The sequence below is a fragment of the Colossoma macropomum genome, unplaced genomic scaffold, assembly GCF_904425465.1.
Source record: "Colossoma macropomum unplaced genomic scaffold, Colossoma_macropomum, whole genome shotgun sequence".
In the NCBI taxonomy this organism is placed as follows: Eukaryota; Metazoa; Chordata; class Actinopteri; order Characiformes; family Serrasalmidae; genus Colossoma; species Colossoma macropomum.
The window spans coordinates 22,939,104-23,083,282 of NW_023494798.1; the positions used below are offsets into that span (position 1 = coordinate 22,939,104).

General features: G+C 38.7%; 6 protein-coding genes across 11 annotated transcripts; 4 read left to right on the forward strand and 2 right to left on the reverse strand.

Annotated features, from left to right (window-relative positions):
• Positions 1 to 628: 628 nt before the first annotated feature.
• def8 (differentially expressed in FDCP 8 homolog) lies at positions 629 to 16,466 on the forward strand. 3 transcript variants are annotated; one of them, XM_036584587.1, is made up of 12 exons: positions 629 to 840; positions 2,090 to 2,212; positions 3,979 to 4,076; positions 4,585 to 4,734; positions 6,865 to 7,006; positions 7,731 to 7,895; positions 8,192 to 8,319; positions 10,281 to 10,394; positions 11,403 to 11,483; positions 12,578 to 12,718; positions 13,175 to 13,284; positions 14,979 to 16,466. In XM_036584587.1, the coding sequence occupies exons 2-12, from the start codon at positions 2,104 to 2,106 to the stop codon at positions 15,061 to 15,063; spliced, it is 1,323 nt and encodes a 440-aa protein (XP_036440480.1). In that variant the 5' UTR covers positions 629 to 840; positions 2,090 to 2,103; the 3' UTR covers positions 15,064 to 16,466. The 3 variants fall into 3 exon arrangements, with proteins under 3 accessions (XP_036440480.1, XP_036440479.1, XP_036440481.1); XM_036584586.1 differs by lacking the exons at positions 629 to 840; positions 2,090 to 2,212 and adding an exon at positions 2,819 to 3,059; XM_036584588.1 differs by lacking the exons at positions 629 to 840; positions 2,090 to 2,212 and adding an exon at positions 3,678 to 3,861.
• A 1,135-nt stretch (positions 16,467 to 17,601) lies between these two features.
• Positions 17,602 to 31,118, forward strand: LOC118817713 (AFG3-like protein 1). Its single transcript, XM_036584585.1, has 16 exons — positions 17,602 to 18,032; positions 19,696 to 19,786; positions 19,952 to 20,020; positions 20,142 to 20,251; positions 20,744 to 20,893; positions 22,408 to 22,482; positions 22,746 to 22,870; positions 23,243 to 23,516; positions 23,745 to 23,882; positions 24,154 to 24,307; positions 24,483 to 24,590; positions 25,120 to 25,245; positions 26,039 to 26,265; positions 27,131 to 27,331; positions 27,591 to 27,785; positions 29,345 to 31,118. Exons 1-16 carry the CDS (start codon positions 17,928 to 17,930, stop codon positions 29,558 to 29,560), a joined length of 2,364 nt encoding a protein of 787 aa, XP_036440478.1. The 5' UTR covers positions 17,602 to 17,927; the 3' UTR covers positions 29,561 to 31,118.
• Positions 31,119 to 32,965: 1,847 nt separating this feature from the next.
• LOC118818289 (dysbindin domain-containing protein 1-like) lies at positions 32,966 to 68,152 on the reverse strand. 2 transcript variants are annotated; one of them, XM_036585511.1, is made up of 4 exons: positions 67,919 to 68,152; positions 60,128 to 60,271; positions 46,879 to 47,016; positions 32,966 to 33,832 (listed from the first exon to the last, which is right to left on the reverse strand). In XM_036585511.1, the coding sequence occupies exons 1-4, from the start codon at positions 67,947 to 67,949 to the stop codon at positions 33,672 to 33,674; spliced, it is 474 nt and encodes a 157-aa protein (XP_036441404.1). In that variant the 5' UTR covers positions 67,950 to 68,152; the 3' UTR covers positions 32,966 to 33,671. The 2 variants fall into 2 exon arrangements, with proteins under 2 accessions (XP_036441404.1, XP_036441403.1); XM_036585510.1 differs by lacking the exon at positions 32,966 to 33,832 and adding an exon at positions 40,877 to 41,572.
• Positions 68,153 to 70,458: 2,306 nt separating this feature from the next.
• Positions 70,459 to 74,423, forward strand: gas8 (growth arrest-specific 8). Its single transcript, XM_036585509.1, has 11 exons — positions 70,459 to 70,593; positions 70,839 to 70,928; positions 71,396 to 71,593; positions 71,728 to 71,934; positions 72,033 to 72,087; positions 72,241 to 72,446; positions 72,706 to 72,873; positions 73,083 to 73,169; positions 73,434 to 73,643; positions 73,863 to 73,928; positions 74,152 to 74,423. The coding sequence occupies exons 1-11, from the start codon at positions 70,591 to 70,593 to the stop codon at positions 74,299 to 74,301; spliced, it is 1,440 nt and encodes a 479-aa protein (XP_036441402.1). The 5' UTR covers positions 70,459 to 70,590; the 3' UTR covers positions 74,302 to 74,423.
• A 2,332-nt stretch (positions 74,424 to 76,755) lies between these two features.
• mthfsd (methenyltetrahydrofolate synthetase domain containing) lies at positions 76,756 to 81,759 on the forward strand. Of its 3 annotated transcripts, none has more exons than XM_036585539.1 (8): positions 76,756 to 76,930; positions 77,039 to 77,142; positions 77,280 to 77,393; positions 77,702 to 77,815; positions 77,944 to 78,034; positions 78,116 to 78,228; positions 78,564 to 78,689; positions 80,940 to 81,759. In XM_036585539.1, the coding sequence occupies exons 1-8, from the start codon at positions 76,903 to 76,905 to the stop codon at positions 81,567 to 81,569; spliced, it is 1,320 nt and encodes a 439-aa protein (XP_036441432.1). In that variant the 5' UTR covers positions 76,756 to 76,902; the 3' UTR covers positions 81,570 to 81,759. The 3 variants fall into 3 exon arrangements, with proteins under 3 accessions (XP_036441432.1, XP_036441433.1, XP_036441431.1); XM_036585540.1 differs by having other exon boundaries at positions 77,319 to 77,393; XM_036585538.1 differs by lacking the exon at positions 77,280 to 77,393 and adding an exon at positions 77,434 to 77,547.
• Positions 81,760 to 85,692: 3,933 nt separating this feature from the next.
• Positions 85,693 to 89,940, reverse strand: foxf1 (forkhead box F1). Its single transcript, XM_036585515.1, has 2 exons — positions 88,728 to 89,940; positions 85,693 to 86,940 (listed from the first exon to the last, which is right to left on the reverse strand). Exons 1-2 carry the CDS (start codon positions 89,695 to 89,697, stop codon positions 86,777 to 86,779), a joined length of 1,134 nt encoding a protein of 377 aa, XP_036441408.1. The 5' UTR covers positions 89,698 to 89,940; the 3' UTR covers positions 85,693 to 86,776.
• Between the last annotated feature and the right edge of the window lie 54,239 nt (positions 89,941 to 144,179).

The following is a 144,179-nucleotide window of genomic DNA, read 5'->3' on the forward strand; positions in this document are numbered from 1 at the left end:
CATGCAATATTTTAGGACCCGGGTCAGGAATTCTATGTGAACGGATTACGTACAATAAGGGTGTATGACTGTAGCACAGCAGCGCTTAAGGAGACCTTTAATAATTTATTTTCTTTATTCACTTTTTTATTTTACTTGAGTCACTATTTAATCAAAGAAACAATATCTTTACATGGGTATGGTTTAAGGTACTCTAGCCACATGCACTCACTGCCACATTATTAGGCAAAATGTACCCTTTATACACACTCCTCATCTATTTATCAGGTCCACTTACTGTATATAGGTGCATTTTCTAGTTTTACAATTACAGATTACAGTCTATCTGTTCTTCTGCATAATTTGTTACCTCCCTGTACCCTGTTCATCACTGGACCCCCAGAAGACCACCAGGTTATTACTTGGGTGGTGGATCATTCTTAACTCTCTGATCATACTTGCTGTTTCAAAACACTGTATACACTTACTGTCCACCCTATTAGACACACCGACCTTGTTGGTCCACATTGTTATAGATGATAGCTCGTCTGTTGCTGGACACTTTGTGTGTAGTCCTTCATCAGTGGTCAGTTTCTGGCCAGTTTATTTTACTCTCTTTACACACCAGAGGTCACTGTACACAAACCAGCAGAGCAGACACACATTCACCGAGATGTTGTCTACAGCTCGGTGACTGGGTTAGTCAGAGCACTAAACATGTAATTTCACGATTTACGTTAGCGTTATGTTCCTGGTCGAGTTGTCATGTCAGTGTAAATATGGAAGTCCAACACTAATAATCTTTTAGCATCGCAGGAATAATGTCCTTACATTACTGTGCTGGTGTTAAATCAATATGAGGTAAGAACCTGCATGGCTGCATGATGTGCTGCTTGCTGCTAGCTATAGCTACAGCTTACGTTAACTGGGATAGACAGCGTTAGCTGATGGCACTACAACGGGTTATGACAGTTGATTATAACGCAGGATATAATTTAATGTTAGCACTGTCTCCTTCTACATGTGAACGTGGTCTTATTTCATATTTCATATGAATGCATCGGTTTATTTCGCCTGTTTTGCGCTCTGTGTGGTTTGTTGACATTAGCAGGCTAGTGCTAGCTACGTTAAATGCTGATCTCGCTAATAGCAGTCTCTGGCTAATGTGAAATAACAGTTCGTTTGTGGATACATATAATGTTAACGTACATGTACAAGCTCGTGACACATTAAGACATAGATTAAATTTCATGTTTAAAGTGTCTACGACTCACTTGTTTCCATCCATGATAAAGTGTTAACGTTAATTTACGTAACTAAGATACTGGCTGTGCCAGCAAGTGCAGGTCAGATGAGCAGGAGGACGGATTGGGACAGAACTCAAAGCCATTTCAGTAACAGGTTTTAGATGAAGAGGAAATGCTGTTTCCTACTGTGCTATTCTGTTTTAATAAGATGCATCACTGGTGTGATTGGATTTGTGGTTGTAACAGATCCCTACAAAATAGCATTAAGAAAACAGACCCTGTGATACAGCAGTTGAATAAACTGAACGCAGAGCGAAAGCATGTCCTCATATTATGTTCTAACATACACAAAATATAAACCCAGCAAGTTGAACATTACAGTTCATGTGTAATTTGCAGGGGTGTAACGGTACATATTTAATGTTCTGTATGGTTTCCGATTCAGAGGTCAAGATTGGATTTAATTTTCTGCATTTTATGTGTTAAAATGTCTTGACAGCTCTACTACACATCTCTAATTACATACAACACAGATGAGAGACTTCTATTTCAAAACAAAAGTCCTTGTGCAAAATAGTGATATCATGAAACAGTACAATTGAGCTATAAACAGTGCAAACCCTAAACTGCTTCATGTAAAATTTTACATTTTGATACACTGTTTTTGTTCTTTTTTGTGTTTTTTTCCATACTCTGAAGTTGTTACACCCTTATTAATTGGACAGTGGTATGCCTTTTGTTGTTTTGGCCTGAGTCCAATTCAGTGTGCTGAAATACAGAGCCAAAACAAAATAATTCATCACTGCCCCGTTACTTATAGCCTGCACTGTGTTTGTTTGTGAATTTATATCTGGCTCATAAAGGTGTAACCAGTGATATGGAATACGATGAGAGACTCGCTCGCTTCCGCCAGGGTCATGTCAACCCCTTTGATAGGGACGAAAACGATGGCACTACAGACAAGAAGGAAATCCCTCCGAAACATGGTGAGTGCATGTGGGAGATGGGGAGCAGGATGTGAAAATGCAGGGGAGTGTCTTGCAGTACCACTTTCTCTGTGAGGCTGCAAGGCTCATAGGTTTAAAATGATTAAAAACATTTTTTTTAGATGTGTTCAGATTAATAGATGAAGCTGTAGGTTTATAGCCTTGTGAATGACTTTATAATTAAGCTAATATTTGTGAATTCCTTCAATTTTTAAAGTAGTCATCCATTTGATACATCAGTCCAAACTTTTAAAACATTAGTACATGTTTACAGTTTAACAACAACATGTATACAGATTTTCATGCCTGAACTGATTTTGTGTTTGTCATGTGTTGTCCGACAAATCATGTGTTAAACCTCTAAGCACATGACTAAATGCCATTACTTTGTATAGTCCTGAGTTGTGTCACGAAACTGGAGACTTCCATCCATGTCTGCCGTACAAGTCAGTGATTCTTTTCTGCTGAGCCAAATAACAAACAAGGCATAATCGAGGAAGCATTTAGTCCTGTCAGTCAAACTTTTGTCTTCACTTCTTTTTCTATCACGTTCCAGTTTGGTTACTAATGAGGAGACAGACTTAACACTTGATAGATGTTAGTAGGATGTGAGAGAGAGAGAAGAGTGAACTGAAATAGAAACATAGTTATTGAAACAGGAACAGTGGTATTTCCTGTATTGTGCTGCTCTGCACTGTGACTGGTTAGATGCGTTTGTTGAGTGTCACAAAAAGACTGAGGGCCAACCGCACTTTACTAAATGAACTGGCACTGTTAGTTGGTTACATCTCTAGTACAAAGAGACGCTGGAAATTTGAAACCATGCTGTGCTGTGAGGTCTATGCAGGTATGATTCAACTTACTAGTAGGTTAATATTTTACTTTTATGATGCATGACAATGGAGCCTCTAAGGTGACATGGTGATTATTTTTCCATAAGGCTTGGGCACAAATTAATACGTTAAGGCCACAAGTTTTTTTTTCTTAATGAGTTCAGTTTCTCATGGCCAAAAAATACATTTTTGAGCCTCAGTATATTAATTTCAGAATGAGAAACTTAACGCGTGGCCCAGTACATTAACATCATATTTCTCATGTTCTCAGTTTAATTGCCTGTCTAGTCCATTTTTAGTATTACACGTCTGCAGTCATAGATGTTTACACCAGGGCATGATGTTTTTGCAGTCCAAAGAAGAAACGTTTGTCTAAAGGATTAGTTGGTTACAAGAAGAAGATACAGCCTTTTTTCATTTTGAATTGAGCTTAAAAATATTTGAGTTAGATTTTGAAGGTCTGCTCTCTATAAGCACATGACAAGGCCTGCATTAAAAATCCAGCTCAAAGTGAGAGTTTGTCTATAGTTTTATTTGCATTTACTGTTTTACTATTTATGGCTTTATTTGGACTTTGAATCTACCATTTACTGTGGTTTTATTTGCATTCCATGTGTGTCATCACTGGTTGTTACATGTCATTTTATGGTCTAGCTAAGTTAAGGATCCAACCTCAACTCTTATCACTAACTTTACATTTTCAGAAGACCTATTAACTCCTTGAAAACATGCTTTCTGAGGTTAATCATTATGCAAAGTGTTACTGTTACAGCATGTTTTTAGTGGAGATCTATGCAACAGGCGGTGTGTTTTTCAGTAAGTGGGTCTGCTGCTGTAGGCATGGATTACTTCAGCTAAAGTGCAAGGAGGGGATTAGGCAGTGTGTGATTTAAAGGTGGGCTAAAACGCTGAATCACTGTGCCGTCTCCACAGAGGTAAGGCCGGAGCTGTTCTCCACAGAGACCAAAAGCCAAAGCTCCGACCGGGCCATGGATCTGGGGCTGGCTGAGGACCACTTCTCTCGGCCGGTGGTATGTGCTGTACTCCTTTCTGCATCTTGCTAATGCACACTGAGAGGCTTTCATGCTAAAGTGCAATGACTTGCTGAGGATTTGAAATCTGCTTCACAGTGCACAAAGTTCTGGTTCTGCTTTTTCAAGAAGGGAAAACCACTTGTTTTTGAATGCAGAATGTGTGAATGTGATTTAAAGGCTACCTCTCAGAACAATAATTAATAGCTTTAGAATATCTGTTGAAATAAATCCTTCTGCATAGTCAGCACCTCACATCAGCAAAGTGCAATATGGATATGACCAAACATCCATGTACATAGGCATGTTCTTTCTTGATTCTTGGGGCAAGTGCATCTGTTAAAAATGTAAACTGTATGCTTGGTTTTGTATATTTAGTCATGTTTGCGCTCTTTACTTCTAATACTTTAAGAACACATACCAAAAGAAAAGAGATTTGTATGTACAGCATATGTGCTTGTGTGATTTAGTATTGATGTCGCTGAAGAGTGTTTATGTGTGCATTCAGGCTTCTTTTGTGGCCTCGGATATAGAGCAGCTAAAGCAGGCTATAGAGGAGTGTAAGAGGCTGATCTTGGAGCTACCAGAGCACTCAGAGAGACAGAAGGACACTGTGGTCAAACTCATTCATCTGCGCCTCAAACTACAGGAACTGAAGGTAAGATTGTTGTCTTTATCTGTTAGTAATTCTGGGCAGGAGTATCGGTCTGTCTGTCATTCTGTGTATTTTTTGAAGTGTGTGTTTGTGGTATTCACTTTGAGGCCATTGATTTCAGGTCATAATGAAGATCCTGTGTGTATACCAACCTGCATGTGCAGCAGTTCTGCTCAGCTGATTTCCTTTCTGAAACCATTTCAGCAGCTTGGCAGAAAGACTTGAACAATGGAGGCATTTTCCCCTGTTTATGTGTTCAGGCATCTCTTTTTTCAAATGCATTTTTGAGGTTTTAATTTGCATGCATTTGTGTAGGAAATCATGAAATTATGCATATTCTGTAAAATTTTCTGTCTCTAGAGTATTTAGGTCTTAAGAGTTCATTTTAGTGTCAATATGAAACAGATATCATAACCTCTAACTACTTTAGGCTGTCAGTAGGGATGTAACTGTGCATTGAGGCATTGATAAATCCACCTAAAGGTGGCAGTTGAATGGCTTTGATTTTGGCAGTTGAATGGCTTTCAGTTGTTTATCTGAGCATGACTAAGATAAAAATAGAAATGTCAATAGAAATGTCTGAAAAACACCCATTCGTAATTTCTGTGGTGTGATATCGCCCCAGAAAAGACATTGAAATTCAAAACACGGTAACATTTAATAGAAGAGATTACAGGGACACAAAAAGAAAACATGACTAAAAGAAGGGATAAAAATGGAGAAAACACTTCTCACCAGGTCAGATCCTTTATGTCAACCTGCATTCCCTTACATGCCAAAGCCAAATTAGAGCGAGAGAAAGAGATGTGCAAGGTGGGGGTAAGAGTACCCCCAAGCAGTTAAACCTTTGTGTACGTTAAATGTAAATTCGACCAACTATGCATACAATAACTGATTCATCACTTCAGATCTAAACTATAATAATGGATTGGTCAAGTTCAGTCAAAAAGATAGGGGAGGGCAATATGACAATATTTTATTTATGTCATGATAAATTTTGTTATAAATGTATTACAGTATGCCCTTCCGCCCAATGACAGCTGGGATAGGCTCCAGCACCCCACCGCGACCCAGAAGGATAAGCGGTTTAGATGATGTATGTATGTATTACAGTATGCATGTAATGTAAGGGGCATGTAGGCAGGCTGCATGTACTCAGTAGCTTCATTAGGGGCAATTCAAATAGTCATCACACAAAGGGGTCAGAAAACAGGCAGGCAGACTTGCACTAGGCAAATCCATAGGACCAAAACCAGGAGACAAAGCAAGGGTCTGAACATGGGAGAACATCAACGCAAAGAAATTGTGGCTCAGAACTCAGGTTTATTTATACAGAGCTTTCACAAGACACAAGGCCAAACGAAGGAATATGTGAATGTGTTGTAATTGAGTCCATAAACTAGCTGTAGGTGTGTGTGTAATGAACGAGGGGTGGTGCCAGGGAGGAGTAGGAGCTGGAATGTGCCATTCCAGTGTTGCCAGTTGGAGAGTATCAAAGGGGGTCAGACATTGTGACAATGCATTTCTGAGCACATTGTGGATATCATGTATTATGTATCATGGAAATGTCTTGAAGTATTATGATATAATGTTTTTGACATAGATATATATTGATATTAATATATAAATACCAGTTTCTCTGCCATCCACATCTATTATAGTTTGGCATAAACAAGTGCGTATCTCATATCTTCCTAGGTTTCAGAACCATATTCTCAAGACATAAGTTCTATATTAAAACATACACATTTAAATATTAGAGATAATTATTAACTCTTCGTATTTATAGTTGGCTATAATGATATTTAATAAAATATCATTTTTGCAAAAATAAAATTCTTGGTTTTAAATGTATAAATAAAAGATGTGTTGTTTTTGTCATCTGTATTCCATATCTGGGTACACTACAGTACAAATAGTTCCTTCACTCACATTTATGTATTCATTGAATATTTAAAATAAATAATCAATCAAATGCAATCTAATTGAATTGCTGTGAAATTTTAAATTTGAGATTTCATTTCAAAGAATTATAATTAAAATGAAATATTGTGAAGTCAGAGATTTACATCCCTAGTTGTCAGACATGCTCAGTATTGTAGCTCAGAGGGTGTGGTGCATGTCATCCAATAGGACCCAGAAGAGGATGAGCCCAACCTGCAGATTCTACTAGAACATCGCTTCTCTAAGGAGAAGAGCAAGAGTGTCAAACAGACATGTGACAAGTGTAGCACCATCATCTGGGGACTCATTCAAACATGGTACACCTGCACAGGTCAGACTGCTCAATGCCCCATTCTTCCTGCCTTCCACATGCTGTTGAAGGTAGTTTAAATGTAGATGGATATGTGGTGTTACAACTTTTTCTCTGTCTTCTTTGACAGATGTTAATAAATTCTGTTGTGTCTTTTTTTTCTCTCAACATTGGTTAATAATAATACACATTAAATACTGTGTGTTATGAGAAGGGAACACTGAATACAGAATACCTTTTCTTTATATTTATTTTTAAATTTGCTGTGCAAGTAATTTGTAAATTAAGGCATTTCTTTATTTTTTCATGTATGAATGGCCATTCGTTTTATTTCTGTTGTCTAAAACGCCCACTTACATTCTTTAAAGAACCTTTTCCCTGAAATGTTTCACAGGGGAACTAAAGAAGAGTTACAAAGCAATTACTTTATACTGTGTGCAGAGAATTGTAACATCCTTATTTCTTTCTTGGTTTCATGGCAGTGGTTGCTGGGAAAGACAGCTGTCCAGTTGTGTTCCTCTTTCCATTTTTTGGCTTGCTAACTAAACTGAAGCGAGACCCATATTTGATCACTTCATTAGTATTTTATTTTCATGCATGTTCATAATTGGTGATGTTTAATTAGGAAATTGTGTGTAGTCATATTTTATGCTGATATTAATAAGCTAATGTTTTTGTCATCAAACATAATGTAATTGAATTGAATCCAAACTGTAAACAACTCTCTCATGTTTATTCCACTCAGGGTGTTACTACCGTTGCCATAGTAAGTGTATGAACCTCATTACTAAGCCATGTGTGAGGTCTAAGGTGAGTCACCAGTCAGAGTATGAACTGAACATCTGCCCAGAGATTGGCTTGGACAAACAGGACTACAGGTGTGCCGAATGCAGAGCCCCGATCTCGCTCAGTAAGTGTTTATCATATCATTGTTGTGGCCAAAACAGGGTCTTTAGTGAAGAGACTGTTTTAGAGGGCTTGATTCAGGGCTGATATATTGCCAAGCTAGCTTGCGTGTAACCACTATTTAGTTATATTGTGAATAATTATGAATTTTGAGGATTTAATACATTTTTAGATAATTTTATGTTTTTTTTTAGTTTTTTCATCAAAACTTTGTTACTTCTTGCTAACTTTTCAAGGCTGTACTATAGAAAAAGAAATGTTTTTGATGTTTGTGGTGAGATGTCATATTGTGTCGTGCAGGAGGCGTGCCTAGCGAGGCGAGGCAGTGTGACTACACTGGCCAGTACTACTGCAGCAGCTGCCACTGGAATGATACCGCTATCATCCCTGCTCGTGTCATCCACAACTGGGAGTTTGAGTCTAAGAAGGTAAGTTTTTCAACTTCGTTTCCCACGGCCATGTTTGTGCGAGGCTTTAGTCAAATGGTTTGCACATAAAAAAAAATATATTTAAAGGGAATTACACCTATTTTTCAAAACTTCAAAAAGCAGCAAGGCAACAAAGCCAATGTGACACCGATACATACAAAACTACATGAGCAAAAGAAAGTACAAAACTTATGTGTCTGCATCTATAAAAGAGTTCACTAATAGGCGGACCACAACCTATAACCGATAAATTATGGAGAATTATTTAATTTTGATGGGGTGGTCCTATTTTAATCGGCGTAGCTTTTCTAGCCTTTACGGTTCTGCTTTAGAGGCCGGGAAACTCACAGACCAATCGCATGCGTTGTAAATATGACACGTGACGCTACTCAGCCAATCAGATCTGTGCATTACAACGAGCACTGAGACTCGAGTGAGTGACGCACACACACAGGGGAGGGACGAGGTGAGACACAGCGGTCGGAGAAGAAAGTGAGTCAGAGGGAAGTTATTTCACATGGTGTGCTCTAAAAAGAGAAAACTGACAATGAATGTTGTTGAAATATTACTGAATTGTACTTTATTTGATTTGACATTCAGTTGTTTGCTGTATAAGATGTTGATATACCTACTAGGCTGCTTCAGTTTACAGTATATGGCACTGAATCATAATGGAAGTTAGACATTATGATGTTCTGAACATTTGCTTGAGGACATTTTCTCTAACTGGACCTTATTGAATTTTAATTAAAGACCCTTGGTCTATAACAATAAAGACCAGTAGCACTTTAAACAGCTTTGAGCACAGGGAGAATGCAGGCCTCTCGATGAGCTTTGCCGGGCTGCTTTTAAAGTTCAGGTCCCTTCTCCAGCCAGAACTCTGCGCGATGATTGATTGTCGAATGGTAGATGTTGAGCCTCTAATGACGATTGACACTGCGAACAACATAACAGAGAGGAGGAGACATACGGGACAAACAGAGGCAGAGAGAGAGAGAGAGAGCGAGTGAGCGAGCGCGCGTGTGAGAGAGAGAGATACACCAGCCAGACACCCCTTTATCCAGCCCAAACACGTAACACCATATCATTTGCTATCCAAAACCACCAGTGAACCTACAAATGTCTTCTGAGTCTTTATATGTAATGGTGATAATGGTAAAGTAGTGGTAAATCTGGAAAATATGTTTTTTTGGGGACTAATTTACCTTACAACACCCTGCACTACCTACATGAATGGATTTTAAATTGTTTTAGACCTTAAAACTATCATAAATCTTCAACTTCAAATCATAAACTTCTCTGACATCAGGCAGTGTATTCATAACGATTTCATGTAATAAATTTATGTGAAAGAGCTTTAAGAGGCATTAAAAGCTTTGCACATCTAGTTCCCATCACCAGCACTATAATTCTGACTTGGTAAGTTTCTCTAGAACAGGAGTGCCCCATCCTGGTCCTGGAGATCTACCACCCTGCACAGCTTAGTTCCACCTCTAATCAAACACACCTGATCCAATTAATGAAGGTATTCAGGAGCATCTGAATCTGAGAGCCAGGTTGGATCTGAACTCTCCAGGGTGGTAGATCTCCAGGACCAGGATTGAGCACCCATACTCTAGAATGCAGCATTTCACATCAAACAGCTCTGAATGGCAATGTTTACATCTTTTTCACACCAAACAACTCCAAATGTCTTCATTTGCAGCTTATCCTTCAATTACTCAGAAATTTTGAAAAATCAGGAGAAATATCTGTAGTGGAGATGGGAGTCTGTTGCCAAAATAAAATGAACTGTTTGAAGTAAACTTGGTGATTCGTCATATATGTGAGACCGTGGGAAACAAGTTCTCAACTCACTGTTACTGTTTGAGCTGGAGGAACCACAATCTGGCTAAACACTCATACATGCCACAGTACACTGTGATTGCTGTCATAAGCCTGACCTGTTTTGCTGTGCACAGGTTTGCCGGTCATCCATGCGTTATCTGGCTCTTATGATCTCCCGGCCTGTGCTGAAACTGAAGGAGATAAACCCACTACTCTTTAACTTTGTGGAGGAATTGGTGGAAATCAGGGTGAGTTTTGTCTTTTACAGACATACATATTTAGACATACATAAAACTGATACAAATATGTTGTAACTAATACCATTCTTAAGGAGCTACAACTCTTTTGTATAGAATTATATTATTTCTGTGGACAAAAATAGTCAAGAATTAAAACAGACTGCACTAGTTTGAGTTAGATAGTGCTGACTAAAGACATGGCAGAAATTCACTCTTAGGTAATAAATGTAAAGCAAACCACTTCTAAATAACTTAACCTTAAAGCATTTAAACATCATGAATATCTCTCAAACATTTGTTTGCTTAGTGAGTCTCAAACAACAGTTTCCTTAGTGCCTAACAGTATGCATTACATTACATAGATTGAAAAATGTGTAGAACCTTAAAGGTACAATAGCCTACATTTTCCTGAGTTTTATGTCAGCTCCAGTGAACCAAAACTTCTGTTTTATGAAAATCTAGTCATAATTATGTATGTGTGTAAATAACCTCTGTTCTCAATGGCTGCTTAATATTTTGCCTCATTCAAAAAGCAGTCCAGGGTGAATAACTTCACCATGAATGGGCGGGACTAAACTGATATTGGCTGAATAAGCATTTACATGTAAATGAGTTGATTTTCTTAACATCACAAAATCAATTAATTCAAAACAGGCTGTTTTTGCAGCCTACTTTCCATGTGTGGCCTGTATAGTCTGGGGAGAGAATGGTATATTTCGAAACTTAAACAATGTTTACGTACTAAATCATACTCATAAACATACATACATTTATACATACATGTAGAATAAATAAATGAAGTCAGTTTTCCCTGTTATGGGCCCCTTGACACTGGCCAATTTTATCAGCCAAACATTATATTAGTTGGATTCTAGTCATGAAACTTTATGTTTTTATGATCTATAGAAAATATGGCGTCCTGTTCCTAGTTCTCAGACTAGAATGGCAACAACGGAAAGAAAGTTATCTGATTGTTGTGTACTATACTGTGATTACTGTTTTCTTCCCTGATTATAGAAGCTGCGTCAGGACATCTTGCTGATGAAGCCCTACTTTATCACCTGTAAAGAGGCTATGGAGGCCAGACTGCTGCTGCAGGTTGGTGCTGTTGAGAAAAGAAAAAGTGTTATTGACTATAGTGATTCCTAATTTGTTGTGTGTGGAAATACTGGTAAGGGAAGAAGAATCTATTACCGTGCTATCATAGTGGAATTGCAAAATGGGAGTTAACTGTACATGCAACAGTGGCGCCATCTCTTGGTGCTGAGAAGAACTAAACTGTGACACAGTGACTGCCATTATCATTCACCTCTTTTTACACATGGGCCATGTGGACATGTAATCCATGAACTTTGTGTTTGTGTAGAAAGTTTAACACTGTTATGTAAGCAAAATTTCAGTGTAGAATCATTCAGAGCAGGAGATATTACCGCATACACAGTAGAAATAAGAATAAATAAGAACAATAAGAATTTGCTTACTCCTTCTTACTGTAAGTAACGAGTCATATAAGCAAACAGAACTTTTAAAATATACTGAGTCTAAAATATGAGCTTGCTTTCTGTGGCTCCGTTTGAAGAAAGTTGCCCACTGAAGGCAAAAATTTCAGTAGTCAAGTATTTCCAGTAGTTGTCAAACACAAATTTGAACAAGTCGCAACAACTTGCATGCTATACTGTTGCTTGTCAGATCAAATCTTGTATGCCAAAATGGTAACTTTACAGAAGAAGGAAATAACATTATTATGTCAGTTAATGTAAAGAGATTTTATTCCGAATAATTTTTGACCATCTGTGTTGGTCTATTCATCCTGAAATTTTCACATAATGTAAAGGCCAGCTGGCATTTCCAAATTATGTCAAAAAAAAAAGACAAAAATAGAGATCCCCTACAGTGATGAGACGTTAATTTGTGCAAACTTAAAAGTGATGTTAAGCACACAAGCTGAAAAGGCAAATGACAGGCAAGCACTTAACGATGAAAAAGGGGAAAGCAGTTGTTTCAGAATTTGTTTTCCTATGAAAGTAGGGTTATTGGAGGCACCAAAAATAGACTTCAAGTGAAAAAATGAGGAGGGACAAAAACCAGAGGACAGAATTTTTTTACCACAGCACATCACATTCATGTGTATTTCAAACATCGTAAGAGCACCATTGCCTTAACTTGTGTCTGTTCATACACTTCTGGCTTAGCTTCAAGATCGGCAGCACTTTGTGGAGAATGATGACATGTACAGTTTACAGGACCTGATTGATATCTCCAGCGGTCGTCTCAGCTGCTCTCTCACTGAGATTCACACCACCTTCGCCAAACACATCAAACTGGACTGTGAGGTGGGTAAATCAGATGTGTGACAGTGGTGTACTCTGGAATTCACTGAGTATAACTCACTATTCAGAAGGTGCTTGTTTCTTTGTTTTTCACATTTATCATCAGTACTCTTCATAATCATAATTAAAAATCATATTTATATTCTAGAAGCATATTCAACAGATGCATTGAATTCTTAATAATTGAGAATTTTCATAAGAAGCCCTTTTGAAATCATCCCATATCATGCTTATGTGGATCTTTACACAATTCATCACTTCCTTAACTGTACAGTATTGCTCAATAAATTGTTTACTTGTGAAATTGCACATTCCTTAAATGAAGTCACTTGACTCAGTACTTTCTGCAGATCATGCAGAAAACTAGCCATAGTAACTGAATGAATAATACATACACACTCTTGTTATTATTACTTTTAGTACTGTTTTATTCATCACTCTCCTCGTCTTTCTTTGCAGAGATGCCAAGCCAAAGGTTTCGTATGCGAACTCTGTAAGGAGGGTGACATTCTTTTCCCGTTTGACAGCCACACCTCTGTGTGTCATGACTGCTCCGCTGTTTTCCACAGGTCGGGCTTTAGACATCTATAATTATTATATTTAATTTAGCAGTATTAAATTTGTTAACGTGTTATGGAAATTGTGATTTACCATATCTAAAACACATAATACTAGCTATATTATAACTTATCAAAAAATGCTTTGGGTCTGACTGATCTATAGCAACCTAGAAAAACCTTTATCTTTTTTTTTTTTTTATTACTGTTGGGACACTAACACAAATGCATGTCATATTTTAACCCTAGACTATCAATGCTAGTCCTGGAAAGCCACCACCCCTGACTCAAAATTTAAATAACATTCTGCTAGGTATTGGTTAGAAAATCCAAAAATTTAGTTAATATGTAATAATGATGAATTAATATGTCAAAAAATATTGCCTCTTTGTAACAAAATGTCTGAGATAGATTGTAGACACCATGAGAATTCCAAAATCAACTATGAAAATGTACTGAAAAGAGACAGGAAGTGTTCAAAATGTGCCTTGAAGTGGTTATTCAAAAGTGAGAATCCCCCAAACCTGGTTTAGCATCAGTTATGCAAAACTCATCCACTTTATGCCTAGAGGACTTGATGATGTTGTCATCCAAAAAAAGGGATGTGCAACAAAACACTAACCTAAATCAATTACTAAATACTAACTATATAAAGAAAAGACACAGTAATGTTTGTCTCTACTAATGTTAAGTACTTTTACTCGCTTTTCAATGAATCACCAGGATCACTGAGTTTCAGTAAGTAAATCTGGTCACTATTGCTAGTTGTTCTACGTTACTTTTAATTTTAGCTTAGAAAGTGACAAATAAAGAAGACATAAATTGTAGTCAAAAAGTGTCTCAAGGCTACTTTTGAGCACTGTGTAGCAGTTTTAGAATTATTTTTGACTAATACCACTTTTGTCCACTAAAAGTCTGAAGCTCTTTTCAGCAGTTAATTCTTGATTTTAATCAACACTTCAAAGTTTGCATTAGTCATAAGCCAACCATACACAGATAGCACATTTGCATTGTTATAACATCTAAACTATGTAAATCTGAAGTTTCAGTACTGTTGATGTCATTGCCACAGTGTTTTAACATCGTTTTTTAATTGGCCTTTGTTAATTGCATCTACAAATTAGACATCCTTACTACTTAAACATTACACTGTAACGTGTTGAAATCCGGAAAACTTACATAATATAGATTGCTTTCTATTTGTCCCTCACTTTTACCCAGCTCTCATTAACTGTATCGGCTTGTTTGAGCACATTGTGTGAAAGGCTTTGCAGACTTGGTGAACCAGGCTTATGTCAGATGTTATATCAGATACTTACCTTGTTTAATGTGCTGTAATTTTCATTGAATAAATCTTACTCTATAGGACGTCCAGACACTTTTGAGTTGTTTTTTTATTCTTATCAGTTATTTGCTTAAATTCACTTGTTGAGCAGCAGACAAGAAATATTGGTGAAAGCAGTAGTGATTATTACTACAGTATAAACTATCTCTGAAGTTATAACTTTGCCTGACCTGCACTACTTAGGTGATACATTACATGAATATGATCAAATGTGCAGTATGTTACAGTTCACTTAACTTCAAAAGTAAAATTAAGTTTTACCTCTGTTTACACTAGAATATGTAATGAAAAAGTGTCATTAGTAATACAGCAGAACCATGAAAATGTACTTACTTGTTGATGCTATTTTAACACCCCTCAGAGACTGTTACTATGACAACTCTACGACGTGTCCACGGTGTGCCAGAATGACGGAACGTAAGCAAGAGGAGCCGGTGGAGCTGTAGCGCAGCAGGCTGACAGTGGTGCGGATTGTCACTGTGACAGCACTAGATGCAGTGCTAAAACTGACACTATGAGCATGCTTACTTTACAGGACTAGAGCATGTCTGGCTCTTCTGTATATTTGGCCTCTCTTTATTTGTTGTCTTAATTGTTGTCTTGTGCTTTTGTGCCATGCTTGCATCTCTGATGATTTGCCACACTACAGCATACACCAACCGGCCACTTCAGCAAGTACACCAGCCTTGTATCTACACTCATTGTCCATTTTATCATGTCCCTTTACCATATAGGTGCACTTTGTAGCTCCGCAATTACAGATTGTAGTACATCTGCTGTGTCTGATCTCATACCGGTCAGTGTCACTGCAGTGCTGAGAATGATCCACCACCCAGATAATACCTGCTTTGTGGTGGTCTTGTGGGGGTCCTGACCATTGAAGAACAGAATAAAAGAGCCTAACAAAGTATGGAGAGAAACAAATGGACTACAGTCTGTAATTGTAGAACTACAAAGTGCACTTATATGGTAAATGAAGCTGATAAAATGGACAGTGAGTGTAGATACAAGGAGGTGTATTTAATGAAGTGTCTGGTCAGTGTAGATGTTAACTTGAAGGCAGAAAAGGCACTGAATATGAGTTGTGGCAGTTGAACATACTTAAGGACCTATAGGCCTTATTTGCACACATGTATGCAAGTTATACTACTATCTAAAAAAGAATGCTACAGGTGTTGTGAAGATTTGAACACAGTTCAACACCTTGTGTTTTGTGAAGGTTTGAAAGTTAGTTCCCTATATAACTGCTAATTATAACCTAACTGTATGTATGGGTCTGGTGTATGGTTAAAATCCATTTATGGTAGTGTGTCATAATATATTTCTGTGTTTATCTCTATTGTGTATCTCTATGGACCTGGCAGTGTTTGATACATGTTACAAAATAGCGCAAGCACAAGATCAGCACTAAAAGATTTCCCTCATATTATAGAACATTATCAACATTATGTTGTCATATGACTGACAAATGTTGCTAAAGCTGCAAAAGACATGCTGCCATATTTGGCACATTAATTTAGACAGTAAATTTGTTACTGGTATGCCATTTTTTTTGTTTTATTCAGTAAGTTTTTTATTTTGAGGCTGGAGATTCCTCAGAATGGACATTGTTTATGCTCTCTATAATTATTTGTTCTAAAATAATATGGAATATGCTGTGTTATGTTTCAGCATGTTATTTAATTGCTTGTTTTCCTGTGACAAATGTACCAGAGACCTTGTGGTGTCAAATGTTGTGGAGTTACATTTACATCAGTAAACTGTAATGTTGATTACATCATGATGTCCAGCAAGTAAAATAGTAGCAAACTAACAACAATAAATACGCTCTGGCTATTTTTAAAATGAATCAAAATATCTGTCATAGTCATAAGTTTTAATACCCCTGATCATGTTTTGTTGATTTTCTAAGTGAAAACATCCTCTGACGAGAACAGACTTATATTTGGATGTTTTTTTGCATGTTTTATTGCAGTATTTCTTTTTGTTTAATGAGTTTAACATATAGGAAAAAAACAAAATATAAAATGTGCCATATCTTTTGCACAGACTACATTTTAGGTTTTATTCTTCTAATATTTTAAATTCAGCAAATAAACAGCAATTGTTCATTAAATTGAGTATGCATACTAAATACTCAAACCATATTGTCAGCACTAGCTGTAATAACTTTTTTTCATTGTTTTCTGCATTTGTGAGTCTCGGAAATGAGATATTCAGTGCCGAAAAAAATGTTCTGCCATTTCTGAACAGTATGCTAGCTACTCTTTCCTATGGGTTCAAATCAGGAATTATTTTTTCCCACACTCAGTGGATTAGTTCAGTGAGTGAGTGTTCAGTAGACCGTCTGGGCTGTGAGAAAATAAATATTGGCTTGGAGAAAATTAGGGGAAAGGGTAATACATCTGAGAAAATTACTCCATGCTGGAAACGTGACACGATTAAGTAATCTTTTTATTCCTTAGTTAGGTTTCCCAATTCATGTGAGATATTCGTGACAAGTTAATTACATTTTTTAAATTGGAACAATAAGAACATGTATATACACATGAATAAGTAATGATGGTGTTCATATAAAGGATAATAAAAAAAAACATCAGATTTGGCAGATTTGGTAGCTAAAACATGGAGAGTATATGGTAACTGGCATGACAATATATGTAATAGAGAATTCAATAATACTTTATGTCAGGTATTAATATACAGCACCAAATAATTACAAGCAAGTAAAACATAAGCATCATTAGTATATGTGTAAAGAAAGATTAAAAAAGGGTAAAACAAAACAAGAACAGCAGGAGATGTTAACACTTACAGAATATAGGTAAATATTTCTTTGTATCTTTTTAACAATAACATGCTTTTTTGCATTTTAGCGTTTTATATAAGTTAAATGTAACGTTAAATAACAGCTTGCTCTGTTTTTGCGCTATTACGTCAGAAGTGGCAGCCAATCACGGCTGAGCAGTAGGCTGGGCCTTAGAAAGGCTCTGTGCCACTGTTTGGCTGCCTGCTTACAAAGATTAGCCTCAGGGAAAATAAAGCGTAAAATTACCCTAATATTAAATTCACCGCAGACGGATTGTAGTGTTGTGTAACACCGAGTAATGTTAGGGAAGTAAATAAAAAGGATCTAAGCCGCGTACTCAGTACGGTTATGCGGTCTGAGCAGGCAGCACCCAGGCGCCCTCCAGCATTTGTTTACTAACGGTGTGTACACAACAGTACAGAGGGGCTTTAATTATTTTGTTTTTTATTCGAGAGTGTCTTTTCCCTCGTATTTACGAGGAAACTTTATCGCAGCTGTAAAATGGTTCGGCTCATGCGGTTCACCACTGCAGGCTCCACGAAGTTTTGGGCGGACTCCTGGAGGAGAGCGAGCTGTGTGTTCAGCACGAACACCGCAGCTGTTAGGGTGAGACTTTTTCTGTAGTTTTGGAAGTGACCATCTTTCCAGGTTAGCTTTGCCTGCGCTCTGTCTTGATTTTGAGGGCCACACTAAACCTTTACCTTACAAAACGCACATTTAATTGTCAATGCAAACATTTATAGTTATGTTTATTGTTTTGTTCTATTTAGAACTATGAGTTAAATGGTTCTTTGAATGGTGAAATGGTTGATGGAAATTGTGTTGTATATGGTTCTATATAGAACCTTTTTGAAAATGGTTCTATACAGCACCAAAAAAGATTTTTCTATTGTTACAAGCAATAGAAGAACCTTTTTGGTCTCACTGAAAGATCCGTTAGGCATACTGTTGGGACATAAGTTTGTTGATTCTTGACAGCAGAGGCTTTTTTCTGGCACCCCTCCAAACAGCTTTACTTTCATGTGGGTAGAATCTTATTGAAGTCTGGGAGATGTTCTGACCCCAAGACCTAACTAATTTCTGCAGTTCCCCAGCTGTGATTCTTGGAGATTCTTTTACCGCTTGAACTGCCCCTTTCCACTGTGCGTGGGGTCAGTATAGACATACATCCTCTTTCTGGCAGATTCTTAACATCTCCAGCCGCTTGAAACTTTTTAATTATTGCCTTGATGGTGGACATTGGCATTGTAAACTTTTTAACGCTTTTCTTGTAGCCATTTCCTGATTTGTGCAGCTCAACAACCTTTTCTCGTACATCGTTTCTGAGATCTCTGGTCTTTCTCATAGTAATGGATGACTAAGGGAATTTGGCCTGTGTTTTATCTCGTATAGATACACCAGTGAAACATGGTTGACCATTTAAGTATTCCTAATAGCTCAGGTAAACTTTAAAACATAAAATATGAATGGGAATGTACTTCACTCATGAGAATCCGTAGGGGTGCCAACAATTGTGGCACACATAAATTTGAGGAAAATATTTATTTCATGATAAGATTTTTGTACTGCAAATAAAGCTTTGATTTTTGTTAATATTTTGAATGAAAGATCAAAAGGATAAGCAAATGTTTGTTATATACTTTGAGTCTGTTAGATCTGTACTTTCAAAGTGACATTGACTGGTCAGATTAACATTAAAAACAGAGAAAAAATCAGGCAACTTACTTTTATTCTTCCCTTGATCTTTAGGAAATTTGGATAATGCAAACTGATTATGTGAATTTCAGATATTTCTTAGAAATGAATGTGTTTAGGTAACAAGGTTGAATTGAGGGCACAACCACAGTGCCCATTTTTCATAACCTGTAATGGATGATGAATGTAGGGTGTTCCAAGCATGAGATGTAAAATAGATTCACAAATTAATGCAAAAATAATAGGATTTCTGAAGTATCTAAATTGTTACATTTTAATGTAAAGTGTAGTTATACTGATGGTTTCTGTAGATAGGTATTAATGTTTTAGCTTATTTATCTGATACAGGCATAAGGGTTGTTGTGAAGGACACTTTACCCATGTACAAAACCAAAATCTTTTACGTGCATATTTTAACGTGGACTATCATTGGGACACATGGCACCCCATTTGTGGAATCACTCATAAACAAATGAGCAACATGTTGTTTGTCCATTAATGCTTTGCTCCTGAGAGTTGCTGATGTTTAACAGCAAACATAAACATTAATATTTTTCCTCTCATGTCTTCACAGAATGTTTCTCTGCACCGAATTAAATTAAGATTGGGATCAAGTGAAACATTGCCGTCACATTTACGTGCCTTCTCAAGCAAACCACCTAAAGGTATTTTTCATAGCACATATATTGTCTGTTAAACCCACTTACAAGAAACAGTAGGAAATATGGAACCACTATAATTGTATTTAATGCATTTCTTCATTCAGGTTCACCAAATTCATTGTAATTCTTTTTAAGACTTGTTTTTAAAAGTTCTTTACATTTACTCAGGATTTGAGAAGTTCTTTCCAAAGAGTGCAGGCGCCCCTGGTGTTAATAGGTCAGCTGCTGAACGCAGGGGTAAGACTGTCTAACTACGACTGTGAGACTTTTAGTCAGTTATGAGTTTTGCAACATCCTGCCACTCTTTTATTAAATATTATTGCTCTTGTTTTATTATGTGAACTTCTGCATGGTTTAGTGAAATCAAATCAGCCAGAGGCCCAGGGAACGAGAGGTGGAGCGAGTGGAGGAGGAAGAGGTGGAGGTGGTAAAAAGGAAGATGACACTCGGTGGTCCCGCATCCTTAAAGTAAGTTTCCCTCTTTTAATTACTGTAGCCTACTTAGTAAGTAGTATTTTCCTTTAAAAAATAAAGTAATGGAAAATTGAAATCACAGTAATGGACCAATGCTGATAAGTAGACATTTCATAAAGTGTGAAAATTGGGACTAGGTCCACCCGGATTTGCTTTACAGAGCTCAATTGTATATGATTAAGAATGCAGTAAAATAAATAAAATTCACCCATTTTACCACAATAACCCACTGTCACCTGAACATTCTGCTCTTCTGGCTTACAATAAATACATAATCAAATATTGGTTTGAACTTAGTCAAATCTAAACTTTATAAATCAGTAAATGAACTAAGAGTCTCTGTTTAACTAAATCAGTTACTATTTTGAGTGATTAAATTTGGCAGCCAGTGTAGGCACAATCTTGTTTTTAGACATTTGTTACAGCAAACAGCTTTGTAATACATAAACCCCAACCCCCTACCCCTGCTTTTTGATTATGTAATAGGGAGACTTCCCATGGGATGAGAAGGACTTCCGGAATGTCATCATTGCAGGAGCTGGAATGCTGTCAGTGTTCCTTTATTTGCACTTCAGAGACACAGGAAGAGAGATATCTTGGAAGGATTTTGTTAATTATTACCTTGCCAAAGGGCTGGTAAGAAACACTTACTTAACACTTTTACTTAAGGTTAAAACTTTGACATTATGATTTAGAGAAGTTAACTCACTTAATTTCATGCAGTAAATGGTGAACAGTAAATTGGAGATATTCATACACACACAGTCACCTTGCACCAACCCAATTCTGAAAAAGTTGGGACTGCATGTGGAAAGCAAATAAAAACAGAAAGCAATGATTTGTAAATCCACTTTGACCTATATTCAAAGAAAAGCAGTAGAAAGTCCAAATGTTGAAACTTTTATCTTATCAACTTCATTTTTTCTTGTAAATATAAACTCATTCTAAAATTGAATCCTACAACATGTTCCAAAAAAAGTTGGGACAGTGTGAATTGAAGACTGGGAACATAGTTCAATGTTTAGAAAACGTTTTGAAAGAAGTGATGTAATCATGCTTGGGTATAAAAAGAGCACACAGGAAAGGCCTTGTTCTTTTTGAACCAGGAAGGGTTGAGGTTCTCCACTTTGCCAAAAATCAGCAAGAAGTAAATCTGTGTGAACATAAAATTCTGTAATGAGCTTTTGCAAGGATTTTTGAAATTCACCCTCTACAGTGCATAATATTATTAAAAGGTGCTGGAATCTGGAAAAATCTTTGCATGGCCAAAACCCACAACTGACTGCCCATGACCTTTGATCTCTCAGACGACACTGCATTAAAAACCAGCATTTTCCTATGATGAACATTACCACATGGACTCTTACACTGTTTGTTGCTGCATCCACAAATGCAAGTTAAGACTGTACAAAGTGAGGGGGATGGGGGGGTTGGTGGGTAACTTGTACATCTGTGGAAGCACCATTAATAGTGAAAGATATATACACGTTTTGAAGCAACATCTACTGCCTTTTAGACGCTGTCTTTTTCAGGGACGTCCGTGCTTACTTCAATATGGCAACAGAAATATTATGAAAAAGAAATATTATGCACATGTTACAACAGCATGGCTCCATAATCAGAGTGCGAGTGATAGACTGGTCTAGATTGGCGGCACATTATGAAGTGCAAAATACAGCAAGGAAGGCCACTTACATGTTTGCAGCTGAAGACTTGTATAAATGAAGAGTGGCAAAAATTCTGCTTTCAAAACTGGATCCAATTGTGTCTTCAGTCCCCAAAGTGTTATTAAAAGGAAAGGTGATGTACCACAGCAGTAAACAAGCTCCTGTCCCAACTTTTTTTGGAATGTGTTGCAGGCATCAAGTTGGAAATTAACATATATTGGCAAAAAAGTTCATAATGTAAAACATCAAATATTGTGTTTTTATACTGTTTTCAATTTAATACAGGTCAAACAGAATTTACTAATCACTGCTTTCTGTTTTTATTAACATTTCACATACTGTCCCAACTTTTTTGGAATTAGGATTGTATAACCAGATCAAATGTACTCTTTTTTTGAAAACCACTGTGATCAGAATAGGTTTTCTGCAACATTTGTGCTAATTTGGTATGATTATGATGTAAACATCCTTTTTGTTTTACAGGTTGAACGCCTTGAAGTGGTTAACAAACAATATGTAAAAGTGCTTCCTGCTCCAGGGGTGAACACATCAGAAGTGGTGAGTAATCTGTAAGAAAAAAAAAGTTTTATCATACAGTGGTGAAAAGCAGGTAAGAAAGTGACACATAAAATGATAATGTTTCACTAACAACTGTGGCTAAATAGCAAATAGCACCATCTTGCTTTCAGTTTCTAGCGAAAACATGTACATGTAATTTTTTGTGATTGGTTTCTTACTGTTTTTAAGTCACACAAATTAAACTTCAGTACTATTCAGAATGCACCTTTTGGTTTCAGCCTTTGTTGTACTTTTCTGTGCAGAATTATGTTTGGTTCAACATTGGCACTGTTGATACATTTGAAAGGAATTTAGAGCAAGCAGAACGTGAACTGGGTTTAGAGGATCCACATAAACTTCCGGTGGTATACAGCACTGAGAGTGATGGGTGAGTACATCAGGGTTAATAGTATGAACTGCTTATTAGGGATATGCCAACTGTGGGCTGATACATATTTTTCATGTATTTATTTGCCAGTGCTGATACAAATGATGATGCATAAATATTTATGAAATGTAGAGATTCCAATAGACTCCTTCTACATGGATTAGTGTTACAGAGGAATATAAAATATATTTCTATATGGTTACAAATGCTGTAAAATGAATGAAATGCAGACATTTTAGCATAGTATCCCAGCAGTGTAAATTTACTTGATAGACTTGGTCATTCCTTACAGATTCCCTATTACAAATGCACAAATAAATGAATGAATAAAGCATATTTGCTAACATTTCTGCTTCAACTACACTTCAACAGGTCATTCCTAATGAACATGCTCCCCACTGTTCTGCTGGTTGGTTTCCTGCTCTTCACTCTGAGACGAGGACCAACAGCAGGAGGGAGCGGAGGCAGGAGAGCAAACAACCCCTTAAGCATGACTGAGTCCACAGCTAAAATAATCAAAAACAAGATCAATGTTAGGTTCAGGGATGTTGCTGGGTGTGAGGAGGCCAAGGTGGAGGTCTTGGAGTTTGTTAACTTCTTGAAGAACCCAAAACAGTACCAGGACCTTGGAGCCAAAATCCCAAAGGTAATGTTTGATGATGGATTTTGTTTTGGTGTATTGGATGCTTTCTCAAACTGTCCAAGAACCAGTTCCATAAGAGAACTGACTCATGGAACCTAATTTACATCATGAAGTGCCTAAAAGCCAGTGCATGAATCAAGCGTATAATGATTTAATCAGTGAGAATTTGTCATCAGTTTTCTCCTTTTCTCTAGTTGTTTGTGACTGTGTTGTTTGGCAATTGTCTTTCAGGGTGCAGTGTTGTCAGGCCCACCTGGCACTGGAAAGACTCTGTTGGCAAAAGCTACTGCCGGAGAGGCTGGGGTTCCATTCATTACAGTTAATGGCTCTGAGTTTCTGGAGATGTTTGTTGGTGTTGGGGCAGCGCGGGTGAGAACTGCACTTAGAGCACAAGAGATTACATCAGAGTGTTGCTTAGATCAGTTGTTCTCTTGCTTGGAGGTTGTAAGGAAGATTTATCACTGGCCTTTCAAGGGTACCACTGTTCTTATAACAGTAAAAAAGCTTTAGATTATCACTGTTTTGTTTCATATGTCAGATGTTTTGGAATAAGTAATTTGCAAGCCTCTAAGTAATTTTAAGTAATTCACTTACTTTCTTTGGCATCTTTTCAATTTCGCTTGTCTTTTAAATGTTGCAGGTGAGGGACATGTTTGCCATGGCCAGAAAGCATGCTCCTTGTATTCTGTTCATTGATGAAATTGATGCCGTGGGCAAGAAGAGAAGCGGAGGGCACTTTGGTGGGCAGAGTGAGCAGGAGAACACGCTCAACCAGCTGCTGGTGGAGATGGATGGTAAGTTTGTGCTGGTGGAGATTTTGTCTGTAACTTTAGGCTCATTGTCTGTTTCTAGTTGTGTTACTGTGTAGAATAGCCATCAATTTTGTGTATCTAGTATTCAAACTATTCTAAAATTCCTTATCAACATTTGCCAATTTGAGAGTGCTTTTGTTGTATTCTTCACCTTCAGGCTTCAACAGCAGCACTAATGTGGTGGTGCTGGCAGCCACCAACCGTGTGGATGTGTTAGATCCGGCACTTTTGAGACCTGGAAGGTTTGACAGGCAGATCTACATAGGTATGGCTTATATTTTACCTTCTTACTGTTCTAATTATTTTTCCAGATTTGTTTATTTTGAAGGCACGATTATTAATTTTTAGCCATCCAGAATTCCTGTGCTGCCTGTTTGAGTAAGCCTGGCAAAAGGCTTGCATCCCAGTACACTCACACTCACTGAACTGAGGAGCAGTTCAGTGCAGCTGTGTTATGTCAGCAGCTTTCACTGTTAGGTGGGAATGCTACAGTGGTTGAAATGGTTTATCTCTTACTGTAGAGAGCTTTGCTCCCACTTTAGTACAACTTACACAATGGAACATTCCTGTTTGGGACACGGAAAATGGAGGGGGAGTGTGTGAGAGAATAGAGGAAGAGTTTTAAGAGTTGAAATACAGCTACTATTTTTAGAGCCCTTGTGTAAACACTGGAACTGTTATCAGATTTAAAGCAAATGGTTCTCATCATCCAGGTGGTATAGAGTGCCCTCCCTTCTTTTTTCCTCTTCACTATTTTTCATTTTCCTCCTTCTTTACCTGTTTGTCAAAAATAGGGCCTCCTGATATTAAAGGGAGGGCGTCCATCTTTAAAGTGCACTTACGGCCACTGAAGCTGGATTCCAGCTTGACCTCAGATGCCTTGGCCAGAAAACTGGCAGCTCTCACACCTGGCTTCACTGGTGAGACAAAGCTTTTATTTTCTTATAATTTTCCCACGGTTATAAGACTGGCAATGAACACATTTTCCTCTTTGTTCAAATCCACCGCCAGCACTCTGTAATGTGATGTAACGAAACATTTATTAGCCAAACAAGGTACTGGATGAAAACTACAAATATTACTGGGCTTCCATGAGGAGAGGTACTGAAAGGTGAACACATTGACAAAAATTAAATCAGTGCTTAGAGTTAAGTAGGCTTTTAATGTAGTTTTCTAATGTTATACTTACGTACAATTTTCTCTCTTTTGCACAGAACTGCAGTTGCTCTCATATAATAGAAACATACTGAAATGAAAGTATGAATATATTAAATAGGTTCTCTTTATCTCTTTGATGAATCTTCATGAACTAATACTTCTATTTCATCTTTTTCATTAGTTTTGTTGATGATTCATATGCTGTTCAAATACTGCTGAATTACACTGACAACTCGCACTTCCTTTATTCAAGAACAACACAGACAGGTTCTCAGACTCATATCACTTGAATTCTCAGATGACTGAACTGAGATGAGAAGAGCTATGTAGGCGTTATTCATCAATGTTGTAATAAAGCCTCATATATCAAAAATGGTAACTTTACAGGAGAAAAGAAAGGTGTTCTTAACTTTAAATGGATATTAATGTTAAGATTTTACTCTAAGAAAGTTGGGCCATTTGTCATTAAATGTTCACACAATGTCAATGAGTAGCTGGCATTTTCAAATAATGTTACAAAAAAAAAATAATAATGATGTAAATGTTGTCCTGCAGGTGCTGATATTGCCAATGTGTGCAACGAAGCAGCGCTCATTGCAGCACGTCGCCTCAGTCCAGCCGTGTCCTCCATGCACTTTGAGCAGGCCGTTGAGAGGGTGATTGGAGGCCTGGAAAAGAAGACCCAGGTGCTGCAACCTGCTGAGAAAACCACTGTAGCATACCATGAGGCTGGCCATGCTGTGGTGGGCTGGTTTCTGGAGCATGCCGACCCACTACTAAAGGTACATGTGGTCTAAAAGCACTGCGTATTTGTCTTTTCGTTTGTCCGCAGATAAATTATTTGGAACAGAGTTAGTGGTAATCAGCTTGTGTCAATAGGTCAAGTCTTGTTTAAATAGCATTGCATAAGAAGAGGATAAGACTTGTAAGGAATAGATTTTTTGTATTTATTTTGGGTGATTACATTAATCTCATTCATTTACAGTTCAATGTGAACCCATTTCACAATCTTTTCTTAGTGAGAGGTATGAACCCCATGAACAGATAAATGTTTGTGAGCGTGTTAAAAGAGTATTGAAAGAGAACTTGGGAAATTACTTGTCTTCTGTTAATGTAAGTGAATTTTCATCATATCTTCATCAGTATAATAATGATTTTGCATTCAGACTGAAAACAAAAACCCCCTTTTGAAACTGTAATCTGTACAAAACACTATAAATGCCCTCCAGAAATAGCCCATGTAGATCATATAACCCATTTAGCATATTTTAAACTGGGTAAATTCCATAATCTGATTTGAGAAGGCTTTCTCAGAATTTTTGCCCCTAATGGGACAGATTTCAGTTTCTCTTTACTTGAAGGTTTTTCTTGGTTTTGGTTGCAATTGTGTGGGTCTATCCTTAAGTGTTCATTTGTACTAAATTGTAATAGCAGTTGATTGTAGTAATCATGTAATGTGTTATTGTATTCACCACAGCAATATAAATATCTCTTCAGGACTGTTTATATTCATGCAGATACTGTCTTTTATAGTTTTGACAGTGGTTTATACTTAAAGTGTTTTCCTTTTTGCTCCTATTTATATACTCATTTGATCATATTTTGTACATGTGGCTCAATATTTCTTTTCTTTGTTTAATGCTTCAGGTGTCCATCATTCCTCGAGGAAAAGGACTAGGCTACGCTCAGTATCTTTCTAAGGAGCAGTACTTGTTCACCCGAGAACAGCTGTTTGACCGGATGTGTATGATGTTGGGAGGGCGCGTAGCAGAGCAGGTGTTTTTCGGCAGAATCACCACAGGTGCACAGGATGACCTTAGAAAGGTCACACAGTCTGCTTATGCTCAGGTTGGAGTCTGTTTTGTTAATTTTGGTTTCTAAATCAGTTTGAATGTATAGGTGAGTAGTTCAGTTCCAAAAAGTAAAAATCCTCCCCAGGAATTTGTTTAGCCTGGACACCTCTACTGGTGGATTCAGCTCAGTAGAGAAGTCAGGCAGTTAGAACAAAATCCTGGGTAAGGTTTTTACTCTCTGGAACTGAATTACCCACCTCTGCTTGAATTCTAGTTTTCTCGCATTAAACATCTTTCTGTCTGTTATGCCACAGATAGTACAGTTTGGAATGAGTGACGTGGTGGGCCAGATGGCATTTGATCTCCCTCGGCAGGGTGAGCTGGTGTCAGAGAAGCCATACAGTGAGGCCACTGCTCAGCTCATAGATCAGGAAGTGCGCTCTCTCATCAGCAAGGCCTTTGAGAGGACCCATCAACTCATCACAGAGAATAGAGAACTGGTGGAGCAGGTAAGAACGTCATAGCAGATGATGACTAGCACACCTCAGTGCCCAAGTGTGACCATGCATATGTTTACATTATCTGTTATATAGTATGGCATTTGGGTGTGATGACAAATAAATCTAGATGCAGACCATTTCCCATAATTGTTTAGAATTTAATAAACAGATCAACATTAAATAGCTCAAAATTAAAAAAAAATAAAATTTGTCACAGCTTCCACTTTCTAGCTTTTTCTCCAGATGTAAAAATCTTCATTCTCTCCATGTTAATTAGTAGACTCTCTAAGGTGGGCTTTATGTGGTGAGACTTTCACACAACTAGTTGCATGTTATGAGTATCGTGCAATGTAATTTTCGTGCATCTTAACAGTTATATGAAGCCACTAAAATCAAAAAAACTGCATGCGACACATTTGGATACTACAATAGTACATTGTATCATAGTCTGATACATTGTATCATTCTTGCTATATAACCTCATCTGTGTGGTGTTATTTACATCATTTCTTTCTTATTTATGTAATTGTTCCAGCTGTCACTGACATCCTCTCTGTATCCATATATCTCTGTCTTTTATCTGTCTGTTTAGGATTCTTTACTATCTATTTTCTTGTCAATTGATCTGGTGAAATAAATCATTTGATTGGTGTCATTTGACATCGCCATGTGGTTCATGGAACGCAAACTTGTTCCATGAAATTGAGACAGTTGCAACTGTTGCAACTGAGTTTCAAGTCAATCACAGGATGCTTTACATCACGCAAGTCAAGCACAGTTATATATAGGTTTCAGGCAACTAAAATTGCATGAAACTTGAATCGTGTAAAGCCAGCCAAAGCCTCACGTTCCTCCTGAAAGTCTGCACTGTGACATCGACAACATGTGGCTGTAAAGCCCAAGAGCCTTTGGGGGTGCTAGGTTTATCTACAGTAGTAGATTACAAGCATTATTTAGCTCAGTGACAAAGTGAATTAATAAACATATGCATTTAAGCTCGCACCTGAATATCTTCTTCTCTGCCATGTTGGTCATACCCTTGTAAACAAACCCCTCCACTCTGATTGGTCCTAGCTTGTATCTCAGGGAATTTTGCATAAGAGACCACTACTAAGAATGCAGCAATGCAGTCCTCAAAGGCTGCACAAAGAACACATAGAGGGCGCTTGTAGAAGGCAATTTTAATGCCAAAATGGGACACCTAGCAGGCTTTCACAGGTTAGCAAAAGAGCCAAATGTAATATTTGCAGCTGGTCTTAACTGATCTCTGCTTGTTGTAGCTGGTGGCCATTTTTGATTCAAGGTGACTGTGGGACCCCATTCATGATGCCACAATGAGCAGTTGTCATCCAGGGTTGTCACTCTTTACAAAGACCAGTTGAACCAAAACAAATTATTCACTGGAGCATTAAAACATTTGAACCTCTGAAACTTTGCTGTGCACCTCATTTCTTAGATTTTTTTAGCAGCTCTGTGTTAACCTATCTGTTTTTAGAATACCTTAGCACAGTATTCAATAAAAACACTTCAATGAATGACTAAGTGTAATACCCTCATGCATCTCTCAGGTGGGAAAACGTCTTCTGGAGAAGGAGGTTCTTGAGAAAGCTGACATGATGGAACTGTTAGGCCCAAGGCCCTTTGAAGAGAAATCTACCTATGAGGAGTTTGTGGAGGGGACTGGTAGTTTTGAAGAAGACACCAGCTTGCCAGAGGGCCTCAAAGACTGGAACCAGAGCAAGGGTGGTTCCTCACAGCAGCAGAAACACGCGGTGTACCTGTAGACTTGAGCTCAGTTCTAGCTGGGTCAGCAGAGGAAAGGAGGATTGAGAGTTGAGATGGAGAAGGACTCTGGCTACAGACACATTGTTTGTAATTTGTGAGTAATCATGTAGGAGGAGTGACGGGACTCCTCTATTGACCGGACATGTGCAATTGTTCATTTTCGTATGTGTTCATGGCATGTTGCTTTGATTTTTCTTGTTTAAGGGAAACTCAGAAAAGTAAAAAATCTGTTACTGAAAGCTTTGATTCTGGGATGCAATAAACCTCAAACTGTTGTCAGTTCCATAAGGGCAGTAAACAACTTAACTCACTTTTTTATAGATGCAAAGATTTGAATATTTAATCTGGAATTTAAGTGCCTTCACCGGAGAAGTAATTATAAACGTTGGACTAGTTTGCATGTAACAAATACATTTCAGTGTTGACTCTGTTACTCTGGTGCTTGGCTCAATGACTTTATTGCATTCCAGGCAGTAGGTGCTATTTTCCCTTTGAAGTGTGGTGGCAAATGAGACAAGTTTGAGTTGACAAAGTTGTATTGACTGTACATTGTATTTTGTCCTCTGCCGGAAAGTTTAAAGCACTGTAATGGAATTGTCTCGTCTGTTTTGGACATGAAAGTTATGATACAGCTATAACTTGATGAGTATTTGTAAGTAGCAAGGTCAATGAACTGACTGTGTATTATATGAATGCACTTTGTAATGCTTTTAAATGTTTCTGGTTAAAGTTGTTTAAGGTTCTGTTTCTAGTCAGGTCATGATCAGAGTGAAGGAAGTGCTGATGACCTGATGAGTTGTTGTAAATGATTGTATGTGTCGTGTATTTTTATGGTACATTTTATTTTATTCTTTTATTTTCTGATTATTTCTTTTTGGTATATTTTGGCTATTACTTTATCAAGTTAGTTTATTAGAGAAAATGGGGCTTCTTCTCATCTTCATTGAAAGGGATGCAGTATTTTTGAGAAGCAGAGTTTTGAACGCTTTGCTTTTTCTTTTGTTGTAGAAAGATCTGTTATGCTGTGTTATGCTCTGCATACAAATTCAGTCTTCACAGAGTGCCTACTAAGAGTGTGTCTCTAGTCCTCTATATACTCAATGTGGCTCCTCCCATTTTAGGAGGTAAATACCGCCCTGATCCAATAGACTTGGAAGTAGATCCTGGATTTCCTGCATGTGTCAGGTCTTTCTCTCAGGAATCTTCAAGTATATCTACCTCACTGAGGCACTCTGTCTATCTGTCTCTTTCTTTAATCTTGGACTGACAGTTTTTACAAATATTCCATTTCATGCTGATTTCCTCAAATCCTCTGATCCAGCTGCTGAAGCTTTTCCTGTTATTTTAGGACATTGCAATTGTGGGAATGTTTTATGTCAGAAAATCATGTAAAAAGACACTTCTGATGTAAGAACTGGCTTCTTAAGATTTAACTGGACTTTGCAGGCTGTTATGCCTTTGTGGCTTTGTGCAGGGTGTTCTACTGTCTGAAATGTGAAAATGCAATGCATTAAAACAATGTAACTTGACTATTAAAACATGTAAACATGAAGTTCAGATCATATGCTTTGGTGTTCACACAAAAAGACTTCTCTGAATATTTGGAAAACTGGTTCATGGCCTATAATCAGTGTGAGAGGCTGATAATGGGAACACTGTGACCTAAATATGTATCTGTGCACATCCTTATGTCATTGTATACTGTAAAGTGTGTGGCTCTTGTCAGGTAGAGGTTCTTCATAGCTGAATTTACATTTAGAATGCCAACTTTACTGTTTGCTTTTACTTGGCATCTTCAGATTTATCTGCAATAGCAAAGTGGAACTCTTGACTGACAGCAGCAGCATTTGGCAGTGTCTGTTAAGCTTAAATGGGCCATATCTTATATTTCTCCTGATGTCTACTTCTGACATTTTTGCTTTTTTTTTTCATTTTGTACCTAATACAGCCATCATTAAGTTCTGCTTGAACATTTTCCAACCTCTCTTTATCCCATACAATTAACCAGAATGTTTTTTGTTTTTGTGTCTTCAAGGCTGATATATGTAAATTATCTCTGTTCTGAAACACTCCATATAACTTCAACATGAACTGACTAAACTGCTGTAGGCTGATTAGGTGGAGATATGTCAGTGTATTTTGGTTTTTGATGATATCACGAAAATAATGAAATCAAAATGGGCTGTTTTACAGCCAAATAACCACATATAGATTGGGTTGGGGAGTATTTTTTTTAACAGGGTTTACGTACTACACCACACTTCTTTTATTTAAAAAGAAGTGCGGATAATTTGTGGATTGTTTTTTTTCTTCATGAATAAACCCTTTTGAGTTGTTGGCAAGAAAGCATGTTTTATACCACCACAGACAAATCACACATGCATTGCATTGGTGTTTTATGGTCTTTAACATTTTATGTAGCTGAAGTTTTTGCAAAGCTTAGATTACTGGATTTTGTTTTAGTCTTTATTAGTCCTGTGCGCAAAGAGCTAGGCACGTTGTAGAAATAACCCACTATTCATGAATGAGAGTGTTTTTTCTATTTATCTGAATCCCTGCATTCATGTTTATCAAGCATCTCAGAATAGTCACACTGATCTAAGATAAGGTCTCATGTTATTCTATTCAGTATTATATAAAAGACATCATGTGATCCCAGAACAGCAATCTTACTCTGAGAAGTTCCTTCAATAGCTGCACATTGCGTTGTTTTCCTTGCTATAATCCATCTACTTGAAATGCATGAACGTGTTTGTAAGTGGGTGATGTGTTGAGCACTGGTCGTTAGGAGCTGAGAGAGCACTAAAATGTGCACTGTACTGAAATACAGTGATCAATACAGAAAAGCTTGACTCCTTTAAACGAAGTATAATCATTATAGCAGTGAAAAACTTTACATTTTGGTTTTTCCAGAAAAATGGAATTATGTTTTTATTCACTGCTATGATCTCAATATCAAGTCTGTGCTGATGACTGATGGGAATTGTATTTTCAACAGCAGGAGCTGTAATATGGGCCATTTTGCATATAAGAGAATCCATAATGATGCATATTACAGTGTTTCAGGTGTAAAAGAGCAGTTTGATCAAAACTCACAGCTTATATTGTTAGGCTAATTACCAACAGGCTTCATTACAGTAACAGCTTTTAATGGGAAAAAAAGGATTATGTAATTTTTTTTTTAACTGGTTTCACATTTGCACAGAACACCCCAGACATTGTTCTTCTGAAACCTGAAATGCTTCTGATATTCTTGAGATTTTAGCATTAGTTTAGGAAACCCAAGCCCTAACAAAGACTGGATCAAAGTACTCACATAATTCTTATTGTGCAGGGCTGAAATCCGATAGGATTTTTAATTTCCAAAACCTAGAGATTAAAAGAAAGCTTCATGCATCGGAGAGTATTTTTGCCGGGAAACCGGAAAGTTTATTTTGTAACCATTTGCTTTTGTAAATCTTTATTTTCTGCAGGATTAAAATGTGTTATTGATGGAGTACACAGTGTTCAAAGAAATGTTTGTGGAAAAACTTGGCATCTGAGGTTCGAGTTTATGGGAATCCGTGTCTCACAACACAGTCAAGCTAGAGGCCTCTCTTAGGTTCTCCTCTGCCTTGCTAATGGTACATGTTCACAGTCACTCATTATGGTGGTTCATTACGTTACATTTTAAAGGCAACAAATTATACAGTGATTAGTTTTTCGCTTGTCACTCAAAAACACAAATGAAAATGATATGGTTTCTCTGCTTTTCTTGCTCTGGCCTTTGTTCTGTTTTTCTTGCCTTTACTTAAAGTTTAGCTCCTCTCTGCCTATGCAACATTGTGCTGAACTGAATTTCTATAATGCAAAAAATGTAGCCACAGAACTCAGACAAAAGAAAGCCCTTGAGAGGTAATAGGCCTAACTGAAAGTGGAAATGGATATTTGTGTCAGTATCAGTCTGTATTTCTCCCTAAGCTTCTGCAGTGATATGGTTCATAAGGATGCAGTAGGGAGGTCACAATTTAGTGTCTTTAGCACCATTGGTCTGCATGTCCAAGTGGCCCAGCTTTGTGTGTCCTTTAGTGTCGTGTTTCCTGTGGGCCGTTCCAGTGTGTGCTACTGTTCTCAGGGCTGTTTGGGCCGCTCCAGTTTGCGGTGCGGGTCAGTGCTGTCCGAGTCGCTGTGGTGCTTTCTGTCCCTCGCAGGCTCACCCTTACTGCAGCGTGTCCACGAGGGAGAGCGCATGTAGCCGCCCCGGTGCAGCGGAGGGGGGTGGTGGTGGTGACCTGTCAACACACACAGAGAGTTAAGTCAGAAAATCACATTGGTGGATTTTGTAGGAAAGCACACTTCTATTGTAAGCATGGGATGTATGCAGGCTGATTAGTGGTATATACTGAATTCTTACACTAGATAAATACTCTATAAACTTCTGTTTGATGTGATTGGTCAGAAATGTGAAAATGCAATGCTTTAAAACAATGCAACTTGTTTTCTTCTGTCTTTTTTTGACATGTCCCCATGTGAGATTTGGAAAGGGAGAGGAGAGTGCCAGCTTTACAGACTCTTTCTAATATTACACTCACGGTTCACCTGTCTGTCACAGCCCAGTTATTTCTGGACTGCACACAGGGAGAAAGCACGAAAGCATCTGCCAGTTAAATTCTTCCATTAGGGAAAAGATTTCTACAGGGCATGCATACGAAATACAGAGGTCATTCTCACTCTTTATTCTATGACGTGCCTTTCTGTGTGTGTGCTTGTCCTCTTCATTTCCTTGTCTTCCTCTCATTTCTGAGATCTCAGTATTTGTGTCTTTTTTATTTTGTGGTTAATGAATGTGATGAGTTTATTGTGTTTAATTGTGTAATGATAATACAGAAGTACAGTACAGCAAAAATCAAAGACCACCATACATTTTATTTCATTGCCAGTCAAAACAGTCATTAGTTACAAGTCATTGTTAAAGGATAAATTTCTGAGAATTTCAGGTATGTTAATCCCCTTAAGTAAGGAATGAGGGGAGAGTCAAAGGAAAATAATTGAACATGTCTTCTCCACTCTAGCTTCAGTTCTGAAAAAAATCCACAGGTGTTTCTGTCCATCCTTCCACAGTGAGAAGACAACACTAAGAGTCTGAAAGGATGTGTAGCTGACCTTACTGAGAAAAGGAAATACACAAAAAGTAGTATATTTGCAAATCAAACAAAGAAGCTGTTGGTTTTCTCAGAACAATGGAATGACTAGCGGAAAGTCCAAATCTCCACAACACTGAATGTGTTTGAGATTTAGTCTAAGGCTGAAGTTTGGAAGTGTGGAAAAATATCCCTGCAGATTTCTTTAAAAATCTGTATTAAAGTCTTCTGAGAACAATCAAAGCTGTTGAGACCTTTGTGTAAAATATTTTTTCTGCTTTTCTTCCCCGGCACTGAAAATTAACTTGTACCTAATAGCCATTTTAACTGAAAATTAAGTAAATGTAGGGTGGTCTCGGACTTTTGCACAGTACTGTATGTATAGATGTTTAGTGGTGTTTCACAGTGAATCATGTAGGTCAGTATATTGGACACAATCTTTCAGACTAAATGATAAATGTCAAGTGTTCTCCAAAGCTGCACTCTGTTTTGTTCCTTTTGTTCTTTTTCGGGGCAATAAAAGGCCTTGTTATTGAATGACATACTACTGCCATCCCTGTATGATCTTAGTTAATGCTCTGATTTCAGTGGAGAAGTTGTGGCATTTGTGAACCACAAGATGGCACTGTGTACCAAAGAATTCTCAGTTTCAGGCTTGAGATTATTGGCTTTAGATAATTGGCAAGTTTTGGTATATTGTCTTACCCAAAGTTAGATTAAGGTCAGATTTAGTTATTTAATAGTGGCTCTAGATTTGCATCTCATCAAGAAAGAACAAGACCAGACAAATGTCCCATGACTTATATTTGTTAAGGTCAGCTGGGCTTCCCTGCTAAAATGCAATAGTTTTAAATACATACATACATACATACATACATACATACATACATATATACATACGTACATACATAGCAACTAATATCCTGTAAGTGAATTCTGAAATCATAAATCTTCATTATGTAATCTTGTATTTCCCCTTGCACCATAAGCCATGCTCTGCACCCACTCACAAAATCATGTTATTGATCTCACTGAGATTTATGAGGCTCAGGCAGGGTTTTAATGAAAGCCAATGTGTTTCACACACTAAGGGACCACATTTATGAGCCTTTAACACTACTTCAACAGATGTTAACATGCTGTCCATAGATCTGTATTTGTTTCACTTCGCTGTCAGGGCTTGTGTGTGTGGGTGGAAGATGTAGAAGCTGTAGACATTCTTTCATTCTTTCATCATTTTACATCATTGTATTCTTTGCATACATGTGGTTGGACAGTTGATAGGTGATCAGATTTGTGCTTTGAATTCCAATCAGCCTGGCTTCAAACACAGTCTGCTGATGTGATATTTGAGTGACAGCTTATGAATATGGATGCTGGATCAGTCTGGGCTCAGACAGACGACCAGACACTTGCTTATTCTTCTCTGCGCCTCTCAACTGTCTCTCACATGCAGCCATACATCAGCACTCATTCAAAACCACACACATGCAGCCATATGTCAGCACTCATTCTATATCCTTAAGTCAGAATCACACATGCAGGACACCTTAGTGCTCTAAACACACCCATTTCAGTCCACTTCAGTGCTATTTTTTCATTTATTTTAGATTATTGACGTCATTTTTTTATTTAAAATCAATCTTTTCCTTTACCTTGTTAGTTTGTGTTCCTAGTCATATTACACACAATGCATCATATCATTTAAAAGGCAAAATTCTTGCTGTCTCACAATCTTTCATTAAAGTGTAATGACTTTTGCCTGCCTCTAAAACGTCTTGTTTTTGATTACATGACTGTGCACCAGCAAAAAAGGGAAAAAGTAATTTTACCCAATAAATCATGTTTCATCTCCCCTTCCCACAACCCCGACTTATCTGTGAGAATGCTCAGCTAGATCAGAGACCCTAACATGCAATATGCAACTTGGTTCAGCAACAAATCAAATTTACACAATATTCCACTCACTCCAGATGGAGCTGCAAGGCTAACATTGCTAACAAACACTAGAAGTCAATAGTCACCCAAATTCTTTCTCCATAAATACATCCCCAGTACTTCTCTCAACCCACTCAAATTGCATCCAGCTATTTATTAAGGTGAAGAACACTTGTTGAAGTGGTTTAGGACACAGTGTTCCTTTTTATATACACAGTAAGGCACACTGTGTCATGAACCACACTGACAAGTTTATGCAATATTAATGAAGACCTGAATGTGATTTCAGCTGGTTGAGGAAGGATTTACAGAGAAAATTTGGGTGACTATTGACTTCTAGTGTTTGTTAACAATGTCAGCCTCTTAGCTCTGGTGCTAAACTGCAGATTAAACCTGCAGATTACAGTGCATTTATACATGTTTTAAAGAGCACATCTTTTCTGTGCCTTTCTAATGTTCTTTGATAGTGTGACAATTGTGTGGTCATATGGTATTTAATTCACAAGCCTTTAATCTAATAAGACTAGCCGTGTGACTGCTATGTGGTTTCTGTTCTGGAAAAACAGAGACTGAGACTCTGCTTTAAGCCATTTAAACTTCTGTAAGGTAGTGTTAGAAAGTGGTGAGTCAGGCCTCCAACTGCTCCAAACAGACGTCATATGCTCAGAATGTCTGTGTCTGCTCTGAATAATCAGATATCCCATATGACAGTCATTAGGAACTGTGCATGTGTCTGAGTGTGTACTTCTTCTCATGAGTAGAGTGTGAAAATGCTTCTTTACTGACTGAAGGACAAAAGTATTATGAAAAGCTTGCTCACTGACAGTTCTACACTATCACATAAATATAGTGAAAAGTGGCACCACTTTTGATTCTAAAAGAACAATTTACATAAACACGTCCCTCTTGTGGTGCTGAAATCAAATACAAATTTGTTCACTTTTCAGTTATTTATTTTTCATAACTCCAATGTTATATAAATCAGCAGGGAGTGGAATGAAGCCCTTATTCAGAGAAGATAGCTGTAAATAATGCAGAGCGTTGCATTTACACCAAACAGGCCTTGCTCCCAGAGAGAGGCTATGGAGTCTTTTTAACTCTGACTCACACCAAAAACACACTGGAATACAAATGGTCTCCCTTCACTCCGCCTGCGCCTGCTAAATACCTTTCAGCTCTGGTGTAGGCCTGTGATGCAGGAATTTTTTGCCCTTTTTTTTGCCAATTTTTTGAGGCCCTGGCAGTCATCAAGAACAAACTCTTGATGAAACAGATCCTGATGATAAGCTGGTTTGGCTCACAGTTTTAAATAATCTGAGATTTAGCAGATGTGCAACAACAGCTGTGCACACCCCCCTCATCAGAGATTTAGGCTAAACATTAAGAATTTGGGTGAGACAAAGAGAAAATGCAGACTTGAAACAGTAGAACGCAAACATCCAATTCATTCACACCAGTCTGGATTCCAACCACTGTGTTCCTCAGTAAGGTCTGGATCTTATGCAGTTGGCCTATCTGTGTTCCAGCCACAAAAGTGAGGGGTAGCAACTACTGCGAAGTTGGACAAGCTCAAATAATGCTTAATTGGATGAGCTTAAATCTCATTCAGTCCAGTACTGGTGCATACATCAAGTAAAGTCAAGATTTATTTGTGTAGTGCTTCTTACAATGGCCTTTGTCACAAAGCAGCTTTACAGAAAATCTGTGTCAAAGACCCAAATGAGCAAGCCAAGGGGGACACTGGCAAGGAAAAACTCACTAAGAGCAAAAGTGAGGAACCAAGACTCAAAAGGGGAACCTCTCCTCTTCTGGTCGACACCGTATAGCAAAACAAGAACACAACAAGAGCAATATGAAAAATACAATACAAAAAATACAAATTTGACAATTAATATACAATAGTGAATTCTGAATAAAGAAAAAAATGAGCCTGTCATTGAATGGAAGTATTTAGATTAATCAATGATAACCAATGACTACTCTTTGAGGAGTAACAAATGAGACATGGATCTATAAAAACCAGTGACTACAGTTAGAAACACATGACAGTGAAAATAAGAATTAAATCCATAAAAATGATCATAATCATGACGATACGTCAGTATGAATATGTAAAGAACTCAGCATTGTGTGAGGCAGATGAGTTTTTTTTTTTGCATAATAGTTCAAATTTAAGTCAGTGCAGCCACCAGTATCATTAGGTAGTTGAGAAGGACATGCAGGTGGGACTGACTGCATGTGCAGGAAGCTTCAGGGTGGTCAAACCGATCTTGAGGGCAGTCAAGCAGGGGCAACCAATCAAGGCAGATCTTGCAAAAGCTCAAGACCAGACAAGATGGCCAGCTGTTCAGCTCAGCAAAGAACACCTGATCAGGGCTGATCTTGTGACAGCATCAGACCAGAGAGGCAGGATGTGAAGGTGTGCAGCATAGGCCAACCTCAGAGAAGACTAATTTACCTTAGCCAGAGATATGTTCCTGTCTGTGTATTTTGTGCTCGACTTCACATTTGTCCAATTGCCTTTATAGCTGTGCCCAAATAGCTAAACGAAACGTCCATGATTCCAGGCTTTCTTTGATTTTGCCTGATCTGGTATTCATAAGTTCCAAGGAGGATCCAAATGCAAGTCAACTCCAGTATTTGGTTTGGCCAAGAGTAAAGAAGAAAACAGTGCTGTGTGCTGCAGTTTCTTATTTGATTGTGGACAGATGTTGGATAGGTCAATTATTGTCCTTTGTCTGACTAATCATATTTTGGCCTGAGCTAATATACCACATGACTTATTAGCTTCTTTGTGCAGTCCCACTAATGTCCATTACAACGGTGGAATGGAAATCAACTTGGATATGTTTAATTAATATAATCAAAAGAAACGTTTTCCCCTGTAACCCTGTTATCAGATACTCCATGAACCAGACAAGCCCTTACCAGGCCCAAAAAAAAGAATGCTGCTTCTTTAAATCTGCTGCCAGAGGAGTTATGTAACCTGCAGTGCAGCAGTTACATCATTTTATACTGGAGCTTTCTATGTGCTACCATGATTTAATCACTTTGTAAAAGATGGATGAGGCTTCATTTCTTGTGTGCAGTTCAGATCATAAGAGTTTATTATTGATTAGTTGACACAAAAGTAATGATAAAACACAATGGATGTGGGATTTATATTCCTAGTCATCTGTTTACTTGTTCAAAAAAGTAGTCTGTGACACAAACTGTCAAAAAAATCTGAATTTTCAGCTTTGTAAAATAACATTATTGATATTTTGAATTAAATTGCAACAGCAGTTCTGTGAAACCATGTGATTAATGGCGAAGAGCAGAATTAATGGCAGAAATAGACACTGTTTTGATTTGGCCTTAAGTAGTTAACTAGGACACTGTTGACTCTCTGTTGTGTGTAATGGTTTGTTGAGCTGCTAGTGAGCAATAAGGGGTGAAAGGGGAGGGGTGAGAACCTCCTGCTGTGAAAACACTTTACACCTCTCCACAAAGATGACCCTGTCGAGACAAAACAGGCAGCAAAACTGCACACCTAACTTACTTACAAAGATAGAAATTCGGTAAGCAGTAATTTCGATCTAAATATATACCATCAACATGATTGAAAAATGCATAGTTCATCTGAGAGACCTCCCCCAAAACAGGTGCAAAATGCATTTTATGGCTAGTGTGAAAAGGGGTTAAAGAAAATATCAAAATCTTCCATTAAAGAGAAAGATTGATCACATTATCCATTGTCATTTATCGATTGTCAGTTGTTCATTCTTTATTCATATTGCTCTTCCTCTGCTGTCTGGTGTTGACCTGAGGATGGGTTCCCCTTTTGAATCCTGGTTAGGTTTTTTCCTCTTGCTCTTAGGGAGTTTTTCTTTCCACGGTTGCCCTTGGCTTGGTCACTTGGGGACTGGACTTGGATTTCTGTAAAGCTGCTTTGTGATAATGGCGTTGTAAAAAGTGCTATACAAATATATTTGAATTAAATCTAATCACCGCTTAGTTTTTCACTTAATTAGGTGACAGTGTTGAGTACGCAACTGAGGTTGATAGACAAAATACTTTTCATTGCACTTTCAGCTGACCAAGTCAAATAAATGACAGAGGTGAAAGATGAGAGAAGACATACTGTGAGGCAAGCACAGTATGTGTGTGTGTGTGTGTGTGTGTGTGTGTGTGTGTGAGAGAGAGAGAGAGAGAGAGAGAGAGAGAGAGAGAGAGAGAGAGAACACATCATGGGAATAGACAGAGGTATTAGACAGCTGTCGAACAGCTTGAGTCAGTCTGTTCTCTGTCCGAGAGTTGGAGTGGTTGTACACGGCCTGTGTTTCTGCATCCTAGACAAGGTCACGCTCGTGTGCATCTAGAGCACTATGTTCCTGACTCTATAGACCACTGCTGTAGCCCCACTGAGACAGACCGAACCACAAGAAGATTGATTCTCTTTTCGGCTTTCCACGTATATCCTACATTTTTCTTGTTTTTTTCCCCACTGAGGTCCACTTATGACCTTTGTGGGTTTATCTGCCATAAATTTAACAAAATCAGTCATAATTTGTTTTCACATGATTTCATATTTCTGTCCCCTCTTTATTGCTTAGTAGAATTAAACTGGCTGATTTTGTTACTGTGTCTTAAAGACATAGATATGATATATCTGTGAATGAACTGATCTGACCAGCAGGAGTGGCTTTCATAACACTCTTTATGACTTCAGGATGGAGCTAAACTGCTGTAGGCTGAAAAGTCAGATATATGTAGATGTGAGTTATCACAAAAACAATTAATTCTAGTCACTTAGTTTCCATATATGGATTAGGGAGTGAAAGGTACAGACCAGACATTGACTAGCCATACTGTCATTGTTCCAGAAAATCATCTGAAATAGTGTGTAGACTGTGTTTGTCTTCTCCTCCCTCCCTGCCTCCTCCTCCTTCTTCTTTACTTCTGCTCCTGCACCTGTGCAGTCAGGAGCACGCACATTTTAGCTGCCTCATTAGAGATGCATCTGGCCTCTCCTGACGTGAGGAAACATGCTACATTAGTGCAGAGCTTGTTGTTTAGTCTGGAGGGAAGTGATTGGAGTTTGCACATAGAGGTGAATGGAGAGGCCTGGAGATAGCTCCAGCACCCACAGATGGCTAATGGTGACCATAACTCATCGAGCAGAGAGACAGGTTCAGAGAGTGCGCAGAGAGCAGCAGGCTAATGCTGCTCTATAACAAGGCCGCTCTGCAATAAGCCACTTATTAGGGCTCAGTAAATATTGTAGCTCAGAGATTACTGTAAAATGGTAGCAAGAGTGATGCTACCATCTAATGAAGACTATCATACCATGGTTTTCAAAATGAATATGACGCTATATAAAAATGTTGCATTATATCGCAAATATATGTTCACTACTGTTTAAAAGTTTGGAATCAATGTTTTCAGTAATATAAAACCAATATGATTGCAGATACATGTACAAAATGATTCTAATATGCTCATCCTTCAACTTCACAGGTTTCAAATAATCAATAGGATGCTAAAGAGATGAAAATAAAAATTAAGAAATGTCAGATGTGTCCAGAATGATAAACGAATGATGAGTCTTAGAAGATTCTAGAATGACAGAGCAATCTGTATAACATCAAGAATGAAGTTAATTAAGTAATAACATTAATATCAATAACTCATATTTCAAAAGTGGAGATCAAATCTTAAGGCAGATGACAAAAATGTAAGTTAAATATATAATTACAGTGTATTATTTATTACCTAATAACTTCTTGTCCACAGAATTCTTGAAATATTCAAAAACCTTTGAATAAATTGTGTGTAATATTTAAATCCACAATGTACAACTTACTATACTGTATATAACATAAAAATGTTAAAATGGCAAGTGATTCAAAACGTTTAAACTGAAGTGTACATTGTCTCTGAAAGTGTTAACATCTGCTAATGTAACTTTTAAAAAAATCAATTTTATACAATATTTCACACAATGTAGAGGGCAAAGGGAAATGACAAAAATACTTATCATCTCCTAACTGGTCCTAAGTTTGTAGGAGAAAGGAAGAAATGTTTTTAACTTCATTGTAAGTTAATGTAAGGACATTTTTGTAAAGTATATGGCAGCTGGTGTAAAAATAAATACATAAATAAATAAAAACATGAAAAGAATGGGCCTCATTCACCAATATCTTTCTAAATTTTTCTTAAATGGGGTCTTGAGAAAAGTCCTAATAAAAAGTCTAAGTCTTTGTTTTCTTAAATCACAGAATTGTTCGCCCCTTTGTGCTCTTGATTGTGCATAGATCCTGTTCTTACCTAAGAACAAATCCCTAATAAGAAAACATTTGTGAATGTCAGAATCGTTATGAATACTGCATAAGTGGGTTTAAGAAGACATTTCTTCTTAAGAACGGTTGGTGAATGAGGCCCATTAGAGTTTAAGTGTACTGGGGGTAAGTACAATATATAATTAGGTGAGGTAAAAAACCCCTTCTCAAGCAGTACTGTAAATGTGTCTGTCTACTGTTTTTCCTAGTATAAGCCCCTCCACTGCTGCTACAACCCCCCGCAGCTAACAACCCCCACAGCCACTCCCACTAAACACCAGTGGTGGGGAATGATGCCGGTTGCTCTACTACTGCAGATTTCATGGCAGAATAAATTTACTATCAGAAGCATTAAAGGCAAGCTTTACACCTCTACTTTTTGTGAGTGTTAGATTTTCTGTGTGGTTGCACACAGCAGCTGTGCTTTTTTATGACCATTTAGCATGCCGGTGTGCAGTAAGACCACTTCTGTTCATGGGGGCCAGGGGACCTAATTCATCACCACTGTTAAAAGCCAAACATGTTCAATATTACTCAGCAATGTCAATGTAGTAATCAGGTTTGTACACTTAAATATGGCACTGCACAAGCTAAGGAGCAATGCTTTTTTCCCGTAACAGTAGGTCTATTAAAGGAAAAGGGTAAGGGGCAATTAAAGGGGTGGTGATGTGACACTGCATCGGAAGCCAGAGGGAGTCAGGGTGTCAGTGTGTGACAGCAACGTGTGCTTAACACATGCAGAGTACTGCTAGAGTGACAGACAAACAGCTGTCTGCATATTCTCACATACATTCACATACTGTACTGGGCAAATGGCTATTCTCTGTGCTGTTTATATGCTATTCAATACTGTCTGTGAAAAGAAAAAGCATGTGCCTGCATTCAGGCACCCAGAGTGACTTTGCTCAGTGACATCGTAGACATTTGCCTTTTTAAGCTCATAGGAATATATCTCTGAGTCCTGGCGCCAAGCACTGACACATAACAACGTGCTGAAAACTCTTGTGGTGTTTGAAAACTACACGGTTAATGCTTTTCATTTCCACTCAGCTTCTAGCTTGTTAAGTATAATCTGTCAATTTATTTGTGTACATATTTAGATTACAGAACCATTACAAACCATTTCCTTTACCCTGTTCCCCAAGGGTGAGAACTTGAAAGGATGAAGATAGATACGTCCAACTGCAGGTGGAATTAAGAATGATTGTAATGCAAAATTGTTTAATTTGGGAAAAATGCTTCTCAAATACAAGTACTGATGCATCAGTGAGAATGCACTTAAAGGGAATCATTCCTTCTGTTCTCTGTTACATGATTAGCTTCACTGAAGTTTAATACTATGAATAAATTGCTGATTTGACGTTACGAAACTGACTCTAAAGCCGAAGTGCTATGGTGACCAATACGAATCATGATTGTACCCTGTTCATAGGATCGCTTTTATTAAATGCAATGTAACCAACAACTGGACATAATTTGAAGAAATGTTGTTAATAAAATGTTGAAAGTTACATAACGATTAATCCAATTAAAATGCTGAAAAATACAGTAACTATAGCATGTACTCCCTTTGCTGATCTTGAGTAGATAATTAAATACTTGAGTAGTTGGCAGTTGTGGTAAAATTTGTGGTATTCTGTTCAAGAGTAGAATATTAAGTAGCAGAAATCTAGAACAGTGTTTCATCTGATTATTACAGGTCAACCTGCATGTGATTGGCGATTGTTCTGTGGTGCCATATTTTGATTGACTTGAGGCTGAGAGAAATAAGACTAGAAACAATATCATAATCACAATGAAGGCACTCATTTAAAAGGACAGGAGGCAAAGGAATGGGAGATGGTGATAAAGCGGCAGAGGAGAGGTAGCGGGTATTCTGGTGGAGAAGCAGAAGCTGCTCTGGACGAGTATAATAGAGGCTATTATGCAGAACAAAAGAACCTTGCTGTTGAAAACTCAGAAGAGACAACCCCAGCACACAACCAGTCTTGGTTCAGTTTGCTGAGAGAAGTTAGTGTAATGCATGTATGTGAGCAAGAAACTAGGCAAAGGGAAGGATTATGTTTGTTTGGTCAACCTAACCCCAAACGTCCAAGGAACCATGGAGAAACTAACTTTTAAATATTACTGCCATATACTGTATTGTTTTTCCTGTGCAGTTATCTCCCCAATTTCGTCATTGCTAATTCCATCCACTAGTTAGGTGTCTCTTTATTACCCAATTCTACCAAGCTGGGAGGCTGAAGGCTACTACATGCCTCCTCCAAAACATGTGAAGCAACACCATATCTTTTCAAACTGCTCCTAATGCAATATTATTGGACAGCCCAATGCATTTGGAGAATGCTAACTGCTAATTCTGTTATGTCAACTAACAGAGGGCTGCACTGGCTAGCATTGTACTGAGTGATGGGGGGGCACCCTACTCACCCAAAGAGGCTGAAGCCAATTCTGATCTCTTGAACTCCCTGTCCTCGGTGGCTGTGGCATCGCCAGAGATCAAACAAAGAGATCAAGTGTTCTCCCAATTACAGGGCCAATGCTTAGACATACTGTATTTTTTTGAGAATGCTATGAGTTTAGCTTTAGTGAAAAGGCATCTCCTGTCTCTCACTCCTTTCTCCAACTGAATATCAAAACAGAGAGAGAGAAGAGAAAGAATGTGGAGTAGAAGAATGCTCGCTGTGTGTATAATTATCCTAAAGGCCTGTTGAAGATGGACTGGAGTTGCGAACTCCTATTATAAAGTACCGCGACCTTTACAGAGAGCTGTGTAGGAGTGCAGACTGACAATACACTAAAACAGCTACATGATGTATTCCAGTCCTTTAAAAACCTTTTATGTTTGTTTCATAATCATGACCGTGTACCAACCATGCAAATCTTTACATAAATGTTTATCTTAGAAAACATAATTGTTTATTTACTATGTAAGTAAACCTACTAATGGTAGTATTTTTTGATAAATAAAAAAAATAATAACTTCTGCTAGTGCCCCAGTGGGATTTGCAAAGTTATGTTACCATCAAGCTAATGGTGTTGTAAATATGCTTCTCACACTGGGTTTTATAATATTTCTAGATGCTGCAGCTTAAATATAAACATATATTAATGCATTATAGGCTGTCAAGGATATTAGTAGCCAGTGTGATTTGAATGGAATGAAATGGTTAGGCTATTCACAAATACAACTAACATAAACTACGCATGAGTTAAATGTAAAAAAACACAGTAAAAAAAGATACTGACTGGATTACTGATCTACACCAAGTTCTCTCACTAAACACAAAGTCACAGAAAGTTTCCCTGTTTGACAAATGTACTGCTGCCCCAACTGAAGTGGAAATCTTATTGGCTCTGCTGCTGAGTTTGACTACCTGTCTGTTCATGCCTACAGATCAGTGGTCCGTGAGTTTAGGATGGATTTTTCAAATAAAGTCAGCATGAATTCAATCAAAAAGTGCTGGGGAATTAGTTTGAAAAGTGCTGGCTCAAATGTCCACTCTCCTTGCTTGTTCTTACGTCCATGGATGGTGACATGCAATGTCATACAGGGGTTAGGATATCGCATTGTATCTTAATCAGTGCTCATCCAGCATTTGAGAGAAGGATCTTGGATTATGAATGTCTACCTAATAAAGTTACTGAGTCTGCAGCCACCCGGCTATAATGACTCTGACCCTGGAAGACACTCTATGTCAGTCTGATGTTCTAATCACATGAGGATTCTTATTCACTTTGCTAAATATAAATCCAGCTTTGCTGTCTGTGTTTTCCTTTTGGATAATACTTTTGAGGAGTGAACGAAATTACAGTCCATAGGTAGCAATGATAATACGGACTGGACTGTCCGCCTAAACATCTGTTATTATAACCCACAAACAAAAACTGTGTACGGTACAGGATGCGCTAACAGTGTGATGTGAACGTCAGACTCACTTGCAGGTGACTCGTTGTGGTTTTCTTCATCAGAATCAGCAAAAACCTCAGCCAGCTCCTGGTCAGACATGTCCGTGAGCTCTGTCAGGTCTAGCAAGTCGAAATGCACCTCCAAGGAGGACACACTGCTTAGGGGCTCTGTAACAACACAGCAACAGAATGCTGAGTACTAGCATGGTTTTTCTTAGTAAATCAGACAGGCTGTTTCTGTTACTGTGCCTTTGAGACTGAGAATGTTGTATGCACATGTTTGAATACCCCTGGTAAAATTACATGTTTGTTAATTTTCTAAGTAAAAATAAGTTAAAACATCCTCTACTGGGAACAACCTTAAATATGGCATTTCTCTAAAAAATGTATTGCACAATTTCTATTTATTTACTGAGTTTAAAATATAGAAAGAAAAAGAATAAAAAACAAAGTATAAATCTGCCATAACATTTGCATCAGCTTGGCAAACAAACAATAATTGTACATTAAAATGTACAAGACTGTGTTCTCTGCAGAGGATGTGTGAACTTATTTTCATTTAGAAAAAGAACAAAACGTTATTTAACCAGGGACACCCAAACTTTTGCTTGTGAGTGTATGAGTAAAAGACCCTGTTCTAATTGGCTGCTCTATATTGCGCCCCATTCAAAAAGCAGTCCAGAATGAAACACTCCTTATAACTTCAGCATGAATGGACAGGGCTAAACTACTGTAAGCTCAATATAGGTATATAATTAAATGCGATGGATTTCATAATGTTACAAAAATAATGAAATTTAAATGGACTGTTTTTTGTAGTTTAGTTTCTGTATATGGGGCTTATGGACAGGGGAGTGAACAGTAGGCTTTAAAACTCATTTAAAAGATAAAATCAAGAAATTTTACATACTATGAGCCCTTTCATGTTAGGCTTTTAACAGCAGTCACTGGCTCACTTATCATTTCTGCACTATTCAGTGCAGCCCAGTGAAGGATGAGTTCTCTTGGTTCCTCTCAGTTTTCTCCTTAATGGCAATGTTGTAGAAAGCATTTAAAACTGTATTAAACTGAAATGAGTATTTAAATAGTTGTTGCTCCTCCTCTGTAAGCCTGACAGACAGGTAAAAGACATGTTTGGGATGTTGGAGGTCCTAAATCCAAACCAGCATGGATAAGCATGATCAGAATGCCAGCTTTAAGAGCAGCGTGGACCAGTTAGATATCTGTTGACAGTTAATCAGGAGAAAACATTGTTCCATTTCAGCTGTGTTTAGCAATATTTTATGAGAAGCAAACACTCAGGCTGCTGGCTCTGTGATGAAGCATTTGTTTGGCTAAATAGTTCATTAAGCAGGGAATGTGTTAACTGCTTCTTTTTAGAGGTGCCTACACTTTCCATGTCCCACTCATGTCCAGCTCTTCCTCTTTGTCCTCCTGTCTCTCATTCTGTCCCTTATCTTCTGTTTACTGATATATTTTAGGCCACTCATCTCCGTTCTCTTGGCCAGTCTCCTTCTGTCATGCCAAACTTATTCCTCAGCAGAGCTGGACAGTAACAGTGGCCTTTGGGACGCATCTCTCTTTCAAGCTCCAAACAGCCTCAGTCCCTCCACTCCTGGGTCATCAAGTATTTATGACTGTTACATGAATAACCCTGTGTCTGGGACTTTTCATTCTTCTTAAGCTTTGATCTTTTTGCAAAAAAAAAGTGTACACTGCAAGAAATGGTATCTTGGCATGTGACATTATCTTAAATACAATCGATATATCTAATATTTCAAATGTTGAGATTGTTGTAAGCTTGTTATAAGATTATTTAACTTATTTTTAGACATTTTTACTTGTTTTAAGTCATTTCATCAAGTAACATCAGATTTTATTCTTGATTTAAAAAATATACTAGAAACATGCAAAATTATGTCATTATATTTTGACATTATTATTATTATTATTATTATTATTATAGAATATTATATCATTGCTGAAATGGGAGTTCAGTTGTGCTTGATCTCCATAGAAACACACTGCCAATAGAACGGGATGCTGTGGAGCAGCCGCACATGAGACTAAGGCCACCATACCCAATGCCTTGGCTGGAGGTATAAGATCCCCAGCACTGGGCTGTGGAGCAGTAGAACTGCGTTTTGGAGTGATGGAGTCCCATCTAATACTTTTAGGATGAGCTAGAGTTCTGTTTGTGATCCAGAACTAATCATCCAATATCAGCACCCGACCTCACTTATGATCCTGCAGCTGAAAGCAATCAAACCCTCATAGCAATGTTCCAACATCTGGTGTACAGGCTTCACAGAAGAGTAGAGGCTGTTACTGCAGCAAAGGGGGACAAATTCCCTATTACTACCCTTCAATGTTAAATTACTGCCAAAAATAAGTAAATCAAAAAACAAAGGTGTGTTGATGTATATTTTATTCACATGGACGTGACTGGAAATACATATTGGAAGTAAATTCACTGCATAATTTTTCATTGTATAATACCCAGTTCTTTAGGGAATGCTACGCACTGCACAGTGTTCACCTGTCTCTAAGAGACGTGATATTGCTGCTGTGTTAATAAAGCTCTTCTCTTCAGGCTGTTGTAGCCGCAGGCTGGGTAGTGGCCTTTATTTCCGAGCTCATTTGTTACTGTTCTGAAGGTGCGACTGATCTCTCTCAGCATGCCTCTGTTAAATATAGCAGTGGCATTGATTAAAAAACAACGACCCTCTAACCAAAATGAGGTGAATCCACAAGACAGAAGCAATGCTGCAGCTCATTCAAAAAAGTAGATATATTTAGTACTATTATTTATGACAAACAGCTAAACCAAGATTCATAGTATGTGAGGCATCCTTGGTGTGGTTAAATCAAAACACCTTATTATTATTATTATACCCTGAAAAAAAGCAATGAAAGTAGATCAACCTTATAAAATAACATTTACAGACCAGTGAGTCTACACTGACATACAATGGCCCATTACACTAACCCCTTGATGTTTTTATTGACTCTTTCAAGCCTCAAAAGGTAGGCTGCTGGAATATGAAGGGTTTTTTCTAGTCATTGTCCTTCCTGCTGTCATACAACACAGTAGGTGCTTTCCTTTCTGCATAATGCATGCTTTGAAGCCATATAAGTAGCTTCTCCTGGCTGTCTTAAAGCCATACACTTTCAGCTATGCATGGGTAAAGAGGTTAGACAGGCAGACAGCTAGAGAAGGAGACAGGCGGCAGGGTCTAAACCGTTTGAAGTCCGTTAATGAGTCTTCATCCCTCACAGCGTGGATCAGAGATGGAAGAGGAGTCAAATGCTTTCATGCACCTTTTCATTCCTCCAACTGAAACCTGGAAGCTTCCAACCTCCATCCTGTCACACAGACGTGCACACACACATTCACTCATGGTGAACGGCCTGGCTTAATGAAAGTAAATCCATTTGATTAGGAGTCACTGGTGCACATCTGGCAGCTACACACATCTCAGAAACCAGCTGTGATTATGATTATAAATCTGAACTTGTAAATAAGTCAGTCACTGAGACACATTCTCCCATCTGCCTCCAGCCAGGTCTACGGTCATAAAAATAAAGTTTCCGAAATTGCTTGTGGCATGGAACCTTTAAATGGTGTAGAGCCTCTACAATAGGTGGAGGCGGAAATGTTCACAAGTCTTGAGTCTCTGGGGTGCGAGTCTGAGTTTGAATCGAGTCTCAAGTTTCTGGGGTGTGAGTGCAGGACGAGCCTTGAGCTTTTAGCAGAGAATTTTAGTTTAGTCTCTTTATTATTTGTAACACTGCAATGTACAAAAGTAAACCTCTACTAAAAACCTGGTTTGACACAGCCTATCATTATAGAAAAGGCTTCAGTCTGAATGACAGAACTGAAGCGCTACACACAGTAAATGCAGCATTCAAAAGAAAAGACAAAAGTTCTTGGTACTAGACATTTAAGACTGATAAACGTAAATGATCTCTGTTCTGATTTGCTGCCCTGTATTTTGCTTCATTAAGAAAGCAGTCTGGGCTAAAACACTCGACGTTACTTCAGTGTGACTGGACAGAGCTAAAATGTGGGCTGAACAGGCAGATATATTGAAAACAATGGGCCTCATTCACCACTATTTTCCTAAGTTTCTTCTTGAATTTGTTCTTGAGAATGGTCCTAGGAAAAAGTCGACGTCAGATACATTATGTGTTCTAAATTGCAGAATTGTTCACACCTTTGTGCTCTTGAGTGTGTGTAGATTTTGTTCTTACCTAAGAACAAATCCCCTCTAATAAAACAGAGGTGAATATTAGATTCATTGTGAAAACTGCATAAGTGGTTTGTAAGAAGAAATTTCTTAAGAACGGTTTGTGAATGAGGCCCAATGAATTTTAAAAGAGCTGTTTCGCAGCTCTATTCATGCACTGTATGGAGTGAACAATACATTTGGAAACTCTAACAATATTGACATATTGCATCAAACTCTGTTATTTCAAGAAATTGAGGAAAATTTGTGTTTCCATGATATGCGTTCTTTAAAGGAATACTTTAGCAGTTTTCAGCCTAATCATTGTATGTGACGTACTGTTGTTGTGCTTAATAAAAGAGCTGAAAACCCACTGACTAACCCACCAAATACATTTGCAATAGAAATCAGTGGGCAGATCCCGAAGCAACTTGTCATTGGCTTCAGTTATAAACTTGTTCTGCGTCAACATATTTTCTTTTCTAAGTACAGGGAAATTATTGTCTGTGGTAATCAACTGTATTTAGATAGAGAATAGGCTGAAAAGCACAAGAGCATTCTTTTACAAAATGCTTCCCTATGGCCAAATTAAGCTAAAACAGCGGTTCTTCTGTCATACATGTTGTAAAACATGATCTGGTATATGTTGTACATTCAATGCCCTACAGGAAGCACAAAGCCTGTACTTAAAGACTTTGTACTTTGGCTTTCACACTCTATCCACAATAATTTTACATATTTATAAGACATATGGAACAGGGAATTCTTAGGATGTGGGAGGATGCTCCTTAGATTGGGTTATACCTCCTTTGTGTGTGTGTGTGCATGAGAGAGAGAGAGAGAGAGAGAGAGAGAGAGAGAGAGAGCGCAACACTCCTAGGAGATCTCCCAAGAGATGCTCGCCCACGGCTGTCTCTCACTGAGCCCCCCTTAGAGGGAGGGGGTGGAAGGGAGGGAGAGAGAAAGATCAAGACAAAGCGAGACAAGAAAGAAGAAAAAGAAAGTAATCCAGCTACTGAATTAGATTTTAAGAAGAACTGGATTTAAGGAGAGTAGAAGTTCTCATTCCCCATGTTTGAAACAGATTGTGCTGCTTTCTCTCTACCCTCTTTGCTTATTTTATTTCACAGCAACCCCACCCCAAAACATTCTCTACCCGTCCTCTCCTCCGCACCCATCCCTGCCGCTGCTTGAATAATTGATCAGTAACACATTTTACCTCCCAGCAAGGTCTGTGGGAGATGGAGAATGGAGGCTGCTCCCATCTAAACAAATTACGAGAGAAAGCAGAACAATAGAGTGTGTTTTGTTTGGATGTGAGTGTACAGTGCTCACACGCTCTTTGTGAACCTGAACAGGTGCTTTGAATTAACTTGATCCAACTGTGCACGTCATTTTCACATTACACCAATAAAATACAGTAATTCAATAAAATAAGAGACTACCTTTCATTTATTTAATTTCCAATCAAATCTGCCATCAAGTACAAGTTATTCATTTTCCAGGAGATATTTCTGAGGAGATATAACATAATCCACTTGTGTAAGGTATTAGAAAGTAAAAGGAAAATAAAAAAGGAGTGCAAAATTGTTAGAAGATGTAGAAAAAAAAAAGAAGAAAAGAAGAGTCTTTCAACTGCGCAAGACCTGGTAGAACAGTACTTTCATCTCTGAGAAAATCAAGCTCCACTCTTGCTTTAGATCTGAAAAAATCCACAGGAGTTTCTGTCAATCCTTCCACAGGATAATGCTATGATTTTGAAAGGATGTGTAGTTATCAAGAAGCCATTACTGAGAAAAGCATAAAAGAAAAAAAGAGGAATATCTGCACTAGATCACCAAAACTTGACATCTGAGATGTGGAGTAACATTTCATGGACTGATGAGTCTAAATTAGTCATTGGGATAATGCAACCAACATCAGTCAAAAGATTAAACTTTAGAAGTGTGGAAAAATATCCCAGTCTCCTGAAAAGAATGGAAGTTGTAATAAAGGTGTGGACACACTAAATACTTAAAAAATACATTATTTTATTTTTTTTTTTCTGAAGCTGTAAAAATTATAACTTGTACTTCAAGGCCGTTCTGAGTGGAAATTAAATGAAAAGACTTTTGTAGTCAGTAATGTCTTCATATACATATTACTATATATTACATCAATAAAATGATAAACTAAAGTAAACTGAAAGACAAAATTGTGTTGATTTGGCACATTTTATTTATGTGGAAAAGAATCAAGTGAACCTCTTTTAGTGCATGTGGTTTTAGCTGTTGTTACTACATGAGAACTTTTAAAAGGAACATATTTTCAAACACCTTTATTCTCCTCTGGTAGCGTGTTCTAACACTACGAATCTCAATACTGCACCTGTTATAGACGCATGTCTGTATTGTCTATAGTCCCTTATTTTTCTTCCGATCAAAAAACATACACATTTATCTGTTCATCTGTTTACATGCACCATCCCTGCAGGTCTTTGTTCTAAGAATGTATTTTCCTTTTGCAGTCAGTAGTTTGATGTCTTTCTGCTCTGTCTGCCTGTTTCCTCCTCTGTAACACCAAAACAGCTGTCTGACTCATGTCTGGGAACAGTGCTGCCATTTCAGGTGCTCTTACACAACATTACACTTTGTGATTTCAGCCTCTGCCCCAGTCTGCTTTGGACAGGAATAAACTCTTTAACCCTTCAATGCAGAGAGAAAAAAAGAAGCTGTTTTCTGTTTTCTGACTCTAATTTTTCTCTTTTAACAATATCATTCCTCAATGTTGTCATGACATTTATTCTGATATGTAAAAAAAATTATCTATTTTGAATAGATTTTATTATGGTGTTTGTGTCACAAACACCGTTTTGAGCATTCTGAACCACATAAATAGGAATATACTTCACAATTCAGTATGCTGTATATCGTGTGTGTGTGTGTGTGTGTGTGTGTGTGTGTGTGTTACTTTCAATTCCATGACGAATTCCAAGAACCATTTTAACAACCATGTAAGGCTGAAATACTTTTGTTGTGCAAAATTGTAAAAATAAAACCGAACCATCTCTAGACAAACCTATTCCAATATAGCTTTCTACCAAAAACACAGCTAAATGCTGAATCACGTCTGAATTTATACAAAGCTGAAGTTTGCCTTTTATTTGGCAGCTTTTTGTTTGAATTTTCCGTTCCACATCAAATGAAGTAGCAGTTACACTCTGCCACCTGTACAGGCACTTGAATGTAGATGCTGCACTATTTAAGGTGGAATAGGAAATTTGACTAAGAGGCCAGATTCAAGAAGTCATTTGTCTCATTTGTGTGTCCCATATACTTATACTGTCAGACACTACTTCACTTAGGAAAATCAGTACCAGCTGACCCAGCTGATTGTTAATTTTTACATTATAATATAACATAATATTCTGTATATAACAGTTATTATATGTCTACTCAGACCTGCATATGTATAGATAATAATATCTGCATATGTACAGATGTGCACACATCTCATTTCACATTTGCACTTCATTATTCTTTCATTTTCTTTATTCTATTTATCTATTTACTGTATTTCTATTTGATTTGTCCCTTAGGTAAATACTTGTTAACACTCTGTGTGCTTGTCTGGTCTGTTCAATATATTACAAATTCCTTGTATGCCTAACATTCTTGGCGAAATAAAGTGGTTCTGATTCTGATTTTGAGATTGTGATGCCATCTGATGCAGCTGACTGGGTCAGGTGGCTCCTCAGCCAGGCCTCATCGCTCTGGTGTCCAAATTAGGTTAAGTCTCACCCCAAAAAGTCCAGTGACAAATTGTGCTACCTTGTCAAAATGTCATAGCACATATCAATAGGTAGCTCCCTACAAAAAACTGCAGGAAGGATATTTTGATAGCCTAAAGCACTGTATGAGAGGGTAGGTGGTAATAGCAAGCTGAGTCTGAATAATAGACTTGAGATAAGACTGAATTGACATTAAAAACACAAGTTACTATGCTACACTAAAGATGTGCACATGCTCGTTAGGACCCCCTGAGAGGTAGGACAAATTGTTAGAACATCAGGAATCCCATTACGTCTGCTGCCTCGAAAACAAAACATACTACTTCAGATGCAATCGTTTGGTTAATGATACGTGACTGAGTGACTGTGTGACTGTGTTTTTATTTTCATTTGAAACATGACTGAAACATGCCTGGCTTAGCCACCGAGCTATAGGGCCTAATGTGCTACTCTGGAGAAAGATTTTTTATAAGTTAAATGGGACAAAGCCAAAGCCTCTTAATGCATCACTGATGATACATTAGGTAAGATAAGCACAAGACACACCACTTCTGGGTATCTCACATTGATGAGATAAAGAAGAGAGAATGAGATGGGAGAAAATGAAATAAAGTTGTTCTCTTCTACAATATAATTGAGTCTGTCTGGCTGCACTTCTGTTGTCTGATTAGGAGCTGTGGCTGCATCACTACAGTGGAGAACCCTGCAATGGGGCTCAGACAGCCAATAATCAGGCAAGGGAAATAGGGGGCCAGTGAATCAGCAGCTACAGACAAGAGCAGAGCTGTGAGGTCATAAACAGGTCAGTCACTATCTTACAAAAGAAGGAGGTTCACCTTTGTTATTGAATCTCCCTAGCAGACCTGGTGCTTGTTGATGCATTTTTAACTATTCACGCTATTCAGCTATGACTGACTCTTTGCAATTTCAACTTTGAACTGGCTCAACACTGGTTCTATAATTGCCAATTATTTTATTTGTTGACAGGCTTAGCTAGTAGAGATCTACCATAGCAATCTCACTATGTAAGCTAGAGTTCGTGCTGGAGCTTCAGTGACTAACATATAGTGGTGGCAAAGACTTTGTATAAATATGAAGGTACACTCAGAAAAAAACAGTACTGAACTGTCATTGGGGTGGTACTTTCAAGGGTTAGGATCTGTTTGTTTTTTAAAATAATGTAAAAATTTGGTTAAAACTGAGACGCTTCAGAGACGCTTTAGAGAATACGATCATTGACAAATGTGTTGTGCTGTTTTACTTTTGTGCTGTCTGTCTCTCTCTCTCATCTCAGTGCATGGCAGGTGCTGGTACTGATCCGTTTAGAGTAAGGCAGGACAGTGGAGGCTTTGGGGTCTTCCCTCTCTGAGTGTGTGTTATGAGACTTGGAGGATAAAGGCTGCCTTGTGAGATCTGCTCCTTTGGTCTCTGTATCAGAGAGACAGAGCGTGCTTCTTCTGTGGGTACACAATGGCTTCTTTTAGCCCTGGGCACTGGAGGCTAGTCAGAGTGGACAGTGAGTACAAATTTGGCTGGACTGTGTAATGCCTTGAGGCAGTCTCTCTGTCCCAGTGGAGGAGGGAGGAGTGAGGCCGGGGAGCCTGCTCCTTTCCAGATTAATCCCACTTGGGTTTACTAACCACCCGTTCTCTCCTACCTTGTTTACATAAGACCTAAGGGATTTTCTGAGGCAGTGATGTAACTGACAAAGCCATGCATCTGGACTCAAGGACTCTGATGTTGCAGTACATGTTTATTCAAATTTGGTAGTAATATTAAAAGGAAACTTTGTTGACTACATGTAGAATTAGACCTTACATCTGGTTAAGCTGCGAAAAATTGATGTAATTTCAGCTTCTTACTGGGATGCAGGTCTCATGGCACAACATACAGTCATGTGAAGAAGTAAGTGCATTCCACTGCATTTTTCTCTTTTTTTAACATATGTGGACATATCAGAACTTGATCTTTAGTTAAACAGTATGTATAGATAAATGTTATGTAATAGACAAAAAATAATGGAAATTTGAATTTGCAGAAACTGTCTACCTGTTTCTGACATCTACTGGGAGAAATTTTTGCCCACTCCTCCATACAAAATTCTCTCAACTGTACAATGTTTGAGGGGTTTCTTGCATGTACAGCCCATTTCAAATCCCCCAAAAGCATTTCAAAGGGATTCAGGTCTGGGCTTTGACTAGGCCATTCCATAATCTTTCATTTCTTCCTTTTGAGCCATTCCTTGGTGGATTTACTTGTATGTTTGGGATCATTATCCTGTTGGAAAATCCATTTCTTCAGCTTCAACTTTTTAACAGATGGTCTCGCATTCTCCTTAAGCACTCTCTAGTATAAAAGAACTCATAGTTGATTCTATGAATGAAAGTTGGCCAGACCCTGAGGCATCAAAGAAGCCCCAGACCGTAACATCTTCACCACCATGCTTTACAGGAATGAGGTTCTGTCTTTGGTTTTTGCCAAACATGGCTTCTGGTACTGTGGCTAAACACATCTTTGACTCATCTGTCCATAGCACAATGTTCCAGAAGTCCTGGTCCTAGCCTAGATATTCGATAGCAAACTTTAGTTTTGCCCCTGATATTGTTTTTAGACACTAAAATCTTCCTCCTGGCATACCTCTCATGTAGGTCAGACTTGAGCCGTCTTTTTCAAGTGGTAGGTGCATGTACTTTACATCAACAGTGGCAAGAGGTATCAGCAGATCCTGTAATGAATTTTTGGTGTTCTTAGAGAATTCATTTAGCATCTTACAGTCAGGATACATTTGCTGGGCTGGCCTGGCCTATACAAGTTGACACTTCTCTACTTGTAGATGATCTTCTGGACAGTGGAATGCTTGATATCCAGCATTTTTGATGTCTTCTTAAACCCCTTCCCAGAATTATAAACATCTACAACTTTCTTTCTGAAGGCCTCAGAGAGCTATTTTGATCTAAACATGATAATGTTACACACTTCAATAGCAAAGAATACCTGAGGTTTAGATAAGAGGTAAATAACAGGTTCCTCAATTCTCCAACAGTGTTTTAATCATTTGCACTTGTTGAGGTGCACATATTTCAATTTGACAGTAGTAATATATATATATAGGGGTACTTACTTTGTACACATTAGAAAATTACATTACAGTTTATTTCAATAATATAAAAGATGACAAAAAGATTAATTCTAAGTGTTACATGTTAAATTATGACACCTTTATCTATCAACACAGTTAAAATATACACTTAATATCTGTATCTGCTAATATGTTAAAAAAGTCAGAACTTTTCTTGGGGTTTACTTATTTCTTCACATGACTGTATCTCTTGCTTACGTAATCATTTGATTTTGAAGCACTAAAACAAACATCAAAATAGAAATTTATTTGGTTTCTTCATTTAGACCCAAGTTTATCTAAAGAAGTGTTCTGTTTCCTTTCTGTTCAGCTCATTTGTCCAGAACTTTCAAAATGTACACAGTTTTTTTCAATATCACAAATGCAGACAATCAGCCAAAATATGCTTGCTTGTTTAGTTTTGCACTAGTGCTACAAAGATAACGTAGGCAACAAGTAGTGAATGTAATGGAAACACTGTATGAAGTACTGTCATCTATAAAATTAAACAAGAATGTATTACTGGAGCCAAAAACAGAAAAAAAAACATTAATAACAGTTATTTTACACTGATTTTAGAACATTTGTGTATTATTAAATTGTTCAGATGTAAACAAAGTAATTCAGAGTGATTTAATGTGAAATGAAAAATTATATTGCCTGATGCCTTAGACATTGTTTTATGATAAGTGTGGAATAAGGTGTTTTAAAATACATTTTTTTAATACATGCAGGGTGGAGAGGTACATGCAGGGCACTGTGAGGATGAATAGCACTCACAGAAAACCACTATTTTACCATTATCAACATTTAATATAGAAACTCAAGACACATGTAGAGCTTCACTGATCATTTTGGATAGTAAATTACATAAATATTAAATATTTGTGCTGTAGAAATTGTGATCCCTGGTTCCTATTACCACCATTGTAACGAAATCTTGAGTAAGTGAGTTCTTTACAATGCACCATTTCACACTAAAAAACCTCCTTGACTTTCCATGGAAAAAATCTGAACGACTGAATTAAGCAGAAATTTTGAAAAATCAGTGGAATTCCCCATTTAAGCCTGAATTTCCGTACTTTTGTCCATTTTCATAGATAACAGTATGTCATACACTGTCAGAAACCATACAAGCAAGTCTGTTATTATTATCGACTTGACACAGTTTGAGGCAAGGGTGATGATTTCGCAAGCATTGCTTCTCTGTCATAGGGAGAGTCCACTAGCATGCATTTAACATCTCTGTGGAACAACATACTCAATTCCTATACAATACAGCAAAAATGCCATTGAATTAAGGAAGTGCTAATAAGACATTTCTGGGCCAACAACACACACACATATTTTCTAAGCCGCTTATCCTTCTGGGCTGCGGAGGGAGCTGGAGCCCATCCCAGCGGTCAATGGGCGGAAGGCAGGAAACACCCTGGACAGGTCGCCAGTCCATCACAGGGCAGACAGACAAACATATAAATTTACACACACATTTGCACCTAGGGGCAATTAGCGTGCACAACTGGCCTGACTGCATGTCTTTGGACTGTGGGAGGAAACCGGAGCACCCGGAGGAAACCCACGCAGACATGGGGAGAACATGCAAACTCCACACTGAAAGGACCCTGGTCGCCTGGCCGGGAATCAAACCCAGGACCTTCTTGCTGTGAGGCGAAAGCGCTCGGCCAATACTGATAACCAAAAATTTGATTTTGGCCAATCCCAGTCGATGTCCAAGTATAAGCTACTTTACTTAGCTTTGTAACTCCAGTACAAAAAAGAGATTGATTTTTTTGGATAGTCAACTATGGCTGACTGACCTTGGGGTATGGAGGAAAGTTATGTAAATTAGATATTTCGCAGAACCATTCCTTTAAGCCAATTTTCAGTGGAGTATAAATAGTGCAGTTTAGTCCAAGGCTGTGATTAATCTTTAATCAGAAAGTCTCCTGATGCACGATCATAAAGGCATTTATGATGCTCGGTTTAAATCCTAAAGTAGTCTTATAGTCACTCACTGCTGCTCAGCAACCCTACTACAGTTTCTATCCTAACCAGCTTTTGCTGAGTCGCTCGCTTGGCTTGTGTGTCCACTTGAGTGGAAATATACACTGAGTCAGCATGACAGGACCCATCTTCCCACACCCGCTTTACCCCTGCACTCACGTCTTCTCTCAGAGACATGCAGCAGCCCTGAGGTGTGTCCCAGGATAACTCCCTCCTCCTCGCCTGGGGGATGATGGGAAGGCTCTTTAGATAGTTCTCCTGAGCTGGAGGGCTTCAGTAGTCTCTGGATGTCTTTGTTGGGATCTGTAAAAGAATTACACCAATCATCAGAGAATCCTTTCAACACCATATACACAGTGTGTCACAACTGAGAGGCATCACAATTATTATATGGATTTGTACAATTACAGTCATGCAAAAGTTTTCACACTCCTGGTCATATTACATGTTTCATAAGTGAAAATAAGTCACATCCTCAGGGAACAAACTTTTCTGCATTTTTTTGCATAGTAAACATATATAGTTGAGTTTGAATAAATAAAACTGAAAATATAAAATGTACCATTATAACCATTTATGCTTTATTTTCTGACATGTTAAATTCAGCAAGTAAAAATGGATTAACATGTGCAGAAGTGTGTTCCCTGTAGACGATGTGTTAACTTATTTTCACACCATTAACAATTAATAATTTGATTGCAATATGCAATCTTTTGCATATGATTAAATATATAGTAATATATAGTATAAAGCATTGATATAATGGGGGAATTGAAGTGCTTGTGTGCACTAAAGATAATGTAAATGTAAATAATTGCTTTACTGGTTGGTTTGAGACCTAAAATACGCACAAAATACATACATACATACTTATATACATACATAAGTACATACATGCATACAGTATGTCTCAGTGCCACCATTTATGCCTCTCTGTTCAGAGTTTTGAAGTAAGCCAGTATCAATGATCCTTATGTTTCATTGTAAGAGGAACTACTTGTGCCAGATTCTTTGCTGGAGGGTGATGTGAATTTTGATCTGTTGTCTATCCTCTTTCTGTGGTTATCCTCTTTTCATTTAATATCCTTTTAGGATGACAGAAATCAGTGCAATTTTCAGCACTGCTTCAGAAGCCAAAACAGAATGTTTGTTAATAATCCCTGATTTATTGCATCACATATCTCCATGATACCCTGTTTCTCCATCTGACACAATCTGACATCCCAGTTAGGTGAAGAACACTTTTTCATACCACTTGTGGACTATGGGGAAAGAGAAGTGATAGATGTGGCACTCCCAAGTGTTGGCAACATCAAGAAGTAACACAAGAAGCTGGAGAATGGGCAAGGGTTGACTAAGGAACTAAAAAGAGTATGGATGGTAAAATGCAATGCAATTCTACTGGCACTCGGGACAGTGACCCTTTAGCTAGAGAAGTGATGTCAACAAATTTTGGAATGACTGGAATGACAATCAATCTCTATTCTAGGAAAACTTGGAATAGAACCTTTATATCATGTGAAGGACACTTTAACTAAAAAAGGTTCTTCACACTCTCACACCTCATTTACAAATCAGTTCTTTACAAAATCACCCAGTTTCTTTTCTAGAACCAAGGGTAGTTCTTCTATTTCAATATATTTTTTGACACATTTAAGAGTGTTGAGACATAAAGGTTGACACATAACCTATTTGGAAAAACAAACAATCAAACAAATAAGACAACAGAAAGCTTTAGATTTTCTGTATATTTAAAAATATATATAGTTTGGACAGGAGACTTAGACTGGGCATCAAAATTAAATATCTTTATTGTAATGACCAAATTACTTTAGTATTACGGCCACACCTGCTAAACTAACTCCATCTCCCTACCTTTTTTCTGAGTAAACGACTGCCCACCTGTCCGGCCGGACACTGATGGATGATTGTCTGTCGAGCTCTCCTGCTACCCACTTCAGACCAGTTGCCCACGCCCCAGTCACTGCCACTTGCCCAGCTACCGCCACCTGCCTTGGACTAGCTGCCCACCCTACACTGAAGTGGACTCTTAACTATTACTACTACTGCTATTAATACTAGTAGTATAATAATTTTGTAGGTAGTTTGACCAGAGGAGGATGGGCCCCCCCTTGTGAGCCTTGGTTCGACCCAAGGTTTCTTCCCCAGCTCTGAGGGAGTTTTTCCTTGCCACTGTCGCCACTGGCTTGCTCACCTGGAGGATTTACATTTTATGTTAAAACTTTGTCCTTAATGGATTTCTGTGAAGCTGCTTTGTGACAACATCAGTTGTAAAAAGTGCTATACAAATAAATTTGACTTGACTTGACTTGACCTGCTTCTGGTCTGTGAAGTAACAAAAAAAGTATTGTATAGGAATCAGTACTGAAATATCTACCGGTATTGATATTGAAACTTTAAACAGTTCTCAGTCTTACAGGAGATATTAGATAACTGAGTTTGCAGCTTTTTTTAGTGCTCTGGATCATTGTCTCACACTGTCTTGTTTTTATAGCTGCAATATTTCTTAGTTAAAAGCAACTATAATATAAATTAAAGTCCCAGGGAACATAGAGAAAATATTACAAATGTTTATGTGATAATAAACCTGAGTTATATATTAAACATCCAGCAAGCTTAAATGAGAATATGATATAAATATAACTAAACACAGCTTAAAAACTGCTATTTAGACCTCTTTGAAAACTGTTCGTGCATAGCTAGCCTAGCCTAGCCTGCTTTGCCACTCATACAGAACTAAAATATTTTTTTCTGAAAAATATATGACAGTTACTGGACAACAAAAGTCACTGACAAACAGATGTACAGATGGACAGGTGGTTGGATGAACAAACAAATGGACGAAGCAACACATGAAAGAAGGAATGGACAAACAAACATAATTCGTGTATAGATAAAAAAATGAACAGGTGGGAGGCAGCTACAGACAAGTGGGCTAGCTTGCTAGCTTTTGGTTATTCTGGGCTAGCTTTAGCTCACTATCTCTCTGACTGAAACTATTTTGTGTGGGCGGGGCAAGAGATGTCAGCCTTTTGATTGGTGAAGGGAATGCTTACGGAAGAATTTTCCCAAGATTAAGACTGCCCAGTTTACACTGAGAGGAGAGAAATATGGTAAATTATATTGGTCATTCACTGGTCACTGGAACATTATTCTAAGGGTATCTTAGTAAATGCTTACTGTTTGCCCTAAAAAACAGGATTAACCTAATTAAGAAAACAAGGATTTAGGTTCAGTGGGTCTTTAAATGTTTCTCCTGATTGGACAGGTAGCTTGGACATTTAAATCCAGATTTTGCAGCCAAGCTAATCCTTTATAACACTTACTCACACTTACACCACATTTACACAATAGCTTTGCCTGAAATCAGAGGCTTTTTATATATGTAACCAAACTCTATTCTCTCTTTCACTGTCTCTCTCTCCCCTATCCACCGTCTCATGGTCACATCTCCACCTCAGCAGTTCTGCTGCACTGAACTGTGAAGAACAGGGGTAGGGGAAAGAGCTCTGAACCGAGCCCTCTCTGTTGCCTTTGCTCTGGAAGACGTCATTCACTCTGACCTTCACTGGCAGCTTCTATCCATCTCTATCAGATCGAGCGTCCACTAACATATGCTTAACATCCCTATGCAATACAGCAAAAAATGCCATTGAATTAAATAAGTATAATTAAGAGATTTATAAAGATTGCATAAAGATTGTTCACTGATTACATTTACATGGTTATGATAAGGCTAAATAATACACGACATCTGTTGTCAACATTTACATATTTTGCAGATGCTCTTATGTACTGCAGCTTACATTTGCAGGTGCGTGTCGTGTTAAGTGTGACTACATGTGGGTCAGTTCATGCTCAAGCACAAATGGAGCTCCAAGTAATTATAACTCTACACGGGAGTGAAACAGTGTGTAGTGCCCCAGCAAGGCTCTCATGCAGAGAAGAAAGGCACTGCTCCAGAGGGCTGGGGAGAAAGCCAGCGCAGAATAAACAAGATGGATTCCGATTTCAGACTGGATATGTGACCCTTCACAGCCTATCGATCTGTTACATGCTTAAATCAAAACAGATTGAGAGATTAGTGCCTCGGTTTGGTCTTCTGATGAAGTGACAGCTTGGCATCTTTCCCTACTTGACACTCTATGCCAATAGCTTTCAAGAGTACTGTCACAATGACGCAAATATTTCACCACTGTTATTCACATGGGATGAAAATTGTTATAATGTGGATGACAAAGTTGAAATTATTATTTTTAGGAGTGCTTGAAAATAATTGTCATGATCAGCCTCTTGTATAGGGCATGGTGTGGATGTGGCTCTTCCTTATAGAGTATAATCTATGCTTCGTTTTTTTCATTTTTCACCCGAAAGTCACATTTTGCTGCCATTCTGTTCATCATATTTCCTAGATCATACAATCTCATAAGTAGTGAATATTTGAATGAGTATTTTTTTTTTTACTCCACCGCTTTTCTGCTAACCTTGTCCTGTGACAGTCAGGGGTCATCATAATTATTAATATTCCGTACGCTTAGGGCTGTCATCACCACATCCTAATTTAACTTTCGATTACAATCTGCAGTCTCCCAAGAGAATGTGAGATGTCTAATCTCATCCTAAAGCATTCCCCAAAGTCAATAATGGTGATGACCTGACTGATCAGCAAACAGATAACGCATTTTAACTTTTAATTAGTATAAAAATGTAGTACTTTTACTCCCTCTCTCCCTCTATCTGTTTTGATAATACACTCTTAAAGGTTCTTAAATAGTTCTTGGCTTGGACTTACAGTTCTAGGGAAAACTTAATATTACATTATGTGGAAAGTATTCATTGCGTGTGGATGCTTTAACCTTTAAAAAGGGTCCTCACATTACAAAATGGTTCCTTAAATAACCATTCACCAAAAGGTTCTTTAGGGCAGTGGTCCTCAGAGCCCCCAGAATGATAAGTGGTTTAGATGATAGATGAGAGTATTTTAAATAAGGTTATTTGATGCAAAAACAAAACCTTATATCTTCTTAATGGTAAATTCACAGGAAAAGGTCATTTTTAATTAAGCAAATATAACAAGAGTTAGGATCTAAGTGATGTTGGAGCCTTTATATTGGTCTACTATCTATCAGACAACATTTTCACATTATGTAACAAAATGAAAAAAAGGGATACAAGATTTTGTTCCAACCGTGATGACTTTAAGTTACCTATACAGGTTCAAAAGTCTGAGACAGCATGGAAAATCTGTGATTTTGTCATTAAAGTCTGGAAATAAACAACAGAATATTTTAGAAATATGAAAAAATAAAATAAAGAAATCTAAAATCACAAGGAAAATGAAGAGAAAATATTAAGGACACTGTACTTTTTATGCCCTTGTTCAAATTAAAGAATGTGTGACTATGCAAAGACCTTTGTACAAAAAGGTCAGTTTTTTAGTCTTATCCATTCCATTGAAGCATGCGCTCAGATCCCTCACAGGTGCATTTGATCTACTGTCAGAGGCTTCTATATGTTAATCAGCTTGTGGCCATTGTTCAACTGTCATGCTGTCATTAAAGCTAAAGAGGGGCATCCCAAATTCTTTCTCAGTATCTCAGAGATTCTACTTTTTGCTTCAATTGTTATGCTCATAGTATAATTTGTAATAAAAAACTATATTACATCAGAAAAGATTGCAAAATAGAAGCATTTTCACTAGCGGTCTTAGACTTTCGGACACCACTGTATGTTTAAAAAAATATGTGTGCATGTAAAGACCCTTTTAAATGTATAAAGGTTCTTCTTAGAAACTTTACATGTATTAGAGGTTCTTTACAGCTTTACAAGATTGTTCAAACTCACACACTTCACTGACTGATTAAATGATTCTTTAAAAAAACACCCATTGAAAGGTTTTCTACTTAGGCATCCTTCCAAAGAACACTTTTTGGCACCTTTTTTAGGAGTGTAAGTGGCTGAACAGTGTTTATGGCCACTTGAACAACCCCAAAAAAAGAACCCATTCTTTAACTGTACTAACAGGAGCTAGGAAAAACAGAGCTGAATATGATGAAATCTTTGACATCACCTGCCTCCCTATGAGCCTGTCTACCTGTCTCTGTGTAGAATATCACAGGCAGACTGGATCAGCTCCTCACTCTGCTGTGAGCTCCATTATACTAGAGAGATCACAGTGCATAGTGTAACTGTAGCTACAGTAAAATAGGCTGAGACACAATTCTTTTTTAACCAGAAGCAAACAGTGGCATGACCTGCCCTGTTCACGCATGACTGACACTGAATCAGCCCTCCTGGTGGCCACAGTCAACTCTGTAACTGCATCCAAAACAACTTCACCCAAGCTTAACATTTCTGCTGTGTACAGTGGAACTACTTTCAGAGTTTTATATTACTGTTCATATACAAGGTGATAATCTTTCGAGGATGAGAAACTCCCTCAGGTACATGCTGGATAATTAAAGCAAGCCAGGGTTTTGGTGACTATTGCTCATATCCTAAACCTTCCAAAAGCCATTCTTAAGGTGGTTCAGAAAACATTTCCAATTAATGGGATATAAGTAGCTTGCTTATATGACTGCTTATGATTTTTTAAAATATCACTATGATAATAAAACCTTATATCTCCAGAATGGTCACTTTACACAACAAGTTACAAATAATATTGACTGTTAAAGGGCCCACAGTGCGGAAAACTAAATTTTCCTCTTTTTTTTTTCGGAATAAAACAGTAAACATTGCTAAAACAGTAAACATTGCTAAAGTTTCAAGACATAGCATTCACTCTCTAGTCCATACAGTCTATAAATGGAAACTAAGCTGCAAAACCAGCCTGTTTTGAATGTATTGTTTCTGTAATGTCAAGAAAACCAACATATTTAAATATATCTGCTTCAGCTTGCTGTCGCCTCACAGCAAGAATGGCCTGGGTTCGATTCCCGGCCGGGCAACCAGGGTCATTTCTGTGTGGAGTTTGCCTGTTCTCCCCGTGTCTGTGTGGGTTTCCTCCGGGTACTCTGGTTTCCTCCCACAGTCCAAAAACATACAGTCAGGCCAACTGAACATGCTAAATTGCCCCTAGGTGTGAGTGAGTGTGTGTGTGAATGTGTATGTCTGTTTGTCTGCCCTGCAATGGACTGGCGACCTGCCCAGGGTGTACCCTGCCTTCCACCCAATGACAGCTGGGATAGGCTCCAGCACCCCACCGCGACCCAGAAGGATAAGCGGTTTCGATGATGTGTGTGTGTGTGTGTGTGTGTGCTTCAGCCTACAGCAGTAACTTACAAGGAGTGTTTGAGAGAACTTTGCTTTTTAACAATACAGGACAGCCTATTAGCACAGAGATCATTTGTGTGTGTATATAGTATCAAAGACAGCCTATATGATTCTAAGGGAAAAAGAGGTTGGAAAGTAGTCATGTAAAATGATTTATGACTGTTTTTGATGCATAACACCACACAAACATCATAAGGAAAAAATAACGTACAAGTAAAATCTAGAATATAGGCCCATTATTGTATTTAATATAACAACATTTTATTCCAATTTTTGGATCAAAACAAAAAGGCAAAAAAAAAAAAGAATTTATGACATCTCGACACAACAGCCGCAGGCTTTAATGCCTTATAATTTCACAGCTGGTATAAACAAAAGACTGCAACAATATAATAAGCACAAACTGTCCCACACAAGCGCCATACACTACAATACTGACGTAACATTGTGGACATCTGTTTTCTGGCACAGTTTACCTTCCGTCATACTTTGCCAATCAACTACATGTGACTTTCAGTGAAAAAATATAGCAAACAGTATTCTGATCCATAGCAATCAAAATTCCAACTGAATTTTTACACACATACAGTAAGTTCATCAAAGAAGCAGCAGATAGAAAGAGTTGAGACGGGAAAACAGAAAAGGAGTCTTTACCTGGGCTACCTGCCCCTCCCTGTGCCTCCATCCAGTAAGCCAAGAGTCTGAAGCTGCTGTCTACAGCAGCAACATGGGTGTGGAGCACTCAGAATACACACAGAGAGAAAGAAACAAAGAGAGAGAGACTGTAAGTACGAGCGCCAACTCCCACCAAAGCATCAGTGAGGCTCCTCTCTTCAGCTTTTCTCCCCCCTTTATGCCTACTGATCCTCCTATCCTCAACACTCCCAGCCCTTCAGTGAGTGGAGCCTGCTCCCTGCCAGAAAGGGAGAGAGAGAGAGAGAGAGAGAGAGAGAGAGAGAGAGAGAGATAGAGAGAGAGAGAGAGAGAGAGAGAGAGAGAGAGAGAGAGAGAGAGAAAGTGGGCGAATGAGGGGGTAGAGCCGGATAAACTCTGCAAATCACTGAGCCACTTTGCTCCGTAAGCAGTGCATTGTGAATGATGTTGGCTAATGCAGAATACAGACAGATCTAGAGAGAAAGGGAGAGAAAGAGAAACACACACACACAAAGAGCATACAGGACACACTGGCTGAATGCCCAGACTGAGGAGGGGAGGGAAAGAGGGAGTTGTTAAATACGGTACAGTTCGCTGTACTGTAGGGCTAGAGGGGTGTGCGTGAGTGACCACAGTCTAATGTAAAAACCACTGAGAAAAAAAAAAACAACAGAGCAGTTGACATGAAACTATCTTCAGGATGACATGGAAATCTCAGAACCAACAAGTCTGCTCCTCAGCATCTGTACCTAAAATGTCCATTAGGATTGTAATGTTCTGCCGTGCAAGAAAAAACGTTGTCTAGGAAAAAGTAAACTCTCACCACCAACTCCACACATAGATGGGGTACTACATTATAGTATACCCAGCTTGCTTTGGTCAATGCCTTCTGAATAGACATTTATACACATGCTGAAGAGGAATTCCACTGATTTTTCTAAGATTTCTGCATGTATCAGTTGATGAGATGTAAACAATGTTTTCACATTATTTTGATGTGAAATGGTGCACTGTAGAGAAACTTACTGACGTAATGATTTCTTAACAATGTTGGTGATAGGAACCAGGGATCACAGTGTCTACAACACAAATATGGCTTGTAAGCCTGTGTGTCTTCTGAGTTTTTATATGTAATGTTAATAATGGTAAAATAGTTTTCATACAATACAGTGCATGTAGCTTTCCACCATGACTGGATCTATGAAAATCAGCAGTATTAGGCAACATATCCTTAACCATTTTGTGCATAAGTTTATGTGAGGTAGCATTTAGAGGTATTAAACACTTCAGATATCTGTTCCTATCACCTCCTTTATGAACACTTTTAGATTTTGCTAGAATGGCATGTTTCACAACAAATCCCTCTGAATTGCTTTGTTCACACATTAATGATTGAAATATGCAGGCAATTTGAAAAATGGCAGAATTGCCCTTTAATTGTGTATCTACATCCTATAACCAATTACACTGTTTTTTCATGACTGTTCTTCACTGTGCAGAGGCAGGCTTGCAAAGCAGCCCATCTCAGCTTCAGTGACAGCTTTTATTGTCTACTACTATGATGATAATTATTCACCTGTCAGTCAGAGTTAAATAGTAGAAAAAGCTCAAAATTTCCAAATGTTCTCAGTGGTAAGTAGTTTCATGCTTGTGCGTTGAAACTAAGCTCCTGGTGACTAGTTCCATTTACTCAGTTATGTAGTCAAGTACTGTAATGAATTTATACTCTCTCCAGTTTTTACAGTTGTCAGTATCTTTACTTCTGCTTAGTTACACCTGTGAATAAAGGAGTGCACTTTCTACTCAAGTGTCTGTACTTGGTGATTGTTCACACTTCTGATTTGAGATTTTGAGACCTACAACGCATTAAAAAGAGAAAAATAGACCCAAACAAACCCCTGTTTATGCTGATCAATCCTATACTAAGAAGTTCCACTGCAGTTCTACAGGGGATTCAGTAATCAGTTCACAAGGCCATCAATAAGTCATTATTTGACAAAAGTAAGATTATTTAACCTGAGAATGGATTTAGGCTACTCTGCCCACTCCTGTCATTAATACCTTTATACCACTTAATACCCTTGGTCAATAGTGAACAGCATTCGTTTTACCAGTGTGTCGTTAACTACAAGGGAAACGGCAGTCTGTCTATCGTTGGTTTTATAGAGAAAACAGTAAAATGCGCGAAAGGACAGTGGAAGGACCTTGATATCGATTTATAATTAATTAAGCTGTGGCCGAGTCCAAGGCATTGGGACAAAATCTAAGCACAGACTGTGACTGCCCTCTAGTGGACAAACCTGTTTACCTGTTAGAATGGAAGACTTTTAAAATCTACCTCATCCAAAACCGGTTTCTAGTCAACTACGAATTATCGCTTCCTTTCTATTCATACTTTAATGCACCCAAACAGACATTATATCGACCATTCAACATTTACGATGCATCGATTAGGCACACATTCTCATATAGTACTCGAACCCCACCCCCACGCACCCAATTCTCGTATCGCGAGATTGGAGCCTTTGTTGCCATGACGCCGTCGCGTTGTGTACAGACCACCAGAACAGCGAAGCAGTGAAATCGCTGACAAACTTTTCACCAAAGCTAACCTACGTGGTTACACATTTTCTTCATGCACCGGGACGACATTTTACTAGATAAATAAAATCATGGTAAGTATGAATGGACTACGCAGGTATAATATTGCTAGATATTTCTCTTTATGATAGCCAGCGTTAGTTAGCTGACTAGCTAATGGTTGTAACCCTACAGCAGGTAGTGTGAGATAGTCAAGCCTGCTTAGCTAACGTTAACCAAATATATAGCCCTACTAACACTACATTCGTAACGCCTACTTTACTGTTAAATGCGTGACTGTGCAATTGTAACATTTAGCTTACAAATATTCATATTTCAGCCTCCAAAAAAGAAAGGCGCGAAGGCTGCGAAGGGCAAGAGCCCTACGGTGGTGGATGGCCTTTCCACAGAGGACATGTCGAAGGAGCAGGTAAAGTTAACGTTAACGGATCTCACGTTAAAGTATCCAAAGTGGTCTTTATGTCTAAGGACTAGTATCCAGCTGTTAAAACAAGAAATGAATTCATCCAGTAATGCTAATCATTGCGTTTTGATCAATTTAGAATACCTCATTTCTACACCTGGAAAACTGTGAAGATTTCGATTTTTTTTGGCTGTTCTGTTGTCAAGGTTCACTCGATATGCCAAGCTTCTAAGTCCACTTCAGAAAAAAATGTGTCACATTTCATGTTTTCTTGTGCCATGGTACAGTTAATGACCTTATTCAAAAGACATGGAAATTCTTCATGAGGAAAGGGCAATAATCTTGGACATAATAATAATAATAATAATATAAGCCAGTGGTCATCTAAAGTAAATTTTGCAATTAATTTCCTTAATTACACTTCATTTCTGCGCCATAACTAATACATTACTTAAATTGTGATTCTTTATTAGCTGGAAGACCACATTGTCCGCTTGCGTGAGGAGCTGGACAGAGAGAGAGAAGAGCGTAACTATTTCCAACTCGAAAGGGATAAAATCCATACCTTCTGGGAGATCACTAAACGACAGCTAGAGGAAAAGAAGGCTGATCTCAGGAACAGGGATAGAGAAATGGAAGAAGCTGAAGAGCGCCATCAAGTTGAGATCAAGGTATCAAGAACGATGATGAGCATTGATTTGTAAGGCGTAAAGATATTGTGGTGATTTTGGGTTTCTATGCAGTGTGCAATCTAATAGGAAAGACCTCTTAACTTGTTGGTATCTATTGGTATATTGATTTTCAGGTGTACAAACAGAAGGTAAAACACTTGCTGTATGAACAACAAAACAGCATTGCAGAACTCAAGACAGAGGGAGTAGTTGCCACCAAACTCATGCAAAAAGAACACGGGGACCTGGAGAATGAACTGCGGAAAGGCATGCGCACCCTGAAAGTGGACCTCAGAGAACAGGAGCTTTCCAATGAGAATCTTATAAAGAGCCTCAAACTGGTGAGTGCAAGCTGCTTCTTTTTCCTTTTTTTTAAGCCAACATACTATGAACATTTTTCTGTTGATGTTGTGATAATGAGCATGCTTTCTTCCAACAGAAACATGATGAAGAAATTACCAAGCTGAGAAATGATTTTGAGAGACAAGTACGAGGTACAGTGTTGACAGTAGCTGTCTCTTTGACGGGCCATCGCATGTAAATTATGTGTAAAAGATTTTTCGCCATGACATTATAATTTACTATATTTTACCCTTTTACTGTGTTTAAGCAGCTCTTTAACAGTACGTATGCTGTTTTCTCTGTAGAAATAGAGGCTAAATATGAGAAGAAAATGCAGGCACTGCGTCAGGAGCAAGATCAGAGACGCAAGACTGAAATCTCTGATATAGAGGAAAGGAAGAACAGCCAGATTAACACACTGATGAAAAACCATGAGAAAGCTTTCAGTGATATTAAGAACTATTATAATGATATCACTCTCAACAACCTAGCCCTCATCAACTCATTTAAGGTACGATGACACTGAAAATTATAATAATTATTATAATTATTGTATCAAATTCTGATTATCTTTTTAAACTTTAAATAGAAGGATCAGAGATCAAATGCTACATGTCTAACATGTGAGCTTCACATTTTGTATTTTTTATAGATGAGCCTCCACCCATTGCATTACTGTGATCTCATGTATACTTACCTTTTCTCTGTAGCTTCCTGATCTTTGCATGTCATAACTGCGCTTCACTCGCCTTCCCTCTGTCTACATGCAGGAGCAGGTGGATGAAATGAAGAGAAAGGAGGAGAGATTGGAGAAGGAGATGGCAGAGGTGCAGCAGCAGAACAAGCGTCTGACTGAGCCTCTGCAGAAGGCCACTGAGGAAGTTGCCGAGCTCCAGAAACAGCTTGCCAATTATAATAAAGACAAGGCTTCACTGGCGGTATACACATTAATTCAAAGTCTCTTATGAGCTCCGTAGCACTTGCAATGTAGAAGCTACTGAAAATTGAAGTGCTATGCGTTCATTCAATATTATTCTTTTGGTGCATAATTGCATGCCAATTTTGCACTTAAGCCTGTCTTACAGGTACTAAAGTACTGCAAATTTACTGAGAGTGACTTCTTAATGGACTCATTTCATTCTTTTAGGGAGCCAAAGCTCGACTCAAGGTGGCAGACAAAGAAATGAGGGACCTGAAATGGGAGCATGAAGTATTGGAGCAGAGGTTCAGTAAGGTGAGAGGAAATATTGATATGTATGTATGAACACTATTAGACATATTCTTCACTTGAATATATATAAAAGAGTGTAAGATGTTGTTGTTGTCCAGTGTTCATTCTTGCAGCTTTAGAAACTTAAAGAAATAATATTCTGACTAGACTTTGCTTGAATGTGGTATTTAGTTTTATTTTAGTTTACAAAACGTGAGTCAAAGTCTGCAAGGCATAACCTATTAGACAATTTGCTCAAATTGCTCTGTTTCATTTCTCGGTCCTTAGGTACAGCTGGAGCGTGATGAACTGTACCAGAAGTTCACCAAGGCCATCCAGGAGGTGCATCAGAAGAGTGGCTTTAAGAACCTGCTTCTGGAGAGGAAGCTAGATGCACTTACAGACACTCTAGAGAAGAAAGAGGCCCAGCTCAATGAGGTTCTTTCTGCCTCAAATTTAGACCACACTGCCCTCAACGTGGTCACTCGTAAGCTTGAGGTATAGTTCTTTACCAAAACATATCTCCTGTGCATGAAAATGAACTTGATTGGTCAGCCAATATGGTGCTCTCAGAAGAAGGTTTAGCTCTTTTTACACTTTTATTTGTGTAGCAAATAACAAAAACAGTCTCATTCTTTATATGTTTAGGTTTCAGGGGTAAAAATGGATTTTTCTGTGTTTTGTTTCTGAATAATTGTCTTTGGCTTTTGCTTATAGGAAGTGCTGGATTCTAAGAACATTGCTATCAAGGATCTACAGTATGAACTCGCTCGTGTCTGCAAGGTGGGTCCAACAGCAACCTTGTTTTTTACATATTTTTTTGGGGGGGGTAATTTTTTTAAACATCACATCTATTTTAGAATTTGTTTAAAATCTATGTAATCTTATTTACATTAGTCAAGTAAATATTGTCAGTGTAGGGCCTGCCCTAGTTATAAAGCTGCATAGGCTAGGGGTCTTCAAGAGGTTGAAGATCATTACCCTAATAGTCTCATTTCTCCCATAGGCTCACAATGACTTGTTGAGGACGTATGAGGCGAAGCTGAAAGCCTTTGGCATTCCTGTGGAGGAGCTGGGCTTCAAGCCCTTGGAGAGCAGCGTGGCAAGGCAGACTCTGGGCCAGGGTCCAGCAGGCCTGGTGTCTGCACCTCTCTGACAAACTGCCTTATGAGCCGCATAACTCTTATTCACACAAACTTTTACTTCTCTCACCCAGAGTGCCCTTACACCTGTCTTTTATTTATTTAAATACAGTCGAAATAAAAGATTTTGAAAGGATTTTGGTGTTTTACTGTCAAGAGATAAATTCTACTCGTTTTTGTGTCTGTTTTTGTAGAGGCTGTATCCTACATTTTTCCAAAATTTTATATTTTTCCCTGAAGCCCACTCATCACATTAGTGTGGGTTTTATGTACCAAAACCAATCATAATTAATTTTTCCATGATCTTTTTTCCAAACTTTCCTACTTCTTCCCTTAGAATCAAAACAAGCACAAAAGACTTATATAGGCAAATTACCTATGTTCTGATTGGCTGCTCTACATTGCGCATCATTAAAAAAAGGCCTTGGGGCTGAAACATTCCTTTTAACTTGAGTGGGGCTAAGTTGCTGTTGGCTAAATAGGTGGATATATATGTAAATGCATTGTGTTATGAGACATCACAAAAACACATTTAAAACAGGCTATTTTTGCAGCTTAGTGCCCAAACATAGACTGTATGGACTGGAAAGGGATAAGTATATTTTGAAACTTTAGCAATGTTTACATAGTGCATCAAGTTCTTTTATTTATAAAAAAAGCAAGGACAACTTGTTTTTTCCATGATATGGGCCCCTTAAATGTGTGAAGAGTCTGGCCAGGATACATTGTGCCCATTAAAAAGAAATATATGTATTTCATATGTAGATAATATTGCAAGTGTGTATATAATGTCAAGAAAATAGTGCTAGTATTAGTGCATAAACTTATCATCTGTCACAGGACGACTAGGAGAGTGGCTTAGTGGCAAAATGTTCTCTAATGGACTCAAGATCCTCTAATGGGCTCAATACAGAGAAATGACTGTAAATGCACACATGGAAACACCAAAAAAGCTAAACTGATCGCATGCCAGCATGTAATTTGGTTGGGTTTACTGAGGCACACAGTTGTATGGACTCTCGGAAAAGGATTCCTCATTCTAAACTGTTTTTTGATATTTGATAAGGTCGAACTGATTTAAGGATAGCTTTTAAGAAAATCTATACCAGATTATGTTTCTGGGGAAAACAACTCGTTTTACCATCACTTGCTGCAAAGATTCACCGACTCGTAATTGAATTATGTTCCATATGGTTCCTATTCTTTTGCTGAAGAACATCCACTAAAGATGTTAGTTACTGCAGTACCTGCTTAGCTACTTAGCCAAATTAGAACAGTGAAAAACATAACTTCTGATTAAATTTCATAGATGTTTTTCAAAGCTGAAAGGATGTCAGTGTCAGTGGGAGAATTTTCATATTGATTTGAGTGTGATCTGTGTGCACTGACAAAAAAAAAACTAAATTCAAAAAAGTCACAAAATTCACATGTGAAATATGACTGTTTTTGCACACATTTTATATGTTAAAATGTTATCACGTGTGGAAAAAGAGTGATTACTTGTAAACATGCATTTTTACACACTTCATAAGTGAAATATAAGTGACTTTGCTGTAAGGGGAATAAAGAAAGTCATAAGAACAGGCCGTCACATATACAAACATAGGTAGCAAATGATAATTGCACTTCTTTATGAAGTGTATCATGTAATATTCTTCTTAACATTATAGTCATTAACGTTTACTAATTCCCTTTTCTTTTTAATATCATTATGTTTTACTGGTGATCACATCTGTGCTGCGATTAACCTCTGACTTTGGATATTTATTTATTTATTCATTTATTTATTTTCAACATGAGATGCGAACAGGTGAGTGACAGCACCTGTCCTAACATGATCATATCATGTTGATAATCCAAAATATCAGAGGTTTTCTTTCACATGGCTTGACTTTGTTTCTACATTTGGATATGCTGGAAAATGATGACCCCATAAAGATGACTCAGTGCTGCCTATTCTTGTTTTATATTACAGTTCACCAGTTTATTGATTGATTGCAATAATTTGGACTACTTGATTAATGCAAACCTAACTGTAAATTCATATAATGTCATGTATTACTTTATCACATCACTATATAGCATTTATCTAGAGCAGTAGGCAGTCGTTACATGTAGACGATGGCGTGACGCTGTCCCATCGCTAATGGTGACAAAGTCTATTATTTCCCGAGCATGGACCAGCGCAATGCAAATAAATGATGATTATTTTGTATTTGGCGCCACCTACTGGAAATAAGTAGAGAATGCCGTGTAATGTCACCACATTCAAATTTTTTGCATTACAAGAAAGTAAACACAGTTCGGTCTTATTTTCTCTCTTCTTCTTTCTGTTATCTTAGAAAATACATTTTTTCTTTAATAATTCCGAAAATGACACAGTGAAGAATAGATACAAAGGAAAGAGCGGTTAGAACCTTTTCACTACGATGGGGAAAAACGAAACGAGTTTTGACCTTTGTAGGGACCCGTAGAATGAACTGGATTGTAATTTGACAGGCGAGCAGCTGCTGTTGTGAGTTTTTAGATTATGGACGAACGTAGAGAAAGAAAATGTCTGATTTTCGTCATCGTGTAGTCCTGTTGTAAAACAGATAACTTAGGCGCACTAAAGCATGGAACAAGCTATTAACATAAATCAAGGTAACCGTCCATGTTTTTGTTGTTATCAGAATGTATGTGGACTTGAGTGTGTGGTTTTCACTCCAGCAGCTGAAATGCGTCCACTTGTTTTTACTCATTTGATTAAAGGGGCTACGAAGTGGGACATTCGCCAAAAAGTGTGGGATTACATCGAGGCGAAAAACCTTGCCAACTTCCCGCGACCAGTGCACCACAGAATTCCAAACTTCAAGGTAGCCATTCTGTTTATGAAGTAACTGTACTTTGAAGAGGTCTTTGTGATGGTTGATTGATTGATTAATTGATTGAATGATTGATGTCAAACTGTTTTCCTCAGTCATGTGGTGTATTGTATGTTTTGAGCTGACAGGCAGCTGCACAGGCCTGTAACAGGCTCCCTGTCCTGCAGGAATTCAAGTCCAGCAGGGTGGTCAAAGTGAACCCGGACAGGCCACAGGAGCAGGCCCGCTTTCACACTCTCACTGTAAGTGACCTTCTCACACCACTTTCTTCTTTCTCTTCAGGGGGCTTATGGGGCCTGCAATAAGATTGTAACCTTAGATGTCTTCAGCAAAACCAGTGAAGTCAAGGTGGATCCGGATAAACCACTGGAGGGGGCACGGTTAGCTGCCCTGCAGGTACCTTTGACAGCTTTGTGTAATTGTAATGAGGGTATTTTGCATTTATAATTAAGATTGTTTCTACTGAGTACTATATGATGTGTGCCATTTTGTCTGTGTTGTATATTGTGCAATTCTCATTTCAGCTAATGCGCTTCTGTCTATTTTTTAGGCTAGAAAAACGTTGCTGGTCCCGACCCCTCGGCTGCGCACTGGACTGTTTAACAAAATTGTTCCACCGCAAAATGCAACCAATGAGGATCTGCGAGTGTGCTCCACCTCTCAGGTTATACCTAAACTCACACTATACACACACATATTTTTATGATACTATATCTTTTGTTTTTATTACTTTTTCACAATTCAATATACCTGATAAATTAGTGTGTCACTCATACAGTTTGTTTTGTCCAGGGAGTTAAAGAGTTCAGTGTCCCAATTGGTTTAGATGCAAGAGTTCAAGTGGATCTAGTAGTGGTTGGTTCTGTAGCTGTGTCTGAGAAAGGTAAGCCTGTTTCTCAATCGTGATAAAAATATTATAGATCATATGTCTTCTTATCAATAATAAGATTTTCTTTCCTCTTAGGTTACAGGATTGGGAAAGGAGAGGGATTTGCAGATATGGAATATGCTATGATGGCCTCCATGGGAGCTGTGAATGAATCCACTGTGGTTGTGACAATGGTTCATGACTGTCAGGTCAGAACTCCTAGCCCATTTACAGAAGCTCCATGCATCGATGTGTAGAAAACATAATCCAGCACTACCTGACAGTTTACGGTTGGATGATACTGTATGTACTATGAATTATAATGCAAAATGGTTGCAAAATGATTGCCTCAGCAAATGAGCACTCAGATCACAGCAGATTCTTCTGTTTATGTAAGCACACAGACCATTTGCAATATATATATATTAGTTTGCCTTGTATCTGAGTGTGTAAGTTAATTTAAAAAGTGTGCAGAATCACTGGAATGGCCATGACCTTACTGAGAAAGATATTAAATTAATTACTAAACTATCATGTCCAACAGGTTGTGGACATTCCAGAAGGACTGACTGAGAGTCATGATCTCACTGTGGACTATATCATCACTCCAACTAGGATCGTCAAGACTGAGTGTCAGCACCCTAAACCACAGGGCATCATTTGGTCAAAGGTAACTAAAATCACTTTGGTTGCCAACAACCAAGGAAAATACTTAAGTGAACATATAGATACTGTGTCAAAACTCTATTCAGTTAAAAATGGAAATACAGAGCTAAAAGTATACTTGAGCAAAAATCAAAAAGTGTCTACTTATCAAGTAATCTGATACTGATACAAATACAAACATAAAGATACAATTAAAACTTTTTTTACATTGAAGTAACATTGAGCTGATCACTCTAATTAACTCAGATTAGTTAATCTGCTTTGTCTTTACTGTTTTAAACAAACTCTTACATTATTGTAAAATTCAAGTACACTTAAACACTAATTAGCATTCCTCTGTCAAGGATAACATGTGCGGTTATATTGTCATAACCATTACATTGCGCAGCATTATCCGCCACTCAGTCTACCTCACTGCAGTCCTGCTCCCCATCTTACCCAGCAATACTGGCACCCAGCCCTGCATGACTAACTAAATTGCTATGAAATCCGCAATAAGAAAGATGTTCTGCTAGCAGGTGCTGTGTGACACAGAGACTAATGGGCAGAACTGGTACTTGCGCAAAGATGAATTTGATAAAAAAAAAAAGTAATACAATGTGCCAGAACTTGACTAAATGGAAAATCTAAATGAAAATCCAAAAAGTAACATATGTTTTTTTCCTTCTGATTTCTCTTAATTGAGTTAAGAGTAAAAGTATTCCGTTTCAGTTATAAGTACACTCAACATTTCTAGGTAACATACGCATTAAAATATTGAGTGTTTTCAACGGCTGCTTTTGTAGTGATCCTTACTGAGGATAATTTCTTTAACCAACTTAGACGTGTTTGTTCATCCAACATTAGGCTGCCAATAAAACTTTTTTTTTCAAAAAAGAGGATACTTGGCAGTTGGCAGACACTATCATCCATTATGACTTACAGTGTAATCATGTTACTTAGGTAACTACTGTGGTGTTAGAAGTCTTGCTCAGAGACTCGTGGTCTCTTGGTTCTGTCGTGAGCAGGGAATAGAAATGGCAATGGTAAAATCAGCCATCTGGTCATTAGATTGTGGTTTGTATAACCAGCACTTCTGCCCTTCACTCAGCAAACTGATGTTTGATTCCCCACTCAAGGAAATGCAGCATACTGTATCAATAGGCATCCCTGGGCAAGACTCCTAATGTTGCCCTAGCTTACCTCTGGAAGCCAGTCTGGATAAGAGTGTCTGCCAAATGCCATAATAAGATGACTGCAATTACTAAAGATACAAAAAGGCTACAAAAGCAGCTGCTGAGAAAGCTCTTAATGCATTATGTCACCTTAATATTTTGAGTGTACAAATCTGTGTACAAATCTTCCAAAATAATGCTTAAAAACAGTTAATACTGATAATAATTAAGTTCAACTGCTGAATTCACAACTAGAATTTCAGTTTTCAGGTTATATGTTAGAAATAACGTGGCACGCCTAAGTACTCTATAGTGTGTAGTGTACTCACAACAACCATTTAGATTCTGTTCATGTGTCTCATCGCTTTGCTTTTGGGTGTTCACATAAATCATATTTGTTCTCTTTATATGGCCACAGTCTGTACATGGTGGCTGTTGTTTGGGTGAATCAGTGGCCATGTGCATTTTCCATGGTGGCTTTGAGCCATCTTAGTCAGCCAAACTCTGGAGCCTTTTGAATAAAGGAAAGGGCATGTGATCGTACAAAGGATTTGTGGTTCTGCACTTCTGGCATTCATGGCTGTTCTTGTTGCGTGGAACAGGAGCAGTCTAGAGGTCACTGTAAGAACAATAGGACGTGTATATCCTGTACAAAACTGGCTATGGTCATAACACTTTTCCCCTGGAGATCATAAAAGACATCTTAATATAGCTGTGGGGGAAGTGAAATATTTCTGCTGATAACGATGAGTTACTGCTATAGTTATCAAAGTTCAAAACATACAAATGTGCATCATTTTCTAAAATATACTTGTGCTGCTATCTATGGCATTTTATTATGTCAATACCTCACGTTTGAGTTATTTTGGCAAGTTTAAACTGATTTAGTATAAAATAAAAGAAAGATTCATGTGTTTTTCGTAAGATGTATAAGACACATTAATTTTCCTATACAAAGGGACAGAGGTCTTTTTACCCTTTATATGATTCCGTCTGGTGTTGTTGTTTCCAGCCTTTTCACTAACCTCACTGAATTCAACATCAATGATGACTGCCCCATTCTCTCCAACCCACAAACAATATAATTGTTATGTCTGCAGTTGGATGCGGAGATGCTGGAGAAAATTCCCATCCTGAAAAAACTGCGAGCTCTGGAGCAAAAGGCTGGCAATGACGTCACACTAAAGGTATCCTCTGCTGAAAGCGTTAAACCTGCGGCAGAGCCTAAACCAGAGGCTAAACCCAACCCTAAGCGTGACCCAAAAAGTAGGCCCAGGCATGAACCCAAGCAGGAGCCCAAACGTCAGTATATCGAAAATGGAGCTGAGAGACCTGGGGGAGGCGCTGTGGAGCAGGAGCATCCTCGTGGTTCCTCCAGCACTCTTTACCTCGGAGGCATTCCAGCCGGATTGCGGGTGAGTGAGCTGAAGACCGTGCTGAGGGAGCGGAATGCTGTGCCCCTCAGGCTCACCTGGCAGGGGGCGCAGCACAGGGCCTTCCTCGAGTACAATGATGGGCCAGGAGCTGACCTTGCCCTGACTGCCCTGCAGGACCTCTCTATCAATGGCCACACCCTGAAGGCTGAGCGAGCTAAGAGCCAGCGGGGCGGCCACAGGCCTAACCAAACACTGCAGAGGCCCCAGAAAAAGGAAGCCAAAGGAGCAGCTCACCCACCAACAGCCACAGCCGCCATCGTCAGCATTACTACCCCTAGCGAGGAGGGGAGTTAGCTAGAGTAAAGGTCCAGAGAAGGTCAACACAAATTATGAAAATGCAAGATTTCTTTGGGAGAAGAAATCTGGTAATTATGTAAAAATATTAAATTTACCTACAAGATAATTGGTGATTCCAGGAATCTGTATTTTTTATGGATTTTTACATGATGGAGTGAAAATAAAATAGTTCTGGAAGTAAGTTTAACTGTGTTATGTCTGATCCTTGTATGGTAAATAGTGTTTAAGCTGTGAGCTTTGATGAAATGACCACTGGTTGATATAAAATGATTCAGTTCTGAGGAAGTTATTCTAAAGATCCTTTATTTAGGATTAATTATTTTATCAGTGTTCAGTCTGTAGTTTGTTATGTCTCTTATGATAATCGTGACTAAGTATGCTGCAAGGGAGGCCCTTTGGGGTGAAAATAGAATTGAAAATATGCTTGCAAGATGGCCTGTGATGAAGCCTCCTTCTTTCTGTGTTTAGCCTTTGGAAGATAATTCTGGATCTTCGGTGAAACTCTAAGAACCTGTTGGTGGATCCAGTCTTCAGTACCTCACTCTCATAACTGTTGTATATTAGTTTCATAGTAGTCACGAAAGTAGTTGCTGGATAATAGGTCTTAATATTAATAACCCGATAATAGGCCTAGAATTTCAGGGTTAAATAACCTGGGTTCACATTGCCAATGTATGCCTTTATCTATAAGAGCAAAACAAACTCTGTAACTTTTTCCTGTCGCAAGGAATCATGTTAAGGCCTTTGACATGTCCAGCTGAGCTATGAAGCACATGGAAGTCTGATAGAAGATCCACATAGACCTTAAACCATTTCAGACTGTAGGCTGCACTATGGCCTATGAGGCAGACATTTAGCAAGGCAGTTCTGAATCTCTAAACTCTAAGCACGTGTTGGTGGATCCATACTATCATAATTACATATGCTATATATTAGTTTAAGTAATTTGTTGTAGTTGATTGATAAAAAGCCTTAGTATTACCAAATAATACACATAGACTTTAAGGGTTAATAACCTGGGTTCATACTGTCAAAGTAACACCAGTAAAACACAATCTGCAACATTTTTCTGTCATGGGGAATCAGGTTAAAGCCTTTGACATGTCCAGCTGAGCGAATAAAAACAATGAATCCTGATGGAGGATCCATTTAGGCCTGGAACCATCTCAAACAGTAGGCTGAGTTTGTTGTGCGTCACATATGCCTGTGGTTACATGATGCATTTCAAAAATGCCAGAGCACATGTTGGGAAATACTCCAACGCGGAAGATTATTCATTTGTATCGGTGCTTTTACGCAAGCCTACTGTTGGAGATGTTTTCGGGCCTGTGCGGACCTTCCGTCAGGATCTGGCCTTTGTGTGTCTCATAGCTCTGCTGCAGCCGTGAGCTTAACGCGCGTGTTGAGCTGCAGTACGAGCTTTTTATGGTGCCGTCGCGAAGCCCCCCTGACTAACAGCTGTGAATCACGGAAGAATTTTATTCGGCTATTCAGCCAAGACGAGCTGCTCTGTTTAATGTCCTGAGGATGGGATGAATGTGTGGTCCACAGGCTGCGGGGCAGTTTGGGCTCGCTGCCCCAGCAGCTCACAGGGCTGTAATGTCTCCCAGCACAGCGGTTAGTATAAAGATAGCGCAGTGAGAGTGATGTGAGGATCTGACATCGCGCTGCTTGTTTTGCAGCCTTTATCCTCCGAAGCCGAACGCGAAGGTCCAGGGGTCTGCTGGTGGGTTTCGTCTAGTGTATGGAACATGAGTGGGAGCCTCATGAGCATAACTGAACTTTATTCACCTCTAGCAGCCAGAATGCGCTTGAGGGCTGCTGAGGGGTGACAGCGAGACGCTGAGATTTATCAGAACAGAGCGCCGCGCTTATTTATGTTTGTTGGTTTGTTAAACTTAGATCAGTTTCGATGGATGAAGTCCATCTTATAGTCACCCCTCTGTCTAAGGCAAGCTTTTAAACTTTATTACTTTATTATTAGTATTATTATTATAATTTTAACAATACATTTACTGGAGGCTGGTGGGACTATAGTAGCCTATATTTTCCAAGATCTCAGAACACAGCAGTATTCCTATATGATTTAGCTCTAGCGTAATCTATAGACTGAAAATCATTTACTGTAAATGTAACCTGTTTATCTCGCATTCTGAGTTAATTAAACTTCCAGTAGTTTGAACATAAGCTATTCTCACACTAAAAAGCTGTATGTGTGTGTGTGTGTGTGTGTGTGTGTGTATATATATATATATATATATATATATATATACACATACACACAGCTTTTTAGTGTGAGAATAGCTATGTTTAATATATATATAAATGATTCTATGTTTAAACTACTGGAAGTTCAGTTAACTCAAAATGTTGAGGTAAAGTTGTGGGCACTTTGTTCAAATAGTTTAAAAATAGTTGAAAACAAAGTGTTTTTTTGCTTATTAAAACATCATAAAACATTAGCATGAATACATCTGAATATTAATGCAGTAAAAGTAACAACATTTTCTTGTTTTTTAGAAAAGTAGTTGATATTTTGTGAGCTGTGATAAATACAGGTGCCGGATTTGACCCCGACTTTCTCAGCAACTGTACGGATTTGTTGAATTCCATCAGCAGCACATCTGACTGATCATGATGAAGTGTTGAAGTGGCCAAAGCTGATACTGGATGATACACTCTAAAAAAAAGTGTTGTGTTAAACAACAACACACTTACTTGTGTTACCTGTTTTAACACTTATGTGTCATATTGTTTTCTGATTTAACACATACAATATTAAAAGTAACACAAAATATGTTATCCGTACCACAGAAATATTTCACACATTCTGTGTTAAAAGTAACTCAGAGTGTGTTGTCTCTGACTGAATACATGATGTGTCCAGTTGGAGACAGAAAGTGTAGTGTTTTTAACACACCCGTTTTTAGAGTGTAACCGCACTTTATACTGGGCTTCCTCAAGGAGAAATTTGGAAACGGTTAAACGAACACATTGACATACATAAAATCATTACATTTGCCTTAATCTTAACTGTATTTATTCTAATATTAGTGTTTTTTTTTCGAACAAATAAACGCGCGCGGCCCAAAAAAACTTTTATATGTAAGTGCCTACGACTACGCACAGTCCTGTATAACATTTTTTTCTTCTTGTTGTGCTTGTTCTTGTTGTTGTAGTTGTTGTTGTTGCTGCTGCTGTTATTGTCCTTCTTCTTCTTCTTCTTCTTCTTCTTCTTCTTCTTCTTCTTCTTCTTCTTCTTCACGCTGTCTTTTTTCAGCGCGCGGCCGTTAGGTGGCGCTCATCACTCTGAAAAGTCCGGCTGCTCAGTTCTTCTGGACTGTCTTCATTTTGAAACCCCAAACTCAAAAGGTGAACGCAGCTGCCAACAATCACATTATGGAAACCTTTGGCTGGACTGAACTGTTTGGTCAAAGGTCGTGAACGATGTTCTCCTGAAAGTGTAAAAGCCTTTCTTAAATATAAGAGAGAGAGAGAGAGAGAGAGAGAGAAAGAGAGAGGAAAGTTTCGGTGCAGTGTCAGCGCTCCCCCCGGTAATGAATTTGACAGTTTAATTTGCATATGGACATACTGTGTTGGCTGTGCAGCTCTTTACTTAGAGAAATAAATATAGCAATCCATCTGCAACAACTGGAGACGTCTGAGAGGGCAGGACACTGGCTGGAATAGGTGGCCTATAATAGCCTATAATAAGAGTGCGAGCTTTGTGGTCAGTTTAATGGATCCAATGCAAGTGCAATATCACTGCCACATGTGGCGGTCAGGAGCCCAAAACATCTTTGTTTTGGACACGCAGGCAGCTCATCCTCGCTTTGTCACTGTTTTGATGAAAAGGTTAAAACAAGGACATTCAGCGGAGTTTCTACGAATGACGCAGATGCGGGCTACAGGGCTGTGTAGGCTATAATAACAACAACGACAATAATAATAATAATAATAATAATGATAATGGCGACGACAGACTACATATTAAGAATGGTGTTATTTCTACTCAAATGTATCACTTTGAAATACACAATTTGTTTAAATAGCTGTTAAAATTATTCGATTTAAAGTAATTTAGTTTTATGAATGCACGGATTTCAGTTCGGCTTCTCTGGCAGAGGAACAGGTGACGAAACAAATGTGTTTTTGCGTTTTAAAAAAGATCTTTCTGCCCTGTCAGCGCTGTAACTCCAGCGAACCACATTCAGGAAGGAGTCTGCAGTTAATCTGGTAACTCTGTGTTTGTGTATGAAAGTTTTTGAACAGTTTAATTCAAACTGCATGCCATTACTGCTTTTATACAATTTTATACAAATGGTGCGTACATGACCAATGTCTAAGACATTGAAACAGGAAAAAGAAGCCTAGGCTACTAAAACATATTCCCTACACCATAGACAGTTTTTACAGTGCTGGAAAATGACTCGTGTCAATACGGATATACAGACATTAAGAAAAACAGCAACCAACCGAAATAACAGTGCTTACATTTTTAACCTTCATTTTTACACTGAATAAAGACAGCGTCTCGGCAAATATTGCCAATAAAGCGTTCTCGATACTATGGCTATAATTGTACAATCAAAATAGAAACAGAATAAATAAGTTGCGCTTTGACGTTTAAAAGTGCCTTCATTCATTTTTCTTCCTTATTTATGATAGTCTAATGGATTTACTTACACTAATTAACCAAAAATAATAAAAAAAAATAATAAAAAATGGCCTATGATCAGATATAGAACAGCTCGTCCTGAATTGGAAATAACATTAAAAATACATAAGACCATTTTTTTTTCACTGGAAACGGGCTCGTCCCGGTCCGGGGCTGTGTGTTCTGTGGCCAGTCTCGCTCTCTTTCACACTCCTTCACTTTCTCACACTCTGATGTGTTGGTGATCCTTCAGCAGAGCGAGTACCGAGCGGCGCGAGAGTCTCAGGTTCTAGTCTGTATTTGCTGCAGAGTCTGGCCCGCGTGCACCTACGTCTTCACCCGCCCGGGTTACAGGGCGCACGCGCTCTCTCCTGTCCTTGTACCGAGTTTCTCGTCGTGGGTTTGTGTGTTTTTCTGCGTGGTTCGGAGCTCCGTGTCTCTCTATAGCGAGCCCTCAGCCTCACTGCGCTCCAGCGGGGCCCGAGTCCCTCCTCCAGCGGCTCTCCCTCAGCAGTGCTCGGCTGGCGTCTCCCCTTCACAGCTGCTGTCACATCACGCACGGTTTGATGTCCTGGTAGGCGACCTGCTGGTGGTGGTAGTAGGAGCCGCTCCCGGGCGAGTGCATGCTGGAGGAAGTCATGGCGTTGAAGGAGAAGACGAACTCCTTCCTGTCACACATGCTGGGGGACTGCGAGTGGTACCGGGGGATACCTGGGAGGACAACACACACAGGATTTACCGTTACAGGCCGTGCTGGTGCTCACCCACCATCAGCTGGATGTAACATACATGCGCCAAAAAGAAACACCAAAGGAAAATTTAATTTGAAATATTTAAGCTATTATATATTTTTCTCTGTGCGTAAAGTCACCTGCGCGCTCACACGGGCTTTTATACATGCACGTGTAAAATACACCCAAATTAAGATTAGTTTTTGTTTATTTATTTATTCATTTTAATATTTATTTAGGTAGCAAATTTGGGCAAAAGTAGGTTATTTCAAAAATTTTTAATGCCTTATAATAATAATGTATAATAACCCCAAATATAACAACAACAGCAACAACAATGCTACTACTACTACTACTACTAATAATAATACCTTTATTATTATTGTTATTATTATTATTATTACGTGTTTGTAATGTAATGATTACGTGTCCAAGAACAGACTGAGACCAGAGTCATGATTCGTTTATTTACACTCAATGACCTTTGGATTTTTGGCTGGACACAAAGCTCAATTATGGCGCTGTCCGCTGTAACTATCTGTGTAAGAGTCCTGCAAATATCAAGACTCATTAAAACACTGATATTAAACAGTAATTCAGAGTCAGCCTATTTTATACTGAGAGATACTTTGATAGATTAGGACCAACTGCTGTCCATTAGACTATAAAAAAAAAAATCAGCGGCAGATTCAGATAATAGTGGATCTGCGGTGAAGACTCTGGATTTATATGGCATTTAATGAGAGCAGTATCTATTTCTGCCCCCAGGGTGGGGTATCTTAATGGACATTGTCCGGCTTGCACGCGATTCCCGCAGGACTCCGCGCGCCGCGCACTGTCCACTGGCTGTGCGCGTTCCTCTGCTAGTGTTCGGTATTGTATCGGGTTTTGATACCGCTTTAAACAGAGATTTGACAAAAAAGGGAGCTCGAGTTCGTCTTAAGCTTTTACTGCGGTCCAGTTTAACCAAGGCAGAAGGCCTAGCGCTGCCTACTCTAGTACTCAAAATATAGACTTCATCATCCACAAAACATCGTCTTACAATGAAAATACATTTTAGACCCTGTAGGACAACAGCAGATTGAGGTAATAAGAGCCATCAGGTGATAAAGGTCACTTGAGGAAACTTTATTAATTCATTCGAGTTTTAGCAGCCGCTGCAAAGAGTATCATTTCTTAAGAAGCAAAATTAAATAAATTGTAAATAGACTCGTTCACACGCAAAAGTCAGCTTTAGTGGGTGATGACTGACCTGATGGCCTGTATTACCTGAACACCTGGTTTCAGATTTGTTGTATTAAGTGGGGAGGTGCTGATTGGCAAAGAATAATTACATTTTGTTTTTTAAACTATTATTTTTAATTCAATGCAAGTATTGACTTGGGCTATAAATGTAACGGTCAATGAATTACATCAAATGAGGCCTGTGTTTCGCTGCTGGTTAGTGCATTACTTTTAATTGCTATATAACTATTTGTAATTTCATCACTTTAATGTCTGACTATGAATAGGCAAAATATGTGTATCACCTTTGCTGAAAAATGTGGGTCAGTTAAACTTTAAAAATGTCCTTGTGGTAACCGGTTTGATTGATTTTATTCAACTCCAATAAACACGTTGAAAAAAATAATGCAAAGCAAAGTTTTGGTTTAGACGAAAAAATCCCTGTTTTGTCGATTCAAACCTCAAAACGCTCTCCACTTTTTACAGAGCTTCTTTTTATCTTTATATTATCTTTATATTAAGCACACAAAACGAGACAGTTACCTTGCAGGTCGCTCGTGCTGTGTCCGTTCTGGTGCAGGTAAGACTGGTCCAGAGAGTGCGTGGGTAAGCTGGGCTGCAGAGGGTTCGCTCCGGGGTTGCAGGGCGAGAGCGGCTGCTGCTTGATGTATGACGCTCCATTGTTGAGCGAGGCGGACGGGGCGGGGGCCCAGGCCGACGTGGGGCTCGAGTAAACGGGATGGGGCTCCATGACCCCTCCGCTGGGCAGCAGCGGGGACGCGGCATTGTCGTGGTGGGGGTAGTCGCCGGCCGAGGCCCCCGTGCAACTCCCCATGTACGAGTGTCCGCCGCTGGCTGACAGATGGGACATGGAGTGTCCGGCCAGGCCCATACCGTCCATGTTGCTGGCCAAGTGTCCGTTCATCATCCCAATCCCGCTCTCCAAGGACAGGCTGTTGGGCGGGCAGGACAGCCCCCCGCCGCCGCCCTGGAAGTTGTACGAGTCGGGGAGGTGGTTGAAGCCCAGGCCGTTCATCATGCTGTACATGGAGGGCTTGAGCGCCTGGCACTTGCGCCTGAAGCCGCGCGGCCTGCGCCGGAACGAGCCCTCCTCGAACATGAACTCGCTGGCCGGGTCGATGGTCCAGTAGTGGCCCTTGCCCGGTCTGCCCAGGCCCTTGGGCAGCTTGATGAAGCACTCGTTGAGGGACAGGTTGTGGCGCACCGAGTTCTTCCAGCCCTGGTAGGAGCCGCGGAAGAAAGGGAAGCGGCTCTGGAGGAACTGGTAGATCTCGCTGAGGGTCAGCCGCTTGGTGGGCGAGCTTTGGATGGCCATCACGATTAGAGCGATGTAGGAGTACGGCGGCTTTTCCGGGCGCCGGATGCCCGCGTTCGTCTTCTTGGTCTTCGTGGCTGAAGAGGCCGCGTCCATGGCCGCCGGCTTCTCTGGCGCAGACATCGGGCTGCTCTGGGCAGGGGTCTGCACGGAGGGCTGCTGGACCTCGGCCGTCATTTAGGGCTCAGCAGGAACGGAACTCCCTCACTGTGAAACTGCTTCTTGAGTAGCGAAAGCGCAGAACCAAAAAACGACAGAGGAAAAAACTCCCTTACAGTCTACTCTGTATCATAATGCAGATGCGCGAGCAAACGAACACGCAGAGGATAAAAAGGGATAAAAAGGACAGAAAGTTCGCCGAGGAGCGTCTTCTCTCTTCTGGGCAGATCCTCAGATAGCACAGTCCACATTGAAGGGGTGGGGGGATTAAAAAAAAAGAACAGTAGAAGAAAAAAACGGAGGGGGGAGGCTGCTTAGGGCTCCAGCTCCTTCTCCTACTCTTCTCCTCTCTTCTCTCTTCTCTTCTCAGCTCGTCCTCAGGAGATCGCCCTTTACTTATGTGTAGCCATGAGCGCCTTGCACGCTCTTGAGCAGGAGGAGGGCAGAAGTGCGCGCGATGCTCCGCCCCCCGCGGACCCTGAAGTGTCCTCCTACTTCAGCCCTGCTGTTGGGCAGCCATCAACATCTGGCTGCCTGATTCTGTCTGTTTTTTACTCTTTAAGCTGGAATTGCGTACAAATTCATACAGCATATAAGCACATCGATAGAAAATCTTATATGAATTGGAGGCTCGAGTCAGGCTGCTGTGTGCTTTTCTGTAGATTTACATTGATATTAATACAGCTATCTGAACTGGCTAGTAGCTTATATTCGTTGTATTTATTATATTATGTTTATTGAGGTTTTATATATAGGATGTCAATATGGAGAAAATGTGCACTGATTAATCGAGCAGGCTGTTATGCGCTCTGATAGGTTTAAGTAACCAACATAGCCAGCTGATTTGGGCTACCAGTGGATTGTATATTGGTAAAGTATTTTACTTCTTCTTATGGCCTAATTTGGTCTAAAACTAGATAATTTGCTCCATTCAATTGTCCACAGTGCAGAAATGTGTAGCACGTTGCCAGTGCTGGTGCTCCCGCAGAGAAAGTGTGTTTTACGCACGTTGACCGCTCACTGAGTTCTTAAAATCTGCTTTCTGCATCAAATGCAATCTCAAAAAAGCACTTTAGAGAGGGAAAAATAGCTACTTAGCCTAATGCAGTGCAGAGCATGGTCCCGTTTTCTTTTTAAGACAGACAGGAACATGGGCAGGATGTTTATACTGCAAAATGTAAACATTTTCCCTGGCCTTCCTTAAATAAAAAAATCAAGCAAAAGCCCCACAAGAGCTGCTAATACCCGTCCCGATACAATGGGTCCGTTTGACGCAGAGCTAATCTGTTTTTCTGAAGCGGCATTTAAGCCTAAATGTGCAGAGGCTGCTGTGCGGGTTTCAGCCGCGAGGATTTCAGCCTTCAGAACCCGAGACTGAGAGCGGAGCCCCGGATCGGAGCTTGGAGCTCAGATGAAGCTCGGATGAAGACTGCTAGAGCTCCGCGCTGACCGAGCTCTCGTCCATCACTCATCGGTGAGTCTAAAGGCGCGCAGCTCCGCTTGTCACCTGAATTCAGACAGCTCCTCATATTTTAGAGGATCCGATTTGAGAAGGATGACTCCAGCGCTGAGTGCGGGCTCACCGGCTGCTGTGGAGGTGCTCGCGTAGTTCAGACGCGGTGCGGAAGGCGATGAAATACACGCACTGAAATGGTCCTTTAGAATAATACATAATAAAATGCGTTATAATAATAATTATGATCCCCAGCGTTGAGCGAACTCTTACAGCCCTCATGTGTGTCCGGTTGGACACTGTGGGCGTTAATTCATCACTATAAGTGTTCAGTGAACATTGGGGATTTTGCTGCGTTGCTGTTTTATAAGCAGGGACATGATAAGAGAGAACACGAGGACTGATAAGTTGGAAGAATGTAAAAATAAAAGAAAATTGAAAGTATGAATCTTTCCAGACACACGAATAAAATAGTTCAGTGCGACACGTTCTGTAACAGCGCCTTGTTCCCCGGAGAGAGCGCCAAGCTCGGGCTAATCCAGTCCACAGTCTAGGTGCTCTATCACAGCAGGTCAGTGGCTTTGCTGAGCTTTACCCCCCTCACTGCGCAACCTTTCACACCGCCATAGATTTCACCTTCATTTGATTTTATTTTATTTCCTTTTGATTTATTTTATTTTTTTCTTCTATCGCTAATAGCAGACGCATAGTCGACTGTAACATACGCTCTCAGAAATAAAGGTACGAAACTGTCACTGGGGCAGTACCCCTCTTGTCACTGGGGTGGTACGCTCAAGGGTACATCTCAGTACCCTCAGTCAGGGAACTTAATTGTACCACAATCCATTGAAATTATGTATTCTAAGTGGTATGGACTCCACATTTATTGTTCTGTTTTACAACATTAGGTTATGAAATGGTACAAATACGTACTTTTCCACTGTGAAAAACTTATTTAAGGTTCACAATTGGACCTTAAAACAACTCTTGTACCTTTGAGGGTACATTTACATTGTTTGTACATTGATGAACGAAAAATGTACCTGCACAGCACCTTTATTTCTAACACTGTATTAAAAATATTTATATTATAATATTAATCCATTCATGTCTATATCTGAATTTTTGAATTTCCTCAGGTCTAAATGTTCTCTGAGCACAACAATAATCGTTTCAAATCCAACAAGCCACATGGCTAAAAAGCGAGTTTTTATCCCTTATCACCTTAAATCCAATCTTTTGATCACGACAACTGACCTCTAACAAAACATTAGATGACCGGAATCTGATGGTGAGTAAAAATATGAAAATGACATCTAATTTTAAACAGTCACATGTTACAAACAGTTACAATTTCTGTCATTCTTCTCACATCATAGGCTATTTCATTTACTTGTTGGACATGAATGGGTTAATATTATAGCCTACATGATAATAGGCTATTCATGGTTATGTCCACTACTGGTGTATTCACTGCTTTACTGCTATCGCCTGCTTTAAGTGAGAATAGGCTAAAAAGTTTGATACGTTTTTTGTTTTCCTTTACTTTTTTCACATTTCCCGTTTGGCAGAAATTTTGCGTGACGTAGTGCCACTGGAGGCCTAAAGGAAAATACACAGTCCTCCGTCGTTAAGGAGATAGTATGAAGGCTTAGGTAAGAATAAAACACGATGCTGCTGAGAGTGAGTCTGAAACCCAAGTAAGTGAGTGTATACTGATAGAAACATCGCTTCAGCCGGACTTCAAGCGCAGTGGACCACCCAGGCCTTCCTGTCCCCTGCGTTTAATTAAAACACGGCAGTCTTCAGCTCACTCCCCTGAGTTCAGTGCCCCTCTTTCACACTCTTTTAACCCCGCTGGCCTAATGTCCGTGGACAGCGGATCCTCTGATGTTTACCTATTTTCTAAGAGGGGCTGGAACCCAACGTCTCCTATAGCTCACAGGACAGTGACTAGCAAACACTGTAAGTTATGATATCGACTAATCCATCCAGTAAACATCACGATTATTTATGTTGTTCGATATTAATGGTGTGGATGAGTTGTATATTCGTGGTAAACAGCATGGCGTACACAGCGTTTGTGTCACTGCGGATATTTAAAACAATTATAGTAACAACAATAATGATAAACAACAGCAATAAACATAAAAAATAGAGGATCGTTATTAGTTCAGTTTCACTTTAACATCTTTCCGAGCGTTTTAGGCGCGTGCACGTTACTGCGGTGCGCGCGCTTTTTCCATGACGTCCTGCAGTGAAATATCTGTAGAGTATCTTGTGTGAGATATCTGACAGCATGAAGCTCAGCTCATCCTCACACTGCAGCACTGCGTGCTAATGTACTGAGCAATGTGTTGGCTTAACAGTAAGGCAATAAATCCTTCATTTTTTTTATTTGTTTTACTTTAAATAGCAACATTTTACATGAAATAAAAAATGCTTCGATGCTGTGGAGCTCGTTGTTTCTCCTGTTGTTATAAATAAAACGGGTCTCAGGTCGTTCAGTTTACAGTACAAAATTCTGCATATTTAAGTATTCTGAATATTTTCTGTAAAAATAACAGGCACGTTGTGTAATCATAACTTTTTAAGGTTCATTCAGGTTAGGTTCATTGTTTCCTCAGCATAACATAGAAATATGTTATTTAAAGTTGTCAACAAACTATTTTAGGTTCATTGCGCTCAAATGTTTCAGACGCTCCCTTTTAGAGTTAAAAAACAGGATCGTTGTAAAAAATGATGCTGCACATCTTTATGAAATTACAGCACACAACGTTCACTACCTGAAACTGATTAGTGCTGGAAATCTAGTGTAAAAGCAGATTATAATGGCAGGAATCTAGATTTTTTTTCATATAACTTTTTAGTGGATTCCCGTTACTCTTCTAATACGCTCTTTAAAACTTTTGTTAATTTAGCTTACTGGTATGAATAAAAGTGGCAATAACAAATGTTGCACATATTCACACAACTTCACAATATCCATCACGTTTTTTAAAGTCTAAAATTATTATCAAGTCAAATTATTATTACTTCAATGAAATTAGAAATTAAAAAAATATAAAAAAAGAAACATAAAATTAGATACCAAAAGAAAAAGAAGAAAACCCTTAACCTTCATTATTCGATCTATCAGCACAGGAATCGGAGACTGCAAGGTGCTACTCTTCTCTTCTGGGAATATTTTTGGTCAAAAATAAAATGATTAAGCAATAGAACAGAATGGAAGGAACCCCAAAAAGAGAATTAGTCACTTAAACCGGAGGACTAAAAAAGGAACTAAATAAAAAGTATACATTCATTTTTACTCATTTTACTCATTTTACTCATTTTAACTACATGCTACTTAGTGAATGGACCTTCTCACTTCTGGCAATGTCTTAAATATATGGCAGTAATTTTTTATACCACCTGTGGCCTACCTTCCAGAGGTAAAGAGACCTCAGAAACTGAAGAATAATCTGGAATGCCCCCCAAATACTTACACTTGTTAATTTACAGAGGAAAATGCCTCTCAGATCTGATTGCAGAGGTGGGTAGTAACTAGTTCCACTGACTCGTGTCCATGCACTCATGTTTTCAAACACTAATACTTTTGCTTCTTGTAAAATTCATTTGTAAGGAAATTAATCTATCTGTGCTTATACATTTTGCTCCTAATTCCTTTTTGACAGCACTCTGTGCTGTTTTTCTTTTGCTCACACCAATCACTTTTACCTTTTAGCATTTTAGATTTGATCAAAAGGATCATAAAAAGAGTGCCTAACAACCTTTAGTACCTGTGCTGATATGTTGGATGTTCTAATAAAATGTAGTTCTATAGGTTACTGGAAGTAACTACTTTTACCTCTATGGGAATCATTATTTCTGTTCTAGGTTTCTACTCACCTCTGTCTGAGAGTAATACAGTAAGTGAGTGCTCATATTGCCTATACGTCTCTGTGTCAGTCCAGCAACATCTGCTGGTAATTCAAACTTTGCTAGAGATAAGTTAAAGAGATTGCATTGGCCCTAATTGTGTGCACTGAATATGCACTTCATCTAGAGCAGATGAAGTGGGAATCAAGCGTGGTACAAAATATACACAAACTGACTACAACCTGGCAAATAGACAGACGTAAGAGAGTAAACATGTTTGCACTCGAGGAAAGAGTGAAGGTCAAAATGTAAAAGTGCATATTTTTAAAAAAATCTGTTTAGAAGCTCCCTCCTTGCTACTGGGAAGCTGTTGTTGCAGTCCACTTCTGCACTTCTGTCACTGTGAGGTGTAGCTGTTATGAAATTAATTAGCCGTGGTTTGAATTGTTTCTGAAAAATGAAATGGTCACAGAGTAGAGAGATCATTCTTGTGCACTCAGAGGCCGAGAGGTTCACCAAAAGGGTGCAGTGGAGTTGTTTGAAAAGTCCTGTGACAGACTGATCAATCAACTGAACGTCTGCGTGCAGGTCCACAAGTTCATTGTTGTTCTACATGGTGGTCAAGCTCACATGTCGCCAAGATTGGCAAAACATGGACAAGTTAAAAAAAATAAAAAAATAGAATAAAAAAATCATGATAGAATACATAAGATTATTATTCCTAGAGGTTTTGCATTTTTTCTTAGGTAAAATTGTTTCATCCCAAGAGACAATTTAAAACAGCAGAATCCTCAGTGAAAGGACACCTAAATGAACCCAAATGAACGTTGGGAGTGGTGGTGGTGGTGGTGGGGTATGTAGACTAAATAGATGGATATGGATCTTTATTGGACAGATGCAGCCAAATTAATAATGTGTTTTGAAGGGTGGGTGCTATAATACATAAAATAATAAACGAAATGATTTTTTTTAATCATAAAATCCACTAGATCATTTTCGTTAATTTGAAAGCAGATGGAGTGATGATGCTGTTGTTCATGGGTTGTTCAAGCGGCCATAAAAGAGCACATACAAAAGTTTGAACTCTCCCGATGAGATTACATGTTTGGTTGGTGAAGTGAAAATAGGTTAACACTTAATCTACAAAGAAAACAGTTATGTATGACATCGTTCTTAATTTTTTACTGCACTATTTCAATTTATTTGCTAAGTTTAACACAATTGGAAAAAATAAAAAATAAAAGAAAACATCTCATAACTTCTGCACAGCCCCAAATATGGCAAATTCATCAAATTAACAGTAATTGTGTATTAACATTGTAGAAGTGTGTTCTCTGTAGATGATGTGTTATTTTCACTTTCAAATCAACAAAACATCTGATTTGAGCAGGAGTGTTCAAACGTTTGCCTACCACTGAAAATAGCATAAATGCAGAATATTCTGAGGAGGTACATGGTGAGTCTTGGAGATTGTGATTCGGAGTGATTACTTCATGCAGTAAGACTTTTATATTTACAAAAATATGTTGTTTTCCATGATGGGAAAAATATTTTATGTTTTGTTATCCTTTCATGGTAAAAACTGATTTTTAAGAAAACCATCTAAATAACCTGCATTACCCACCTGTCTCTCCGTTATTGGTGTAAAAGTCCGGTTGAGTGTTTGTTTCATGCGTCCCTCAGTCGCCACTACGCTGCCATTGAACTGCCATTGAGCCCGGTATGGAGCTGGAGTGGGCGCCCACCTCCTCATCACTTTCACTCGCTCAGTAGGTGGCCGTGTATATTTTCCTTGCAGTGGTGTTTATGTGAATGCAGAGGGGACGGGATTAGAGGCAGGAGGCTGATTGCGCGCGCTGGCCTGAACTGAGCTCAGCTGGGGCTCCCACCCATCCGCGCAATCACCCCAGATCACTTTTTAATTCACTTGGCGAGAACTTGCCATTGGATTTTCAAAGCACTTTCTGGCTGGTGATTTCTGCCCTGCATCCCATTCTCCAAGCTTCATTAGGATTTCACAGGCTCGAGCTGTCAGAGCTCTTTGCATGATGTTAATTCGCTGAATAGCACCGTGTCATTATGGTAATTAAATGGCCCTAAATAATAATACACGTTAACAGCATATAATATAATATAATATAATATAATATAATATAATATAATATAATAATTGATCGTGTCTAGAGTGTTTAGCTCATTTATTAAGACTGCACGCTCTTTATCTCGCGCGTTTGCGTTGTGTATATCGTGTTTCAGCATACACAATATAAAAATAGTAGCAGGAGTGGAGATATCTTCGGGGTGGTCTTAAGTGGGTGACATAGTCATTGATCATTTGACTGTTAGCTAAACCATAAAGCCAGAGTGAAGTGCAGAGATGACCCCGTGTCCCTCTGTCCCAGCCACATTCCGCAAAAAGCTCCACTCTCTGCACGTGCCTGCGCTTTTTTGTCTCTGAGAGATGTATTTATATATTTTATTTTATTTTTTTTTCTTCTGTATTTGTACAGATACCTGGTCCAGACCAGAGATGATCTCTTTTTTATATTTGTCTCGTTTGTCGTGTGACTCTCCGAGCAAGCAGTAGATTCTGACATCAATTTGCAAAAATGAATCTGGTTTGTTTCAGCTCAGCTGTGAGTGCTGAGTTTATCGTGATGTAAATGATATAATAGGTTAGATCACACACAGTCTGCTGTTTGTTCCTCATGGTTACCTGCGCTGAGTTGATCGGTTATTTACTGAATTTAAGGCTTGGTATTCCAGGGTGGAATTCGGCTGGTGTGTTATTGTCTTGGCACTTCAGAAAGCAATAAAGAAACAATAACGTGTTGCACTTTTTAACAGAGTGTTTGCATGCCTTATCTGAAGGGGGTTCCTCACGTGCAGCATATCGCCCAAAATAAAGGAATCGTAGTTTATTTTTTATTTTGAGCTTCAGGAGATCAGTCCATCAGCATATCCCTTCATTACGATAAGCATACGAGGACAAGATGATCAGTTTCATTTAATCCTGTTTCCTCAAAGACTGGTGAAGTTTGGCTAAAAATGCTTCACTATCTTGTTATACCGAAAAAGTACCAAGCACTCAATCTCCTAAACGAGTTGTTTTTCTTTAGGTGATAATGTAAAAACATCTATATGTCTATGGCATATATTTAGAAATGGTTTCTACCTCGCGCTTCAGTACATGCTAATAATTTTGAAATATGTTTAATATATGATATTAATCACCAGATCGGACATTCTAAATATAATATATGTAAATTAATAAATATGTATTTTAACTGCTGGTTTTGAAAAGTAGGCGTTTCTTTCACTGCTGTAGAATTAAACACCATGCGTAAGTGTTTCAGACGTAGATTAAGTCTTCAACACAAATCCACATCATGCAAGCTAATGCTGTCAAACTTACGTTATAAAGCCATGACAACTTCAAATGCGTTTTTAAGATAATCTAAAATAATTCAAAATGTGGTTTAATTCTTATCATGTATTGCTGCCAATGTCAGTCTGGTTGTGACCGATTCTCACTGCGCTGCAGACAGCCCTCAGAGCCAAATGTCAGGTTGTGGTGGGAGCGAGGCTTATTCGATGTCAAAGTCAATGAAAAAAAAAAACACACATTCTGTGCCACCCAAATGGCGTCCTCATAAATATATTGCCGCTCAAACTGAAGCAAACTCCTTCCACAAAACTCTAATGCTAATCCCACAGCGTTGGTCTGCACTGTTTGGATTGTATTGTTCTATGAGTCTCATGTAATTCTGAGTTACTTTACCAATTTCAATTACTTGAACAGTTTCAAATAACAACGCATTCAAATTATGTCCTGTTCATTTTTTTCACTGTACAATCATTTCCAATGGTGCACACACAAAAGTCTTTTAATTGTGAAAAGCAGAGAGACTCCTTTTTAAAAGTCTAAGTTCATTTATTGGTCATGGATCTCTTTGTAAAAGAAAACCACAGTTCATTCTCTTATTGTGCACCCTGTCATTGAAAAGGCTGTAGACTCTCCTTAAAATCTGTAAATGTAATGACAGCATGTGTAGATTCAACAATGCCGGTTACCTTTGCAACATTTTCATTAGCATACCAAGCGGGTGATGCTCATAGAAGCACACATCTGTGACCTCTTTTAGATATCCAAACCATTCTCTTAAGTGTTCATTATACATAGTTGTGATATGTGCAGTATTTGTAATTGTCTTTAAGTACAGGGAGTAAAAGGAGGGGGGCTGAACAATGATTTTTTCCATCATCTCATACTTCCATCAGCATTTTTTATTGCCTGCCTCTTGTCAAGCTTATACACTAATGATAATTGAAATGTATGAAAAGAAAAGCGTATCGCTGCAATCTATCCCTCGGTGAGAATACTAGAGAAACCACTGTATAATTGACATTTCTCTCTCTCTCTCTCTCTCTCTCTCTCTCTCTCTCTCTCTCACGCACTGCAGAAGATCACTGTGTGTGTATGGATAGGCTTAGTTGGGCTGTGGGCTGAGCCCCCCTCTGCTCCACATGGCGATTAGGAGTATAGCTGAAAGAGTACCACTCTAATGTGTTCTTTTTGTTGCCCCCTATAATAAAACATGGTGTTTTGCTCATTACACATCAGCATACACACCACAGATACATATATTCTGACCAAGATGACTTAAAAGAGGCTGCAAGTCAAAGAACATGAGACTGAGAAGCCCACGCACTTCTGTGTTGCAGGTTAGACCAAATTAGGCCGGCGTGATTTGATGAGAGCAGGAACTAGCTTTGCATGTGTTCCATATATAAATATATATATATATATATATATATATATATAATCCGGTGCCTCGTCCCCACTCTCTCTCTGAAGGAGGATTTTCCTGTGGGGAGGCGATTCGGAAAAAGCAATTAAGAATTCCCAAACAGTTAACAACAATAGAAGATGTCGTTGTGCAATGCCTGTTCTCAGTTCCCAAAGGTTTTCCTCTCCAGCTTGGCTCAGCTATTTTTAAACTGCATGGAGGAGCCACCTATAGAGTAGCTGCAGATTGAACATGGTTGGGGGGGGGGGGCAGAATCTACAGTGGGTAAAAGTTGTGGTGTAGTTTTCTTTTGTGGTATGTATCCCATATCTAACAAATAAGCCTCGGCAGCCCACAACATGATAGTTGTACAGGATCCATAGCATTGAAATCAAAGGCCTATCCCTAATGTCTATGGGAAACCTATAGCCATGTGGTGGTCGGAGATCAGGAGTTGAGGAATGCCTCGGAACGGTAATGTAACTCAGCCTGTAATGCATGCTCTCTGCAGCGGAAGGCCAGGGTGGGAAAAGGGGCTGGAAGCATTTCCTGCTTAGAGGGGGTCCCAGTGATGCATCAGACTAAACTGGCATCGTGTGACGCAAAGCACGCCAGGGCGCAGTGCTCTGCTCCCACAGAGAGAGAAAAACGAAGGCACAACAGCAAGTCAGATTAATTTCTACATTCAAGTCAGATGCAATTTCTAGATTAGAAAAAGAAAGGCAGGGCCTCAGAGTGTTCAAAGATTTTTTAGGAGATATAGTGGCTGAATGTACTAAATGGCACTCTAAGCCCAGACAGAACTTTTCAGTTTTCTACCTGTGAGCTAGCATGAGTTGTTCAGCCGGCATCAATCACATTGTTAGACTGTTATTGCTCAGAACAGAATGGTTTTGTGTAGTACATCTACCCGGACTTTATGTCAGGTGTAGTATGTTCATAGGCATTAGGTTCATTACTTTGAATACTTGCTTTACTGTCCACTGTACTTTCTATATCAGTTAGCTCGGAGATTTGCTAACTCATAAATGAATCAACTAAGTGAAGTAAATGATCGTGCTCCACACACTCAACAGTTACAATGTCTGTACATGTCCAGTTGTCCATTTTATAACACAACCATGTTATAACACAAACATGTGCAAGACCTGGAGTTTTGGAGCTTTGGATTTAGTCACTGGAACAGATTCCAGGTTCAGAGGCCAGGATCAGACAGTTTGTAAGTGTTTGTCTGTCTGTGTCACACGCACATGTGTCTCCAGACGTGTCGACAGCCTGCGCCTGCTCCCTGGGGTTTGTGTAAATGTCACAAGGAGCACACGGGGAATCTTAGCCTGAACCCGTCAAAGGGCTTTTTATTTCCACCTGCTCCAGGCCTCTTTCCGTTGGCCTGCTCTATAACAATGGTGCTGGAAAAGCCAGGAGAGTGCTGTATGACAGGGCCAGGATTGATGCTGGATTATGTTTGGCCCCTCTTCAGATCTGCTCCACTCGGGAAGCGCTTCCCCTCCCCTCTCCCCCACCACTACCACCACCTCCACTAACACACAGCTTAGTCCTGGGCAATGTGCTGATCACTGCTTTCTGCGAAATTCCTTATACACCGTGAAAAAAACTGCCACTGGCCAGAAACGGTAAATTGGCACACTCTCATAAACAGGGTTTTCATTACTTGTAAATCAACTCGCCGCTCTATAGAGAAGGATGAAATTAATTTATGCTATGCTGTTGGGCCTCAGAGACTTGTGAGGGGCATCATTCACTTGAAATTAACTCTGTTCTTTTGTTTTTTATTTATCTGCTGTTTTGCTAGGCTGGATGATGAGCCTGATGTGCCCTCCAGACATTATGGAGCTGATGCTGGGTGTCAGAGTGAAGAAAGTACAGGTATGTGAGGAACCACACTGGGTTACTGCATCAGGTCATGCTTCAGGCCATTGACCCTTGACCCTTAAATGTGTTTATATCTCGTGATTGATTGGACAAATAGTGATGAGTCATACCCCCAAGTGTGTTTATATTTCAGAGTCACGCAAGGAAGGAAAAGAGCTATGACCTGCTAAAAGCAAGCGAGAGAGTGAAAGAGAGGGAGAGCTTATTTACTCATTACTGCTTGTACACGATTTACACTATATACATATATATAAATATGTGTTGTATTAAAGGGCCCATATCCTACATTTTCCTTGTATTTTATTATTTAGTCTGAGGTGTACCTATAACATCAGTACTGGTTTATGTACCTAAAACAGTCAGAATTCATTTTTATATGACCATTTTCCAACCTCTCTCTATCTCTTAGAAACAGGCTGTTTTTTTTACTATGCCTTTAACATATATATGAATAAGTATATGTGATATAGATGATATGTGTAAATAACTTTTGTTCTGGTTGGCAGGCCTGTATTGTGCCTCCTTCAGAAAGCAGTCCAGGTTGAAATACTCCTTGTAACTTCAGCATGAATGGGAATGGCTAAACTGCCATAGGCTGAGATGGTGGATATATTGTCATTGTCTGAACAAAACCTCATATCTCCAAAAACTGCTAATAGCAGGAAATGCTTAATTGGAAGTTAGTGTAAAAATAATTTTGGAACATATCTGTTGGTCCATTCAATACTTAATTTTCACACAATGTAAAGGGCAGCTGGTGTTTGATTGCAAATTCTGTAAAAAAAATAAGAGGCACAAATGAAGATACAAGGCTTTGTTCCAACAGAACAGACATCACAAGAATGAATTTAAAATGTTTACTTTCCATATTTAGACTGTATGGGCCCAGGAGATAATTACACACTACATTAGACTCTTTTATTTAAAAAACACAGTTTTGTAATATGGGTCCTTTAAGGTTTGAAATGTGTTCTTTTGATATGTAATGTAATGTTATGTAATCCTGTTTTCCATGGTAATGTACTTCAAATTCTGCTATTCTCAAATAAAGTTCAAGAAATGTTCTCATTGACTTGACTGAAATTTTGACTGTCATTCATGTTGCTACACTAGTCACAGAAAAACAAATCTGTAAAAGGTGCACTCTTCCATTGTTAGCACTTACACTCCTGCCCCCTCTCAAAGCAACGCATGTTCTCAAGCCCTTCAAATTTAGCTCTTGAGTAATATGCAGTACTTCAGGGACTAAAACAAGTAAGCCACAGTGGTCTATGTCTGTGATTAAAATGCAATGTCCTGCCTGCCTTAGACAGTTGTTATTGCATAAGTGTTGAATGAGAGCCTTAGTGAGCTTTACTAAATAAATACACACAGACATTCGACAATTTATCCTGTGTTTGTTCCTTCCTCGTTTGAAGAATAAGTAGAGTAGCTCATCAGTGACCTGCGAACGCAGCCTAACACCCCGCTTTGTAACTAACGTACTGACACAATGAAAGAGCCAGCAGCTCTCATTTTGGGCCAATTCTCTTGAATTGTAAGGTTTGTCATGGATCTTGATTGATGGCTGTGTTTATCACCATATTATTAAGTAATCAGAGTACACCGCAGTAGCTCCTCAAACTCCTTAATTCGGGCAAAAGGTCTGAGATTAAACTCTAATTAAAGGCACCCCTGAACACTGTTTACTTTTTGGGAGTCACTCTTTTTTTCATATGTGGTGAAAAGTTTATATTTGTATCCTGTGCCTTGTTGGGTAAAAGTGACCCATAGATAAAATCTGTGAAGATGTTTATATGCATATTGGCGTGGAGGATTACGGTGGGTGAAACTGTGACCAATATCTCCAGGCCATAAGAATATTACTGCTTGTGAGGCTAAATGAAAACACAAGCCAACACAAAACACACTTTACACCCAAATATCTAGGCAACTTTTCAGCCAGCAGGAAGGTTTGGATAATGATGACTTTAAATGGAAAAATCTTTTCTGGCTTTGCTGAATGGCATTAAACTTATGATTAGTCCAACTTAAAAGGTATCTTCAGACACAGAGTGATTTAGGCTCTTTTGCTATTATCAAAAGTCCATATACTAACAAAAATTATGGTCAGTATTACAGAAAAAAACTCCAGCATTTAACATATGTTCTCTGTGCTACTTCACAATATGAATTCATTTCAGTCATGAAACAAACACAGAAAGCACAGTCTTTCAATGACATACTGCACAAATCTCTCCAGCTTGGATCAATTGTAGCCGAGCTGCTTTTGGTCTGAGGCTATTCCGCCGTTGCATACAGCTGAGGTAAACACAGTATACTGGCATGGATGGTGGGCGGCAGTGAGGGAAGCCTGATGGTGCAGAGGCTGAGAGGGCCGAGACACACTGCTGATGGAGCCTCCACTCCATGTCTGCAGACTGACACAGGTGATGGATGGTCATTTGGTAATGGGCCATGTATTAGACTCAAATGGTGATTTTAAAAGCTGAAGCTCATTTCTTTGCTGTGGTTGATCTGATACGGGAATTAATCAGCCAGCAGAAGTTACATGTATAGGTATAAGTGGGAATGAGCAAATCATAGTCCATTAATAACTGCACAAATGAAACTATACAAGGTGGTTATTTTCTCTTAGCACTGAACCAGAATTGTTCTAAATTTTATTCTTTGAATTCAGCGTACATACAGTTGTACGCAAAATGTTTTTGTTGTATGTTTTGTTGATTTTCTAAGTGAAAATGGTAAGACATACTCCAAGAAATTTAAACATATCATTTTTCTACAAACTTTAGTACACAATTTATATATATTTGCTGAGTTTAACATCATGGAAAAAATAAACCAAAAAATATAAAATGTGCTTTTTTTCTTGCAAAAGCCACATTATATGTTTTATAATTTTTTCTCAGTATGTTAAATTCATCACATAAACAGTTCTCGTACATTAAAATGTGCAGAAGTGTGTTCTCAGTAGAAGATGTGTTAATCAACAAACCAGGGTTTTACCAGGGGTGCCAAAACTTTTCGTATGACTATATGTGTTGTGGTGTTTTTTTTGGAAACCAAAAATATGGAAGAAGAAACTAAATTATGCATTTTATCATATGAAACATGATATCTGGCAACAAATATGCATACATAAGCAAACATACATGAACAAACAAATAAAAAATAGACATAAAATATAGATATATAAATCTATATATGCATAAATCTAAACTAGTAAGGCCCCTAGAAATCCTGCTGTACAGGACGCAGTGCTCCTCTCACTGAGAGTGAGCGTGATTGATGAAGTGAAATATTGAAAATATTGTTTTTTTAAGCAGTGATCTAAACATCAATATTTTTCTGAAAATGAATGTGTTTTGGGTGCTGAAAAAGTGAAAAATAAGCAAACAAATGTGCAGGACAAGAACTACATTTCCTTCTGCTCTCTGCTTCTCACACAAACACACAGGCACAGGAGACGGAGTGAATGCTCTGTGCTCTGTAATGGCAGATCATTTGGAATTATTTCACTCCACTAAACTTTCTGTTTATGTGGCAGTTTATTTAAGACTAACGCAAAAAGCTTTCAAATATACATTTCTGACGTCCACATTTACTGTTTTCACATCAGTAATCAGTAAGGTTCCCTTTTTACGTGTGTAAATATACTGTTAAAGTGATTGTTATTGGTATCAGCATATCAGCCTGGCTATCACTTTATCGAAAGAAACTGATCAACATCACTCATTCCTCTCACTGACTTTTTCTCGCCTTTACGTTGAATTAAAATAACATACATAAAGATTACGGCTTAAGATTTGAATTTTGAGATATGGAGCCGACTGAACAACTTTCAGATATTCTGTGAATTCACTGAACACACGATCACAGAAAAATCCTGGACCACCAGTGAAGTGTGTGGAAAACAGGCCGTTACCTGCTGCTTTGCCGCCAATGAACTGAACCTCACGTGACGCAGCGTTTCCTCAAGGCTAAAAGGTTACAGAGAGCCAGTAGTAGCAAAAAAGGCTAAAGCTCCGTCTAAAATGACGCTGACATGAAATTGGATGTATTTTTAAAAATGACCGACAGCCTGTTTTACTCTAAATATCACACCTTCCTGCTAACTGGCTCCATTTTTCAGAGGGGAGAAAATTTGTCAGCTAAAGGTAAGCTGAAGCTAGGGTACGATAACGTATAAATGTGTACCGTTCTCATCTGTTGGGCCTTTCCTCATGTGATATTAAATGTAGATATGCCAGAATGTTCATATTTGAAACATATTCTGCTGCAGTATAAACCGTGAATAAAATGAGTGATAGAGAAAGTCTAATTCACTCGAATTTCCTTTCTACGTCTCTGTGCTGTTTTATGTAGACAGGCTGTCTAGGTTAATTCGAGACCTACCTGTCTCAAATATATCTCAGAAACGGGGTCAGAAACGGTCGGGTTCACTGTGTCTCACAGTTACAGACCGTCTGTGAGTGAGTATGTGTGCTGAAAACGCCCCCCTGGGTTTACAGTGTTGTTAACTGTCAGTGGTGGGATCATTTACACTCTCAAACTGTATGTCTCAATTATTTTACAAACATCTTGAGATTATTATCAACTGAGCTGCTTAGCAGATACACATCTAATAATCCAGCATATGTCTAGTATTTTAGATGTCATATCTTTTTTTTACTTGTAATTTGTTAAATGCAGTTGCTGAACACAGGCTACACATTATGCTTATCTAGCACAGTCCTGAGGAAAACAGTATATTTCTCCTCAAGGGTTACATGGCTTTACTCTCATGAAAAATACAACTTTGTTACAAAAAAGAATAAATAAATAAAAGTGGTTGTGGGCAGTGTGCTCTGTAATTCATCAAAGCAGGGCCTATGTTGTCCATTGACACAGCCTTTGATTTGAGGCAAATTTGGAAAAAGCCCCTTTCACTGGAAATGTAATTGGTCTTGATTCGTATTGTTCTGCCTCCCTCCTAGCCCACCTAGAACACATGGACAGCAACAAGCCCCACCGCTGCTGGCATCAGCATGTAAACACTGACTCATACAGACGCAGACGCACAGGGGTAAGTCTGGCAGAGCAGCTGGTCTCACATAGGTCATTTCCACGCAGCTACACAGTAACAGTACTAACCCGCTTCAAAGCTAAAATGTCTGTATTTGTATGCAATATTCCTGAATGGCTGTGGGGAGATGTATGGGATTTCGGCATCATACTTGGCTGTCTGTGCAATAATTAGCATGTTTGTGGTGTGGAGACCGAAGGCCTACCGACTGTGTTCATTTGTAATTTTTTATTCTGCATATCATGCAAAATTTGTACAGGCAGAGTTGGTTACGCCATAGAATCATTAAGACTTTGTTTCTCGTCATTATGACTATTCATTACGTCAATCCCCAGTTATATCGAATGTCTCTTTAGCATCTAACAATTAGTCTTTTCCATCAGTTTGCGTCACAGTATCGCATTGCACATAAGAATAGTAATTGTAAGACAATCCTGGTTTGACTCATGCTGTCTTACTCAAACACTCCAAAACAATGTGTTCATAAACCTTCCCTCATTTAACGTGCTTTCGTTTACTCTGTTTTCCTTTGTGCGCTTGTCCAAATTAGAGCTTTGTCCACTGACGCGTCTCTTAATAGACAACTTGAAGGTTTAGTGAAAAGTGAAGAAAGTGGAGGAGAAAAAGCACTCGCCGTCCAGCTTCTCTGGCCGTGGTTTGAAGAGATGAATGGGGGAGTGAGGGGAACTGGCAGAGAGAGAGAGGGCTGAGAAAGAAAGACTGGTGCTTTTTTAATTGAGCTAGTACCTAGCAGGGATGTGTGGCTCTTGTGGGAACGTAGGTGCCATGGCCAGAACCTAATTGCGAAACAGTCACGGTCCTGCTGAGGGTTCTGTTAAGGGGTGGGTAAACAGGCACGGTGCCGGCAACCTGTTTGAGTTGGCACCCCGGCAGACGGCGTGCGTGTGTATGTGTGTGTTGGGAATACTGAAGGGGTTTTGCCATTCCGGAGGTGATTCACACTCACTAGTGTTTTCTGTCCTCTCAGGCTAATTTGGGTGATTAGCTTTTGAGGCCAAGAGTGAGTACATTCGCATGTCCATTTGTGGTTTGTGAGCATGAATGTACCCAGGTGTATTTGATTTTTTTTTTTCCCTGTCAAATCATCTCCAAATTAAAAGTTAAAGCTAGTACCAGTATGTTAATTATGTAGTATCATTTACATTCATATTCATGTTTATGACATTTAGACAGTTTTATTCAGAGCGATTTACAAAATTAAACATTAATGCCACTGGTCTCAAGAAAAAAGACAAAAGCAATTTTAGCCTGATGTTCATAACATTTTACTATGTCTGCAACTGATTGTAAAACAAGCTGCATTGAATATTAGATAAGTAACAATATAATGTAATATATGTAGATATATGTAAGCATAATGGGTTATCAATAAAATTGGTACTAGGAGAAAATGCTGGTTTGGATACTAGATGGAAAAAATGAAGAATCAGTTTGATCCAATCCTGTAACAAATCTAGCCTGAAATAGCACACTGTTCCATTGTTACCTGAAATGCTTCAGTTAAAAACTGAATGAAAAAGCTTAGTACGTTTTAAAGAGGAATTATATAATCAGCATTGGAATCAGTACCCAAGGTTTCAGTATCAGTATTGGTGTCAGAAAAGAAAAAGTGGTATTGTGCCATCTCTAAATATATGTAGTGTAGTCAGTAACACTAACTTCTAAACAGGCAGCACAGCCTGGTGTCAAACTGAATTAAGAGCAGAAGTAAAACATAAGCTCTTATGGGAGAATAAATCAATGAAACTGTATTTTTCTATATTTAATTACAGCCAAGCTTGAGCTGCTTGTCAGTCTTCAGAGCTCCTGCCTAATTTTGGCACCCTCTCAGAGTGACGTGTGTAGACAGTCTTATAGCCCTTGGTGGCTGCTGAGTCTCTGAAGTGTGATGTATGAATACGAGACTTTTTTTTTTTTTTATTCCTTTTTTCACTTTCACTGGGCTGAGGAGTATTATTCCTGGCCCACGGAATCTGAGGCACCTCCACACATTTTTCAGCAGGTTCTTTCAGTGGTCTAGCCAACCGCTGTTTTCTTTAGTCTTGCTTTCATGTCCGCCCTAAGAGGGTTTTAATAACTGGACCACTGTCTTCTAGTGTTATTAAATATATCCCAATGTCATAAATATATATAGACACACATTGGCTTTGCTGGCATCCTGGAGAAATTATGGTGAATTCAAAAACTGAAAAAGGCCACAAAAAGAAAAATTGCCAGTATGTATATCCTTTGGGAGCATTCCATTTTGCAAATTTTGAAAGGTTTTGAACTCCTAAAGAATTTTCAGCCAATTCTCAGACATATAATTGCACAATGGCAATTTTCTAGTGAATAAATTGCACAGAGGCTGTTTTACAATATGCACAGGCCTACAAGAGCCCTCTTTGTGCAGCTGTATTGTAGGTCGTGAGCTGCGTCAGACTGCAGCTTGTTCTCTTTCAAATCAAAACCGTGCTCCTCACTCACATCTGCATTTGCTTGCATGCCAAAACACCGGCTTTCATTAGACTGACATCAGACCTTCGGTCTTCCAGTGCTTTCCTTGCATTGATATACTTCCTAACATAACATCGCGCTAACAAAATGTATGTTTGTGTGTTTGTTTGTTCAAAGCCTTATGTGGTAGAGGGAGGAAAAGACAATTTAATGTATGTAAAGGGCAGATGGAGAATTTCACTGTAGAGAAATCTTGATTAGTTTGCAATCTATGCTATGTGTATCTGTGCAAAATTGCATATGTGGTTATGTATTTATATATTGGTGGTGCCTGGGTTTAAGCTCTTGTGTGCACATGGCTGTCATTCAAAAAGCCTCTCGAGGTCAACCTTCCGCTTGTGGCCGCTTTCGCAGAGAAGCAGGCAAACGATTCTGGAGTGAAAAGGGAGGAGGCTGAGGAAACTGTTGGCAAGCGCTGCAAAGTAAACCCTGGACAATATTCCTGCTTCATGCTTGAAAATCAATAAGCAGGCCAAGCACTGCACGCGAGACCCCACACATCGCTTCCCCTCGCTCACCAGAGACCCTGCACTGTTCATAGTGCACTTTGAGCTAAGGAAAAAGTGTGTGAGAGGAGGGAAAGAGGATCCTTTTGCATTTGTATGTGTGCATGAATGAGAGAAATGGTGGGGGGGGGAGAGAGAGAGAGAGAGAGAGAGAGAGAGAGAGAGGGAGAATGAGAATGAATAAGGGATTACTTTTGTATGTGTTTGTATTTGAGCCAGCCACATTGGTTCCTGGTCTGGAGCTAGCTACTGCCCTCTTGTCCTTGTGTTTAAGTAATAGGTACGTGTCCATTTGTGTGTGTGCGTGTGTGTAACGGTGAGCCCACAAGCCGTGTGTTACTTAGGGAAATAGCTGTGTAATGACTCATCTTCGCTCTGGCCTTTCCCCTGAGCGCTTGATACAACTTCATTCTGTTTATCCGTTCGCTGCTTGTTTCATACTCATTATTCCCACTCTCCTCCTCTTGTCTAATTTTGCCCATAAACAGGGGTCAGAGGTCACATAATCACAACAAGGCCAGATAAACACCTGAGTCAGTCTTCTCTAATACATCAACACGTAATTTATACTGTTAGTGGTACTGTATACACCAGCCCTGAGTGCCCATGTACATAAATGCAAAGATTAATATGGGAGTGTCACAGGACTCGTTCATAGAGATTTAATATGGCTTAAGCACATAGGAAGCAGGATGAGACTTGACCTCAAGCCAGAAACTAGAGGTTGTTTGGTTCAAATTAAGGCCAATCTTGTATGTCAGATGACTGGATAAAATCATCCAATATCTGTGAAAATCCTGCTGATAATACATCATTACTGCTTTGAAACTGCTTATTTTAATTTGCTTGTTTTTTTTATATTGTAATGAACACTTCTAAAAAATGATTTACAAAGACATTCATGGTCTTATGTTCTTATGATCTTATGTTCTTTTGGCACTCTTTATAGACATGGTTAAATTGCCACTGAGCTGTTGCTTACTTTATGGCAATAAACTAACATTTAGCATGAAAATAACGTTATAATATCATATTTGGCAGTTCATAACTGACAGTCATGTTAATCAACATATCAATAAAGTGCAGTTTAACTAAAACATTGGATTCTGTTTTTGTGCATCACTCCAACAATGTACCCTAAATAAAGGTCAGAGGTGACTAAAGATCTTGTAGCTCATAAAATTTTAAAATAAATTTGAGTGTATCCGTTCCGGATTGGTTGCTGATAATAATATACAGAGTATTTTTAGGGAGATTAACTTCTTCATAAGCTTTTTCACAGCTGCCAATAGGGCTGGGAATCGCTTTTTTTTTGTAGTACCAGTACTGGCACCTTAATTTTGATAAAGATTTTTTGATGCCTTCTTTTAAATTACAAACCGAAAGTGGGTGTGACTAGAAATGAGTGTGAGTTGAGGAAAGTGGGTATATTTACTGACCGCAACTGAGCGCAGACTAATCAAGAAGTCCTGATGTTAATAACGTGTTTACAGAAAGCAATTTAGACAGCCAATCACTGGTCAGGATTTTGAAACAAGAATGCCTATTGGCTAAAGGAAATTCTGTTTTGAATGACACAAAATTTGTCTAGCCATGAGTAGCAGGAGCTGCTTTAATCTTGTTGCTTGGTTACTAGGCCCATACATTGAGTGGGCTTCATTTTCTTAAGCTGGCACCAGTGCCCCTATTACATCGGCCCATGTTGGCAGATTATTTTTAGGCAGGAAATGGGCATCAAGAGACCGCCTCTGCCTGCCACTTTTTAACACCCATAATTTCGCCCGCCCTGCGTTTCCACATGCTGGTATTTTCCTTCATTGTACTCTGCAGAAGATGGATGATGAGGACACTGATTTGAAGCCTGTAGAAATGTACAAAATGTCTCAGAGGGAGTCAGTGGTATGTATATTTTCCCTGCATCCTAATATGTTATTTTGCAGGATGGAGGCGTCAGGGCAAATAATTCCATTAAGCATAATTATTGTCCTAATCTAAGCACTGTGGCAGCTTAGGGCCTGAGAAATAGTTGCAGCTTTGGCACTCACTCCCCCAAGAGGAAGTAAACCAAACCAAATCTCAGCCATTTCATTTACTAAATTCAGTTCACTAAATATCACAGGGGCCATTCTAGATTCTACTGGGATACTTTCATTATGCGAGTAGCTCATAAAAGAACATATAATAATACTTTACATTATGTAAACACCCAAAAATAGTGATGTAAAAGATGGTGTCTCTCAATTTACTATTTATGACGAGCAAAAACTCACACAGGAGTATGGGAATGTTCAACTTGTCCTGGCTTAAAAATATGTAAAGAAAATCTATGTAAAAAAATACGTAAAAAAATCTAAAAAAAATTGAATTTTTAATAATCTGTCATAATGGTGTCCATAATCTACATTTTTTACTTCAGTTTGGGTTAGCAGATATATCCTGAAAAGTATAGTAAAGATATAACACATATATCTTATGGAAAGTTTAATATCTTGTCTTGGGGAATTCCTGAGAATTCAAGTAATGTGGTTAGAACTGTTTGATTCACTTGTGAGTATGACGACAGAATTGCCTCACTGCTCACTGTGCAGTCTTAATTACAGACATTGATATAAGACCACATGATGTATATTGACTTCTTTTTACAGAGGCTCAGGGGATCCTTTGCTGTGTCTTCAGTGAAACACTCAGGGAGGTTGTGCTGCAAGCTGTATTATAACTTGGACAAACAGAGACAGTCTTGTGGAATGGTGAATATTTAACCTTTTGTAGATGTCTCTTAAGACTGGTGTTGGATAAGCCGCTCACTTGTGTGAGAGGTTTTGACATGTTTGCTGTTGAGCTGATTTCCATCAGGCTCAGAAGTGACTGCTCTAATTGGCCTGACCTCCACTGCTAATAAAGTGTTGTGCTTTTTTTAAAGCATGTACTGCTGGGTGGTGAGATGATTGGCAGACCTACCAGGACTTGAACTTTCAGGTTATGCCTTGAGAGGAGCAACAGTACAGCTGAGACAAGGTCAGCAATACATGCTCTGTGGAAAGCTTCAGAATGACTCTCTTGGGCTTGCTGTGTGTTCTAAAAGTAGTGGATGAAGGCTTAGGTGTGTGTGAGAGAGAAACAGCAGGCTCTGAGCAGCAGTGGTTGGAGACTCAAAAATTTAGGGAGGACAGGGCGTAAATTAGAGTAAATAACAGCTAGCTAGCCAACTTAGGATTTTAGTTTTAGCTAAGCTAAAGGCAGTGAACAACAACAGAATTCTCCAAAATATCTTGAAAAACTGCACTCCAACTCTGTTAATAGAAAGAATGGATAACCTGAAGTAAGAACTTAAATACGTCGACTGACAAAAGAAAAAATCTCTGTCATGACTAGTCTACTCTGCCCAGCAATGCAAACTTAATGTGCTCTATTATTTGATGTACAGAACAATATTATTTTATTAGGGCAGATGTTTGGACAGGGAGGATTTACATTTACATTTACATTTACATCAGTTAGCAGACGCTCTTATCCAAAGCGACTTACAAAAAGTGCTTTGTCTATCCAGAGAAAGAATCTTCGCTAGCTACCAATAGGTTAGAGAGAAAGCCAGTCCTAAGCTCAGATACTGCTAGAATCAGAAAGTCATTGACACCTAGTGAAAAAGGGACAGAGTTAAACACAGAACAGTGCAATACAATACAATACAATACATAAGTGCTGTACAATACATTACAATCAGTACTTAATTTAGTGCTCATTTAAGTGCTGAATAAACAGGTGAGTCTTCAGTCTGCGTTTGAAGACAGCGAGAGACTCTGCTGTATGTACAGCCAGTGGGAGTTCATTCCACCACTTGGGTGCCAGCACAGAGAACAGTCTTCATGCTTGCCTTCCGCGCGCCTTGAAGGATGGCGGGTCAAGCTGAGCTGTACTCGAAGCTCGAAGGGCTCGTGGTACAGTTTGAGATTTGACCATTGCCATCAAGTAGGCTGGTGCATTTTTGGCTTCGTAGGCAAGCATAAGGGTTTTTAATCTGATGCGTGCAGCTACAGGAAGCCAGTGAAGGGAGCGCAGCAGTGGGGCGACGTGGCTGAACTTTGGGAGATTGAAGATGAGTCTTGCTGCTGCATTCTGGATGAGTTGCAGAGGCCTGATGGCCTGCATCAGAAGACCAGCCAAGAGCGAGTTGCAGTAGTCAAGCCTTGAGATGACAAGAGACTGCACTAGCAACTGGGTGGCCTCTCTCAAGAGAAAGGGTCGGATCCTCCGGATGTTGAACAGGAGAAATCTGCATGACCAAGTTAGGTTCGCAATGTGAGTCAAGAACGATAACTGGCCATCCAGAATCACACCAAGACTTCTTGCCTCTACAGACGGGACAATCAGAGAGTTCTCGAATGAGATGGCAAGATCATGATGAGGACCTGTAGTTGCAGGGATGAATAGTAGTCTTGCTAGGATTGAGCTTTAGGTGGTGAGCTGCCATCCATGAAGAGATGTCAGACAGACATGCCGAGATCCGACTGGAAACCTGTGTGTCAGAGGGTGAGAAAGAAAGCATTAGTTGAGTGTCATCAGCATAACAGTGATAAGAGAAGCCATGAGATGATATTACATTGCCAAGAGAGCTAGTGTAAAGAGAAAAGAGAAGAGGACCTAGCACCGAGCCTTGTGGGACACCTGTGGAGTCTGCATGGAGAGGATGTGGACCCTCTCCATGTTACCTGATAAGAGCGATCCTCCAGATAGGATTTGAACCACTTCCACGCAGAGCCAGTGATTCCAAGGTTGGTGAGGACGTCCAGAAGGATTGTGTGGTTGACCGTGTCAAAAGCTGCTGAGAGGTCAAGAAGAATCAGGACAGATGTGCTTCATGAAACACATTTTTTGCCATATTTTGCCAACGGTGGTCACCAGCCCTGGTCCTGGATATCTGCCCTCCTGCAGAGGCTGATTCCATGCACAATCCACCACACTTGCTCCTGCAAATTAACTTCAGAAGTCCATGATTTGTTGGAACAGTTGCATTAGTGTGGGTATAGTATTCTATGCAGTAAGTTAGCTAACAAGACGAAGCAAGCAAACTCAAAGTCAGCAGAGAAGACTGATGTGGCTTCAACGTTGCACTGAATGCAGAATGCATTCTGAGGAAATTCACATTGGTCACATACTTCATCCTACTTATTACTTTTGGGCACAATTAGTAAGTGAGCAGTATGTAGTAAGCTATTTACAGCCTAGATCTCCAGGATAAGGGTTGGTGACCACGGCCTTAGAGTAAATCATACACCACCACTGACTGAAGATGCTGCTTTTTTTAACATTAGAGATGGTGATTTTGCGTTTACGTCATGGTTGAGGAAAGAACAAGCAAATTATGTTTTTAAATGATTTTTAGATTTTATTTGTATTTCTGTTTTGTTTTGAATAGTGTGGCCCTCTCTTTCTTCTATTAACTAACAGCCTCATGGGTATGGAATTAATTTCTATAAATTAAGGTCCATGGCTGTTTTTGGCCAAGAGGAGCAGGAATAGGAGTATCCACATGGGTGTTTGGTTGCTTCTGATTCGTCAGATGGATCTGCAGGCAGTTAACTAGCTCAGTGTTATTAGGTCAAATTTCTACAATTATTACTTAGTAAGATAACAAAGCCTGTAATAAAAATTGAAGCTCTTGTGATTTGAAAATTACACGCTTTCAAATTGTGATTTTGATGTAAAAATTATTTATCTTTCAGCCATATGCGGAAAGGTGTTAGAACAACGTGTCATAACATTCTATAATATGACGAGAGATGACAATGTACAAATGTAACTAGCGCTGACCTTATCATTAGGAGATCGCAGGTTTGATCCCCAGTGATTCTACAGCTATCCGTGACCTGGAGTACAAGACAGCACAATTGGCCTCTGGGTGGGATGGCCCTCCCTGTCCCCCCCAGGCACTCAGCATGATGCTAGCCAGCGCAAATGTCTGTTAGCTGATACAACAGAACTGGCGGTTAGTGTTCTCCCCCCTTCTCAGTTGTCCTATGACATTGTGTTAGCAGCAGTTCAAAAAGATGCAGTAGCTGGCTTCACATGATTCGGATGAAGCCTGTGCTGGTGGTGTCATGTGATTGGAGGAGAAAAAAAATGTACACATATAACTGACTCATCAAACTGCTGATGCATGAACTTTATGCAAATACTCTTAGCAGTGACCAGTCAGATTGTTGATATGAGGTGCAGTAACCGATTGTATTACACTCATAGCTAAGCTACATGTGGGAGATATAATATATGAGGGAATAAAAAATACATGTATTCAAAATGTGTGACATTATTATGGAAATTGAATTTAAAGCAACATTATGTAACAATTTTAGCTTAAAATAATAGCTTCAAAATCAGTTTCAAGGTACAGTGACTTATAATGGGGAGAATTTAATTTCCATTGCATCTTGCCACGCCAGGCCCGGAATTCCTGCTATAGAGCTATGTAATTTTGGTGGAGTGGGCATGAGACCTCTCATGAGAACTGCATAATGCTTTACAGCATGGCATCACACACCAACAACTAAGGCTCTATATGAAGTAGCTTGGTTTTTCCACTATGGACATCATGAGAGAGGCTGCAAAAGAGACCGAAGAAGACGTCAGAGGAACTGAAGAAGAGAAAAAGAGAGAGAGACCAAAAAGAGACCAGACAAGAGTAAATCTCATACTGGCTTTTACTCATTGGCAATACTGTCCCGATGTAATACTTGCTGTAGTGATCTGTTTCACGGCTGATGGGAAAACAATGAAAATCTGAGAGCAGCGTGTTCATCCCTGCCAGTGTTATTTATGAAAGATTGTGACGTAGGCTCTAACCTTATCTGTGTCATCCCTGTCACAAGAAGTTTTCTAGCTTTTCCAGATGACAGAAGTCATCTAACCTCAGTCCTGTTTCAGGCTAGCATACAAATATATAAATTCATCTCAGCCAAAAAAGTTGATTTCACACCAAATAAGCCTTGAAAGTTTGCAACCTCCTGTAATAAAATCCTGTAATATTACTTTACCTTGTAAGTCAACATGGTTCTGATACCTGATCCTTAAAATATAGACCGATACCAAGTACTGATACTGATACTCGCTCTCTGAGCAATACAGCTGACTGACGGAGGCGCATCACAGTTGGGGTTAATGGACACACAGGCCCAGCTAGCAGGCTGCTTTGCTGAAGGCTAAATCAAGGCTAAAGGCTATCATTATGAAGAGAGTCCAGTTCATTACGCTCTCTTAATAGCAGTCTGCACTAACATTAACTCAGATTGTACAAGACCACACGGCGGCAGATGAGTGATTACTGAAAGAAGCGGCTCGGCCACTCAGGTAAGTGGCTCCATTAGCGTGTTTTTCCCATGAAATACTGCCATTACAGATTCTCCCTTGAGCATTTTTTACTGCTGCTTGTCATCCCACACCACTGGCGTGCTAAGTTCTGTTTACTGGCGCGCATGCTGTGTGCACATCAGAAATTGCTTCATGTTGTCGATCACAGGTATCGGTATCCCCATCGCCAATACCAATACTGTGTTTAAGTGCCAGTATTGGCGCCAGTACCGATATGGTATCGGTATCGGTGCAACACTATTTGTATTTACAACAGTGGTATAAAAGTGAAATTCACTCTGCAACTGTAGAGGAAGCCCAAGAGCAAAAAAAATCTTGCATGATGCTGCTTTAAACTTAAAGAATATTAGGCTGCTTGTAGGCGGCTCAGAACTAAACTATAACACATACACTTTGACTCTGGACAACTTAACTTAACCTAACTTAGCTTGTGTCTCCAAAGCAGACAACAGTTGATGAGGGATGCAGTACTTTGCACTTTTCCACTGTCATCTGAATTTGCTTGTCATCTCAAAAACTTTGGCTTGAGATGGCGTCTGTGGGGACTTTCCTTTCCTTTTTGCTTCTGTTGTTTTGCTCTATTCTGCTTATCTAGCAGGATGTTGTGTTTTTAAGTGGTATTAAACCTTTTAGCACAGATGTTCTTGAATGCTGTATCCCTTCTTAATACTTGGCATGAACAGAGATTGTAAACAGCTCGTCCCACATAGAAACCGTGAAATAGATCCACGCAGTCAATATTATTTATTTTTATCTGCTGCTGCTCAGTTTGAATGTGTCTGCGATGACTAGCGCAGGACGTCGTTTTTCATCATGATTTCTCATTTTCATTACCATTAAATTGGTGAATCTTAAATTTTGACACCTTGTTGTAGGTGTTTTGTTTGTTTTTGTTTTTTTCTCATTTGGTGCCATAAATTTTGGTGGATCACTAATATAATTAAAATATAATATAAAATAATATCACGCAGGTCTTTAAAATCGAATTGAATTTTTAGGTTCTGTTATTTTTAGCAGTCATTAGCAGCAGTCCTCAAATCTAGGGGTGCTGTGTTGCTGCTCTGAGCCACACACTAACTTAGCAGATGGCTTTGGGATGTGTGTGTGAGAGAGAGTGGGAGTGATGTGTGTGGGTGTGTGTGTGGTGTGGGGTGGTGTTTGCCTGTTGATTAGATATGACGATGTGAGTATGTTATGGCCATGTTTGATCAAAGGGGTGAATATGAACCCACACTGGGAGAGCACAGGGAAACACGTGACACAGGCTTGGCAGTCAAACTACCAGAGCAAGGAGTTTTTCTCTTTCCCTCACTCTTCCAAGGTTAGATGTAATACATTTTGGATTGTGTGGTCAGAGTCTAAGCCCAGGACTTCTTCTCTATTAATCAATGCCAAGATGTCTGATTTTTTGGCCTGTCGTTTAGCAGCTTGGGCCTTGATGGTTTCATTTTCCTGTGAGTCTCCTGTTACCGCTTGTGCTTGTAATTAACATGCCTCCCCTCTCTATGTAGACACATGGACACAGCTGATAGCATTTCTCCCCCCTCTACGTCTTTCTCTCTCCTCTCCCTCCTCTCTCTCTGTGTAGGATTGGGCCCTTGTCTTCCTTGTACTCTCTGTGTATGTGTGTGTGTTTTAGAGAGTCCTAGACGGTCAAGCAAAGGAAGGTCACTCTGAAGAATGAAAGTCACCCACCCAGTTGTGCTCTTATATGTAATGGGCCATTGGGTCCAAGGGGCAGCTAATTCACACAGGTGGAATGCTACAACATGCATTATTTCATTTCTTTTCCCACTATTGTGTGTATGTGTATGTGAATTTGCACGTGTGTCTGTCCAGATGTCTTGTGCCACACTTGGCAGTAGTTGCTTTGTTACACACACCAAGATTGGCTCAGTATTCAACATTTTAAGCTGTCTTTTTTTTTTTCTTACAGCTCTATTTCTGTTGAATTTGCTTACATTACATGGGTGTTAGAGATAGAGACTGAGCACACTAAAGCATTCCCCTGTTTAAGTAATTCTGCCAAATAGGATTTGTAAAGCAGTCCAGTCATAAAAGGACAAGTACAGCTCATCTTTGGGATAGTAATTGGGCGAGTGTAGACACTGGGCACATTTTTCCCATTTAAAGTTTTATGGGGTCCTCTCTGTAGGACCCTCTGGGCTTGCTGTAATATGTTGGTGGTAGGTAAGTTACTGAAATGTAATGATTAGTGATCTTTCACATGGCGGTGCTCAACAAGAGGAAGGGAAAAAAACAAGTGACTTTCTTGAACAGGTTTCCTTCAGTTTCAGATTTATAAAGTCTCAACCTCAGTCATCTCAGTTACAGACTTGCAAAGGTACAAATGAGTCACTAATCATATTTATCACCATAACTTTTGTTTATGGAGCTGAAGTTTTGTAAAAAAAAACTATAGGAAAATAGCTTGTGTTGTCTGCAGCGGTATGGTCTCTGGGAGCCAAAGATATTTTAGTTATTTACTCCTACATAGCAGCGTTCCTCATAAATATGGAACTACAACTGCACTGAACAGCACAACATATTGTTGCTTTTTTGTTATTAAGGTATTTACATTTTTAATGGTGTGTTTCTCAAAGGCTTTGAGATCACCTTATTTTCAAGACAGCATTCAAATTACATAAGTATGGGGGTTACAATGTTCTTGTTCTTAAATATAAGATCAAAGATTAAAAATAATTCTTCAGTATTAACTAGCCTAGCATTTGGAAACATTCAGAATCTTGATAGTAAAATAATAGAGTGGAATGAAAATAAAAGCTAAAAAGATAAGGTGTTTTATGCAGTGTGCACTTCCAGGCTAGCTTGAAGATCGTTTTATTGGACTCCGGCTAAGTTAATTTGACATGTATAAATTTCTGCTGTAAAATTTTAAGTCCCACCATGTGACCATACGTTGTGGCAGATGTTAAAAACAGCAGGGTGCTCTGCGTTAAGTTGTGTGCCGAGCTACAGGACGCTCTGATTCCTGCAGTGCTCAAATGCCCTTCTGTCAAGGGCAGCCATCTTGAAAATCACTGTTTGCATGACCTTTGAACTCTCACTTCCCTACAAAATTCTTTTTTTTGCCAGTCCCATGGATGAATAGAGTAATTCAGATGGACCACTTGATTCTCTCAGTACCTATAAAGTTTTAACGGGTAATGCCTTTAACAAGCTAATGTTACATAGGGGCACTGTAACTGAGATCAGTGTTGGATTCCCTTTGTGTGAGTGGACGTTAATGGCATTGTGAAAGCTGATGTGGGCCTGGTTGTGTGGGCACTGCGAGCTGGACTCAGTACACCATGTGAGTTTAACTGCGGCTTGGCAGTGGCACTGTTGCACAAACAAGCTGCGGCCTTGCAGAAATATATTTCCAATATTATACCATTAAGCCTGCGCTCGTCTCAGCCAGGGCATTTTAAAGCCCCTGAATTCTCTAAGGGATCCGGAGGCCTGATTCTGTGGAGGTTTGTTTTGGCCCTGTTCTTCCCTTTTCACTATGGGCTGCAGATGTTCACGGTCTGTGTGTGTTTCCCAATTAAAGCATTAATCCAAATCAGTTAAAATGATGGCACACGGAGGAAGGACGCCCACGAAGCATGCTCTGTCTTTCTTTCTCTCTCTCTCTCTCTCTCTCTCTCTCTCTCTCTCCTTGTGTAATTGCTCACCCAGCATTCCTCATACGAGCATCAAAGTGGGGGTCTGGTAAATGTGGAAAATTTGAATGTGAACTGCAAGAAAGTGGTGAAATTAGTCTGGCCTTTAGCTTACTCCTCCCATGCACATTATTCTCCCCCCAGAGCTTACTATCTTGTGAATGATGTTTGTGTTTTCTCATTAAGAACAGGCACTTTTGTGAGTTTTGACTGTTTCTATAAATGTACCACAATCAATAATTGCATTTTCTTTTCACTTGACTATCTGTATAGCAGAGGTTACCAAACTCTGATGCACCCCAACTATTCAACACTCCAGAAGCACACCTCCCCCTTTTCTTACAGAGTGACCCAGATGCTCATTCAGCTGATCTGGCGTAAGGCATTCTGCAGATTCAGAGTTATTTCCACTGGAAGTTGGTTCACTGTTTTTTTTTTTTTACATGTGTAGGATAGGGGTTTTGATTTATTGTTGATTCACTGTTGTTTGTCAGTTAATTGTGTAAACAAATTTTTCAAAAGGCAAAGCAATAAAAATGGACTTCACTGAAGAATAACAAATCATGCATGGCCTTTTTTGGTCCAAGACCAACTAAGAAGCCTTTAGTAAACTTTAAATAAATAAATAAATAAATAAATAAATAAATAAATAAAAACACTATGTGGCAAATTGTGCATATAAAAGGGTGTGTTTGTTAAGCTCTGTTTCTTTTTGTAAAAAAAAAAAATTGAAATATACCTGTGAGAGCATTTAAAATATTCATTATCACGCTTGATGGTCAGCTGACTTATTGCAATACTATTCATTCATTTACTGGTTTATTTTATGCAAACCAGAGCAAGGCACTTATTATTCCTACATGTGAACATAGCTGAGCTTTTATATATGTTGTGTAATGTAATATCTTGCATTAAAACCTAGGGCTGAATGATTTGAGGAAAATATCCAATTTCTATTTTCTGACCAATATTGTGACTGTGATTTAAATTACAACCTGTTTCTATAAATTAAGGTCCAGGCCTGTAATATTAGTCATGAAGACCAGAATATGCACTTTTTCTGGCTTGAGGCTTCAAAGCTGGACATAGAGTGCCAGGCAGTTGTCACATCATGTGAGTATTTGGTTGCTTGTGGCCTAACTTATTTACAGGCAGTGCACAATCACCATGTTTTTAAAACTTAAGATAATGTTAATAACATTAGGCTATAATTAAAATTTCCACTCTTGAGATCTGAAAAAGACACTTTTCCAAATTGTGATTTCGATATAAAATGTTTGATCTTTCTAGTCTATTAGTACCACATTCATTGTCCCTACCATAGATGAGTTTCTGTAAACATGGTTGTTAAGCCGATTAAACACACACTTGGCACTGCAGACAGATATCATGAATGTGCAAAAAGCTGCCTACATGTTATAGTGTGCACTTTAGGACACTGTCATATCACAGCATCAGGTTTCAGACGGATAAAATGCCTTTGATTCTTGGGAAAAACATTGTCATGTCTCAACTCTCATACAGTCAGGCTAGGCTAAGCAGCTACAGACAACATAACACCGGACAGTAAAATTTGTGTTTGCTCCTGCATCCAGTTAGGAGTTAGAAACCGTCTCACAATTATTGGGAAAAGCAGTGTTCTTGTTATTGTTATTCTTATTCTTGGCAGTAGTAGTAGTTCTGTAAGTACATCTGCTGATCCTTCCGAGCACATCATCAGTGTTGTTCTAAGAAGACTGGCCATATCACCCCCATCCTCCTCACCCCCATCCTTCAATTATTACCTATTACATACCGTGTTCAGTACAAGGATCTTCCTATTACATATAAAGCTCTGCACAGCCTGTGTCCTGATTGTCTGGCTGAGCTCCTCCATTTATATATTCCATCCCATACCTTACGATCAGGCATTCTTCATGTTCCAAGGTTTAAATTGACCTCTCTGGGTGGTCAGTCATTTAGTGTAGTAGCTCGCAAATATTGTAATTCTCTCCCCAGGTCTATCTGGAATGCCTCCTCTTATCCTCATTTAAATCTCTGTTAAAGACATTTGCTATTGCTGTTAATGTTCTTCTGTGTCTTTGAATGTAATGTCTACATATGTCTGATAGTCCTGTCCTTTTGTTGTTAATTATGTACCTCTTGTTTAATGTCTTCATGTTTGATGATTGTTAAGCATCCTTAAGCATGAGAAAGGCACTATATAAATAAAAGATGAAGATGATGGCCTTGTTCTTGTAAGCATCAGCAGATGTACTTACAGATATAATAATAATAATAATAATAATAATAATAGCAAGTGTTTTCTTCCAGTAATTTTGAAACTGTTCCTAACTTTAAAGCTGACAGTGGAGCAAAGTGATGGCTGTGAACTGAAGCTTAAATTTTGTCAAATAAAAGGTAAAGCTAAGGAATCTATTCATCTATTTATTGTGACAACCCTAGAATTATGCTTCGGCTCCGTGAATGGCAGACTTTGTCATTGAGTGGAAAGGGTGCATGACCTAAAAGTTTTAGAAACCACTGACAGGGACAAAAATTAAAAGTTATTTCTGTTTACATGTTTTCCTCTTGCAGACTGCACACGTTGCTGAGTATGAGAGCGAAAGAGGGTGAGATAGAGAGGCGGAGAGGGAGAGAGGTAGACAGAGGCCATCCTTTCTCACTCATTACTCTAGGTTAATATAAACATGTAGAGAGAAACGTAGGCTGTACCTCTGGCAAGTTCGCGCTAAACATCCTTTGGCTGCTGCCACTAACTCCTCATGTGTACTAACAGATGACTGGAGTTCTGCACGCCATGGGGAGCGGCCAGGAACACCTGCACCGTCCAGCGGTTTCAGTTTCCTGTGAATACTCCAATATGACCTGACTACAGCACCCTTAGGCCCACAGCCGCCTGATCCTCCACACAGCGAACACTCTATAAATAGAGCATTAGAAAAAAAAACTCTGCAATCACCTCATACCGGCAAATAACGGGGGGAATAAAGGATAAAGTCCATATGTGCTGTCTCAGACCGCAGATAGGGATGAAGACATCATCTTTGGGTGTTCTGCCTGTGTGTACTCCTCCCAGTCTGAAAACATTCATCAGTAATCCTCTTTCATAACACACAACTGTGTGGAATTCCATAGTTCATCTCAAGACAAGCTCAGAGTCTGTTGCTGTATGCATGTGTGCGTGTACCCGCGTATGCGAGAGTGTGAGATAGATAAGTAAAGTGAAATGCGTGTGCTATGGTATAGCACTGTATATCTTAACAGCTCTTTTTTTTCTCCTGAGCATGTTAAAGTCTTGGGAGGTCGAAGTTAGTTAGCTGCTGCGGCCTGCGTTATGCGTAGGAGGAATGCAATAGACAAAGCAGCCTGCAGTATTCTCCCACTTCGTCAACGATAAGAGTCCTTTGGAGGGAGGGAGAGTGGAGAGAGGATGAGGGGGTGCTTGCTCATGCAATGTGAAGCAGTGATAAGGAGGAATTGGAAGGGCCTTGGACCATAGAATAAGTCCTGTAATTCTATTGTGGAGGAAAGGCAAGTTCCTGAGCCAGGCGGGCAGGAAGGGCAGTGCAAGGTGAAGGCCGAAAGCAACATTAATTACTCCACTGAGGTCATAAAGCACCTGTCTGAGGTTGCCGCAAGCTCATAAGAATCTTTGTTTATTCGTCATGGCTTTTAACACAATTTTCCTTTAACTTAATGCGATTTACTGTACCTATAATGTACTAAATGTATACATTCTGTCAAATATCTGTGGCTAATTTAGTGCAACAGTTAAATGCTAGTGCAACAGTTTAAAGAAAACACATTGACATCTATCAATATTTTAGATATTTAAATATGTTTCAATTTATGCATACATTATGGTTTTGGTAATGGTTATTATTAAAATGCTTATTAGTGTTAGCATATTAACAAATATCATACATGTTTTTACGACAACCTTAAATATTTTCCTTTAACGTTTTCTTACTTATTAATTAACAAATAGAAAAAGATAAGGAAAAAACTGCCATTTCAGCTAAATGATTATGATTTATCATCTGGTATTTTTTATTCACCAAAGAAATGGAATGACTGGCTCGCATAAAATATTTCCAATACAGTGCTCTGGAAATTGTCTGAAGTAGTGTTCAGAGACATTATATCCACTCATGTGAGAGACATATTCCATAAAAGGGGTGGCTTAATTCCAGTTCTGGACTGGCAATTGAACCATCAAAAGCTATTCATTATCCTGCACTGTTATTTGGCCAAAAATTAAATTCTCATTTGTGGCATTATTATTATTATTATTATTATTATTATTATTATTATTTTATTCATTTATAATTACATTATATACATATTTAGTTTTCCATTCAGTTCAATTAAATTCATTAACCTCAGTCACTTATTAAGGGATTTATATGGAGGAGGGAGCAAATAGAACATAGAAAAATAGGCATGAGAACATTCAGCACATAGCCAAACGTGCAACACAAATAAAGCATACTTAACATGGCCAACAAATACTGTACATTTTGTTACTGCATTTAGTATTTATTTCTTCTAAAATATGGTATATATATTTATAAACGCTAAGGTATCATTTACTGCAAATATATTAAAAGTATAATAAAAGTTGGTTGCAAAATAAGCCACAAGTAAAGCAAATAATTCACAGTAATTTGCAGTAGTTGTGCACCATGTCAAATGGCTCACTAAACTTATTTAAGTGAGACAAAGCAAGTCATGATAAGGTGAGTGAAACTGAGCAAGAGGAAGACAGAGCTGTGGCTAAATGAACATGAAATAAAGAAAAAATAAAAAGTTTAATCTTGAGTAGGTTATTATAAGCATTAATCATGATGTTCTATATATGTGCAATACAAACTCAGTCTGTATGTAACATATTTTTGTGAAATTGATAAACTCTGCCACACATGCAGTAGAATATTGTTGCTGTCCATTTTTCTTCTTGATTTTTATTTTATCATTTGAGCTGCCCCTTACTTTGTGTTGACATTTCATGATGAATAGACCAATAGGTACATGCTTTTTCTAGGACAGGGAAATTATGTTTTAGCAAAGATTTCCTACCAAATCGATTATTTTACTTGTGAATCACTGAATTGGCCTTTTTTATTGTTGAGCATGAATTTAGAACATATGTAAACATCACTTAATTCTCACTTTTGTTCATGTTTAAATGCTCATATCAAATGAAAATTTCTTTTTAAAAAAAAGATACATTTATGCGATAAACAACTTGCACAAATGTGGTGTGAATATTGCAAATATCAAATCTTAGCAGTTTTGCTAAGAAATTTGCAAATTTCAATATTTTGTATGTCCAACGTTGCCCAGATTCTGTTAACTGCACACTTTCCTTGTAGTACATAGGTTTCTCCCTGTATTAGCCATGTTACTGTGACAGCTTTACACAGGCAAGTATAACTTGCTTTTGCATACAAACCCACATTATTGAAAAATGAAGAATCTTTGTGACATTATAAAAGTGATGGTTAAGATTTTATAAGTTAAGCTCAATGTCATTTTCAAATACAAAATTATTTATCGAGGGGCCTAATAAAAGAGCCTGGGCTCTCTCTTTCTCCAGTCTCTCTCATTATGCAGACAGATTCAGTATGCAGGCCTCTCAAATAAAGTGCAGGGAGAAACCAAATATTTATGTCAGTGTTCAGGTTGAACTTCTACCTTTTTTTCCCTCTCTCAGCTCATGGACTGAAGTATTGGAAATCTCATAATCCATCTTGCTCTGGAATTTGTTTGGCCTACAAAGTATCTGGACAGCAGAGCCTGATGACATCGTATAACTTCTTCAATTTGTTCTCTGACAGTGTCTTAAAATTGTCTCGCAAATTATGATCAGTTTATGTCCAGTAACATGTTTTTGACAGTTTTCTATCCCAAAAATATCACAAAATAATATATTGGTTTTATTTATTATGATTTTGTATCTGAATAATAATGTTATAGCATATTAAGTAGTTGAATTATTTTGACTTGTCAGTATTTTCCTTTGTCAAGAATCACCATGAAATTGAAAAGTAGGCATATCTGTAAAACTGAATAAGACAGTACAGATAATACAGTGAAATACTCAATGTCCAGAAAAGAAAGGATTAAGAATAGGGACAGACGATGAAAGATCCGAGGCATGAAACTCTGAAAACTCTGAGACTCTGAAAAAGTTCTATGTGGGCATCAGGGTGTTTCCCTGTTCAGCCGACACCCTGTGTTTGTGCTCTCTGGTGGGTCGTCTTCTGCGTGACACGCTCACTGTTCCAGTGTGCTGGGAATGCCACCATCTACTGCCCCGTCCCCTGTCATTACTCCCTGCGCTTTCAATTCCATTCTTTCTCTGCTCTGTAGTGCTGTACTGTACCATCCTAATTATAGTATTCATAAGTAGAGTTACTGTATGAGACACCTGCTAGGGGTTTGGAGAGCTTGTTATTGTCCCTCAGTGCCTCTTCTATACTTAGCCTGAGCGGGGAGTTAATCACACCTCAGCTAATGAGACTAGCTGGACTGTCCCAGCACGGTTGGAAAAAGAAAGCAAATGAAACGTATTGTGAGAGTGACTGAGTGAGATGTTTGAAACGACTTGCTGAAAGAATGAGCGAACCAAGAAAGAAAAAAAGAAAACTCACAATCTGCTTGGAGAGAGACCGCAGTTTATGGATCCCAGCAGTTTGCTTGGGCCCAGGTCAGGAGCAGAGCTTGGCAGCAGTGGCGGCAGACATTTTTCTCTGTCAGGCTTGCAGGAGTCGCTACAAAGAAGCCAGCTGTCGGGCCTCATGGAACCTGGCCTCTAATTAAAACAGTGGAAAATTAGATAACTCCACAAATTCATCACTGCCGCCCCTGGCCGTCAGGGCTCCGCTCTGGGGGCTGCCACCCACCTTTTGTTTACACCAGGGAGATTTGGCCCCTCTCTGCTGTGTGTTTTTAGAGTTTTTTGGGCTGATTTTTCTAATGGGCCGCGAGGGCTTCTCCTGTATGTCCCCTCCCTCAGCGCCCCTCCTGAAAGAGTTCCTGATGGAGCCGATGGAGACGAGACCCCCCCGACCTACTTCGCCCACGCCTACCTCGTTAGCCCCTCATTTATTAGACACTAATGGAGGTTGTGAGTGCTCTGACGTCATGTGCTGGCATACAAAGAGAACATATCCTCTCTCTGTGCCTTTCTCTCTCCCCCTTCGTCTCATGAGCATCACTATTTTGAGTGTGTCTGTCTGGTCTCATCTGGTCCTCTCTGGTCTGGAGGCCTCAGCCTGCTGAAGGCCAAGCGTGATGATGACTGTGGAGAAAGTTGGGAGAGAAGCCATTTCAGTGAGCTGCCTCCTAACTCTTTGTTTGAGCTGAGCATGCCATTCATTGCTGTCTAGCAAGGTCAGGTGCAGTGAAGAATGATATCTGAGTATGCTGTGGTCAACCTCACGTTTATGGTCCGTGGCGTAGATCGTTCTGACTTCAGCCAGAACGGTCTGGCCTGTTTTGACAGCTGCCATTTACGTAAAATAAAAAAGTGCAATTATAATAAATGGGTTTGGGAACTCTAATTGTTATAATGGGGTTACAACTTAGCAGTTATGCTATGAAAATAGATACATGGCATTTCTACTGTTTCATACAAAATCATCATTAGGATTTTAAAAAAAACAAACAGATAATAAGTGTAACTTATATCCAGCATGCAGATTTGTACTGCCAGATATTTGGTATGGATTGTGAGATTTATTTAAAGTGTACAATGCCAGCTTTAATTTGAGGGTATTTGCAATTATATTTGGTGTTGAACCTTGTGTGATTCACAATTGTATTTAATCCTAATTAAAATGGAGATGGTGACTGATTTATTGAAAATCCATCACAGTTGATTAACTCAGGTATGTGACCTGTAGATCACCAGGTGCATCACCAGATGCAGCCTGCAGTACTGCTGTATTCCTGGTTCCTAGTTGTTCGAAGGGTCTTTTTGCCCACCCTCTTATCTTCATTAAGAGATTTGCATTTTCTGAGTGGTTCAGGTCAAGTGATTTACTTGATAAAGATCATTCAAGAACTCCATAGTTGCTTTAGTAGTACGGTCATTGGCCATTGTCTCACTGCAAGGTGAATTACCATCCATTTGAGGCGTTTGTTTGGATCCAGGCAGAATAAGATTTCTTTTCTGGAATTCATTCTTCTGCTTCTCTTCATAACCATACATACCCATCACACCATGTTTCACAGATGAAATTGTCCCTTTTGGATCATGAGCACCTCTCCACTCTTTACCCTTTCCATCACTCTGGTACACATTAGTCTTCATAGCTGATAAGGCTTCACGAGCTATAACTTTGTCCTAGAACTTTACACACTTTTTTATGTACTCTTTGTTTATTAATTTTATAGACACAGTATTACCTTTGTGTTAAATAGTTATTTTTTTTAAAGTGTGCACAAGTTAGATGTTACATAAGATGGTAGAACAGAGACTCAGTTTTTTTGGTAGTCCCATTCTTCCCTAGCAATTTGTAATACAATCTAGACATTTTTGGGTGTTCACCTTTCATGAACATTGTGTGGTGTCTACTCAGTCAGATAAGCTCCTAATAAGGAAACTCTGCAAACACGAACAAAAGCATGTCTCCCTCACTGTAATTCTGTTTCATTCAGAAATCTAAAAATGGCAAAAATTGTTCCTTTTCTTGTATGTATAATATCATTATGTGATATTATTTTGTGTTCTACCCTATATCTCAATGAAACACAGAAAACCGAGAGCATACTTCGTGTATAACTTTAATTCAATTAGGTTTTCATTAGGCATCAGTTAAAAAAGCATGTTCATGTGTGTACATTCTACATAAATGAAATATATTACATCAAGATACTATCTATCTATCTATCTATCTATCTATCTATCTATCTATCTATCCTATACAGAACGATATAAAAGTCAGAGACCACCCTTCATTTATTTCATTTTTATTCAGATGTTTTTAATTTTCAGCAGGAGAAAAAAATCTAAGCATATAATTAATCATAAAAATCACAGAAGCCTCAGCAAATGAATATAATAATATTTGTCAGTATTTAGTGTGTCCACTCTTTGAATTTATTACAGCTTCCATTTTTTTTCAGGAGACTTGCTTTCAGTTTTCAAAGAAATCTGCAGTGATATTTTCCACAACTTCAAAGTTCTGCCTTAGGCGTTGGTTGCATTTTTTTGCTTTATTTCTGAACCATTTAAAGGAAAAAATGACCAGTATTATAGTTTAAATGTGATTGTTTTCTATAAATTAAACTCTGGGTCTTTATTTTTTGCCAATTTTTTTTCAGGCTGCCAGGCTGTGTGCCAGACTGCCAGTTCATGAGCTCGGCATTATTAGGTTAGATATTCCAACTTACAACTTCTGACTTTGAATAATGTAGGATATCATTAAAACTAACTCTTGCAGTTTGAAAATTGCCCTCTTCAAAATTGTGATTTCAATAAAAAAACGATGATTTTTTCAGCCCAAGAGGCTAAAAATCACAAACAAATCAAGAGCTAGAGGTCTGGACTCTGGGGTGGCCAATCTATTATTTTGAAAACACCAGCAACTTGTTTGTTTGATTTGCATTTGTATTCTTATTTGTCAAATTTCCTTTACTCAGTAACAACTTCTTGGAGGCTACACGTCCTTTCAAACCCACAGTGTTGAGTTGTCTTCTCACAGTGGAAGGAAGGACAGAAACACCTGTGGATTTTTTTGGAATGGTGCTTGATTTTTTTTCTCTATATATCTTTAAATATTTTTTTGGAACTCCACTTTTAGAAACTCCTTATTTTTCTTTGTTATTCTTTCTCTAATGTGAGAGGATTATCTTAATATATCGTAATATATCTAATCTCTTCAGAAGTATCTCCTGAAAAATTAGTTACTTGTACTTAATAGCTGTTTTAACTTGAAACCAAATAAAGGATTGGTGGTATTTAATTTATTTGTGTCTGTACCTTTTTAGAATACTTTACAGGTCTGTTTATACTACACCTAAGTCTACATTTAGTTTAGAAATGTTATTAGTTGGAATGAAAGCTAATGTTCTTTTCCTTTCCTGATGCCATTTTAACTGAGTGTGTTTTCTTTCCTATATGATATTCTTGAACTTTAGTGTGTGCTAATAATTTGGAATCTTTGCTCTTACCTCACCATAAAGTAATATGTTTTACTTTATGAAGAGGAAACAAATGATGACTCATAAAATATAGCATATGATGATAGTGTTCAGTACTATCAGGCTTTGTCTGCCCTTATTGTTCATGGAACGATTCATTGTTGATTTCATTTTGTTCGTTTTCACTGTGCAGTTGCATCAAGTCCACAGTGGAACTTATTATTGGTGGGATCAAGACTGTCCACAGTGTAATAACAACATATACAAATATTCTGCAACTGATCATTTACTTTTCACTCAAACAATGCAGGCATCAAACAGTGGTAATAGATACACCTAAAATAGTACGGCACTCTCATTCCCACTAATATACAATAATGCGTTCTGGCGTCCAGGAGCTGCTGTGTGTCGCCTGGCCCAGCTGCCCTGCTCTCTCTCTGGGCTCCTTCTCTCTGACTGTCCCCTCCATGGGGGGTCTGACCCGGTGGTCTGCTTCGCTTCCATAGGGAGGCAGCTCCATGTAAACACATCCCCAAGCACTGCTGCTTATCCACCCCTCCCTCCATTCCTCACACACACACACACACACACATGCCCTCCAGCCCGCATCCAGTGACCTGACTGGTTAGAGAGAAGAATCACTGGAGTCTCATTCTCAGCCTTTTCTCTCCGGACCACTCTATCTCCCCTTGGGACACCCACTCCGACTGTTGTGCCTGTGCATGTTTCCAGCCATTTGTCACAGTGAAGTGGTTTACCACATCTTTTGCCGTTCAGTTAACTCATTTTTATGTTTCTGTGAATCAGGATAGTTTTTGTATTCAAAATTCATATGTAATCAGAATAAATAAACAGAACTTGTGTAATGAATGTAAATAAATAACTCTCTGATAGATCTTTGGCAGTGCGGGACTAACGTTTCTCATCAGTTTGCGCCGAATACTCATGCAGCGCATGAGTCAGCGTAAGCAGCGTCCATACGCATATTAGTGTACTCACGACTTATAGTGAAATGATTTATTGATGTTGCATTGAGCATAAGGAGCCACTTACCTCTTCTTTTAACTGTTAGAGGTCACAGTTATTGCTGGCAACAACAAAAGCATGTTTTAATTTTATATTAATTGTTTCTCACGTGAAACAAGATGAGAAATTCTGTGGAAAGTACAGGTTCATTCAGTCGATACCACACTTCTTGTCCATACAGAATTGAAATATCCTTTACCATCCTTTATTTTTGATACCGTTAATTACATTTTTGCCATGTTTTTTATCATTTCTTGACATTGAAACAATTCGAAAATGTGTAGACTCAACAGTGTTGATACGGAATGGAATGTAAATGGAATGCATTATGTAACTATATACTGTGCAAAAATCAGAGACCATACTTTAATTTGTTTAATTACCAGTCCAAAAAAAAAACATTATTCATTTTTCATTGTGCAGTAAAAAACATAAAACATATTTAATAGGAAGTTACACAAAATAATATAATAATGTATCCTAAAACATATATCATATCATAAAACACATAATATCATAATTTGATTTTTTTTCACCCTTGCCTTTACTACAACTATAACAATTCTTTCCAGCAGACTTGCTTTCAGTTTTTTCAAGAAATCTGCCAGAATATTTTTCCATACCTCTAAGTTCAGTCTTAGAAGTTGGTTGCATTTTCTGCAGCTCGTAATCCAAGTAATCCCAATTACAAATGGGTTTATCAGTCAGTTTGTCTATTTCCTTTTCTCAGTGAGGGCATCCTTTCAGACCCACAGTGTTGAGTTGTCTTCTCACAGTGAAAGGATAGACAGAAACACCTGATTTTTTCAGTTTTTTTTCCTCTCTCTCAAAGATGAAAGCTTCAAGTATTGCGGATCTGATGGTGACAGTTTTGGTGGTCTACCAGATCTAACATGATTGTTAGGGATAACATTTTCTTATTTTCCTTTGACTTTCCCCTTCGTTATGGATTATCTTGTATGTAATCTCCTCAGAAAAATCTCAAAATCTCCTGTAGCATTTTAGATGGACAAGAGAGGGAAATTTGCGAGCCAAAGTTAATGTTGACAAATATATGTTATATGCATACATATCACTCAAGATACACACACACACACACACACACATTTTTTTTTTTTTTAGTTAAAATGAATAACTTGTACTTGATGGCTGCTTTGACTGGAAAGTAAATAAATGAACTTGTGGTCTCCTCTGGCTTATGCATGATAGTGTTTGTAATTGTATTTAAATAGTACAGAAAAATGATGACAATAATAAAAGAATGTTAAATAGCATTCAAAGACTGAAGAGCTAAACTGCAGATCACCTTGAAAGCATATACTATCAAACAGAGGACTACAGTGGACTACATATTATACAATGCTGGCTTAGAAAACTGGTCAGTGCACTGTTGAGTTCTGTTGAGGTAAATGTACACAAGAAGAACTACAATGAAATGCCCCGTATTTCATAATTTCATATATACCTTGCCTGCTTCATTCATCATTTTATAAAGTATATCCTCATGGGTTGTTTTTCAGGAAATAAATGCTTGTTTTAAAGTGCAGTGCAGTCTGCATAAAGCTCTGTGTCTCCTTAAAAGTAATTAAAACATAAAAACACTGTATTCTAATACTGCCAATACTGCCGCAATGCTGATTTTTTTTCCAAGCAATACATATCTCACACTAAAAGTCTTTGATGTGACTGGTGCTGAGTAGCCTACATACAGTGAGCAGTCAGTAGTAGTATGAGGTTTCATCCCAGACTTTGAAAAGCTCTCTCTGGGGCAGTAAACCGGCTCCAAATATGCCAGTGAAAATACAGTTGTTATTATTACCAGTGACAGTTCATCTGCTTCAGCTTCATGCAGTTTGAAACAGAGAACAGTGGAAGCGTGAGGTTCACGTGCTACATTAACCTTTTGAAGGCAAGAAAGTAGCTCTTTAATCCATTATTCTCCTTTAAGGCTGTCAAAATTTTTTTTATATGTAAAAAATATAACCTAATAAATTTAAAGATTTGTAATTTGTTATTGTTTTTTTTGTTATAAACTTCCTTGAGTAGGAAAACAGACCTAATAATACACTACACACTTCAGTCATCTTTTGTTACACAAGATTAAACAAATTGATAGTAAACCTTCAGTGATCTGAATTCTGTTCTGAATGTGTGTGTGTGTGTGTGTGTGTGTGTGTGTGTGTGTGTGTGTGTGCGTATGTGTGTGTGCGTGTGTGTGTACAGTCACTCAGAAACCTGCACTGCATACAACATAAAAACATGATTTGTGTTTATTTTTGTTGTGATAGGAAACACAGTAGCAAATAGAAAGCTCCAAATCCACATGGTGATCCATTTTACTGTATCCAATGTGGACATGTATGTGATCATAACACAGAGCTCTGAACTGCCTGTAGACAAGTCTGACCATTTAAAGGCAACCCGAACGCCATGTACGGTGAATAGGAGATCACAATCACAACTATCTGGAACACTGGCATTTAGTATTTAAGCCAGAAAAGAGAAAGCCAGTCCAGAAAAAGAGCATATGCTGGTGTCTTTAACCAAAAAATAGAGCTGAAGCTTAGTTTATCACATTTTAAGTCACGGTCACAGTATCGTTGACAAAAATTGCAATTAAATATTTTCTCCAAATCATCTAGCCCTAGCTAGACCCTAGATTTCATCATAGTCTCTAATTATATCTCTGACAGAATTTATGCAAAGTAAGGTTAACTTTGGTCTCAATTAAATATGTGATTTTCACAACTGATTGTGGTTTTATGTGTGCAAATATTTTTTGAACACAAACTTGACGTTGGAATCATATCAGTATCTGCAGATAATTTTTTTAAAATATAAACTGATTGGCATCACACATAGAGATCCACCGATAACTTTTTCCCTTCCAATATCCATTCCGATACCTGATCTTTAAATACAGGCCAATACTAAGTACTGATACTAACTCTATCTGCGCTAACTGACCTCTAAGCCCTGACATTTATACTATTACATCTTAGAAATATTTTATTTTGGTAAAATCTATGTTCTTTGTCTCAGACTTGATGGAATGGCATTTACCCATTGGATTATGTATATTAGATGCTTAAGAAAACCTATTTTTGTTTACTATATTTAGCATTTACTATTATGTAATTAGTAATAAGCACCATGTTTAACAACGTAAGTAAATGTAAAATATTTGTATTGTGCAAAAAAGTTAAACAGAACTAAACAATGCATAGTTAAACTTGCGATGTGTACATGTAAGCATACAGCAGCTTCTCTGGCTCAGCAAAGAATGGTGCTGAATGTTGTTTCACCTCTGAATTTCTCAAGTCATTTGTCTCATGTGTGCCATAGAATGGAAAACTGTATTTACCTTGGCCTTGTTAAATAAGAAGTGTTCAGTACATAGAACTGTCATGCTGTGAACCTCAAACACTTATGTCTCCTTCTTCCAATACAAATCCTGCATTTGCAAAAGAAGGCAGTAAAACGGACCAATTCCAAAATCCTAAACTGTTACATGACAGTCTCGACTCATTAATATTTACGGCTCTAGAATTTACATACACCAGCCCACCTTCTAGCCCAGCAGGAAACAACAAAAATGCAGCAACAGAAAAAGAAAATGGCAGACTATCTGCAGAAAGGTAATGTTACCATTCCAGGCTGTGACGAGGATGTCGGCACTTTTCATACTCTTTCCAAGGAACCAAACTATCAACAGGCAAGGTTGATTTTCATCTTTAAATGAGGCTGAAGTTGACACCAGAACGTCTTAAATTGAAAGTTTAATTTACTTTGTGTTGTTGTCCAGATCGAAAGCAAGGAGCTAGCGTGGGTAACGTTAGCTTCTAGAAAGCTCCATGGTACTAGCATAGTTAATTAAATAGTATGACATCCTAGCTTATTTACACTGAGGTTCATTTTATTTTCCTGCCTCTGTCTATTTTGACATGTTGCTTCTGTGTAACACATCATGGTGGCTCACTGTAAACCAGCAAATCATATCAGAGCTCATCAAATTATGCTTGAGCCTGCCAAAGTAGGGAAAGCAGCTCTTTTCATTCTAGGGCCAAATCATAGTGCTGTAAATGGGTGTGTAAAACCGCATCTGGGCATGTCTCGACCAAAGTCACATTCTTTCTATGTAGACATCGGAGAACAATTTCAAATGCTGAATAAATGCATTCTGTGGCCCCTTTAATTAATAATACCTCTGTGGCACTACACAGTGGCAGATGAATGATTACTTAAAGAAGCCTGGCTCAGCTACTCAGGTAAGGGGCTCTCGTTAGTATGTTTTTCCAACAAAATACTGCTGGAACAGATTTACAGATTTTGCCATGAACATTTTTTCAATAGCTTGTTATCCCACACAAATATCAGTACGGTGTTTAAGTGCCAATATCGGTGTCAATAACGATACAGTATTTGTGCAACACTAATCACACAAATGTTTACATTTGACTGAAATGTGATGTCTTATTTATTTGCTTTACAGAAGAGCATAATGTTTAACTGATGTTGGGTAACTGTATTAAAGTGTCTGCATTTTATTAATTTTATTCACTTTAATGCATTTGTAATCCTACAGAAATAAATGTTATGTCTCTCTGTAATGCTCATTCCAGTAGTCACAATTTACACATTTTATAAATGCTTATACATCATTATGATGGATATGTACGTGAAAATATTGGGTATCTGTATCGGCCTACAATATCCATATTAGTGCATCCCTGCATGCAAGCACATCAGTTGTTTAGAAGATGTCTAATGACTAGAGCCCTGTAGTGCTGCAAATACTATTTATCTTAAGAATAGGACTGGCTGGCAGATCTCCACATCTGACTTTTGCTAAGAAATGTCTTTCCTCTCTAACCTTTGAAAGGTTTATTCTTATTATTTTTACTTTCTGTCTTCCCCACTTCCTTATTTTCCTTTCTTATGTGCTCCCTCACTCTTTTTCTCTCTCAAGCTCCACCCTTGAGACTGAGATGCTCTCTCTTTCTGTTCTGTCAGGCTTGATCAGAGTGAATAGAAGGCTCTCTTTCTCCCTCACACAAAACGGCTCTTTGAAAAAAGTGGTGGGAAATAAACAATATGGCGAGATCAAGAGTGTTTCACACTAGGCATAAATATTTGCAAGAATGTGGCTGTAACACGTGGAACACACATGGGGAAGACAGAATCCCTCAGCCACTACAATCAGTGCTCTCTATGATTTCTCCCTCTCTCTTTTGCACATGCACAAACATATACATATAGAGTGAGGAAGACCAGAAGAATCCAAGCTGTCATTAAGTATGATTTCTCCCTGCATACCAGCAGTACATGTGAGGTTTCGCCTCCTGCACTGTTTAAGAATGAGCCTGTGTGTTCCGGTCTTTAATGCAAATGACTATCTAACTGGGCATAATGAGTCTTTAAGTGGCATTTTCCCCCTTTTCCCCTTTGAACATTTCCTATGAAAGGATGCATAATGACTTTTTTGTGGCTGTCGGGCTTTCAAGCCTCAAATGCACTTGCAAACTGCAAATATTCAAGAGTAATTGGCAGTTAAGGAGAAACATTTGAAAGATGTGGTATTCCCTGATTTCTTTTTAGTTGTATGCATTTATTGTTTTGCAAAGTGTGGTGTGATACTCACAATATGAAATATATAGACTGTCCAGAAGTTTACAGACATTACTTTAAGGTGTACCCGTTGCTGACACTAATGTTCAGTTGTGCACACCGACTTGTAAAATCTTCATAGAAGTGTTGTCAATAGGATGGAAAGCTCTGAAGCAGCTGCATGGCTGGAGGGGTATTAAGACCCCTGTCACTGGGCTGTGGAACAATGAAATTGCTTTCTTTAAAGCCATGGATCACCATCCAACACCTTCGGGATATGTTGGAGTGGAGTTTGTGAACTAATCCAGAACTAATTACCCAACATCAGCACCGAACTTCAGTAATGATCTTGTGGCTAAATGCAGTCAGATCCTCACAGCAATGTTCCAACATCTAATGTAAAGGCTTCCTAGAAGATTAGAGGCTGGTACTATAGCAAACTAATGATTAATACCCTTGATTTCAGAAGAAATGCTAGATGAGCAAATGTCTAAAAATGTTTGGACATCTAGTGTACTAAATGTATAGTAAGAAATTAGAAATTCTTGTAATAGTACCAGATGTTAGTGTTGTTTTTTTAGCCCATTGTGTAATTAAGTATAATGTGTTCTTGTTGAAAAAAAAAAAAAATGTACATGCTGTATGTAAGTTCAAACATAGGCTAGTTGTAGCCTAGGTTCAGGTATATGCATTTCTAAATCAGAATTGGTTGCACCACATACACCTCCCCCTAAGTAGATGTAAGAGATAGAGAAACCATCGTAAACCATACAGATAAACAGGTTAACTAAGCAAAAAACTAAATGCTATGTACTGTGATTTTTGTTTGCAGCTCTAATTATCACCCTGGTTTTGACTTTGAACATGAAGCCATCCATAACTCCAGTCCAGTGAGACTCAGCAGGTGCTGGAACATCTACACTGATGCTACAATGGGTTTTTTGACTAGGAAATGTTGTTTAAAAATGTTGCATTTTTCACAAGGAAATATTACAGGATAAACAAACAATGGTTAAAGCAGTGGTCACCAACCCTGGTCCTGGAGATCTTACCTTCCTGCAGAATATAATTTTAACCCCAATCAGCTAATGAACTTCTTTAGAAGTCTTTGATTGGCTGTATCAGAGTCAGTAGTGTTTGGAGGTTTACAACTCAAAATGTTCATGAGACCAGTAGTATTAGATGATCAGTGATGTAACTGAGCTTGGGATTCAGGCAACAGTCAATGAGAGAACTAAGAGAGTGAGTAGAAAAGGTGAGGAGATGTGCAGGCGCTCTGCCACATGAGCAGTGGATCGCAGAGACAGAGAAGCTGCTTGTTGAGTTCAGGCAAATAATCACTGTCTTTATAATTTCAAGGCACCAGCCAGTCCATAAAATATTTCTCCGGCTCTCCCTGTGATATCATATCTTCTTTCAACCCCATATTCACCTCCAGTTTGGATTTTAGAAGTTGCGAATTGTATGTGACTTTTAAAACGATAAGCGATTTACCACGGAGGAGGAAAAAAAAAGCTTAAAAAATAGACTGAAATTAATTTGGATCTGTGGCTTACCTTTTTAGGTGACAGCACTGGTGTTGCAAAAAAGTTGGCGTCATGCAAAAAAATGCATTTCAAAACATGTTTTATTATCCTCAAATGGCACACGGAAATCAGTAGGTCTTTTCTTTAATGAGCTAATGAGCTAAAACTATAGCTAATCGGTACAACCTTGGAGACTTGTCATTTTCTACCATTTTTGAATTTATCAGAGAATTTTATGTTAACTATTTCTGGAGCATATTTAGCAATAAAAGGTGTGATATGTCTGCATTCTTGGCGTCGTGCTCATCTTAAGGCATTCACATTTCAGAGTGCCAAAGTATAGCATAACATAATAACTCACAAAAACGTTCACTTTTTTTGCGGTTCTGTTAAAACATATAATGAGCGTTTCACTGAATTATTTGGATGTTTTATCTTATACATGTTTTCTCATGATGAAGCTCAACGAATACCTGAAGCGTAATTTCAGTATTCGAATACTGTCACCACAAACAGTTAACCAAGTATTCGAGTACACATGCACATCTCTAGTATGTGTGGGTGTGTTCACATGTGTAAATGTGAATGTAATGTTGATCTAGTGTTTACCTGAATGTACATCGGTAGGTTGTGTTAAGAGTTGTCGGTCACTATGTGGACATATCTGGTGCATGTATTTGTGTATCTGTGCGCCTGTGTTTGACAGTTTGCAAGTGTGTTAGTGTATGTGTTCAAATGACAGCATTACAGATACATATGTGTGTGTGTGTGTGTGTGTGTGTGTGTGTGTGTGTGTGTGTGGTACCAAACATTAAGCAGTGTAATCCTGTTTGCATTAAGCAGAGATCCCAGCTGCCATGCTCAAGTGCTAAACTCTGCTGATACCTTATAAGGCCTGCCGTCTGCTCAGAGACCTGACAGAGGGACACACTGTACACACCCAGCCTGGGCGGTCTGTCCTTCATACACTCTGTCCTCTTGTCTGTCTCTCTCTCTCTCTCTCTCTCTCTCTCTGTCTCTCTCTCTCTATCTCTCTCTTTCTCTCTCTCTCTCTCTCTCTCTCTCTCTCTCTCTCTTTCGCTCTATCGCTCGCTCCCTCTCTGGCCTGCCTTCACTCCTGGCTGACACTGACCCAGATATTAGTGTATCAACCTGCTGCTTTCAGTCCTGCACTGTCTATCTCTTACATCTCTGAATCCATACTGTTTGTGTTTCACTTTCAAAATACACTAATTATGTCTTATGTTAAACTCTGTTTTCTCTCTCTCTCTCTCTCTCTCTCTCTCTCTCTCTCTCTCTCTCTCTTCCTCTGTCTCACTTCCAAATGTTTCTCATCAGCTTTAGGCCTTGTGCTAAAGCTCAGAATTGTGGTTGTGTGTCAGGTCACTCAGACCCAGAGAGCAGTGTGTTCAGAGTGATCTGATTCTGTTCCTTTCACAAATGCTTTCACTTACTACAGTTTGATTTTTATTCAAGTATTATACGCAGAATAGCAAAAATATCATATCATGATATTTAAAGACATTGCCACTATGCACAGTATGTACCACAGCATTTTGACACACACACACAGAGTACACTAGAAGTACCAGATTTAAAACCTGCTATTAAAAACTCTGGGCACAAAATCAAATTAAACAGCAATAATTATGCTCTTATGTTAATGAAACATGCATTTGGTCAATGTTCTTTGAGCATAGATGATGCTCAATAAAATATATTACTCATCACAGTAACAAAATTGATCACAACAACAAGATGTCAATTACAATAAAATATCATATTGCCCACCCGTGTTTTTCATTCATTTACTTGTTCTAACATAATGCTGATATTGCCTAATAATAATAATATAATAATAATAATAATAATAATAATAATAATAATTAGGTTCTTAAAATGAAATAAAACTGAATTTTAACTAAATTAAATAGGACCAATTCATTTGAATACCTGAGTGTTTGTTTTTTACTTTCTCTGTTTAGCATTTGGATAATTTTTCTTTTTTCACAAAATTTTCATGGGTCTTTCGATTAAACATTTATTGTTGATATGTGCAAAATACTATAAGTAAATAAGATAATTGGTTTAGTCAAATACAGCATAAATTCATGGCAGGTATCTGCGTCACCTTGCTGTAGACTGTAGCAAACTGCATATATATATATATATATATATATATATGCATACAGAGAGAGAGAGAGAGAGAGAGAGAGAGACAGAGAGCTGTGTGTTTTTTTTTTATTTCAAATTCAGTTTATCCATCAACGTGCTTTGTGCGAGGTTGAAAATTTGGCATTGAGAAAGTCACTGTTACCTCTGTGATGCTTTTAAGGATTTTGGTTGATTTTGTGTAGATGCAGATCTCAGAAGAGCATCGCAGGTGCATTAACCCCTTAAATGCCCAGGACCTGCCAGTGGTTCCAGGTTTCCAGTCTTCACACTTTTGATTTAAGAATACCTCTGTCAGTTTGCATAACTATTGAAAAAAAGGCCTAGGATGTAACAAGCCTGGGAATTAAAGGGGTTAAGTATAGAAAATGAGGTGTGTAAGAGTAATAAACTCTAAATCATTCTGAATTAGGCCCAGTTAATAGTTAGCTGAGAGAGAGAGGGGCTTCCTTAAAATTGCACAGCTTATAACGTTGTCCCAGTGACACTTCCTGTTGCCAGAGAGGAAAGAAAGTCAGTGATTTTGTGTGTGTGTGGGGGCAGGGGTGGTGGGCTGAATTGAACTGTTTATATTGCAGGCACTTTTCTGCTTACTCTGGGTTCAGATAAGGATTTGCTCCTAATGCAGGTCTAATACCCAGGCCTGGCTGACAGCACAGGTGATTGGAGTTGATTTAGGAGAGTGTAAAGCACTTGGAGTGCATTACTCATCCCAGTGTAATTTGCATGAGGTTGTCACCATGTTACATTTGCACACTTCCAGATGTTCTTACCTGTGTTAAGATCAGCCAGACAACCAGCAAGAAGTTGTTTGTATCAGTCATTTATCATTTCAGGGTAAAAAAATCACTAAAACAGAATACATGTGCACATGTGTCTATTGGTTTATGTTTCTTGTTTGTTTTGTGGAGATGTAGAGTATCTGATGGCGAATGAAACAGAGAGCTTTTATCTTTGGCAGGACAATGAGTGGTGAGCCTTCTTTGGCTACCTGTATTACATAATGGACATGGCAGAATTTCTGTTGAACTTGCCTGGAAAAGCTTGTTCCTTAGTGCTAGTTCTAGAACTTGGTTAAATGGATTTCCTGTAGTAATTCTGTCTCTGCCCTGTTGTACATGTCCAGAGAACATTACTCAAGAATGAGGAATGTATGTTGCCATAGAAACTTGGGGGTGGATTGATGAGATGAGGAGATGAACAGTGAGCTCCAGATGCAAACAGCATGCTGTAGCTCTGCCTATTTAGTCAAAATCCAGTGCTGACACAGCTGTTACACAAGTGAAGTAGCTAAAGATGAGTCACACTAAGTTTACTCCTTAGGCTGTCCATGGTAACCACAGATGTGCCAGCTCTTTAAGTGCGTCACAACTGAGAGCCTATTATAAAGCGGATAGTTCCAGTTTTAATCTGATGGACTGAGTCATTGTTAAATTCCCAAGATACACACACATGACCATGCACTTCAGTTGAATTCCATATTAATCCACCAATTTATCTTGCTTGGTAATATTGCTTGGTGTAGTAACTTTATATCACACTTTCCTACAAAGCTGGGAGTGTGAGGGCTTGCATGTTCTTCTTCTATGTCACATGGAGCTAGCCACCCCATCTTTGTGAACTGCTGCTAATGCAACATGACTGGACAGCTCATCATGCTTGGAGGTGAATGGCAGTTCTGTTACATCAACTAACAGAGGCTTTCTTTTCACTGTAGGAGAGTGCAGGCCTTCCTACCCTCCCAGAGAGTGTGAGGTCAGTTCTGCTCTTTTGCTTTCTTGGATACCTAACAATGGATGGCTGTGGCATCATCAGGGATCAAACTTGATCTCCCAACGATAGTTTGACAGTTGTGCCACTCAGGAGTCCCTGTCGCAGTTTTATATAAGTAGGAACATTGCTCTGCTTTGTGCCTAGTCACACCACTTAACCGTGAAATCATTGTAAGACATTCATTCTTGTGGCTTATTGTTTTGTTTACTGCGCAACTTGTACAGTCACTGTAGTTAATCAGCTACTCATATCTTATCCATCTTATCAGTGCCTCTTATCTTTGACTGGGAGGGTGTCAAAAGGCCACCAGCACTATCTCAGCCTTTGACTCTATGCCCCCACCCCTCACAGTTCCCCCCACAGCCCACTGCTTGTGTGAGCCAACAGCAGAGCTGAAGTCTATCAGTGTTACTGAGTGTTGCGCGATAAGTCTGGTAGCTGGCATGTCTTGAACCGGGGCCTGATGTATTGGCTGAGAGGATGAAGGGGTTAAGGCCAATCCAGAGAACACACGGCCTAATTAGTCCTCTCACTCAGGCCCTCGTCAGGAATGTCAGAGCCCTGTCATTAAACACTCAGCCCAGTGGGGGTCCACTCAGCACATGGTTGGAGGGGGGGTTGATGAGGGAGTGCTGAGGACAGCTCTGCTACATATCACCACGTTACTCAAAACTGCAGGGTTTGAGACCATTCAGAGCTTACCAAACAGAGTTCATAGAACTATAAGTAAGCTATAAATCTATAGAAATTAAAACTACTTTTCACCTTAAATTTTAGCCTTAATTTTTCTGTTTATATAATGTGGAGAATGTCTTCATTACACTTTTAAGCTTGACTGGCTACAGTTTAGCACATCAAACTGTGTAATTCATACATTGATTAGGTCTTACAGCATATTCAAAGTTGTAAGTAAAATGTTTGCAGAGCTTACATTCCACCTTTGTGGAATCACATTTACAAATTTTAAGTGTTCCCACACAGAAGTTTCCAGCATTTTTTCCATGTTGCATCTGCCTTGTTCTGCAGTACTCCAGCACATTGCTCAACTGGTGCATGTGAACAGTGTGTTCAGTAAAATGGAATGACTCTCAAACTTAGCAGAGACTTACTAGCTACATCGGGGTGC

What these genes read in the sequence shown, in the direction of transcription:
- def8 (XM_036584586.1), top strand. Translation starts at nt 2,921, where the DNA reads ATGCGTTTGTTGAGTGTCACAAAAAGACTGAGGGCCAACCGCACTTTA. An exon ending in GTGCTGTGAGGTCTATGCAG is followed by an intron (nt 3,060 to 3,978) that starts GTATGATTCAAC and finishes CCGTCTCCACAG; the next exon opens with AGGTAAGGCCGGAGCTGTTC. An exon ending in TGCTCCGCTGTTTTCCACAG is followed by an intron (nt 13,285 to 14,978) that starts GTCGGGCTTTAG and finishes AACACCCCTCAG; the next exon opens with AGACTGTTACTATGACAACT.
- LOC118817713 (XM_036584585.1), top strand. Translation starts at nt 17,928, where the DNA reads ATGGTTCGGCTCATGCGGTTCACCACTGCAGGCTCCACGAAGTTTTGG. An exon ending in ATTACCTTGCCAAAGGGCTG is followed by an intron (nt 20,894 to 22,407) that starts GTAAGAAACACT and finishes TTTGTTTTACAG; the next exon opens with GTTGAACGCCTTGAAGTGGT. An exon ending in ATGCCGACCCACTACTAAAG is followed by an intron (nt 26,266 to 27,130) that starts GTACATGTGGTC and finishes TTAATGCTTCAG; the next exon opens with GTGTCCATCATTCCTCGAGG.
- LOC118818289 (XM_036585510.1), bottom strand. Translation starts at nt 67,949, where the DNA reads ATGGAGGCACAGGGAGGGGCAGGTAGCCCAG. An exon ending in GCATGTCTCTGAGAGAAGAC is followed by an intron (nt 47,017 to 60,127) that starts GTGAGTGCAGGG and finishes GTGTTGTTACAG; the next exon opens with AGCCCCTAAGCAGTGTGTCC. An exon ending in CCACAACGAGTCACCTGCAA is followed by an intron (nt 41,573 to 46,878) that starts GTGAGTCTGACG and finishes CTGACTGCACAG; the next exon opens with GTGCAGGAGCAGAAGTAAAG.
- gas8 (XM_036585509.1), top strand. An exon ending in TTTTGAGAGACAAGTACGAG is followed by an intron (nt 72,088 to 72,240) that starts GTACAGTGTTGA and finishes TTTTCTCTGTAG; the next exon opens with AAATAGAGGCTAAATATGAG. An exon ending in CCCTCATCAACTCATTTAAG is followed by an intron (nt 72,447 to 72,705) that starts GTACGATGACAC and finishes GTCTACATGCAG; the next exon opens with GAGCAGGTGGATGAAATGAA.
- mthfsd (XM_036585539.1), top strand. Translation starts at nt 76,903, where the DNA reads ATGGAACAAGCTATTAACATAAATCAAG. An exon ending in ACAGAATTCCAAACTTCAAG is followed by an intron (nt 77,143 to 77,279) that starts GTAGCCATTCTG and finishes TTGAGCTGACAG; the next exon opens with GCAGCTGCACAGGCCTGTAA. An exon ending in TGTAGCTGTGTCTGAGAAAG is followed by an intron (nt 78,035 to 78,115) that starts GTAAGCCTGTTT and finishes CTTTCCTCTTAG; the next exon opens with GTTACAGGATTGGGAAAGGA.
- foxf1 (XM_036585515.1), bottom strand. Translation starts at nt 89,697, where the DNA reads ATGACGGCCGAGGTCCAGCAGCCCTCCGTGCAGACCCCTGCCCAGAGC. An exon ending in CAGCACGAGCGACCTGCAAG is followed by an intron (nt 86,941 to 88,727) that starts GTAACTGTCTCG and finishes TTGTCCTCCCAG; the next exon opens with GTATCCCCCGGTACCACTCG.